At 44.2% G+C, this 142496-nt stretch overlaps 3 protein-coding genes across 26 annotated transcripts; 2 read left to right on the forward strand and 1 right to left on the reverse strand.

Moving 5' to 3' along the window:
- Positions 1 to 2077: 2077 nt before the first annotated feature.
- On the reverse strand, positions 2078 to 13325 carry SNX20 (sorting nexin 20). 3 transcript variants are annotated; one of them, XM_022555112.3, is made up of 7 exons: positions 13102 to 13325; positions 11339 to 11444; positions 10150 to 10268; positions 9528 to 9658; positions 6862 to 7000; positions 5255 to 5406; positions 2078 to 3990 (listed from the first exon to the last, which is right to left on the reverse strand). In XM_022555112.3, exons 3-7 carry the CDS (start codon positions 10196 to 10198, stop codon positions 3322 to 3324), a joined length of 1140 nt encoding a protein of 379 aa, XP_022410820.1. In that variant the 5' UTR covers positions 10199 to 10268; positions 11339 to 11444; positions 13102 to 13325; the 3' UTR covers positions 2078 to 3321. The 3 variants fall into 3 exon arrangements, with proteins under 3 accessions (XP_022410820.1, XP_022410819.1, XP_022410821.1); XM_022555111.3 differs by lacking the exon at positions 11339 to 11444; XM_022555113.3 differs by lacking the exons at positions 9528 to 9658; positions 11339 to 11444; positions 13102 to 13325 and having other exon boundaries at positions 10150 to 10261.
- On the forward strand, positions 13176 to 48349 carry NOD2 (nucleotide binding oligomerization domain containing 2). Of its 13 annotated transcripts, XM_022555101.3 has the most exons (15): positions 13177 to 15145; positions 16048 to 16080; positions 22721 to 22885; positions 23687 to 24233; positions 26082 to 26187; positions 29506 to 31321; positions 35179 to 35262; positions 35494 to 35577; positions 37848 to 37931; positions 39832 to 39915; positions 40434 to 40517; positions 42193 to 42276; positions 43552 to 43616; positions 45404 to 45487; positions 46971 to 48349. In XM_022555101.3, exons 4-15 carry the CDS (start codon positions 23775 to 23777, stop codon positions 47120 to 47122), a joined length of 3186 nt encoding a protein of 1061 aa, XP_022410809.2. In that variant the 5' UTR covers positions 13177 to 15145; positions 16048 to 16080; positions 22721 to 22885; positions 23687 to 23774; the 3' UTR covers positions 47123 to 48349. The 13 variants fall into 13 exon arrangements, 10 of the variants coding, with proteins under 10 accessions (XP_022410814.2, XP_022410809.2, XP_022410810.2 ...); XM_022555102.2 differs by lacking the exon at positions 16048 to 16080 and having other exon boundaries at positions 13177 to 13773; XM_022555106.2 differs by lacking the exons at positions 16048 to 16080; positions 22721 to 22885 and having other exon boundaries at positions 13176 to 13773; positions 23767 to 24233.
- An 8485-nt stretch (positions 48350 to 56834) lies between these two features.
- Positions 56835 to 118857, forward strand: CYLD (CYLD lysine 63 deubiquitinase). 10 transcript variants are annotated; one of them, XM_022555072.3, is made up of 18 exons: positions 56839 to 56927; positions 57564 to 57644; positions 63263 to 63914; positions 65279 to 65581; positions 67754 to 67859; positions 90020 to 90118; positions 91690 to 91806; positions 96567 to 96946; positions 97845 to 98010; positions 99160 to 99301; positions 100561 to 100683; positions 103358 to 103449; positions 104607 to 104673; positions 109386 to 109518; positions 110431 to 110539; positions 111562 to 111680; positions 111960 to 112176; positions 113835 to 118857. In XM_022555072.3, the coding sequence occupies exons 3-18, from the start codon at positions 63411 to 63413 to the stop codon at positions 114017 to 114019; spliced, it is 2862 nt and encodes a 953-aa protein (XP_022410780.1). In that variant the 5' UTR covers positions 56839 to 56927; positions 57564 to 57644; positions 63263 to 63410; the 3' UTR covers positions 114020 to 118857. The 10 variants fall into 10 exon arrangements, with proteins under 10 accessions (XP_089759156.1, XP_022410780.1, XP_089759155.1 ...); XM_089903029.1 differs by having other exon boundaries at positions 57564 to 57624; XM_022555071.3 differs by lacking the exon at positions 56839 to 56927 and adding an exon at positions 56934 to 57019.
- The last annotated feature ends 23639 nt before the right edge of the window (positions 118858 to 142496 follow it).

A 142496-nucleotide genomic window follows, 5' to 3' on the forward strand; every position in this document is an offset into this window, starting at 1 on the left:
TGTCTCACCATGTGACCTGGAGAGACCCCCTTCTCCAGGTCTCAGTTTCCCCACCTGTAAGCAGAGAGGAGTGAAAGTCCCTTGAAGGGACATATCCCCAGGGACATGCAACCTTCTCCTCTCAGTCCTCCGATGTGGGGCTCAGGGAGGAGAGCACAGGCTGGCGGTGACACAGGCCTGCACTTAATTTCCTGCTTTACCTATTGTTGGCTGTGTGACCTCGGGTAAGTCACTTAACCTCTCAGGGTGTCTGTGTCCTTGTCTGTTAAGTGCGATAAGAATATCTCTTGGGCAGAGCTGGACCGCCAGTAATCAGAGAAGCCCTAGACACACAGTAGGGCTCCAAAAATGCTGGGGAGCCCCTGGTAGTAACCGTTTCCCCATCCTGGCTTGGGGGTAAGAGACCTGCCAGCATCCCAGGCATGGGGTCTCATAAGGATGACAAATCCCGTCCAAAGGGAGACCTTTGGCTCTGTGTCACATCCAGCAGGAGCCAGAGGCTGCTGGAGCAGACCTTCATGTGAACCGGCCCCCCTCAGGCTCCAGGGCCAAGTGCCCAGAGCAGGTTCCCGGGTGTGGATGTGGCTGGCATGGTGCTCCCACCAAGAGCTGCTCGGGCCCTGGGCTGGAGCATGTGTACCGGCGAGGGCCTGGGCTGGGAGGAGGTGGGGCAGGGAGGAACCCAGATGGCAGACTGCCCAGGCTCTGTGGATGGTTTTCCTCAAGGCCACCGTCAAGTCAATTCAACATGGGGCTTCTCAAATTTTAACCTGCGTACAGAGGAATCACCTTCGTGGGGCAGGAAGGAGAAGGTGGGTGAGGGAATCTTGTTAACATGCAGATTCTGGTTCAGAAGGTCTAGGGTGGAGCCTGAAATTCTGCCTGTCTTATAAGCTCCAGGTGACCCAGATGCTTCTGGTCCGGGGCTCCACCCTGAGCATTGAGGGCAAGTGCCCCTCACCTTTCCTGTGGGCTCAACTTTTGAGAAGTCAGGAGAAAAGGGTCTAATCCCGGCTACCACCACCCCAGAGTTCCCTGGAAAGAAAGACTTAGCAATACTGTCGGGTGGGAGAGGGTCCAGGCAAACAGGGAAGTGGGGTAACCTGGTGGGGTCACAGTGGGCCACAAGGAAAGCTTCCTGGAGGAGGGGGTTGAGGAATTCAAGGACTTGTTCCAGGAACCCAAGAAATGAGCGGGTCTCAGACTTCTGCGGCAAAGGGAGATGTCAGGAGGAGAGGCCGTCGGACACCCGGAGTGGATGAAGACACGCTGTGCATGGCCCGAAGAAACACCAGTGGACCCACAGGCCAAGGCCATCAAAAGGACTGGGAGGGCAGCATCTAGCATCACCAGGAGGAGACAACGTGGGAGGCCTGAAGCTGTGCTTTGTGGGTGGGCCCTTTTCAGAAGCCAGAGTAAGTCCTTTTCCTTACTCTGTGGTACCCAGCCCTTCTTTAAGGATACTGATGGGAAACTCCCCCATATGATTTCTTAGTTCCCTTTTACCTCGCGTAAGGTTTTTTCCTCTGTCTCGACACCACACACGTACACCACATATATGTGATTTTCAGATGCACAGTCACCCTCCAACCCCTACGCTTTAGCACCTCTGAAGTCAATGGCATCTTCCTCTCTATTGGCCTGGATCTATGTTCACTTCCTTCAGAATTTGCGTCTGTGGTGCAAGGTACCTGAAACACCTGCATCTGAAACCTCTTTACTATGACTTCTCAGCTTGAGGATTTGGGGCCACACTGTGTGTGTTTAGACCCCAAACCTGGGTGAGTACCAGTTTGCAGTTCCAATCCTAGAGTCCGCACTCTCCACTCAGTGTCAAATTTGATTCATGCCTTTCCTCACTGTCCCTTTCTACAAAGCAGGTCTATTCTACGTGGACCGTTACATTGGGAGCTAACTCTTTGCTCTCCCAGCTTTTTGCTGGAAACGCCTACTAAACTCCCCATGTTGGGCATTTTTTTTTCTTTCTTAGTGAATATTTGGTGCATCTAACAGTTGACAGCAGCATTTTATGTTTGATGAAAGGACTTGTAAAATCAATACTATCTTCTTTACTATTACAAAAGAATTGCAGCTCTTCTTATTTTTCCATTTAACACTTTAATTACCCACCTGCCCAGATTTCCAAGAAATCCAATCTCTCCCACTTAAAGTGTCCTTCTCCTGGAGTAAATTGAGATACTTGAAAACTTTCTTTTTCTGAAGGTGTCAGTCTGTGTCTAACCTTCAGGAAGGAGCCTGGTTGGGCCACTCCAGGTGTTGCCACATGGTGTTGCTGTTGAATACGTTCGGTGTAGTTCAGTGAATGCTTGCCCACTGCTCTTTGCTGAGCTAGATCTTGGTTCAGGCCAGTGTGGTGCCCCAGGTTAAGGTTCCCAAGTTACAGCCTCACCCTGATAATAACCTCAGCCACATGGTTTAGATCTTCAGGGACTGCTAGCCTGATAGGCATATGGGGTCCAAACCAGCCTGTACCATCAACTCCTGCCCTGTGCTGAACCCAGGTCACTGGTCCAGAATCCACTTCACTTGCGGGCCTGACAGCAGACTTTGGTTAAGGGCATCCCAATCCATTGTCCTTCAGATGGGGAGGTGTCGAGCGTTCAATCTCTTCTACCCAGAGGTCCCACCTCCTGTCAGGGCTATGTCTACGTAATCCAGAAAGGCCATTCAAGGGACAGTTGCCTTACAAATGAAAACCAACCCCAGGCAATGATAGCTGGTTCTAGCCCAGGATCCTCTCACCCTTCAAAGGATGAGGTATGGCTCATCCTGGGGACAAAGCTGGCTTTGAGGAGCAGTAGGTGACCTTTTGTCTTGCTGAGTTGGGCCTACCCCTAACAGGGAAGAGCTAGAATACTTAGGATAATAGGTGGGAATATTTGCCAGCAAGGTTGAGGGGGGAGGAACAAAGAGGAAAGCCTCAGGGCAGCTAAAGAGAGATGTCTCTGAGGAAATGAATCAAGCTTTGTCTGTGATGTGCACTTTAAACCTCTCCTCCAGCTACCTACAGAAACACCAGTAAGGTTGATATGACTCTCCAGTGTTTTGGCAGCTGGGTTTGTGGTTTTGCGACGAAGTGGGCCTGGCATCAAGGGGACACAGGACACAAGTAAAGGCTTCCAAGGATGCCCGGAAGCATCTCCGCTCAACATAGATGGGGAAACGGAGGACCAGAGGAGGGGCTTGTTCAAAGTCATCCCACAAGCTAGAGCCCAAAGTGGCTCTTTCTGCTCAGAATCAACCCCCAAAGGCCCACGAGCCATGGTGATCCCCAATTCTCCAGCTTCCCCGGGGAGTGGCTCAGTACAGATACTCTTGGACGGTGAGTTCCTTCAGGGTGAAGCCCCGGGGGGCGGGCTTCCGGAGCTGGTTCTCCTCCAGTCTCTTCTGCAGGGACACAAAGTCCTTGCCCAGCTCGTAGGCCAGGCGGGCCATGGCGTCCAGCAGCGGGGCGTAGTAACGGTGGCCCTCCCGGGCCTGCAGGCACTGCAGAGCCCTCTCCCCGGCGGCGAAGGCCTCGGCGGGGCACTCCAGGTCGCGGTGGCACACCAGCATGGCGCACAGGGATGGCACCACCATCACGGGGCAGTGGGACGTCAGCTTCTCCTGTAGCGGCACCGTGCGCACCAGGATGTCTAGGGCCTTGGTGTACTGCCCCGCGCGCAGGCAGCCGAAGGCCTCCTTCAGCTCGGGCCGCGTGAGGAAGTCGATGAACTCGCGCGAGCGACGCACGCAGCGGATGGCGTAGAGCAGACCTAGGTACTCTTTGAGGGCCAGCTTGCGCTCGGAGATCATCTCCGGGGTGAAGTTCCCCATCAGGTGCTTTTTGGGGAAGACGACATCTTCGATCTCTTCCCGGAAGGTCTTTAGGAGTTTCTTCTGGAGCATCTCGAAGTCTGAATAACGCCGTTCCAGGATGGCTTTGTTGCTGTCAAAACTCCCCGTCTGGATGACGACGATTTGGTACATCTGCGGTGCAAAGAGAGGGGGCCTTTGACTACACTGTCACGGAGGGTTTGAACTGACAGAGAGAGCCCGGGAAATAAAATAATGATGACCTTAAAGCATACCCTGGAAATGGGGGATGGTTTTCTGCAATTCTGTTTTAAATTGCCATTAGCCTTGGCTGAGCTGTAACAGCGAATCGTGACAAGAGTCAACCGGAGAATAACAAACACAGGGACGTGGAGGCATCCTGGGGCAGAAAGGGCATACAGGAACCTGCCGTGCGGGGGACCTGGGGCGTTCTTGGTTTTAGTGGTCAAAACTGGGCCTCAGGTGCCTGAACTGGGAGGCTTGGATTAATAAGATCTGTGTTTTCCAGGTGTGGAACTCCTGGAAGATGGTTTTAGGTGATATACTGGCAGTGATGTTATAAGTAAGAAAACTATTCTCTTCTCTTCTCTTTCAAGAGAATGCTGATTAAGGGCGCAGACTGCCTGGGTTATAATTCCAGCCCACCACGGTCTAGCTGTGTGGTTTTAGGTAGGTACTTTAACGTCTCTGAGCCTCCGTTTTCTCATCCAGAGAATGAGGATAGTAGCCTGCCTCACTGGATGAGGATTAAATGAATTAATGCATTGAAACCATGACGTGCAGTCAGCAATCAGGGTCAGCTATTATTATTACTCCATTCCCATTTGGGGAATGGTGGGGGGCAAAGAAAGGCTGTGTGGCTCTTCCATAGTCATTAACCTCTCCCCCAACATAGGCTGAAATTCCATTCCAAGGAAAAACAGCCCCAAGCCCAGCTTTCCACCAGCCATGGTAACCAGCTAGAATTTAATAACAGCCCTGAGCTTTCCTTGTATTTACTTTTATAATGACCTTTTCTTATGCCGTGTGATACTGGTTTTCCATTTAAGGTACTTCCCTTTGAAATAAATCTATTCAGTGTTTTTAAAAAGTGATCCACTTTAAAGAAAAACTGAGGTACATAATAAAAATGATATGAGGATATCAAAAACAATGAAGAAGGGACACGGATGAAAATACTGGGTAACATGGGATTAAACTGGGCAGTTTGCTTCTTACGCTTAGGCACCTTGACTCTCCAATCCTCACGGTGCTGAGCGTGAAATCTCACTTTTGGACCATTTTTTGCCAGAAGACTTCTGTGAGTTAAAGTGTGTCAATCCATTTCCTGGTCAGGGAGACTGAGGTGCCACCAGCCTTGCCCAGGGCCGGGAAGGAGGCCGTGAAGGCGTGCCATCACTTTTTGGTCTCTGCTTACCACAAACTTGGAGACTCTCCCCTCCTCGATGCGGGCGGAAGCGATCTCGAAGAGCAGTTTGACGTGCTTCCAGCAGCGTTTCTGGGTCCGCCAGTACTCCTGCAGCTCCCGCGTGGTCATGCTGGAGTTGGAGCTTTGGCTGTCGTGGGCATCTGGAAGGACCACACTCTTAAGGACTAGCACAGGTCAGTGTGCTTTGGGGGCAAGGACTTGGGGAGATGGCTGGGTCTGTCTGGGATGAGCCGTGGGAATCTGGAAACGCTGTGAATATCCCTCTCCTCCATCCCACCTTGGATAGGCCCAGTCGGGCATCAGTCAGACGCCTACACCCAACCTGGCTGAATCCATCTCGCCATGGGCAACCTGGAAGAGCCCAGCGTCCCCAAGAGGCTTCTTGGTTGTGAAATGCAGTGTGTTTGTGGTACATCGTCCACTTCCGGCTGTCGTGAAACCCCATGCTCCGGAAGAGCAGGGATGCGGCTGGTGGGTTTGCACCCTCCCTACTGTCGGCTGAGCGCACACCAGTGGATGATGGGGGGAGCTCTGAGGATGCTGGGCTCCAGGTTCAGCTTGGCCGGCCCTTCCTCTCTCACCTCATTTCCCACACTCCCTGCTTTTTCTTGCACATGCCACTTCTTCTGTCTCAAATGCCATCCTCTTTCCCTGCCTCAAAAAGTAACAGTGTTTCTTAAACCTCACTTGAGCCCTAGGCCATTCTGAGAATCTTGGGAAAGCTTAGAATCCTTCCTCTCCCCCAATGCACAAACCACTGTACATTTGATTTCAAGGGACATGTGTCCCAGGAGCCCTTCTCCAATGTGTCCTTCAAGACCCAACCCATATATCATTTCAAATGCCCTTTGGTGTTAGAATAAGAGCCTCCCACCTTGTCCCTGTGCCTTTTCCATGGCATCTTACATTATTTTCTACAGATCCGTTTCCTTACTAAACTTGAAGGCCAGCACGGTGTTTGATTGTTCCTGCTTCCCCAGTGCCTGCATAGGGCCAGGAGCAGAGCAGGACATCTTGAAGGGTTGCATGCACATGGCAGACGTTTGCTCCAGGGGCTGGCGCTATAGCAGACACTGTCAGTGCCCGGCCATGCCGCCTCACTGGCATTGACTGTTTTGGAACAGCCCACTGGCTCCTATTGGAAGCACCTGGGACTCTCCCCGTGAGGGCTTTCTTGGGCCATTGCAGCACGTTCTGGAGCGTACCTCTGCCAATGGAGGATGGGACCAGGGGATAGCAGGCTGGCCTCCTCGCCGCTGGGATGGGACAGCTCTAAGGTGTGATCCATACGGTCTCCCAGACAACCCCCATTGGGACTGAGCCCGAGTTGCCCACAGTGGTAATCTTTTCATCGACATCCCGTACTGGTTTCCTGCCCTTCCTTTCCTCGGTTTCCCACTCCCCTGCCATACCTCCTGGCCTTGTCTCCTGGATAAACCACTTGCACCAAATCCCTGTCTCAGTGTCTACTTTGGGATAACACAAGTTAAGTGAGCTGCCCTGTTTCTCACGGCATCCACTGAAGTATGCACATTTGTATTTCAAATGTCTTCAAACCTCTATCCCCCCGACCAAGCCCCCAGTCTCAAGCCCACCTAAGTGCTCTTCAGGTCCTGGACGTGGGAGGTCTGGGCCAGGGGCTGATGCTTTCGGCTTGGTCCCTGCCATGCACTGGGCTATGGGTCTTGTCCAGCCAGGGCTCCTGGCGTTCCTGGGACTTGCCATGCTCCAAGGCTGCCAGGAAGACAAGAGAGAACAGTGAGTGCCCACTTGTGCTGGGGTTCCTGGTGGGTCCTGGTGGGTTCCATAGTCCCCACTGCTGAGCCCCCCACTGCCCACCTAGCCATCCGCCCAACTGCTAGATGTGAAACCTGGGCCTGGCCCTTTGCTGGACTGATCGCTCCCAGGCTGAGCACAACCTTCTCTTAGAGTTAGGATCCTTATGTTATCGAGTTGCTCTGAATTTTAAATGAGGTGACTTCAAGCAAAGGTAGTAGCTTAATGATTACTTGAGAGAGAGTTGCTGGCTTGTCCAGAAAAACCAATATTTCATTTCATATTACATGTGTAAATAAAATCTCAGCGTCCAAAACAAGGAGGCTGGTATGTATCCGTCCCTTTTCTCTCTCTTCATCTTTAAGCAAACATTTACTAACAACTTGTTATACCCACTTCATATACACACAGGCTCTTCACAGCCACTACCTGATTTGACACCCACGATAATCTATCGTGACTCCGATAACAGATAAGGCAACTGAGGTTTAGCCCGAGGTCACGTGGCTCCTGAGCGTGACCAGCCAGCCAAGCCAAATGCCTGTGGTGTGCGGGCTACACATCCTGCACTCAACACCCACCCCCTCACTTCATCTGAAGCTGTGCGTGGTAGGAGGTTTTTGTCTCCATTTTATGGTAAAAGAACTGAGACTTTGAGCTGCCCAGGATCGAGAGCTGGTAAATGGTGGGCAGGGCACCAACGCAGGCTGGTCTGACTTCAGAATCGTCTCCCTGGTACTCAGGGGAGGGTGGGCAGCGGGAGTCCTGGGGTTCATTTTATGCATAACTCTGTCTGTGACCCAGGTAAGTGAACAAGATGAGGCAGTGCCTGGAAGTTATTTAACTTCTCTGAGCCTCAGTTTCCTGCAAAAGGGGCACAATAACCTTCACGAAGCTGGTGTGAGTGTTAAGTCAGGCACCAGATCAGGGCTGCGCACACACCAGGTACCGTATTAGTCCCTTTTATTAGTACCTGACCCGTGATAGATGCTCTAGGAAATATTTGAGAAATAAATGGCTGAATGAAGATGTGAGTTGGAATATAAGTTAAAATGTCTGAGACAAATTAGGAAAAGGGCCAATTAAAACATCAGCTCAGGGCCTTCCCTGGTGGCGCAGTGGTTGGGAGTCTGCCTGCCAGTGTAGGGGACGCGGGTTCGTGCCCCGGTCCGGGAGGATCCCACATGCCGCGGAGCGGCTGCGCCCGTGAGCCATGGCCGCTGAGCCTGTGCGTCCGGAGCCTGTGCTCCGCAACGGGAGAGGCCACAGCAGTGAGAGGCCCGCGTACCGAAAAAAAAAAACCAAAACAAAACATCAGCTCAGATGGAGCGAGTAGCTGGGGCACCATTTAGGCACAGAAATTCAAAATAAGAAGGGTGCAAGTGACCTGACCTCCTTCTTAACGTGCTCTTGCTGTGTCAGGTGAAAGGAACCCTGGGGCATCCTCCAGGGGGCTCTGTGCTGGTGTCCAGTGGGGGGCTCTCAGGGACCCTCTGTCCAGCCTCATCCTATATAGATGGGAAACTGAGGCACAGAGCAGGGCATGGCTGGACCAGGGATGCACACGCTTGAGTACCCTATAGCTTTCTCCCCTTGAGGAGTCAGGTCTTCTGTCCTGACCAACTGTGGGTCCGTAGGCAAGTTATTTAATATCTCCAGTCCTCGGTTTCCCCACCTGAGAGGTGTGGCCACCAACCCTGTCCTAGATGATAGATGGCTAGGAACAGGTTCCCTATATTCTGGTAGGTGCCCAGGCAAGATAGCAAGTGGTCCACACACTCTTATCCAACGGACTTTGGGTAGCCAGGACTCTTGGGGGCTCAGTGATTCCCGTGGACACTCCTATGCACCTGCTTCAGTTAGCTCATCTGTAAAATGGGTGATGGCGAGTAGAATTGGCCTCAGTGGTCCCAGCCCTTCCAGCTCTGCTGTCTTGATCAGGCAGCTGGTGCCAGGTCAGAAGCAGGGCACTGTTTGCCCAGAGACCCCATGAGACCCCAGGAATGATGGCCTTGGCTGGGCATTCCAGGAAAGACCTGGCAAAGCTGAGCATGAACCCAGAGCTCAGAATAAATATGAAATTCAGCAGCCAAAGCCAGCTCCCTTAGGTTTTCTTTCATGGGATCGGCTGAAACTGGAAAGTGGCAGGGAGAAAGTTGTCACTGGTGCATCTATGGAGTCTCTAGTCCTCAGTTTCCCCATCTGTGAAATGGGGAAAGCAATCCTATGACTCCAAGAGCTCCTTGGGGACAGCTGTACATGGTGTTCTGTGGGCCCTTCCCTCCCATCTCTACACCCCACAGAGCAAAGATTTCTAGGCTTTACAACAAAATATGACAAGTGTTGGTACTCCTGGCTTGGGGGCCTGTCCTTGGCCCAGCGGACAGCAGCTGCCCAGCCCCTCCACCAACCAGCTCTGGGAGCAGTCACCCTTGCTCCTTCCTTCCCAGGTGCCCTGAGCATCACTTCTCCCTCTAAGGGATACCTGCCATGTCCAGGCTTCTTCTGATGGGCACACAGGGCCCCCTTCGGAGCCCATGCTACCTCTCTGAGGGGGCAGGAGGGGACATTCCATCAGGGGTGAAACTCCAGCAGAGTAAAGCACCCTGGTCCAACCTAGGAGACAGAAGATCCTAGACACTGGATGGACACACTGCCAAATGTAAGCATATATCAGAACCTCCTCAGGGGCGGGGGTGGAGGTGGAGGTGCCGAGGGGCAGACTTCCTGCTCCCAACATCAGAGAGTCCCATCTAGCAGGTCCTGCGGTGAGCCCTGGATTCTGCATTTCGCACCAGTCCCAAGGGCTGTGCTGATACAGGCTTTCCCTGGTACCACTTTTTGAGAAACACAGGTTTGGTAGATTATTCCCGAGGCTCAAGAGAGGTTGGAGAAGCATCTGGCACTTCAAAAGGCATTGATGAGATGGAGGGTCGAGGACCTGCTCCCTGCTCTGCCCCAATGCGCTGAAGGGAGTCCTGCGTATCTGTCAGCAACCCTTCTCCCTACCACCCTGCCCCCAAGAGGTACCAAGGGACGGTTACTGGAGGCGGGGGCTCAGGCCACAGGTGGGCAGAGGCCCACTGAGCTTGGGGTCAGACACTGACCTGAGGTCTCTGGTCCTGTGAGTGTCCAGGGGTCCAGGAGGGATGTCATATGGCCCCCTTCAGCTCTCTGTTCCAAGCTCTGGGCGAGCAGGCCAGTGGCTGCCACTTTGCTAAGTTCCCTGTATGAAAACAGGAAATAAGCTGTGTGACCCGCTCCTGGTTGCCCCAGCCCATTGGCTGATGAAAGATACCAGTGAACTCAACTAACAGACAGTCTGAGGCTGCCCTGCTGGGCAGGACCTAGCAGGGCAGGGCGGGCCTGGATCTCAGTTCCCACATCAGCCTGTCTGACCCTCAGGGTCCTTGACAATCTCTGGCATTTCGGGCCTTAGTTCCCAAAGCTCTTTAATGTGCATTATCCTACCCTACTGAGCTAGGCATGATGGGGGCCATCCTGCTCTAAGGACAGATGGGGAAACTGAGGCTTGGAGCAGAGAGCTGGTGGGATGCAGAGCCAGGGCCGGATTGGGGGCGGGTAGACTCAGAGTGCCTCTCTCTGGCGGAAGCTGCATCCCACATGCCAGACAGAAAGTACCAGGGAAGCCAAACCTCTGGGCAGTTGCATGATTTGTAGCCAACCGTATTGTGGCCTGGAGTGCAGGAGGCTGGAACAAGACAAAAAATAAAACCTCTCCAGCTCCCCCCACCCCCCCAAGAAGTCTACCATGTATCTCTCCCCAGCTATGATTCCTCCCCTCCCCAGTCCTGATTTTGATGGGGATTAATTCCTTGCTTTTCTTTCTTTCTTCTTTTTTTTTTTTGCGGTACGCGGGCCTCTCACTGTTGTGGCCTCTCCCGTTGCGGAGCACAGGCTCCGGACGCGCAGGCTCAGCGGCCATGGCTCACAGGCCCAGCCGCTCCGTGGCATGTGGGATCCTCCCATACCGGGGCACGAACCCGTGTCCCCTGCATCGGCAGGCAGACTCTCAACCACTGCGTCACCAGGGAAGACCCCTTGCTTTTCTTTGTAATTTATCACCTACTAACAGACCCCAAAACAATAGTTTCATTTTATTCATTTTTGAGTTTTATATTAATTGAGCCACACATACCGTTTGTATGCTTTGGTGCTTTGCTTCTTTCATTCCGCATTTATGTGAATAAGATTCGTCAGTTTTTGTGTGTGTAGCTAAAGCTTTTTCCTTTCTACTGCTGTATTGCTACATTACTTGAATATATCAGTACTTACCTTTTTTTTTGTCTATTGGTGCACCTTTGGGTTGTTGCTAGTTTGGGCCATCATGATCGGTGCTGCTGGGAATATTCTTACGCATTCATCCAATGCACATATTTATCTGAAGCGAAATTACTGGGTCTCAGAGTATGAATAGATTCAACTGTACTCAGTCATGCCAAACACTTTTCCTGAGTGGTTGTGTCATTTTGCAACCCCACCAGCAGTGTATGAAGGCTCTAGAACTTCTGCATCCTCACCTACACTTGATATGGTCAATGTTTTTTGTTTCAGCCATTCCAGTGGGTGTATAGTGCTATCTCGTCATGGTTTTTAGTTGCATTTCCCTAATGACTGGTGATGTTGAGCATCTTTTCGTGGGCTTATTTGCCATCCTTATATCCTTTTTGGTGAAGGATCTGTTCAAGCCCATTGCTCATTTGTTTGATTGGCTTATTTTCTTCATGGTTTGTAGGTGTTCTTTATGTATTCATGTGGGTATATGTGCTTCTCAATAATATCTTTCCCATCCTATGGTTTGCATACTCTATTATAATGGGGTCTTTTGATAAATAGAAGTTGCCAACTTTAAAGCATTCAACTGCATCAATCTTTTCTTTCATAGCTGGTGTCATACCGTAAGACCATGGACATTACTCCTTTATCGTTCTTTCTGCAGCGACTTCACAGGCCACTGTGAGGCTTAAGATGAGTTAAGATGCTCAAAGCACTTAGGACAATGCTGGTATCTCGTAAGCACTATACAAGGGCGGGCAATTCTTGTTTTTCTACAAACCTTTCTAGTTTGCCTTTCTTACTTGCGGCAGTATAATGCCCTTAGAGTAAGTAGATTTTTGTGTATGGTGTGAGGTAGGAGGTCCATGTTTTTTCCCCACATGTTCACCTACTGGCCTTATTTATTGACATGGCCGTCCAATCCCACTGCTCTGCAGTGCCATCACTGTTATAAAAGAGTATCCACACGTCAGGGTCTGTTTAGCTCAGCAGAAGGGGCATCAGTAGTGTGCCTCTGGCCTGCTAGCTGGTGAGCCCCTGGGGTGCAGGGGCCGTATCTCATTCACCTCCACCTTGCACTACCCCATAGAACACCTGGTGTGGCGTGGAGATGCAGGCTCTGTATAGAGGGAGGCTGGAACTCCGTCTCTCCTCCTCTCTGAGTCCTTTCCTGGGCCTGGAACCTGCGAGATGCCAGTGTAGACTCTGAGCCCTTCTCTGCAGCCCTGCGTGCCTCTCATCCCCAGCCAGCAACCATGGGGAAGAGTGTGTAGAAGCCACTGCTTCCTCTTCTCAGGGTGGGAGATGCTTTTTGGAAACCCCCAGATGCGCAGGAGCATCTGGCCTGCATAGGAAGGACCTAGCTGGACCAGAGTAACCAGGAGAGGCCACACTTGGCCACCTGCCGGGTGTTGGCTTTTCTCTGCAGGACAGGGCTCGAGGCGGCAGAGGACCTCTATATGTCTACAAGGACAGGCAGGGCCCCGCTGTCATGGTGGGGGGGGAACAGGAATGGGCATCCCCCCACTGCACTACTGAAGCCAAAGGAGGCACCAAGGGGCCTTGGGAACTCAGGAAGGGAAGTGCTGGCATGTCAGAGTCTAGGTGTCTTCCCTAGAATTCACCCTGCTTGGACCCTTCATTGGCCTCACCCCGCATTCCGAGTAAACCCAGCCCCCCCCACCCCGCCCATGCTGAGGCCTCTGTAATCTGCTGGTTGCTCCCTTCTTAACCTCATTCGCACCCCTCCCAGCATCACTTACCACACACCAGCCATTCGGACTACTTTCTGTTCCTCAAATGTGCTTCACAGCCTTTCCGCTTGCAATTCCTTCAGCCGTCAATGTCCTGCTCTCGGTTCCTTCCATGACAGCCTCTTTTCTCTCTCATCCTCAGGGCGCAGCTCGATTGTCTCTACTTTGTGCAGCCCTCCTTGACCCCCTGTCAAGAACTATCATTGTTTCGCTTATTTGTTTACTTGTTTAGTGCCCGTCTGGGATGCCTCGATCATGGGGACTTGGTCTGTGGCAGCGTTCTGTCCCCAGTACCCACCGCAGCGCCTGCCACCTAGTGGATGCTCGGTAATTGTGTGAATGAATGAATGAGTGGGCGAACGCAGAGAAGTGGAGATCGGGCTGTGACTCCAGATCAGCCCTGACTCACTGTGCGACCTGGGCAGGCCACTGCCCTCTCCGAATGTCAGTTTCCTTAATTGCGACATGAGATTAAGTTAAGCATCCTCCCGGCACCAAAGCATTCCCCATTGGGCAGATAACAATGTTGTAAACTACCACACACTGCTGCTCTGGGTGTCTGACAAGCTTGGGACTCCAACACCGAAACGCCACTTTTGAGAAATTCAGTAAGAATTGATGATCACAGGCGTGCCTCCACGTGTCTGGCAAAGAAAACCCAAACTGGTGAAGTGTTTGTTCGTAAGTAGGTGATGCAAAACCTGGTCGTGTCAATCTTGTTTTTCCATAGCTGGGTATACAAACATTAGCTTTTAACAACATCTCAAAAGTTCTTAATACTGCAGGGTTTTAAAATTAGGGCCACAGACAGAGTGCGCTGTGGGGCACCGATGTGGTTATACTGAGACATAGCAGAGCGACGGGTGGGCCGGGGGTGGGGTGGGACTGGGGTGTGGGTTTCTATTTCTATACTTCAGGCTGGGGAGACACCTCAGCCCTTCCTGGGCCTCACACAAGCTCTGTCAGTCCTTCTGATCTGTGTAAGAATTCATGGCTAAAATGTGGACAAAATCTAACTTTAATTATCAGCAGGACACAAACATCTTGTGTTCCTGGGAGATCTGTTTGCTTAGGTAAAAGGCTTTGGGCTTCCCTGGTGGCGCAGTGGTTGAGAGTCCGCCTGCCGATGCAGGGGACACGGGTTCGTGCCCCGGTCTGGGAGGATCCCACATGCCGCGGAGCGGCTGGGCCTGTGAGCCATGGCCGCTGAGCCTGCGCGTCCGGAGCCTGTGCTCCGCAACGGGAGAGGCCACAGCGGTGAGAGGCGCATGTACCGCAAAAAAAAAAAAAAAAAAGTCTTTGATGAGTTTGCCTGAGAGTTTAGGGCCATTGCACGTAGTTTGAAGGTTTGTGCCCTGCCCAGAGTGCCTCAAGAGGGCAGGAGTGGGGATGAAATCCAGCCCTCACTCTGCTTTTCCAAGCTGGCTCCTGTGTTCCCTCAGGTAAAGGGGTGGCCTTTTTCTAATCTGAAAAGAAGGGTGATGCGAGCTGGCTGTGAGTGAACTAATGACGGAGGATTGAGAAACTGTTTTTCAAAGACAGTAAGTTCAGCTGGTGGAATATTCTGTTTTGCTGAAGTGGAATTTGTAAGCTTGGGGCTAGAAGGGAAGGGTTTGAGAAACTGAAGGTGATTCTAGAAACCATATGGGGGAGGGGAAGAAGAGAGGAGACACAGTAAGGGGTCTGCAGAAGAGGAGGCCCACCCATCAGGGGAGCTGGATTTGTTGGGTGTCTGATCTGCAGCAGAACCCGCCTGATTCACTGGTGAGCTTGGAGTTGGTTAGGGCTGGAGGTGGGGGGAGGGGACAAAATGTGGGTCTGGTCTTGAGATGGGGATGGGTAAGACCAGAGGCCGTCCAAAGGCCCCAGGTGCATTGGGTTCCCCAGGTTTGAGGCAGCTCAGTAAAAAGATGCCTTCTCTGCTGTGCTTTTCCCTCATGCATTGTCTCTCTTTTAATAAGTCACTCAACAAACTTGGGCCAGGCACTGGGCCAGAGGTGGAGGTCCGGCAATGGCGAAGGGATGTCTCAAGCCCTCAAGGACTCACAGTCTGGTGAGGAAACAGGATGGATGCATGAGCTGAAACAGAACACCATTTAGGCTGAGAGAAAGCAAGAGCACAGGGAGACTGCTCCTTGGTAGCTCAGAGGACTGGAGAGTTCCGTGGGGACAGTGGAAAGCTACCTGGAGGGAGGTGGGCATTGAAGGATAGGTAAGTCCCAACAAAAGGAGTGAAAGAAAGATGTGGGCTTGATTAACAGCTCCACCATCCTGTAGCTGAGTCATCTTAGGAAAATTATTTACCTCTTGGAACCTGTCTCTTCATCTCAAAGGAGTGGGGACAAAGAATAGTACCTATTCCATAAAGAGGATCATGTGATGGATGAGAGTACAGTGCCTGGCATATAGTAAGTGCTCAATAAATAACATTCATATTATACAGAGTTTAGGGCCTACTCTGTGCCAAGCTCTATGTTTGTACTCCTCACGACAACATCTAAGTGAATTGTCAGCACCACTTAGCTGTTAGGGAAGCTGAGGCCAAGGTTAAATAACTGGCCCAAAGATATAGAGATCTGGGATTCAAATCCAAGTTCGTTGGAGTCCAAAGTCTATGCTATTCAACCTGTTGCCTCCCACTGAGGCCCAGAGTGAGCAAAGCACAGAGGTGGGGGGACCAAGAGCTATAAGGACACTGGTGCATCATTTGGGCCTGGTTGTAGAAGGGTTTGGACACTGGTGGGTGGGTGGGCTGCTTGGAGCAGGGGACCAGCATGGAGGCTGCTACGCAGTGTGAGGTTGAAGAGAGACTAGTTAGAACCATGGGGAATGGCTGGGTGCTCTTGCCAGATGAGAGATGACAGTGAATTGGACCCAAGTAGTAATAGTGGCTATGGTAAGAAGTGGCTGATTCTGAATATGTTTTGAAGCTCAGGTTGACAAATTTGCTTCCAGGTTGAGTGTGGAGTATAAGAGAAGATGAATCGGGTAAGTTTTCCAGGTTCAGTTGCTCTGTTACTTTTCTTAAGTAATCTGCTATTACTGGGCATTCAGAAGGCTTCCAGCTTTTTGCTGTTATAGATAAGATGGTGGTGAACATCCTTGCAGATGGATCTGTACACCATCTGGAATGATTTTCCTGGGGTTAGATTCAGTGCTTCTAACACAGCATTTCCCAGCCTCAACCAAATGTGCACCAGCAGTGCAGGTATTTACCTGGAGGCAGTGTGGGGTAGTGGTTTTGAGCATGAACTTTGATGTCGGACATCTGGGGGGCAAATCTCGGCTCTGCTGTCATGACTTGGATAAAGTAATTAACTCTTCTGTGCCTCAGTTTCTTCCTCTACAAATTAGGGTAAAGATAGTCAATATCCTGTAGGTAGGATTAAATGAGTTAGTATCTGTAAAGCACTACATCAATGTCAGTTTTTTTCCTTGAAATTGACTTCACATTTAAAATTTTCCAAGTACAAATGTTTTTTTTTTTTAATTTATTTTTATTTTATTTATTTATTTTTGGGTGTGTTGGGTCTTCGCTGCTGCATGCAGGCTTTCTCTAGTTGTGGCAAGCGGGGGCTACTCTTCGTTGCGGTATGCGGGCTTATCATTGCGGTGGCTTCTCTTGTTGCGGATCATGGGCTCTAGGCACATGGGCTTTGGTAGTTGCAGCACGCAGGCTCAGTAGTTGTGGCGCATGGGCTTAGTTGCTCTGCGGCATGTGGGATCTTTCCGGACCAGGGCTCGAACCCGTGTCCCCTGCATTGGCAGGTGGATTCTTAACCACTGTGCCACCAGGGAAGCCTCCAATTACAAGTGTTTTAAAAGGAATGTTTATATTAATACCTTCAATGAAAAGCTAGCAATCACTTGCCAGGAATAAGAAATCATAAAATAAAATAAATCTAATGTAAACAAAACAGTGCTGGTGAATTCTAGTTAGATAATGTCACAGAGTCAATTAGACTAGGCAGCGTTAGAGAGGAGTTCAAGCCCTATTAGTACTAAACTGAGATGGCTTGCCTCAACTTAGAAGAATGGAAAGAAAAATGTAGAAAAAGGAAGTTTAAATGCCCTGTCCACTGTTACCTAACACGGAACCATCACACTCCAGAGAACTCCGTCCTGGGACTTCACAAGAGTAAGGCTTTAGATGACTATGAACTTCCTGACCCACAAAGGGTGCGTTGGGTAATACTGACCCCAACAGCTTTCCTAGCTTTTCAGTTCACAGGATACCTCCGTGTGTGTGTGTGTGTGTGTGTGTGTGTGTGTGTGTGTGTGTTGGATGGGGGAGGAAGGATGACATACTTGGCCTGGGTCACGCGGCACAGGCCGTGTAGCCTGCCTCTGCCCTGCGTGCTCCGCCGCCCACGGTCCGGCTGGCTCTCTCGGGAGGGGCGGGGCTGCCAGGCAGAGGGTGGGCAGTGGGGGCGGGGCACGTCGGGGGCGGGGCCGGGGCCTAGGGCCCGCGCAGCCCAGGCTGGAGCTGAGCCGGGGAGTCAAGACTCGAGCTGCGGGGAGGAATCGGGGGGCCGGGGGTGAGTGGTCCTGAACCCTGCGCCGGGGCGGCAGGTGCCGAGGGTCCCGCTCCCGGGATTGGGACACCTGACTTCCGAGCGGTCCAGGCCGCCAGCCTTAGGATGGGGCTGCCTCGGTTTCCCCTTCGGGAGTCCCAGGGTCTGGAAGGAAAGAGGGGTGTTTCGAGGTTGGGGAGCCTCCTGGTGGGCTGTGACTACAAACGATGAGGGGGTTTGGGAGAGTGGGCAGAACTTCTGCCCCAGGAGCCTCTGAGGTCTGGAGAGAGACCGTGATTTGGGGATCGAGGGGTTTGTGGGGGCAGAACAGGCAGGATGAAGTTTCGAGGCACCGGGCCGGCCTGGGAATGAGGAAGCCAGTCTTCAGGTCTGAGCGGGAGCTACTCTCTGTTCAGTCCCTTCCTCTCTCCCTCAGTTTCCCCATTTTCACCTTGCTTGTGGATGGGTGGGTATAAATGAGAGCACCTGGATGATCTCTAACCCTGCCTGTGGCCTTGTAACTCTCATGGGGGTCTCCTACCTCCTCCTCCTCCCCTGTGGTGGGTGTGGAGACCCCTGACCATTCTGCATCCCATCCCTGCTGAGACCCCCACACCAGGGCCTGCCGGCATCACATCCTTTGTGCTGTTCATCCTCTCCTCTCCTAATGTTGAGGAACAGCCATCCGGTCCTACTTGCTCTGCAGCAAACTCAAAAGCCTCCCTCCATCCCCTCCAGGGAGGCCTCCCACAGCTGGACCCTTGGTCCTGAGTTTGCTCTTGCTTCTCTGTCTCTTTTGGAGCTCTTAGTCTCCTCCCTTTGGTGGGCTCAATCTCCCCATGGGCTGTTCCCTGGCCACAGGGTCCTTGTTCCATAGAGGGGAGAAGCCTGCCATGTCACCCGTCTCCTGACCCCTTGGTGAAGACCCGAGTGACATTCCTGTTGCTTCTGCTCTCCTGTCCCAATCGCTCTCCCCCTAAGTTGCTTGGTTACTCAGGTCCCCTTAGCCATTTGGCACTCTGAGATCTGAGGCAGGAAGGGACCCCATCTAGCCTACTGACCTCCCACCCAGTGCAGGATCCCTCTGTTGCATACGCTCAGTGATGGGAAGCTCATTCCTTATGAAGCGCTGTTCAGTGTCCTGCAGCTCTGGCTTCATTTAGTCAAAATCTGTGGCTTGCAGATTCCACCCCTTGGCTCCACTTCTGCCTCCTGGAACCATGCAGAGTAAATTCATTCTTTTATTCATTCACACAGTCTTGATCAGTGCCCTGCATGAGACACTGGGGATATAGCAATGAAAAAAGCAGACAACATCCCCTGCCCTCATGGGGTTAGTTTTCTAGAAAGGAGTTGGACAGCAGTCCAATAAGTAAATACAAGGTATGTCAGGTGGTAAGGAGTGCTATGGAGACTAATAAAGCAGGCAAAGGGGATGAGGTATTGGTCTGGGGGTATTGTGGTTTTATATAGCTTAGTCAGGGAGGGCCTCTCTGAGATGGTGACCACCGAGCAAAGCCTTGAAGGAGGCGAGGGGGGAGCTATGTGAATAACTGGGGGAAAGGACAGTGCACCCACAGAGGGAAGAGCATGTGCAAATGTCCTCGGGCAGAAGCATGACAGGTGGGAGCAGGTCTGGCTTGTTCTAGGAACAAGCGTGGCTGGAGCAGCGTAGGTGAGGAGCCAGTGACGGATTAGTAGGAAATGAGTGCAGAGACATAAGGGGTGGGGAGGTGGGGATCCATTGCATGGGGTCTCGATGGCCACTGCAAAGGCTTTGGTTTTCACTCTAAGCGCACTGAGAGCCACTGGAGGTCTTTGAGAAGAGGCGTCACCTGCTCTTACCTAGGGGTTAGCAGGTTCATCTGGCTGTGAACGGGAGAGAGAATGCAGGGAGGTGAGGGCAGAAGGGTGGGGGGACCAGTGAGGGGACCACTGCTGTCATTCTGGGTAGAGACCGTGGAGGCTTGTTACCCATGGCATAGAGGTGATGAAAAAATATCAGATTTTCAGATTTGGGATATATTTTGAAGGTAGGCGGTGATAGAATTTGGGATGTGAGAGAAGGGTGGAGTCAAAGGTGACTCGGAGGTTTTGGGGCTGAGCATCTTGAAGTTTAGAGCTGCCATCGGCTGAGATGGGACCTGTTTAGGGGGAAGATCTGGAGTTTGGCTTTGTGCTTGTGAAGTTTGCGATGCCTATTGGGCATCCACATGAAGATGTCCATTAGGCAGTTGCAAAAGTTTAGTGGGGGGCTTCCCTGGTGGCGCAGTGGTTGAGAGTCCGCCTGCCGATGCAGGGGACGCGGGTTCGTGCCCCGGTCTGGGAAGATCCCACGTGCCGCGGAGCGGCTGGGCCCGTGAGCCATGGCCGCTGAGCCTGCGCGTCCAGAGCCTGTGCTCCGCAACGGGAGAGGCCACAGCAGTGAGAGGCCCGCGTACCGCAAAAAAAAAAAAAAAAGTTTAGTGGGGAGGTTGGAGCTGGAAATAAAATTTGGGGCTTCATCACCATATAGCTGGTATTTAAAGCCATAACAGCAGGTAAGCTCACTTAGGGAGAGAGTAATACAGAGAAAAGAGGTCCCACCAGAGAGTTCTGGGGCTCCCAGCATTAGGAACTAGCCAAGGAGACAGAAAGAGTGGCCAGTGAGATGGGAGGAAAAAGCAGAGAGTTGGGGTGTTCTGGACAGCAATGAGGAAGGTGCTTCAAGGAGGAAAGAGGGAGTGATTATGACAGATGCCTTTGGCAGAACCAGCGAGGTGAGGGCTGAGAATCCAGCAACCTGGAAGTCACTGGTGACCATGACAGAAGTAGCTGGGGGCCAAAGGGGACACGATCGGAGGGGATAGGAGGGGAGAACTTCAGGACAGCGGTATAGACAACAGCTAAGGAGTCCTGCTGTGAAGGGGGCAGAGAAATGGGGTCAGATGGAGAAATTATAGTATGTGTATGTGCTGGTGAGAACTGCTCTCCCAGAGAGAAGCCCGGTGAAGGGGGCAAGAATGGAGGATGCCGCAGGAAGTGAGAGGGATGGGTCCACTGCCCCAGCAGGGGCGTGGCCCCAGCTGAGAGCAGGACAGTTCGGTTGAGCTTCCAGGGCCTCCCTCTCTTCTGTCTGCAGTGGCCTAGCAGGCTGAGATTTCAGCACTTAAGGAAATCAACTGGCTCAGGGCTCCAGAGAAACCAGACTGGCTGTGTCTCAGGAGGGAGGTAGATGTCAGGGCTTGGCCTGGGCTTGGGGATAAGGGGGTGCCCACGTGGGTTACCCCTTCCACTTGACCCTCTGCTTCAGCAAAGAAGTGCCCTTTTCTTTGCACAGACCTCACCTTCCTCGAGAAAAGACTACAATGACTCCAAAGTTGCAGTAATTGAAGCAGAGAAGAAAAGGCAACGGAGAGAGGCTGATTTAGTCTGAAGAGGGGAAGTCTGAGCAGGGAGTAAAGGGGCAAGAGGTAGGATTTTAGGGACAGTTTTTATGAGATAGGTGATGAATGGACATCTGTTTTCTCCCATTCCCAATTTAAACTGAAGCAGGAAAAACTTTGGTTCAACATAATGAGGAACTTCCTGTGCTGGTTAGTGAGGACAGCAACAGGCCAGGTCCTCTGCCCTGGATGTTTAAGATGGGAAAGAACAATGCCTTCTTAGAGACAGGGTGCTGGCCGGATTGGCCCTTGGGGATTCTCCCACCTCTGAGGTTTCCGGAAGAAGGCCAGGACAGAGTTGGGACTTCCCAGCTACTGGTGGGGAGATAGAGCAGCAAACCTTCTGGCTTGGGCCTGCCTCCTTCTCCAGGTGCCCTGACATCACGAGTTGGATATGTGTGGCTCAAGCATCCATCGGCTGACCCAGACTCGGAGTGTTTGGGAAGGGCCCCTGCTTACCTGTAGCTTGTCCACTTGTGGCCTAGCACGTCTGCGGGTGTGTCAGAGATCACTGGGCTTGGTGGGGTCTCCCAGTGCAGCTAATGGTGGAGGGTGAAGGCTCTGTGCCAGAACTGCTGAGAACCGTGTAGCTCTTCACAGCAGGTTGGCCACCTCTGGCTTCTGCCCATCGTTTCGGGGCTTTCCCCGGGAGAGACGTGGGATCTGTGGGCAAATCTAGCCCTGCCAATCCTGTGCCACTCAGCCTTGCCTTCCTGCTCAAGGCCTGCCTGCAGATGACTTGGCCATGCCTAATCTAAGCCTAATGATCTTTGACTGGGGGGGTGGTGCGGGGGGTGTAGGGTGGTCCAGGCTCTCCTGATGCTGAGGAGACAGCAGCTGTCCGTCCTTAGGCATCCTCTGAGTAAAAGGGGCAGGGAATGTCCTATCTCATCTTAACTCTTCAACTTCTTTAATTTCTGGCTGCACACATGCCCTCCAGGCATTGGGTCAGAAGGAGAGTGCTGACCACATTTCTGGGCTGTTTCCGGAGGGGTGGGTGGTAGTTCTTTTCCCCAGGACCTGGGCAGGGGTGGTGATGGGGCTGAGAACCACTTCAGGGTCAAGCCCAGAGCTCTTCCTACCCCGTCCTGTTCTCTCCTCTCCCCTCTCCCCACCTCTACCCTCTTGACTCCTCTGCTTGGCAGTGGGCGCAAGAAGGAGGCCTGCTTGGCCAGAGAGAACTATTTTCCTTTCTGGTTTACGGTGGCCTCTGCACTGAGGATGCCCTCCCTCCCAAGCTGCCAGACACATGGGTAAGCTCGCTGCCTCAGTTTCCTCATCTGGCCAGCGCAAGGCTTCCAGCCTAAGTGTTGGCAGCATTCCGAGCTGGTGATTTCTCCTTTCCCTTACTTTGGATGGCATATGAGGACAGGCGCAGGAAGTTCCAGCCCCACCCCTTCCCTCAGTGGGTTTTTGATTCATGAACATTCCCACTGTACTTCCCCTTGGCCCAGCCCCATGCCAAGCTTAGTGATGCCAGGATGAGTAAAACCCAGGCTTCCACTTGGGCCAAGAAGGGAGTTAGACGCATAAACAACCAATAGGAAATACACAGACTTTCCAAGCCCCTTGGCGTCTGCTCCTTTGAGTATCCTGGAATGTCCCGTTTTTGTAGAAAGAAGCTGGCGTTCCTCTTCTTTTTCCATGCCTACCTCCTTTCACTTTCATTTTCTGCGGGCACTGCCCCAGCTCACAGCCCTAGATTCTGTGACTGTCGCAGAAGGGACCCTGCTGAGAGATTTTCTCTGCCGCGTGGGGACACTCCCAGGGCCTGAAGCTCCGTGAGATCGCTTCCCCACAGATTCCCAGGACCCAGAGTCTGAAGGCTGATCCCAGAGCAAGCCATCGACAGAGGTGACGGCACATAGCGTGTGGTGGAAGGGAGTGGGGAGGTGGTAAGGGCCTGGGCATTTGGGGAGGGGGCAGTGGACTGGGGTCAGTACACCCATAAGCTTTGAAACGTCTTAGTTTGTACCATGAGTTTCGCTTCACCTGGGTTGGCATCTTTATAGCAATGTTCTGGGTCTGTCCTTGGCGGTAGCAGTGGGTTACCTACACAGGCCTGGGCTTGGGCCCCTGTGGGGAACCCAAATATAAGGGGATTAAAGACACGTCTTCTGGAGTTGCACTGCTTGGGTTCAAATCCTAGCTCTACCTCGTCTACCTTGTACCCTTGTACAAGCCTCAGTTGTACTCAGGCCTCTCTGTGCCTCAGTTTCTTCACCTGTATAATGGGGCTGATCCTAGTACCCACTTCAGAGTGGTTGGGAGGGTTAATGAAAGCACTTAGAATAGTGCTTGGCACATTGTATGTGGTTAATAAATGTTAGCCATTGTTGAAAAGAGAGCTGCGGTAGCCTGAGTCCAACCAGCATGTAAGGGCCCTCTCATATGGCTTCAAAGAGAATTGATTCCCTGATCCCTTGGGAGACATTGTTCCTAGTATTAACTCAAGCCTTTTAAAACTTCGTAAAGCAGGGATGAAGCATGGATGTGGGAGCCAGGGACCTTGATTTAACTCCTGGCTGCTTCAAACCCTCTGTGGGATCTCGAGCCAGTTTCTTGCCTTCTCTGGGCCTCAGTTTGTACATCCATACAATGGGGAGCTTGCATTGGTAATGTCTGAGGGTAGAACTGTGGCTGTCTTGGTCTCAGGGTGGGGCTGACTTGCCCTCTCCACTGCCGCCTGCCTGCTTCCTGAGAAGTCCTGCACTGGACCTCATTCTCCTCCACAGATTGTGAAATGTACGCGCAGGACGCTTTCCAGGCACAGAGGAGCCAGCTGGTGGAGCTGCTGGTCTCGGGGTCCCTGGAGGGCTTTGAGAGCGTTCTGGACTGGCTGCTTTCCTGGGAAGTCCTCTCCTGGGAGGACTACGAGGGACTCAACCTCTTGGGCCAGCCTGTCTCCCACTTGGCCAGGCGCCTCCTGGACACTGTCTGGAATAAGGGTGCTTGGGGCTGTGAACTACTGACTGCGGCTGTGCAGGAGACCCAGGCTGACAGACAGCCCCCCGAGCTTCCCGGCTGCTGGGAGCCCCACTCACCCCACCCAGCCCGTGACCTGCAGAGTCACCGGCCAGCCATCGTCAGGAGACTCTACGGCCACGTGGAGGGCGTGCTGGACCTGACACAGGCGCGGGGTTTCATCAGCCAGTACGAATGTGATGAAATCAGGCGGCCCATCTTCACGTCATCCCAGCGGGTAAGGCTCTTCCCTCTTTGCTCATCAGAATTCAAAGGAAAAGCATGCTTAGTTACCGAGACTGGTTTGTGAAGTCAGCCCTGTGGGGAGACATGGGTCGTGGCGCTTCCCCTTTAAGGGTAACCAAGCAGGTAACAGTTGCTCTGGAGTTTTGGTACCATGCCGCTTCTGACGAGAGGCAGCGTTATATGGTGGCGAGCATCTTGGTTTCTGGAGTCAGGACGATGCAGGCTCAAGGCCTGTGACTTTAGGCTTCTCTATGGAAACTCACCATCCTTCATCTCTCCTGTCTCGGATTCCTCATCTGTGAAACACAGATGGGAGCATTCAATGAGGTGAGCTATGTGACCCTTAGCACGGTGTCTAGCACGTAGTAAGCACTCCTTAACATTACCGTTGGCTACTATCAATTCTGTTATCAGTGATATTCTGTACTTGTACGCTTTTAGTGCTGTCTGCTTTAAATTAATAGCCCAACAGATGATAAAAACTCATTAAATTAAACCTGTGTTTAATAATGAATATAGCATACTATGTACTAATATAGTTTAAATGCCCACATAGGGTTTCTAATAGGAGATTGCATTAGATCATAGACGTTTGGAGTTGGGATAACTGCCTCTGAATGTGACATTCCACAAGAACCGAAGAGTGTCTTTTGGGTATTTTTGAAACTCTTTGTTTTATTTTCCCCCAAATAGTGAACCTCAGGCCTCCCATGATGCAGATGGAACAGTCATTAACACCTCACTTTATGGATTGGGAAATTTGAGTCCCAGAAAAGTGGTTTGAAAAAGCACACAGTTGGGGCTTCCCTGGTGGCACAGTGGTTTAGAGTCCGCCTGCCGATGCAGGGGACGCGGGTTCGTGCCCCGGTCCGGGAAGACCCCACATGCTGCAGAGCGGCTGGGCCCGTGAGCCATGGCTGCTGAGCCTGTGCGTCCGGAGCCTGTGCTCTGCAACGGGAGAGGCCACAACAGTGAGAGGCCCGCGTACCGCTAAAAAAAATAAATAAATAAAACTCACAGTAGTTCATGAGAGGGCCAGTGCTGGCCACAGTGCTTTGAGTAATTCATTCACCATTAATTTATTCATCCAGAATCTATTTTGATGCCTACTACGTGCCAGGCTCTGTCTTAAAGCTTATTGTGTTGAGAGCCTTGTACATGGTAGGCACTCAAGAAATACTTGTTGAAGAAATAATGAATTATTGAATGAATGAATTGGAATTACATTGCAGTGTTAGGATGGGCTGGGTTGGGGGACTTTCTAGTTACCGTTTTTGTCTATTTTTTAAAATATGTATTTGGTGTCCACGTGAGTTTAGGTAAGCCCGGTTGAGACTGATGGAATAAGTCTGTTCAAGGCTGGTTTAAAGTATTTGTAGTATTTATGTTCAGGTATTTATAGAGCAGACATGTTCTGGTCCTCTCTCACTAGTGCACCTGAAACCTACAATTGTACCCTGAGCACCAGCTCCTTGAGGCTGGCCCTGGAGGGATTATAGAGACTCAATGAAATCACCTCTCATCCAAGTGATTTACATCTTCCAGAATTGTTTTTCCTATCCTTTATAGGGTTATGGCTCTTTGTTTCCCCCTATTTTCGGTTATTCACTCTTTCAGTGGGTCCTGAGCGGGAACCAGATTGGATGTGTCTATTCAACTGTTCATTTCACTACCCCATACTGTATTGGCTTCTTTAAACGCATCTTGTTTAGGGATGTCTTTCTGGCCTTTTATTGTGGTGGGAGAGAGATGCCCATGGTATTGTCGTAATCAGTAGAAACCTTCCCCCACTTCTCCATCCGCCTTTCTGGAGAAATAATGACTTTTGCTTTCCCCACAGGCAAGAAGGCTCCTTGATCTTGCCGCAGTGAAGGCGAATGGGTTGGCGGCCTTCCTTCTACAATGTGTTCAGGAATTACCTGTCCCGTTGGCCCTGCCTTTTGAAGGTATATATGTGTTCTCAGTTCATCAGAAAGGGAAAGAAAGACTTTCAGATTCGTGCTTAAGAGCAAAAACTCCAGCATGAGACTTGTCAGAATCCCACTTACTGGCTGTGCAAACCCCCCTAAGAGAGTTTCCTCATTTTAAGGGCAGCATCACCACTGGCTCACTGGGCTGTTGGGAGGATTAACTGGATTAATGTGTGTAGTATTAGGGCTTGCTTTTATTTCTTCCTGCGCTGCGGAGTGATCACTGGAGGTACCTTGTCCTGTGAGCTAATACAGCTGTTCCTTACTAGCCATACTCTTTTATTGGAAAGATGTGGGTACACTTTTTAATGGCTGGTATCTCTTGATCTCTGCAGTTTAGCTACTCATTATCAGAAACTCAGGAGCCAAATGGATTTAGATAATGTGATATCTCTCATTTCACATGGTCACCGACCCAGTTCAGGAATGGGAGAGGCTTGGATGGCCCAGCTCGAACATCCTAGGCATCCTGCCAGGTGCTTAATTTACGATGTCTGTCCTTGGCAACAAACTTGAGAAGTAGGTATTGTTTTTTCCACTTTACAGATGTGGAAACGGGGACAGGGAGATTGAGTGACAAGGTAGGGGAGGATGGATCTGGTTTTAGGCCGTCTGCACCTACACTTCCTCTTTTCCTGGGAGAAGAGCTTGTCGGTTGTAAAGAGAGGATGCAAGCCTGGTGTGTCTGCCGTCAGGAAACCTCAGCAGCACCCAGGGTCCCTGAACTGTGCCTGGTGCTGACAGATGGATTTATCACCCTGGGCCCTGCCCTCTGGGCAGTGAGCATGCTTGTGGGGAGGATGTCGGAAGCCTGTGCTTGGCACCTGGGTGTGCACCCTCTCACCTGAGAACAGAACACAGACGTCGGTTTGTGACAGGGGATGCTGCCCAGAGCATGGTACCTGGCTTGACCCTTGGTTAATGTTTAATGTTGATATCATTAAGCACAGCTGGCTCTTCACGGATTGTAACACCGTGCCATGGTGCCAGATTCCCCAGGGTGATGATTCCAAAAGTGATGACCGACATGTGTTTGTTTTTAAAATGAGAGATATAGGGGCTTCCCTGGTGGCGCAGTGGTTGAGAGTCCGCCTGCCAATGCGGGGGACACGGGTTCGTGCCCCGGTCCGGGAAGATCCCACATGCCACGGAGCGGCTGGGTCCGTGAGCCATGGCCGCTGGGCCTGCGCGTCCGGAGCCTGTGCTCCGCAAAGGGAGAGGCCACAGCAGTGAGAGGCCCGCGTACTGAAAAAAAAAAAAAAAAAAATGAGAGATACATTTTTTTTCCTGGAGAATTTTGATAGCAGCTGGAAAACCTGCATGGGAAATCAGAGTATTGAGAAAATATATATATTTCGGTCTCCGTTCAGTGCTCCTAGTTTATCCAGATGGCATTAAGAGCAATGACAGGGACTTCCCTGGTGGTTCAGTGGCTAAGACTCCACGCTCCCAATGCAGGGGACCTGGGTTTGATCCCTGGTCAGGGAACTAGATGTCACGTGCCGCAACTAAGAGCCTGCATGCTGCAACTAAAAGATCCCACATGCTGCAACTAAAGATCCCGCATGTGGCAATGAAGATCCCGCTTGCCACAGCTAAGACCTGGCACAGCCAAACAAACAAGTAAGTAAGTAAGTAAATAAATATTTTAAAAAAAAAAAAAGGCAATGACAATCATCAGCTTTGGGAACAGAACAGGGAGCACAATCACAAGCGTGTCCTTTGGACGACCGTAAGTACAGCTTCAGTGTGCTCAGAGCGCTCTGTGAGAATTGCCTGTCAGTCTTTGAGCTGAGAACAAATGGGTCAGTACCTGGTTGGGGGCAGTGAGGCTGTGATGCTCTGAGGTCCCACCGCCCTGGGATTCTGGACCATAATTTCCCCATTTCCTATAAAAAGAACTAACCCCTGACACAGGGAGTGGTTTGCTCATGCTGGTATTAGGATGATAAAGGAAAAACAGCAGCTCTGTGGACACATCCTAGACATGAGAATTTTTATTGCAGAGGGTTGTATGAGGAGGATGGGGAAGTGTATATTTATCAGGGAATCTTGTCTAAGTCCTTGCCTGGAGCATCCCAGTGACCCTGACACAATCCAGTGCTAGCTCCACCCACGTAATCCAGGATAATCTTCCCATCTCAAGGTCTTTAGTTTAATCACATCTGTCTAGTCCCTTTTGCAAGTAATTTAACATTCACAGATCCTGAGGATTAAGATGTGGGCCACTGTTGTGCCTATCATACCCAATAATAATAATGATAATCAACACCATTTTGTGAGAGTTAACCGTATGTCAACATTCTTCTAAACTCTATTTTATCTCATTTCTTTCTAAAACAATCCTTCAAGGTGTGAATTGTCTCCAATTTTAGAGATAAGAATACTGAGGCCAGAAAGGATGAGAGGCTTGCCCAAGCTGATGGTGGACCCAGATTTCTTTCTTTTTTTTTTTTTTTAGATTTATTTATTTATTTTTGGCTGCATCGGGTCTTAGTTGCGGCACGCGGGATCTTCATTGCGGCGCGTGGCCTTCTCTCTAGTTGTGGCGCGCAGGCTCCAGAGTGCGTGGGCTCTGCAGTTTGCCGCACCCAGGCTCTCTGGTTGAGGTGCGCGAGCTCAGTAGTTGTGGCGCGGGCTTAGTTGCCCCGCTGCATGTGCAATCTTAGTTCCCTGACTAGGGATCGAACCCGCGTTCCCTGCATTGGAAGGCGGATTCTTTACCACTGCACCACCAGGGAAGTCCCTGGCCCCAGATTTCAAACTTAGGTGTATCTGACTTCAGAAACCGGGCTCCTAAGCGCTTAAACCTTCTGTTTGCCTTTAGAAAGAACAACTGAGGCTGAGTGGTGAGGGGACTTGTCTAAAGCTCCTGAACCAATATGGTGGGACAGGCATCAGAATGTGGGTCTTCTGACCCCAACCTTGTGCTCCTTCTAATCTTCTACAGCTCTTTCCAATGTCAGTAATAATAATGGTGCTAGGCAATGTCTTTTGACCACTTTGTGTGGGACACTGAACAAAGAACCGCCATGCATGATCGTCATTGGGCCATGGTTTCTTACATGGGTCCCTATCCCTGTAAGGTAGGAACCACTGCTTCTCCCATTTCACAGGGGAGAAAACTGAGTCTTGGGAAGGTTACGTGACCAACCTCAAAGTCCCTAGCTTGTGAGTGGAGAGCCAGGATGAGCACCGCCCGTGTGCCACATCCCATTTCCCCAGGCAGCCCACCCTCTGGTCAGGTCCCATCTTCATCATGGTGCCACCTCATTTGTTTCTTCTGTCTTCCAGATGCCGCCTGTAAGAGGTACCTGTCCAAGCTGAGGACCATGGTATCGGCTCAGTCTCGCTTCCTGAGCACCTACGATGGGACAGAGAACCTTTGCCTGGAGGAAATATATACAGAGAATGTTCTAGAGATCCGGACGGAGGCGGGCATGGCTGGGCCTCTGCAGCAGAGCCCCGCCACCCTGGGCCTGGAGGAGCTTTTCAGCACCCGCGGCCACCTCAACGAAGACGCGGACACTGTGCTGGTGGTGGGCGAGGCGGGCAGCGGCAAGAGCACGCTTCTGCAGCAGCTGCACCTGCTCTGGGCTTCAGGGAGGGCCTTCCAGGAATTTATCTTCGTCTTCCCATTCAGCTGCCGGCAGCTGCAGTGCCTGGCGAAACCGCTGTCGGTGTGGACGCTGCTCTTTGAACACTGCTGTTGGCCCGACCTTGGCCAGCAGGACGTCTTCCAGGTCCTCCTCGACCACCCCGAGCGCATCCTCTTAACCTTCGACGGCTTTGACGAGTTCAGGTTCAGATTCACGGATCGAGACCGTCACTGCTGTCCGACCGCCCCCACGTCTGTCCAGAGTCTGCTCTTCAACCTTCTGCAGGGCAACCTGCTAAAGAATGCCCGCAAGGTGTTGACCAGCCGTCCAGACGCGGTGTCGGCGAGCCTCAGGAAGTACGTGCGCACGGAGCTCAACCTCAAGGGCTTCTCGGAAGAGGGCATCGAACTGTACCTGAGGAAGCGCCATCGCGAGCCTGGGGTGGCCGACCGCCTCATCTGCTGGCTCAGAGCCACCTTGGCCCTGCACAGTCTGTGCCACCTGCCCGTCTTCTCCTGGATGGTGTCCAAATGCCACCAGGAACTGCTGCTGCAGGGCGGGGGGTCCCCGAAGACCACCACAGATATGTACCTGCTCATCCTGCAGCACTTCCTGCTGCATGCCTCCCCGCCAGACCCAGCTGCCCGCGGGCTGGGAGCCGGCCCGCTTCGGGGCAGTCTCCTCACCCTCCTGCACCTCGGCCGCCTGGCTCTGTGGGGCCTGGGCACGTGCTGCTACGTGTTTTCCCCCAAGCAGCTGCAGGCAGCACACGTCGACAGTGAGGAGGTTTCTCTTGGCTTCCTGGTGCGTGCCAAGACGGTCGTGCCTGGGAGTACAGCCCCCCTGGAATTCCTGCACATCACTTTCCAGTGCTTCTTTGCTGCATTCTACCTCGCTCTCAGCGCCGACACGCCGCCATCCTCGCTCAGACACCTCTTCAACTGTCACGGGCCTGGCTGCTCGCCGCTGGCCGGGGTGCTGTCCAAACTGCGCATGCGGGGTTCCGGGTGCAAAGAAGGCAGCGTGGCCGCTTTGCTGCAGGGGGCCGAGCCGCACAACCTCCAGATCACAGCGGCCTTCCTGGCGGGGCTGTTGTCCCAGGAGCACCGGGGCCTGCTGGCCGAGTGCCAGGTGTCTGAGAAGGCCCTGCTCTGGCGCCAGGCCTGCACCCGGCGGTGTCTGGCCCGCAGCCTCCGCAAGCACTTTCGCTCCATCCCACCGGCCGTGCCGGGCGAGGCCAAGAGCATGCATGCCATGCCCAGCTTCATCTGGCTCATCCGGAGCCTGTATGAGATGCAGGAGGAGCGGCTGGCGCGGGAGGCTGTGCGTAGGCTGGACGTTGGGCATCTCAAGCTGACATTCTGCAGCGTGGGCCCGGCCGAGTGTGCTGCCCTGGCCTTTGTGCTGCGGCACCTCCGGCAGCCTGTGGCCCTGCAGCTGGACCACAACTCTGTGGGCGACATGGGCGTGGAGCAGCTGCTGCCTTGCCTCGGCGTCTGCAAGGCTCTTTAGTGAGTGTTGCCGGGCGATGCTGGCTGGGCACAGGGGGAATGCCACCATCGGGGTGCAGGTAGGGGAGCCCCGTGCTGGGAGCCAGGAATCCGGGCCCAGCCCCAGGCCCTGCCACCCCTTTGGTGCAACCCCAGCCGAGTCCCCTCCCCAGTCTGGGCCTTAGTTTCGACTTATGATAGCGATAGTCGTAATTCATGAAATGGTCCACGTGCCAGGCACAGTGTTACGCTCTTCCCAGAAATACCTCCTTTAATCCCCATGACCACCCTGGGCTATAGGCAGGGACATTATTTTCCCCATTATCCTCAATTAGAGGCTCCGAGAAATGAGGTAACTTGTCCAGGGTAACATAGGAGATGGCAGAGCTAGGATTCACAAATCACATCTTTCTGGTTACCAGTCTCTGTTCTCCACAAGCAACCTGTGTGTGGACGGGCTTCAGAGGCACCAGGGCAACCTTTAAGTCACAGGCAAAGTTGGGTGTAATATGTGTTTGTATTAGGAACCACCTCCAAATCAAAGGTGACTTGCACCCAATGAGAGATTTTCTTTTATTTTTTAAAATGTATTTATTTATTTATTTTTAATTGACATATAGTTGATTTACAATAGTGTATCAGTTTCAGGTATACAGCAAAATGATTCAGTTATACATATATATGTCTATGTCTATATAGTTTTTCTATTCTTTTCCATTATAGATTGTTATAAGATATTGAATATAGTTCCCTGTGACACACAGTAAATCCTTGTTGTTTATCTATTTTATATATGGTAGGGTACATCTGTTAATCCCATAGTCCCATGAGAGTCTTTAAAATCCCAATGAGATGGAAATTTCGAGACCCAAGAGATAGAAAGTGGCCACAGAGTTTCACCTGCTTTTTTATTCCTTATGTAGTGGAGAGATTTGGGCCTGGCCCTTACCACTCTCAGCCCCTGTTTGAAGGTGTGAGCTTTCCCATGTTTCTGCCCCAGCCCCCGTGGGCCTCTCTTCACATCTTGGGCCGGATGAGGGTAGAGGGTGTGCCCAGGTCAGGTGGTCAGCACGCTGCAGGCTCCCCAGCTTTCCTTCCAGCCTTCCTGCTCCCTGCTTTAAACCTCTGAGAATGCAGAAGTTATAGCTTTAACTTGAAATTGACTCACAGCCTCTCCAGGGCTTTTGGTCTACCCCAGGTGACCTTAGATTGACCCTGAGCAAAGAAGAAACCTCTCCTTGACTTTATTAGGGTGACCTACCTTCTCTGGGCCAAAGCAGTGAGATTTTTTTTTTCTGCACGGAGCCAAACACATGGATCTCTACTAGAAACTGTGTGGTGGCCTTTGTTATCAGGACCATGGTCATAGATTTATAAATACAATGCAATAATAATGTAATATATAACATATCATAGAGAGTTAATATGTATATGATACATAGTTAATGTATGTGATAAACATGTATATATAGGGAGGATGCTGATTTGGATGATTTGAGGAGAGTTTAATAAAGGGACAGCTTACAAAAGCTTGGGCAGGAGTTAGGAAGAGCAGGTAGAGATGGTGCAGGGTCCTGGGGCCGCTGACAGTGGAGATGGGGTAGGGACAGGGCTGTTGGTCTTCTTAGACCTGAAGGGGTGGGGGATGGGAGGAGTGGCTCTTGGCTGAGAGGAGCAAGCCCAGAGGTCTGTCTGGAAGGACCGAGGCTGCAGCAGCCTGGAAGGGCGAGAGCTGGGGGTAAACCCTGGCCTTCCTGTCCTCCCCACTGTCGCCTTAACCCACAGGGAGCTGGAGCAGGGTGTCTGCGATGTAGTCCACTGGAATCAGCTCCCCACCGAGAGCCAGGCAGAGAAGGGGGAGAGTGGATCTGGCCAGGTAGGCGGAAGATGGCAGCCCAATACCCTAGTTCCCCAGGAAGTAGGAATCATGATATATTCACTCAGGAATTTCGAGACCTGTCTGTGGGAGCTGTTCTGATAGAAATATGAATGTGTGTTTTTCTGGATAATGGACCTCCAAAGTAGTTCTCCAAAGGGTCCTTGAACCCCAGGGGGTCAAGAACCTCTGGTCTGGATAATCCTCATAGATGGATCCCTAGAATGAGTGGCTCTCCTTCTCCTGGGCTGGGAAGGCCCACGTGACTGCCACGGTGTGTGGAAGGGTTGGGTGGAGGCTGGGGCCCTGCCTCGATTTTCAGAGAAAGACCAGGATGGTCTGGTTCTAACGCTCAGACCGGAGTGTGCAGAGGGACTTGTGGAAATGCAGATTCTTGGGCCTGCTCCCAGTGGTTTCCATTCTGTAGGTCTGAGGTGAGGGCCCCGGAATCTAGGTTTTTAACTCAGTGATTCTGCTATAAGCGGTTCAGAGGCCACACTGTGAAGACTGCTGCTCTGTGGGAACCAGCCTGATTTTCCATTAACAGTGAAAGTCCCTGACCAAGTTCCACCGAGATTTACCCCCCACACACTTGGTATTGAAACTGCCATTGCTACAGGGGAGGGGCAGAAACCATGAGGTTGCTGCGTGGGCATTTCCTGTGTGTGACAGAGATAGTGAATGAGGGAGCGGGGCATGGGACAGAGGGAAAGAGACAGAGACAGGGAGGGCAGGCGGGAAGGGGGGAAGAGAGAGAAAGGGAAAGAGAGAGAGAGGTTTCTCTCCCACAGTGCCAAGCTGCATCTCTCCCACTTGAAGCTGTTTCCATGCCAACCAAAACCCTCAGGCTTCAAGAAGCCCCATACACAAAGTGCCCCAATGCGTGTAGGTTTCTTTAGACCCCGATTCTGACTCTAGGGCGATGGCTTTCGAAGTTTTTTGACTGTGACCCACAGCGAGAGAGGGTGTGAGCAAGCACACGGGCATGTCAGGTTGAAATTTCACAAAATGACTTATTAACCGTGATACACTCTGCTCTCTTTTTCCTTTCTCTTCTTTTTCCAATTTAAAAATGCTGCTCTAAACCTTCTGAGTTGATTTTGTGATCCACCAATGCATGAATCTGACGTTAAGAGCCCAGAGCAGGCCGGAAGGGAGAGGCTGTACAACGGCATCGTTTAGAGTGGCCTTTGGAGCCAGAAAACCTAGGCGGCAATCCTTTAGGTGCTGTGCAACCTTAGTGAAGGCTTCACTTGCTGGGCCTCAGTTTCCTTCTCTCTGGTGGACAGAATAGTACCTACTTCATTAAAGATTAAAGAAGAAAAAAAAATGAACAAAAACAAAAAAAAAGGTTAAGGAAGATTAAATATTGTTACTATTGGGAAGGGCTCCATACGTGCCAGTGATCATATTACAGGTAGCTTTTACTATGTGCCAGGTGCGCACAGGGCTTTATGTGCGCTATCTCTTTAAATCCTCACCAAGAGCCCAGTGAGGTCGGCATTACCATCCTTCCTTTTCTACAGATAAAGGGACCAGCAAGTAGCTAGTAAGTGGCTGCCAGGATCAGAACTTCCTTTGAGGGACTCCAGAGAGCTTGAGGTGTTAACCTTTAAGTCAGGGCCTCCCAAGTTGGCCTGAAGATGCAGAATCATGGGCACAGTTATTAAAATACAGAGATCCCTGAGCCCCTCCCCACACTTGCAGACTCACCAGCTCCAGGGGAGGGCCCGAGAGTCTGTATTTATTTATTTATTTATTTGCGTGGGCTCTGGGTCCCCACTTCCGAAGCCCCCTACCCTACAGAGTGAGTGACGTCAGCACCCTGGCCAGGCATGGGGGAGTCTCCACTTTTCTGGGGTGCTCTTTCCTTGCAGCATTTCCCAGAAGCACAGATGCTGGCACTTCTGGCTTGAGCAAAGGTCTCTTTTGGGGTTTTGTTCGTTTTTTCCCCTCTCTCATCGGCTCTGTTTTCAAATTTACCTATTTTGTCTTTTTTCAGCTTGCGAGATAACAACGTCTCAGACCGAGGCATCTGCAAGCTCACTGAACATGCTCTTCGCTGTGAGCAGCTGCAGAAGTTAGCGTAAGTCAGGCTGGGCCGTGGACATTTGGCCCCATGTCCCCAGCCTCACTCCAGGCCATGCCGCCTGGGCAACAGCTGTGAGCAAGGGACAGGCTGGGACAGGGACGTTTGCGTGGCCGGAGGGCATAGGGGACTCCTGTCCTGAGGGACCCGGCTACCCGGGCTTTGGGTGGCCGCTGTCCACTGTGCCTCATCTCATCTCCATGTCTCTTCTCTCTCGGAACTTTCCAGTCTTTTCAACAACAAATTGACCGATGGCTGTGCACACTCCATGGCCAAGCTCCTCGCATGCAAGCAGAATTTCTTGGCTTTGAGGTGAGCCTGGGGCTTCCCTACCCCTGGAGACTGTTTCTCATCCCCATAACTAAATCAGTTCGGTCTGGTCTCGGCTCATAATGGGGCGTGTGATCTCCTCGCTGAATACAGGGGCAGTGTCTCATTGAGATCAGGGTTTCACTAATGCTGTGACCTTCCCAGCAAACTCTGGACCAATTCCGCTGAGGCTTCCTGCCCTTTGATCTTTATCTCCCAGGACTGAAGAGGGTTTCCAGGACCTTTTTCTTCCCTGTGTCTAAGACTGTCACCAGCTCTCTGGGGTGCCCGAGTTCCCTGATGTACATTGAGCACGTGCTTGGCAGGGGGCAGAATGCAGCCGTCACTTGTCACCACAGCGAGGCAGCCAGTTGCCAAAAAGTTCTCAGAAAGTCCTTTTACTGCTTGGGGGGGTCCAGTCTGAGAAGTCTGTGTTTCTGCTGCTCCCAGCCCTCTCGGCCTCAACTGGAGTCTCTCTCCCATCTGACACTGCTTTGTCGCCCCTCCAGCTAGTCCCTGGGTTGGCCTGGCTTCTCTTTCTCTCTGGGATATTCTTGCCTCCTGGATTTATGAGGCAGTAAAAGAAGACGAAGTGAGGAGTTGCCTCCATCCTTTCTTTCTACCTGCTGGGCTGGGTTTAGGGATAGGAGCTGCCATTTTGAAATTGTTGACTCAGTCTCAGGCAGGGCTGTTGAGGCCAACACCAGAGGTGTCATTCTGTACCAAGGACTCTCTTTTGCTGCCACCACCTGCTCCTCCCAACTCTGGAACCCGAGAGCAGCTGTGGCCAGAGCTGGGCTGGCCCAACCTCCAGGGAGGGCTGTAGGGTAGCAGAAAGGTGCTGCACCCAGAACTTGAGACCTGTGTTTTTGGTCAATATAGCATCATAGTTGAGAGCACAGGGCTCTGGAGCCAGACCAACCAGGGTTTGGGTCCAGTGTCCCTGAGATTTGAATTCTCATTAGCTGTGTGACCTTGGGTCAGCCCACTATCGCTGTGTCTCTGTTTTCCCTTGTATAAAATGGAGATAATGGTTGTAGCTACCTCATAGGTTGTTGTGATGGTTAAGCGAGTCAACATACATCAAGAGCTGGTACAATATAGTGAGTGCTTTCTATAGGGAGCTTAGTGCCTGAAAGATGGTGGGTAAATCACGTAAGCTCTCAGCACGTTTATTCTGTTCATCCAGTGCTCCCAGGAGGGATTAGATGTGCAACACGTTTATTGGGGAAAATGCCTATAAGGGAAAATTGGGGAAGGAAGCTGGGGGAGGCTGGGAGAGTTGGCCGACTGCAGTGTAGGTCTGACCCTGAGTGAGGGAGAGAGGGAAGGAAGGAGGGGTGGGAGGAAGCATCTTAGACCCCAGTGCAGATCGGGGAGAGGACAGAAGGCTGTTGGGGAGTCCTCCAGCCAGTGTGCCCAGCAGAGGAGTCTCAGGTCTTCCAGTCCTTGGCTGGGAGCAGCCCGTTGGAAACAGGCCTTGGTGCAGAGGGGACATCGGACTTCCCAGCACGGCAGCTGGGGCCTTTCATTACCCAGGAAGCTCAGAGGTTTGAGAGGCTGCCACACCCCTTCCGGAAGGGAATAATAATACCTGCCCTACAGGATTGTTGTCAGCCAGAGTGGCTTAAAGTGTATGAAAGTTTTTTGAAAGATGAAACTGTATTATTATTCCAGGAAGCCTCGAGCTGTGGGTGAGAGTTCTGGGAACCTCCCTGAAACTCTCTGAGGTGTCTGGATTTTGCTGAAACCCCCTCCTTGACCCCTGCCCGAAGGCTTAGCAGGATCCCTTTCTTTCTTTCAGCCACCTTGGCCCGCTCCAGGCCCTTTCCAAACAGGTGGAGGCTACCAGGCAGCCACAATGAATCTGGGAAGGCTGCACGGGGGAGGCAGGGTCTAGCGAGGAGAGAGTGGAAAAGTGAGTCACCCTTGCTCCCTGGGAGAAGCCTCCTTCCTGGGTGGCTGCCTGTTGTGGTTCCTGCTCAAACCTGTCCCATTGCTTTGCAAAACAGGCCCTTCCACTCCTTTCCCTTTGCTGGTGGAAAATGAAGTCCGCAGGAGCCTTGAGGGAGCTCCCCCAGCGTGAACAGCACGCACTGCGTCTGCCCAGCTGGAACTGGAGGGCTGGTTCCTGCATCCTGCAGAGAAGTCCTCAAAGCTTTCTTCCCTGTTTCTCTGTCCAGGCCTCACTTCCCCCACCAGACCCCGGTCGGGGCACTAACGGTCCTCCCATCCTGCTCTCTTTCTCAGCCTCCTCTGTCTTTTCCTTCCAGGCTGGGGAACAACCACATCACAGCCGCGGGAGCCGAGGTGCTGGCCCAGGGGCTCAGAGCCAATGCCTCCCTGCAGTTCCTGGGGTAGGTGGGATTCTGGGGCGGAGGAGCTTGTGAGGATTCAGGGGCAGGCGAAGCCAAAAGGCCCCAGAGGCCACCCAGGCTGCAGTGGGGAGGGCGAGGCAGGGAGAGCGTGGGCGGCCCTAGGCTGCCTCTGCCTTGCTTCGAGCTCAATAAACAGGAAGTTCAGGATGTCAGGGTTGGGGGAGGGCAGAGCCCATGAGAGGTGGCAGGAAGTCCTTGAGGGTGCTAGGGCTGTGCTTCTCACCTTTGTCTATAGGTTGGAACCACTTGGGAGCTCCTGAAGAATGCCACTGCCTGCCCCAGACCAATTAAATGAAATATACAAATGAAAGATACAGGGTCCAGGAATCAGTAATTTTAAAAAGCTCCCCAGATGATGCGCAGCCTGGGGTGAGAGCCAAGGAAAGAGAAGGAAGTGGGGAAGTTTGGACACTGAACCCAGGATGGGAGGGGCTGCACCAAATCCTGCAGAGCCCTTGCCACCTGTAGGGTCATTCCAGGCCTGCCAGGGAGGGGAGAGGGGTCAGATGCAGGCAGGGAGGGCAGTCCTGCAGACCTCAGGGCCCCTGAGTGGGGCTTCTTCTGTTTGCTGGGCAGAGCGATACCCTCCAGTGTTGTACCTGTACAGTTCCCTGCAGACCCTCTCCTGTCCTATCTTCTCCTGGTGTAAACTAGGATCCATTTGATAATAACTGGGGGCTTTAGAACCCAAGACTGTAGGAAGAGAGAATGACCTTAGGGCTGGGGGTTCCAACCCATTTTATAGGCAGGCAAGTTGCCCTCCAGCTCGGTTTGAGCCCCGAGTGGGACCGCGTTGCTGGAGACATCAGCACCTTTTCCAGGATGCATTGGTAGCAGCACAGAGTCTAGGAAAGGGTGGCCACGGCCCCACCGAGTTCCTTCCTGCTTGAGATCACATCTTGCACATCGGGGGATGTTTATCTTTCAACACGTTATTTATTAAGGTACCTGTCTGGGCCTGGCCCTGTGCTAAAATCCCAAACACTGTCATATGATACAAACTGTTCTGTAGCTTGCACTTTGTTTTTCTTATAGGCAGTTTTTACATATGACGTGATCTCATTTTTTAAAGAATAGCTGCCTTAGTATTCTGGTGGATGTCGTGATGCGTTTAGCTGGTTGCATGTCGCTGCACACTTTAGGTTGTTTGCAGGGTTTTTGCTATTACAGTGTCACATCCCCGGAGCACAGAGCAGTGGTGACACAGGGCCGGAGCTCAGTAACTATTCACCTAATGAGTGAAAGTGCAGTGAACATCTCAGGGCCACTGTCTCTGCTCACGTGGGCACCTACAGGTCCAGCCTAACTTCCCACACATAAAATGGCCAGGTCCCAAGGTGTGACCGGGGCTTCACCTTTGAAAAGGGGTGTGTCCAAATTAGGGTGTGTCTGAGGTGTATGAGCCAAAAGGTGGAGTTAGATGCCGTGAAGGGCCCGGGGATGTGAAGAAGGAGGAAGAAATGAAGAGCTGGCTTGTGGAAGAACAGTTAGCCTTGTTCTGGGTGGTCCCAGAGGTAGTTAGGGACTCGTGGGTGGCAGTTAGCACAAGCACGTCTGATCTAATGTCAGGAAAAATATCACAACCATGAATTGGCTTTGAGAATGAGTTCCTCGTCCCTGAGGGTGTACACTGGGTGGGTCTCTAACTATTTTGTAAGCCTGATTTAAAGAAGCTAAAAAAAACCTGAGTGAAGTTTGGCCATCCCTCCAAAAAATGGAGGCAAATTCACTTTGCTGGGACCTAGGAGTCCCCCTGAGACCTTTCTGGGATTGGGTGGTCCTGCCCCTCTGATTGGGGCCACAGAGAGGAAAGGCACATGTCTGGAACACATGGCAGGTTCTCACTGACACTCTCTGTTGGCTCTGTTGGACTTTTCAGGCTCTGGGGCAACATGGTGGGTGACAGGGGAGCCCAGGCCTTGGCTGAAGCCTTGGGTGATCACCAGAGCTTGAGGTGGCTCAGGTATGCCTCAGTGTTTGTCCTGAAATTGTCATGGGGGAGCCAATAGGAGGAGGGAGGAGCTTGGGCCAGTTCTGAAGACCTTTGAACTTCATTTTTAGCCCCCTGTATTAGATAATTGGATGATAAAGAAAAACCACTAGATTTGGAATCAGGACACTTGAGTCTTTCTGGGTGACTTTGGGTCACTTCTCCTCTCGGGGGTCTTGATTCCCTATCTGTACACCGAAGGTCTTGGGCTAGATCAGATACACTTTAGCTCAAGGGCCAACTCCAGTCTGTTAGTGGGGGCTGCCCAGTACACTATGTTGGGAAGGATTCTAAGGCTACTTCTGGGCTTAATGAAAAAGAGCACTGTAATCAATTAGTGATGTCTGGCACTGTAATCAATTAGTGATGTCTGACACGGAGCAGACTAGGACATGGGGCAACGTGTGCCATGCATTTTGCACTTCATGGGTTATCTTATCTCTGAGGTCCCTCCCTGCTCTGACATATTTTTGTTCCTTGATTACATCCAGCCTGGTGGGGAACAACATTGGCAGTGTGGGTGCTCAAGCCTTAGCATTGATGTTGGAAAAGAACATGGCCCTGGAAGAACTCTGGTGAGTTTAGGAGATTCATTGCTCTAGAGAGGCAGACATCAGCCTTTCTTCATTCTCTGGCCTCATCTGTGGAAGCCATTGTGTGTGTAAGACAAAGATGGATGACTGAATGATTGGGTGATTGTGTTTGTCTTTGTCCTGGGTGACATGAAGCTTATAGAGCCTGGCATATAGGTGCTAATTCTTTTCATTTAATTATATTGATTGGTTTGTTGGTTTGTTTACTGCCTCCCTGGGGCATAATGGTTAAGAGAACAGACTCTGGAATCCAGCCAGCTGACCTTCAAGCCCTGCTGTGATCTTAGGCAAGTTAAGTAACAATCTCTGAATCTTAAGTTTCTCACCTGTAAAATGAGAGTATGGATGCTTTCCACTATAAAACACTTCTGTAAGAATTAAATGAGGTAATGCTTGTGAGGAGCTTTGTACAGTGTCTGGAGTGTGTGTAAGCGCTCCATAAATGTGAAATTGTAGTAGTGACAGTATTTCTACTACTCTTGCTGCTGCTGCTGCTCCAGTGACTGCTGTTTTGTCTTTTCGAGGTGAATGTGAGTGCCTAAGGACACTGGATATTAAAGTCAGGGTCACGTGCAAGGTGGAGTGGAGTTTGGCGGAAGTTAAAAGATGAACCATGAATCATATTTATCCTGATTCCAAGCTTTCCATCCTTTAGCTGCCACTTGTCTAGCCTTCTTCTGACATATTCTGGGCAGTTCCAAATTATATCAGGGAGATAAAATGCTGAATGTTTGATTTTTCCGGGAAGCATAAAGGCACTGAAACCTATGAGCATGGCCACAAAATGAATATTGCCAGTGGGCCTTGGCAGGGCCCACTAGCAGGGTCCAGGGCTCACTAGCACTGCCATTGTACCATTGAGTATATCCTGATTGGAATTCCTTGTTAGAGGAGTGCCTCACTGTGAGTGTATCGGTTATGACTGCATTAGGCTGCAAGTGATGGAATACCTTTATTTACAGTGGCTTAAACTTGTAAAGGATTGATGTTTTCATGTACATGCGGTTTGGAGGTAGGCAGCATAGGGCTGGTATGGCAGCTACATGAGGCCAGCAGGGGTCTGGACTCTATCTCTCTAATCCTTCACATCCTTAGCGTGTGGTTTCATCCTCATGGTTGGTTTCCTCATGGTCACAAGGTGGCTGCTGCAGCACCCACAGCACTCCTTCTGTCGTCCAGGTTCAGTCTCTATATCCAGGCAGGGCAAAAGGCTGGGTCTCTCCCCTTTAAATAACATTCCCAGAGGTCCCATCTGTCAGTTTCTCCTTATGTGTTGGTGGCCATGTGGATGTCACTTGGCCAACCCTGGCTGCAGTGGAGAGCAGGAAACATAGTTTTTCCACCAAGCACATGGCTGTTCCCAATGACATTAGCCTTCCATTAATGAGAAAGAAAGGGAAAATGGGTATTGAGTCACTGGGACATGAGGGAACTTCTTATGTGAAGGAGCCCTGGGGCAAATTCTCTCCCAGAGATGTCCCAGGAATTGAGAACCCTCATACCTTGCTTGGCCTGTTCTTACTTTACTGGTAAATGTGGGTTTTCAGATGTTGGATATTCTTAATTGGGGGAGGGCACATGCATTCATTTTTGTTGGCGTCATCTTCCATAATAAACATTACCATATCACCTGGGTTTTCTCCCTTGTTCTTGCCAGCCTGGAGGAGAACCGTGTCCAGGATGAAGGTGTGTGCTGTCTCGCGAAAGGACTTGAGAAAAATTCAAGTTTGAAAGTCCTGAAGTAAGGAACCTGTAAGCAGGAGCTGGGCCAGTAATGACTGGCCTTGGGAGGGGGTGTTTCTGAATCAGAGATCTGGGAGGCTTCCCAACCTGACTAACTCACAGGAGGTGGCCTGGTAGAAAACTGCTGTTTTTTCTGTGTTCCCCCAATTCCAGGCAGGGGTTCCAGTGTACATCGTTTACTTGGGAGGTAGTCCCCGCAAACACTGGCGAGAGGGTAGTGAAATGAGGCCGGGGAGGGACAGTAACCAAAAAAAGGTGTGTTATCAAGCCGGTTATCACTGGGGACCTCTGGGGTACAATCCTGTGGGCGAGAGGCAGCGGGGGTACTTATCCACCAGCTGCTGTCCTTCACATATTGAAGTGTGCTTGTGGGGATATTTGTTTTCTGGCACATCTGGCTTGCCCCGAACATGGCTGAGCATGTTCCTGGGGTCAGCAGAAAGGCCTCAGGCAGAGAATGGGGGTCTTCCCGGCAAGCAGCCCTCAGAGGTAGGGGTGAGAGCTGAGGCAATATGGGTGGGTTGCCAACAGCATCTGCTATAGTGACTTACAGGCTGGGCCCTTCCCCCCCTCCAGGGGTCCTCTCTGACTCAGGCAGGAGAATTCTGATGGTCATTCCGAGTGGCTCCTCTTGGTGCATTATGCAGGCGGGCATGCTTGCTTTTACATATGTGTGCGTTCATCCATTTATGTATTGATGCAAGAAATGTTTCTGGAGCACCCAGTCCATGCCAGGCTCTGTTTGAGGCACTGAGGATAGAGTGGTAAAGAGGCCCCTGCTCACATGGCTCTTAAATTTGAGCAGGAGAGACAGATTATGAACAAGTAAACAAATGAGACCATTTCTGTTAGTAATAAGTGCTCTCAAGAAAATTCCAGAGAGAGACGGCAGGGAGTGACCGGAGAGGGTAGGGGAGTTGCTGCTGGGTAAGGCCTCTCTAAGAAGGTGACATCTGAGTTGAAACCTGAATAACAAGAAGGTTCCCGCCATGCTGAGGTCTTAGGGACGTGCAATCCAGGTGGGCAGAACAGCAAGTACAAAGGCCCTGTGGCAGAAACGAGCTTGGTGGTTTTGAGAACAGAAGGAGGGCCTGGGAGCTTGGACTGTAGTGGATGGTGGAGTGGGAAGGAGCTGGCCACAGCAGCCTCAGAGCTCTGGGAAAGATTCGGGAGTTTATTCTAAGGACATTGAGAAGGCTTCGGAGGGTTTAATGAGGGCAGTAATGTGATCTGATTTATATCATCCAAAGATCGTGCTTATTGCTTTGTGCAGAACAGGTGGAAGGAGGGTAAGATGGAAGCAGGGAGACCAGCCAGGAGGCTCTTGCACCCTTCCAGGTGAGAGATGTAAAGTGGATCAGGCTGAGGGCAGTGGAGGAAGCTGGTGAAAGGGGATGGCAGCTCATGGAGGTCCTGCGGGTCCAGAGCTGGAGGGCTGGGCAGCAGTGGTGTTGCCGGGGAGGTGATCAGGGGACCACTAGAGGCGCACTCGGTGGTCAGGGACCCATGCCACAAGGAGAGGGATGGCGGGTATGAGCAGGGGCCCAGCCAGTGGTCACCACAGGCTTGTGGAATGGTGCTCTCTGAGGCTCGCGCCACACCAGCCATGGTGCCAAAGGTCTCATTTCCCAGGTATGTCAGGGCACCAGCAGATGGCCCTTTTTGCTAGAGGAGACTGGCCTCTGCCCTGGCAAGCGTGGCCCGGGGAAAACACTCACCTTCCGAGACCAGCAGACAGCTGCAGCTGGGAGAACGTCTGCTTTGCTGCCAACCCGCCATCCACCCTGGCAACACTGGTTTGTGTTGCTTCACAGGGGCTAGGAAGTTGCCAAGTGTTTGGGGAAAACACTTCCACTCGTCACATGGATGAAGCTCGGGCTCGGAGGCCCTGGTGAAGCTTGGCTTTGTCTGCGCTGGGATCCCGGGCTTTGCACGCAGGGCGGCTCTTGGCAATACCTGGTTTATTATCGACCATGTGCGGATGAGGCGCATTTGTCCTCCCTCATTGTCATAGACTTACCCCACTCGAACCCCACAGATGCCAGGCAGTGGGAGCCGCCGATGTCCCACGCTGCTCTGTCGAGAGTCTTATAATTCAGCACCACTGAACTGTATCCTCCTCCACTGTTTCCCCATAAAAATCAAGCTTCTCACATATCTTAAAAAAGAAAAGCAAAGCTTACATCCTTCTTCCAGACGTGGTCTGTGCCAAGCCTTGGTTAAGACTGCAGGCTCTGGAGCCTGACAGCTGGGGTTTGGCCCCAACTCCACCATTACCAGCCGTTCCTGCTTGGATTTGTCCCTCAGTTGCCTCACGTATAAATGGGGTAAAAACTGAACCCTCCACATAGGGTTCTGAGCGTGAGCCCAGGTGATGTAGGTTATGACGTGGCACATAGTAAGAGCTCTAAAAATATTGCCTGCTGTTATTTTTAGCACTGCCTTAGGGTCAGCTTCTCAGAAGTTCCTGAAATTGTTGAGGGGGAAGCCAGGTAGTGGAGATTATAGAAGGCCAGCTGTGAGCAAAAGAGCAGTGTGGGGACCACTTGGCTCTCCCCCTGCTGTCCCTGACTGTATGCCATCTTCCCTCCCCATTTCCAACCTCGTATTTTCTTTAGTCTGTGTCCTTGTGCCCCCAAGGCTCTTAAATGACAATATTACTGTTCATTGATTATTTTCTATCAGTTAAGTACAGTGCCTGGTGCTTTAGAATATGCCATTCTTTGTTTAATTCTTATACTCCATGAGGTGGGTACTCTTCTAGGTCCTTTTTACAGATGAGGAAATTGGGACTCATTTGCTTGAGATCAAAAAGGGAGTAGCGTAAGGTGGATTTGAACCCAGGAGGTCTGGCACTAAAATGCACATAGTTAACCACCATGCTCCTTCCTAAGGGAGCAGCCACTTAATACTCATCTGGTGAATGGAGGAGAGAGGGGTGCATTTCACTTTGGGCATTGAGCCTTGCGAATGAGCTCATTGGGAATCTCTGGCAGGAGAGGGACATGCTGAGGGGGCAGGTGGGCTTCAGGAGGCTGGCCGGCTCCCAAAGCCTCCTTTAATTAAACAGGCTCAAGAAGAGAAGCAAGCATCCTCAAAGCTCACCATTCCATCTTCCTCTCCAGGCTGTCTAACAACCGCATCACCTCCCTTGGGGCAGAAGCCCTCCTGCAGGCCCTTGAAAAGAATGACACCATCCTGGAAGTCTGGTAAGGTCCCTGGGCAGGCCTCTTTAACCTCCCTCAGTTTTCCAATCTATAAATTGGGGTGAAGGGAGAGAGAAACTTGAGAATTTCTAAGATCCCTTATGACCCTGACATTTAGTCCCATTCTGCATGTGATGGATCTGGTTCCCTGGGAAAGATGTCATCATGTTTCTAAGCTGGGACCAACTCTCTCATTTTTAAATCATGAGGGTTTATTCAGGAATGTCTCTGTTCTAGGCAATCGTGTGGGATTTGGGGTGTGGTTGAAGAGGGAAACAGAGAAAAGAACTCAGCTCTTGCCTTCCCGGGGTATCACATCTGCCTTCACAGGTCAACGCTCTTATAATAGACCCTCTGCAGTTCTGGGCGGCTGTTACACAGGGTGGGAACTGTTGGCCAGTGTTTCCAAGTCTTACACGTAATGAAAAGCCATGTTCCTTTATGTATTTGAAAGGAGCAGTACATCACAACTTCAAAGATTTCTCCTTCTTCTTTCCCCCTGGATAAATACATATTTATCACTCAGATTATAGGTAGAAAGGTTTCTCCTGATTTAACATGTTATGAGTGAATGACACTATATATGTTTCAGGCACTGGGCTAGAAACCAATATTTTAAAATGAGGACATTCCCTATAAAAATCTGTCTTTCAGCGGTTTCTCAAAAAAAGCTGGCCACTCTGGAACTCCATTTAGAATGCCAGTAGTTAAGCAGAGTAGAGGACAGGCTGACCCCACTCAGCTGGGCAAACCGGCTCAGGCTGACCCTAAACCCCACCATGCCGATTGGCTTGGACCAGGCCCCTTCGGCTGCTGTATATTACATGCCTCATCCCTGAAAGCTCGTGAACCCTGCTTTACATATGCAGATTTGTCCCTCCCTCAAAAAGCACATCAAGGCAGTAGCAACTGTAGCTATCAAATGATGAAGTTAAAAATAAAGACTTGTAAAAATCTGTCCTACGATGGAGAGAATTTTCCTTTCTGTGCGATTGTGTAATCCCTGTAGACTGTGAGGTCCTCGGGTCCTGGGTAGAGCGTGGGCTTTATTTTTTTCTTAAACCATTGCACAGTTCTGAGAAATGTCTCATTCCCCGGGGGGGGAGCAAGCTAGCATCAGGTTGATATTTTAAGGGTTCTGGTGTTATTGGCAGAGCTCGGGAGGACATTGGGATTTGCTCATTGCATTCTTGACAGATTCTGCTGTTGCCTTAAAAAGAATGGCCAGCCTTGGGAGTCAGGGCTGGCTGGGCCCAGCGTGGACTCTGCAGAGCCATGAAGGCTTGTTAAATCGTGCCCAGTGATTCATGAGCCATCCTGGCTGACAGAAGGTAAAACCTGCATAGACTTCTCTCCCAGGAGAGCTGCAGCTGGGCCGGAGGGCCAGGCCATCCAGGCATGAGTTCATAAAGCGGCAGCTTCCCGGTTGAAAACACTGCTCTGGTCCTGGTCTTATTCAAACCTCTCTTTGCTTTATCCCCTTCAGGCTCCGAGGAAACACTTTCTCTCCGGAGGAAACTGAGAAGCTCAGCCACAGGGACACCAGACTCTTGCTTTGATGTCTCCAGGTCAATGTTCATCTCAGTTTGTTTGGGAGCAGGCCGTGGGTCTGGATCCCAGAAACGGGATGACATCTGACAGCAGTCCACTCAGATGGAACCTGGTCCTGCCCAGGGCCAGCCCAATAGGTCACCTTTGTTCTGGCAGAAGAAGGCGCATCAGTGCCCCGCAGAGCAGACTTTCCCAAAGCCTATTTTTCCTGTCAAGTTCTTCCCAAGATTCAATCCTGGGATGTAGAAGAGGGGCAGCCCCCCTCTACATGATGGGGCTGGTCTCGGGCCAACCTGACACGGGTCAGTGGAGCCACGGATGCCACTGCGTGCTTATTGGTGCAGAGAGCTCCATGTGAGGAGGGGTATTCAGGAAGCAACTTTCTGCTGTGTTTCAACTCATGGTCACCCATTAGGTTGTTCTCTATGTCTGGTTCCTCCACTCATCCTGGACCCCTGTACATGGCACTTCCTCTGTGGTTGAGGATTCAGAATACTGGCGTTCTCATCTTTGCTCCTTCCGTTACACCCCAGCCCTCCTCCCGCCCTCCCATTCCGCTCAACACCCCACACATCCTGGGTGGGAAGGGCTTTCATTTACCCTGCTCTCCTTCTGGTACTTAAGACATTTTTGAAAGGGGACACATGACAGCCATGTGTTCCTCAAGACATTCTAGATTTTCAAGAAAAATATGACCACACTACAGCTGGTAGTACCAGCTACCTGGACCAGGTAGTACCAGGTACCTGGACCTTTATTTCCAGTGAAATCAATTACTCTTCAGTTAAACCTTTGGAAACCACTCCCCATCCAAATGCAGCTTTTAAAAATTAATCTGGGCCAGAATTTTGAACAGCCCCACTCTGATGCCTGTGAACTGAACTCTGGCAGCAGACTTCCAAAATATATTCATAAGAGACCGTTCAGTTTTATTTGTGCCAGAATGCTTTAGGATATAAAGTTATGGATCAAAAGTTTACAGGGCAAAATCAAAGGCCCTTCCTTATAAAGCAAATGTTTATTCTGAATTTTTCAAAATGATGCATGTTGAAGCTTTTCTAAACTGTCAGGTGCTGTGCAAGTGTTATTATTTTAAACACTGTTATCTGTGAAAAACTGGTTAATATTTATAAACCACTTGGTTTTTTTCTCCCAAGTTTATGTTTTTATAACAAAATAGGGCCATGAATTTTATGCCGCACATAATCACAGAGGAGAAAACCATTGAGTCACCGAAGCTATCTTTGTTGAGACCAAACATTTAAAAATATTCCTGAACATTGTCAAATATTAAAGCACAATTTTCTACTTGAAGGGGGGAAACATGATGTTTCAACCAGATAGTTGATTGCTTAAGGCACAAGCAAGTTTTAGAAATAGGCTTGCAATCAAAACACATTTGGCTTTGGTTTAGAAAAGTCTAATCCAGCATGAACTTTAGGCTGCGGCAAATGTGAGAAATGCGAGAAGGACCCCTGGGCCTCCCTCCATTCTCTCCAAGTGGCTCCGGGAGTCTCTAACAGGAGAAGATTTGAGAACAGTTCTCCTCGGCAAGCAGCCTCCTGAGTGGGCCTTGGCGAAATAATTCTTAGCTGCATTTAATTAGCAAGGACTCACGTGGCTGCTCATCAAGGTGAAATCTGCTTCCTTGAATGGTTTCGTGTGTGTCTGGTTGGTTAAATGTTGTGACATCTCCCTGGGCCCTTGCCCAGGGAGAGCATGTGTGCGGGTTCTCTTTGTTTGTTCGTTTTAGTTTATTTATTGATGCATAGTTGATTTACAATGTTGTGTTAATTTCTGCTGTATAGCAAAATGATTCAGTTACATATATAGGTACATATTCTTTTGCATTACGGTTTATCACAGGATATTGAAATAGTTCCTTGTGCTGTACAGTAGGACCCTGTTGCTTATCCATTCTATAGATCTTATGTCTGCTCACCCCAGCCTCCCACTCCATCCCTGCCCCACCACCCCTCCCCCTTGGCAACCACAAGTCTCTATGTCTGTTTCTTTTCTCTCTTTTTTTTTTTTTTTGCAGTACGCGGGCCTCTCACTGTTGTGGCCTCTCCCGTTGCGGAGCACAGGCTCCGGACGCACAGGCTCAGCGGCCATGGCTCACGGGCCCAGCCGCTCCGCGGCTTGTGGGGTCCTCCCGGACCGGGGCACAGACCCACGTCCCCTGCATCGGCAGGCAGACTCTCAACCACTGTGCCACCAGGGAAGCCCTGTGAGTCTGTTTCTGTTTCATAGATAAGTTCATTTGTATCCTATTCTAGATTCCACATATAACTGATATCATATGGTATTTATCTTTCTTCACTTAGTATGATAATCCCTAGGTCCATCCATGTTGCTGCAGATGGCATTATTTCATTCTTTTTCATGGTTGAGTAATATTCCATTGCATATATTTGTATGTGTGCGTGTGTGTGTGTGTGTGTGTGTGTGTGTATATCTATATATATATATCTATATATATACTGTATCTTCTTTATCCATTCATCTGTTGATGGACATTTAGGTTGTTTCCATGTCTTAGCTATTATAAACAATGATGCTATGGACATAGGGGTGGGTTCTCTTTGTTGGTGGCATCAGGTTCTGTCTGACCATTCTTTCAAATAGAGAAGATCAGGAGGAAGATGGGGGGGGGCTGCTTTCTCAGAGGAGTAGACAGAGCAGCCTGTTTGCATGGCACCATCTTGCATTGCAAATTCATCTGAACAGAACAGACACCAGCCCTGTCATCAAGGCACTGGTGGGGAGGGCAGAGGGAGAGGCAGGCAGAAAACAAGTAAACTTGAAAATATATAAAATAAGGTCCACTGTGTCAAGTGCTAGGAAGGGAATAAAGTTTCAAGATAGAAGGAAACCTTTGGATTGGAGGCTGTTCAGAGACAGGTTCTGCGAGGAGGTGACAGGTGAGGTGACAGGCCCCCAGATGAGAAGGAACTGGCCATGCAAAGAGGGAGGGGGACCTGGGGGAGCATTCCAGTCACAGGGAACAAGCTTTACAAAGACCCTGTCATGGACAAGAGCTTGGTGGGTGTGGTAGGCTGAATAATCCACGCCCCACCTCAAATAGCCAGGTCCTGATCCCCGGAACCTGAAAACGTTGCTTTACATGGCAAAAGGGACTTAAAGATGTCATTAAGTTAAGGATCTTGAGATAGGGATATTATCCTAGATTATCTGGGTAGACCCTAAATGCAACCACAAGTGTCTTTATAAGAGAGAAGCGAAGGGAGACTTGACACAGAAGAAGAAGGCAAGGTGACCACTGAAGTAAGAGGCTATACTCCTGGCTTTGAAGGTGGAGGAAGGGGCCTCATGGGCCAAGGAATGCAGCTTGAGAAGCTGGAAAGGGCAAGGACACACATTTTCCCCTAGAACCTCTGAAGGGAGTGTAGTCCTGCAGCTACCTTTGTTCTAGCCCCATTTTGGACTTCTGGCCTCCGGGACTGTAAGAGAATTACTCTGTGTTGTTTTAAGGCACCAAGTTTGTGATAATTTGTTACAGCATCCAGGAAACTAATACAGTGTGTTTGAGGCAAGCTAAGGGGAGAGCCCACCACATGGGTCTGCAGAGGTAGGTAGGGCCAGTTCATGAAGGGACTAGTTGGCCGTGGGAAAGAATCATGGCAGGCCATTGGAGAGTTCTAAGCAGTGCAATGCAACCCATTTAAAGAAGATCTCTCTTGTTCTGGGGTGGAGAAGCGACTGGAATGCATAAAGGTAAAGGTGAGGAGAAGAGGAAGTAGACCATCTAGGAGCCATTGCAGGGGAGAGGCAGCTGGGCAGCATCAGGGGGTATCAGTGGAGGCGGAGAGAAAAGGATGGATTCCAGAGATATTCTAGAGGTCAATTCCCAAAGGTTTACAAATGGAATGGATGAGAGGGATGAGGGAAAGTGAAGACTCAAGATATCTGCTAGATTTTTGACTCGAGTAACTGGGGAGGAAACAAGTTTGGAAGCAGGAGAGACTTCTGTTTTGGATTTTCAAGTTTGAGGTATCTAAGTAGAAAGGTCAAATGGAGACGCCACGTTCTGGCGTGGGTCTGGAGCCTGTGGGAGAGGTCACCACCAGATATAACACCATGGGCAACCTCAGCATCAAAAGGGGAATGGGGTCCTTGGGCCTGGATGATATAACCCAGGGAGAGATTATGGAGAACAAAGAGCTCAAGAGGGCCCAGGTGGGACTACTCTGGTGGCGCAGTGGTTAAGAATCCGCCTGCCAAAGCAGGGGACACGGGTTCGAACCCTGGTCCGGGAGGATCCCACGTGCTGTGGAGCAGCTAAGCCCGTGCGCCACAACTACTGAGCCTGCGCTCTAGAGCCCGCGAGCCACAACTACTGAACCCGCGTGCCACAGCTACTGAAGCCCGCGCGCCTAGAGTCCGTATTCTGCAACAAAGAGAAGCCACCACACTGAGAAGCCTGTGCACTGCAACGAAGAGTAGCCCCTGCTTGCAACAACTAGAGAAAGCCCACGCGCAGCAACGAAGACCCAGCACAGCCAAAAATAAATAAATAGATTTATTTAAAAAAAAAATTTAAGAGGGCCCAGGTAAGGGTGGAACTGAGATCTTGACATGTGATTACTGTCAGAGCTCAGAGTGGATGTTTCCTACCTTGCGAAAGGCCAGTAGGCCCACCAAAGGCATTCTAGGTATCTGCTGGTAACTTGTGAATTAGGACTCTTAAAATTCTCCAACAGGGAGGTTACCTGAAAGATGTGTGCTGGTGGCCAGTGGCTTATCCGGGAGCAGGCAGATTCCAGATCTGTAGCTCAGAATATTTAATTCTTCCACACAGAAAAAAAAGGTATCAGAGCAGAAGAATTTTTAAAGAGCTTGAGACTTTAATTAGATTCACCATCATCTTAGAAGAAAAAAAAATGTCAATCTGAGTGTTTTTTTTTCCCAAAACCTAGAGTGCCAAACCCAGATGCTGAAATGAATACACCCCACGGAAATGTGGGAGGCGGAATCCCATTCCAAGCGGGCTGCGTTGAGACTGCATGCGGCATCATTTCATTATTGCACCAACACCTTCACGCCTCCTTTCCCGCTCGGGAGATTGGTGCAGCACACAGCGCTCAGGGCACACTCCCTGGCAAGGCCTTACGGGAGGGGACACAGGGCCTCGGGCCCTGGGTGGCAGGTTCCAGTGGGCAGCAAGGTCATGAACAACATCGAGGACTGGCCTGGGCAGTTGCCCTTGGAGAACTACATAGGGGGAGACTGCAGCTGTGCAGACTGGCAATCCAAGCTCTTTGGATTCCCCAAGATTTCCTTTTTTTTTTTTCTCTCTCTAAATGTAATCCCACCTATCATCACTTCCAGAAAAATCCACAAATCCAATCCCCTAAGTGCTACCCCTGCCCCGTCAATCACCTGAAAATCCTTCCTCTCAGGAAGGGCTGCATCTCTTCTTTATCTGGACCTTCTTTCTTGACATCTTCAGTTCCACATTCCCCTCCTCCCACCTGCTCTCTCCCACGCCCCAAGAAACAAGGGGCTCCTTTGGGGCCCACCCCTGCCTGATTACTGACTGGTCTCTCTGCTTTTGCCCTTGTCCCTCTGAGTGAGCCCATTAAAACATAAGTCAGATGAGCCAGGGCTCTGATTTAAACGCCTCAGGACTTCCCATCCGGTGCCGGGTAAAAGGCGGGGTCTGCTGCTGGCCTGGACCACCCCTGTGTTTTCTCTGGCCTCACCCTTGTCACTCACACCCGCATTCTCTGAACTCCAGCCACACGGGCTTCTTGGCTCTTCCTTGGCAACGCCAAGCACACCACTGCTTCCAGACCCTCGCACTTGCCTGTCTCCTCCCACTGGGACACTCTTCCCTAGACGCGGCATGCCTGGCTTCCTAGTTTCCTTCGGGTCTTTGTTCGCATGCTACCACATCAAGAGAGCCGTTCCCTGAACAATCTACCTAAAATAGCAGTCCCCAACCACCTCTTCGACCCTGCCCTGCTTAGTCCTCTCTTCTCAGCATGACCACCTGATGCACCCTTGTTTCTTCCTTCCCCTAGAATGTCAACTCCATGAGAACATGGGCTAAGCTCACTGCAGCATCCTCAGAATCTAGAACGGTGCCTGGCACATACTAGGTGCCCAAATATTTGTTGAATGAAGGGAGAATCCACCTACTTAAAAGGAGCAGAAATAGAAGTTTCTGCCCCTGGGGTAGATTCTGATAATGAGTCACTTTTTTCCGACACTGTTAGTGTCTCCTTCCTTAGGGAGGAAGGCTTCCTGGGCCATGGGATCATTCCTAATGTATCTACTGCTCAAAATGAGACTCTAGATGCAGCACAAAGATCCCAAGGGAGAGCACGAAACCCTTTTTCTCTCTGTGTGTGTTTTCTAAATCACACAGAAATCATTTGTCATTGATAACAGCAAATAGCTCAAACAGGAGAACATGGATTTATAGTTCAGTTGGATTAGTTTAAAGATGATTAAAATAATCTCTTTTATCTGATTAAAAAGAGCTTTTAGGTGACCGGAGTACAAGCCCTCAGACAGAATGTTCAGTTGTGTTTAGCATTTGCCCTCGCTAAAAGAGAAGCACATCCCCGAGATGGTGGGCTCTCGACTCAGCCATTGACTGAAACACCACACCGGTCTATCATGGAGAGAGCAGTGGTATGGTGTCCTTGTCTGTGGGGACGCCTGGTCCATTTAGCCTCGTGGTTTAGAGTTCATGAATGCACACGTTCCTAGGACTGGACCCACGGGAGGCTGGATGAAAAACTAGTAGTTGCCATTTACTGAGATGGGGGAGTGGAAGTGTGAAATATCAGGATATTTGGGTTGTGCAACAGGATGTAAAATTCACACTGAATTTGGCAAGGCTGGAAGTAGGGGTAGCCTGTGGCAGCGATCTGGGAAGCATGGGGCGGCATCTCATGAATAAACATGACCAGTGCTGCTGTGAAGGTTTTGCTGAGACCTGACTGGGTGTTACTCCAAGTCATAGGCCTCTACCAGGCAACCAGGAGGGTCCCAGCTCCTGGGGGAGAGAGCTCCATTCAGTTCACCGGCTTTTTGTTGGGGTCCTGCTATGTGCCATAAGAGAAGTATGCAAGGTAGTGCAGAATTACAGTTACTACCCTGCTTAACACCCTTTAGAGGGCTCTGACTGCTCTTGGGATATAGACCACCCCTTGGTCCTTGCTCATCAGGCCCTAGACAGGCCCTTCTGCGCCCACACTTTCTGTGCTCTGCCCCTTCCAGTTCCTCCAATATGTCGCGTAACATGTTCCCTTTGCCTGGGGTGCTCCCCTCACCCTGGCTGCCAGTCAACTTTCCTACCTCATCTTAAAGATGACTTCCTCAAATAGGCCTTCCCTGGGTACCCAGCCACCTTTGATGTGTGCTCAGAGCAGTTCTCCTTCTGGGGCTCCCTCTAACCGCCCCAGTTAAGTGATGGTGTAATTATTCGTTTAAGGTCTGCCTTCCTTGCCAAAGGACGAGGGTGGCATCTCTCTCATACGCTGCCGTGTTTCCTGCTGCTCGCACAGTAACAGAACCACCGGTCATGTGAAGCCAGGGCCAGGCTGAGTGGAAGAGGCTGCGGGGTGGTGGGTAGACAGAGGGGATCAATGGGGCCTGGAGCTGTCAGCAAAGACCCCGGGAAGTGGGTGGACTCTGGCTGAGCCTTAAATGAAGGAGGATTTGGAAGGCAGAGAGGATGGGCATTTCAGTTGGAGAATCCATTTAAACAGAGGTAGAAAGAGCCCTGGCTTGCAATTAGGAGAATCAGGGCCCCAGCTCATCTCCTGGGTGACTGTTGACAAGCTGTTTTCCCTCTCTGGACCTTAATCTCCCATCTGTAAAATGAAAGGCTAGCTTACTAAGGACTGTAAGTAATAGCACCATGACACCGTTTCCCATTTCATCCCCTGGCAGGCATCTCTCTTCCCTGTGAGCCTGAATACAGCTTGAGAATTGTTTTCAACACAATGTTCTAGGCGGTCATTACCAATTGATAGGAGATGGTAATTGAGATAAGCCCTGTTTATCCCGTCTGCCTTGGAAGAATATCTGTTGGATGAATTTGGGCCCTGACACTGATTCAGGGAACCTGTGACAGGAGGGCTGACCACCGCTGGTAGGGAAGAAAGCCCTCCTGAAGCCTAGGGCTCAGTGGCACCAAAGGACCCGAGGATGTTCTATGCCAGGGGTGGCAAATTCAAATGCCTTCAGGAGCCAGCGGATAATGTAAATGAGAGACGTGTTCCAGCAGGATAAAATAGGGAATGGTGAGGAGTGTGGCAAACTGGAGAAAGGGAGTGGGCTTGCCCTGTCTAAAAGGATTCAAAATCATTCTCCCTCATCCCACTTCTTCCTCCTCACTGTATGGGTCAAGCAAAAACAGTCCTCAGGCTGAATTTTTCTTCCCAACAGCCAGACTGTGACTTCAGAGTCCTATTGACTTTTTTTGGAGAACCTAGATCTAGAAGGGAACAGTGTTGCCTAAGGCCACACTTAGAGTTAGGCCTGTTGAGTCTCATTTTATTGCTTTCTCCTGCATTGTGATCATGAAGATGGCTAAGGATGGACTAAAGAGGGACAAGAATGGATTGAGGTTTTCAAAAGATGTCCATTTCATTCTGGGCTCTTATGGCAAAGGAGATGGGTGGCCTGTTTACCAGTAATGTTAATAATCACTCCTGTGACTTATTTTATGGACTCACTGGTTTAAATTCTCCAGATTTTCAGAAATGTCACTTTCCACTGAGGAAATTTTCCCTCTCATGGTTAAACACACACACACACACACACACACCACATCTTCCTTCCTCAGTATTAATCACCTTCTCCTATAATTGGTAGTTAAAATGTCAAAGGAGAAGGAATTAATTAACAGGAGTATCCGGTGCAGCAAGGCATGCTGCAAGGCTCTGGGACTGATTATAAAAAGCACTTCCTTAAATATTGTGAGCACTTTTGGGAATCAGAAATCTCCCTTCTAATTGAAAGATCCTTAACTACAACCCAAGTCCTGGCTGGTGGCCAGGGGTGTAGATCTGTGGGAGGCCTTGTGTGGAAATCCCTTCTCCATCACCCTAGGGAGACGTTCCTCCAAACTGGGATAGGTGGCAACGGAGGTTCAGAAACAGCAGGGGTCCCACACAGAATCTGAGGAAGAGGAAAAGACTTAACATTACTGAGCTCTTGCTGCGTGTCAGGACTTTACATACGATTTTTCACAACAATCCTGTAACACAGGCGATCCGATTATCTCCATTTTACAGATGGGGAAATTGAGGCTCAGAGCAATTGAGTTCCCCGTGTCACGCGGCTACTAATTGAAAGCGCAAAGGATTCAAACTTAGGTCTTATTCTAAAGCTTTGCTTTTTCGTGGAATCCTAAAATCCTATTCCTAGCTTGCGTCTGGGCTTCTCCCCACCCCAGCTCCGAACTCTCAGTCTACAGGAGTTTTGACAGCTAAGCCAAAAGCCAAGACCCGGGTGGAGCCGGGAGAAGCACAGCGCCCCGCCCCGGCTCTGTTGTTAGCCAATGGGGCCGTGGCACCCGCAATATTTCGTCCAATCAGCCAGAGACCCCGCCCCCCATATCTCCAGTTCTCCTCCCCTCCCCTTCGCTTTCCCTTTGGCTCGACCGAGCTTGACGGAGCGGAAAGTCCCTTCAGTCCGCTCCGGGCCGGCAGCCATTGGAGGAAGGTCTGTCACAGGACGGCCCAGTCAGAGCGTGCTTAGGAACGCAGCTCGGGCTGCGATTGGTTAGCGTCGGGATTGCCCCCGCCTACCCCTCTCCCTCCCTCTGTCCCTGGGCGGTTCGGAGGCGGGGCAGGTGGGGGCGGGCCCAGGTAGCAGGTTCGGCTGCACGGGGGCTAGCGCGTTGGAGGTAAATACTAGGGCGGCGGGTGTGGGGCGCCGGGGCCGACCCGGTAGGCGGGCTAGCGAGACTGGGGAAGGGGCGATGCCCCGCCGCCCGAGGTGAGTGAATGAGCTGGCGGCCGAGCGGGCGAGCGACTGGCGGCCCGGTCCCTCGGGCGCCCCTCCCCGGCCTCTGGGCGCCTCAAGCTACCGCGGCGGCCGTCGGGCCTCGGCGCCGGCCCGTTACTTGCCTCGGCCCTTAGCCGGCCGGGCCCGCGGGGTGCTGAGTCCGCTGACGTCAGCCTGGACTTACCCACTCCCCGGGGCTTCCCCACCGACACCTCAGCCCCCCCCCCCCGGCCTTCCTGAGAGGGCTCCCAAGTCGTGGGAGCGTGGTCACCACCGCCAGGACCCCGGGAGAAGAGAGGACTTGGGGGTGGGAGCAGCGCAGGAAACCGTCTGCCCCTTGGGCCCCCCATTTACAGATGGGGAAACTGAGGCACGGGCCGCTGGCTGGCTCCCGACAGCCCGGGTTGGCATCGAGAGCCCCGGGCTGTAATACTGTCACATCGGTGCCTTGGGTTTTGGAGTGTTTGTGACTCCTGTCCAGGAAGAGCAGTCGGGGTTCTGGCCTCGTTAATGGCGTGTTGTGTTTTTCTTTCAGTTTCTCCCTTTCCAGGGTGAGGATGGTTTTACACAACAACCCGGAGTTCTTTAGTTGAAAGGTGCGCTCTGTTGAAGCAAGGTATTCATTCTTTTCTTTCTTTTTTTCTTTATTGTCATATTAACGATCTCTGGGGAAATCGTGAAGTCTTTATGGAAGATGGTGTTCCTGAGTTTGGTTTTCAGCCGGCTCAACTGCCCAGTTATTCATTTACTTGGCATCTTTTCTATTCCACCCTATGGCATTTGCATGTTTTAGGATGGTTGTCACCTTCCAGCCACCAAGCTTTTCAGTCCCCATCATGCCTGACCCCTTCCTCTCCTCAGGTTCCCTGGAAAGTTGTATGCTTAGCTTAGCTTAGCTAAGGAGCATTCCCTGCTTGGCTTTTGATTTCGGGCTAATAGGGATCTTAATAAGATTGTTCCTTTTGCAGTCATTGGCTCCAGGAGAAAAATCCAGGCCTTGAGAGAGGGTGTTCATTCAAGCGTTGGTTTTCTGCGCACCCCCTCACGCCCCAAGTAGATTGAATGGTCTAAGAATTTAGCTTGCTAATTCCCTACTGAGTAGTGGGTGGATTTGAACTAGCACAATATTAGGTGAAAATGATTTGCCGGAAATTCTTGTTGAAGTTCATGTACTGTGAATGTTGATAACGCCTAGAACATTCTCTAATGTTCTGCTACAAAATTTTATAGTACTCTTTCGAAGAAGCCTTCCTTTGGAGGGTAACTTTAGTGAAGAGCTGATAAGACCAGGGCACTTGTTATATAAAACAACAGACATGCAGCAGGAATGATTTCTTGTGATCTGGCATGCCTAAACTGTGATTTTGTTCAAGGAAGTCTTTAACATAGAAGAAAGGAGTAAATTATCCTATTCATCAAACTTTTAGTATTTCATTCCTGATTTTCACACTGTGATCTTAAATTTGTCAAGGTATTTTCATTGGTTGCTTAGAATTTATAGGCATCAGACATGGTGTGAGAATCTAGGAACCCAGTTTCAAATGAACCTCAAAACAACTTTTTGTAATTGTGAAATATTCCTTATTTGTTTCCTCTTATGTGTGTAACAATGAAGTGATATAAAGACCATTCCTTCATTGAGCCAGAGAATTAGAATTAGCATTTATTCAGGGAATTAGGTAAAAACCTAATTACTCTCAACTCCTGAGTCTTTTCTCTTTTTCTTCTTTTAACCTAAAAGAAGCTTTTAATCACTTCAACGATTAGGATGAGGAAATGGAAGTTTGGCTTTCACTGTTATCACCTGAGTTAACCAAGTCATTCATTCATTTCTTATGTACTGATTGTCTAACATACTGTCAGGCTCTTGTTTGGGCAGTGGAAATATAAAGATGAAGGACTTAGAGAGTTTACAGTTTGGAAGTGCAGTGGCCAGGTTTAACTCCGGTGAGACAGGAGTGTTTCAGGTTCTTCAGAGGACGTGAATATGCGGATGTGGGAGCCAGACTTTCTTCCAAACCTCATAAAACCCACTTGTTTAGGTACTGAATAAGTGTGTACTTGGGTCACAAATTAATCTATGAGGAAAACGGACTCTTTTCTGGTCTGGTCTCTTTTCTGGAATCTCTGCTGTTTGGGAATATACAACCTTGTTCTTTTAATGGGAAATATTCTTTCTTAAAATGGTAATTATTCTAGCCATCTAGAAGCATTTGGAAAAAGTCCTGTGTATCTTCTTTTTTTTTGGGTATGCACACTGGCCTCCCTACCTGTTTGTCATTTATAATTATGGGCAATTTTTTAGTGTTGTAATGTTTATTCTGATATACATAGACCCCTGTGGTTTTTAGAACAAGTCACGATATCTCAGGAGATGCAAAATGTTACTGAATTACATCTGTTTTTGTTTTCTTTGGTGAAGTTCTTTGAACAATAACCTGATAACTTGAGAATCAAAATGACATTGTTTCTTCTAGATAAGTTAACCGTTGTCACATTCATGTAGCTAATGCTGTTCATCTGTACTATATATTATCTTTTAGAACTAATTTGGACCTTTAATATTTTCATACGAAACTTATTTCTCAGTCATCTTCTTTTCATTGCATTTGATAGGAAACTGATATTTGTGCCTTCCCACCCTCACTTGGTTTAATGACTTTATTGTAATACAGTTAAATTCTCCTTTACTCAGAATCCAGACCATCAGCAAGCTTAGATAACCAGATAATTTTCAAATCTATCTGACCCTGAATCTCATCTGAAGTGTTGTCAAAAGAAAGTCCTGTTGAGTATGGTTTTAGCGTTAAAAATATTATTGTATTCCAACTCTTTGATAATCTTCATTCAGTACTTATAGTATTTATCAGGATATTCATAATTACTCAGTTTTTCGGCCTGAAATAAGTATGATGGTATTTTAGATGAATCGTTTGTGATACATTTACACTCAAAGTGAAGTACAGTATATTGTTAGAGGCAATTTTTAAACAATTAGACCTGGAAGGTAATAAAAGAACACAAATGATGGCAGCCATCAACCTTAAATCTTCTGTATTTTTCAGTGTCTAACACTGTGCTGAGTCCATAAAAATACTAAACTAACAAACCTTGATTGATAAAGAACTCACTGACAATGCGATTTAAATCCTTCCCTGTGGTCTTGAGTCAGTTTTTACTGCTTGGGGTTCTTTAAGACTTAATTTTAGTGTTGTGCATATCCCAGTGAAAGAAGAATGTGGGCATCGTATTCATTTCTACAGGGAAGAAAGTCTGTATTAGCATATTCTGCTGTAATGCCAGTAAGTTGAGATATTAATGTTCATTAAATTTGTCTTATATACCTGTAATAGAGCCATAAAGTTCCCTGTTCAACTTTCTCTATCAGTTGCAATGAGGAGAATCAATTTTTAATATGATAATTCCAAACCTATTCTTTCTTCATGTATTCTTTTTCAAAGAGGAAAACCCACATCCTTTTTACTTTTTGGATAACGCTTTTTAAATATTTTATAACTTTTGCTTTGGCTGTTCTAGTTGTCTAACATGACCCATCCTGTTAATGAGTTAAGCTCACTCTGACTTGTGCTAATGCAAGTCAGAAAAAAGTTACTACTAGTTGTGTAGTTAACTTTAAAATACAGTTCTTATTAACTATTATTAAATTGCCCTCAACCTTTTTATAAACCAAAGTAGTTATATTTTACTGTGGACTGTCTCTTAAATGATTTGCAAAAAACCAATCTTGTAATCAAATTCATTTAAAATAGGGTGTCCTAATGCCTTCCATACAGTGATTTAGTTTTGTCTTGGTAATATTCCATTAGCACTGGTGGTTTTTATTTTAAATCATGACATGGATTGTTAAGCTAGAGCATCAACAGAGCAGAAGTTGTTGGCATATACTAATTATTAAGATTCAAGGAATTTCTTAATTTTAATATTTGAAGATATAATTTGTAGGAACTTAAAAGATATCTTTTCAAAATAGAATTGCCATACTTTAAAAACAATTTTTGGTCAAAAATATTTAAATATATTCTAAAGAGAACAAAACAACTTCACTTTTTTAGGAGTTGCTTTTTGACCGTCTCATCCTTCCGGGAGCAACCGAAATAATGTCTATGCAATAAAGCCTATGCACTTTACTCCTAAAAGACCCGTTCAGAATTTATGCATTCCTCTTTTTGTTATTGTTTTGTTTGTTTTTTTTAAAACACACAACCATATTTCATCACCTGGCTTCCCAGAACTCATTAGAAGCAATAAGTTGGAAAGCAGCAAGGCTGTAAAATAAGTCAAATGCATGTTGCAGGAAACCACAGAAAATGGCTGATGGCAGGGGAAAACCATAGACTGTAAATCTACAGAAGGCAGACGAAGAACTCAGAAAGCATGACGTAAAGCCTCATTACAAAGTAACGAACACGCTTGCATATTGAGGGTCACACATAATAATTTATATTCATGTTGATAATTCAGTGATCAAGATAAAAATGAGGCTATTTCCTTGTTGAAAAGTGCTGACATTTAAAAAGAATTTTAGTCAGCAAAAACAAATACTTCATTTGAGGACTTTTAAGGAATAGAGCCAAATTATGGTTTGGGTCGCCTTCCTAAGGGGTTTTGTTTATATGGGGTTTCCACAGGTGTCTTATATAAGTAGCAAACATAAATTGATCCTATTCCTGCTGAAGAGACAGTGCCCTCAAGTGGAATTAAGACAAACACATTATAAAAAAAAGAAAAGAAAAAAAAAGAGAACCACTTTATGCTGCTTGCCCTCACTAAATATTGTGCATATATTTGTTGTGTATATATTTCGATAATGTTGGCTTGAGGAGGTGCCAAGCCCTTTACCCTGTCGTGGGTGATCTTCATGTCTCATTCTGGCTTGTAGAGGGACAGACTTTTAAAACTTTACCATTATAGAGAACCTCACTATCTACCAGTGCGTTCTAAAAGAAATGTTATTCCGTGTGTAGATTTGCCAGATCACACATTTAATCATTAAGTTAAATGGTTAAACTTAAAATTTGGCTCTTAAGTTTTAGGAGTATTTATTTTTTAATTCCAAGAATAAAATAGATAAATATGATAGTGCTATCACCTGCTGCTTTACCCAGAATAATGGAAATGGATATGGCTACCTCAGAGAAGGATGGAATAAATACCATAATCAGAAACCAAATAGCCACATGCATGTGACAGAGAATACCTAAGAACTATTGTTTTCAGTAAGATAATTAATTAACATAATGAATTAAAGTCTTTACTTGAATTGATGAAATTGTGTAGTTTTAAACCCGTGATTCAAGTAGGGTTGAGAAGGCTATTTTAATTGCAAAAGATTAGCATTCTTGTAAAAATTTTTAATGAAAAATTGAAACTGGAAAAGAAATAATCCTTCATGTATTCCTTTCTAGTATACATAGTTAAACTTGTGGTATAAAAACATTTTATATTTGATGCTGTACTGCAATTATATTTCTTCCTTATGTAGTCCAAGTTTTGATGGCTATAAAATTGATTTTTAAGATATATTTAATATTAAGCAGATTTATAATATCTGATATTTATGATTGAGAGAAATTAAATGATAGCTATGATTAATACTATTAACATTTGCCTAAGGACAAAATGTTCAAGATTAAGGAAATGAAACTGAGTTAGATAAAATGTTCCATTATTAAACTGTGGTACACAGATAAATGAGTTGTGGTTGAAGTTTCAGAATGTGATTTTATGGTATTTTTATTGATAAAAATGTTCAATATAATAATTGTGATGGGTAACTTTTTACTTAAACTACCTGTACAGATATATATATAAATAGCCTTTTTGATTTGTGCGTGTTGCCCAAATATAGCAGCTTATCCATTTAAGTTAGGCAGGATCTATTAAAACTTCTACTTCTGAAAGTTTGAAAATGTCAGAATATGTATATAAGGTTATCTTTTACTAGAATTTGAATTCATAAATTTCAGTGCCTTGCAAACAAACATTATTGTATTGTCTTTGGAGATAATTTACAATTGAATCTCCTTAATTAAATATGTGAGATTACAGTAGAAACAAGTAATATAGTATATCTTTTAACCTTTTAAGATATTTTTGGAAGTATGTCATTAGTGTGTGTTTTTACTAGTCCAATGAAGAATTTTAAAAGTCTTTGACCATAATTTTAGCTCACGGTAGAGTGAAATGTAAAGTTTCTTTTTGCTTGTCCTCCAGGCGTTTTGATTTGCTGTCTTTTTACAGCATGGACACCAGATTGCTAAAAACATGCTTTGGGACTGCCAGTGAATTTATCTTTTGCAGTTTTACTACACACTTAGTAGTTCCCTTTTTTTTGAGTTAATGTTTTGGAGTTAATATCACAATGAGTTCGGGCTTATGGAGCCAAGAAAAAGTTACTTCACCCTACTGGGAAGAGCGGATTTTTTATTTGCTTCTTCAAGAATGCAGTGTTACAGACAAACAAACACAAAAACTCCTTAAAGTACCAAAGGGGAGTATAGGACAGTATATCCAAGACCGTTCTGTGGGGCATTCAAGGATTCCTTCTACAAAAGGCAAGAAAAATCAGATTGGATTAAAAATTTTAGAGCAACCACATGCAGTTCTGTTTGTTGATGAAAAGGATGTTGTAGAAATAAATGAAAAATTCACAGAGTTACTTTTGGCAATTACCAATTGTGAAGAGAGGTTCAGCCTGTTTAAAAACAGAAACAGACTAAGTAAAGGCCTCCAAATAGATGTGGGCTGCCCTGTGAAAGTCCAGCTGAGATCTGGGGAAGAAAAATTTCCTGGAGTTGTACGCTTCAGAGGACCCTTATTAGCAGAGAGGACAGTATCGGGAATATTCTTTGGAGTAGAATTACTGGTAAGTTTGATAAGCCATTTTAGTGGGCTGTGTGTATGTGTGTCTGTGTCTGTGTGTGCACACGTGTTTTTTCCCCTTTTAAATACAAAATAAGTTTTCCCAGAAATCTTCTGTAATTTTTAATATTCATAATCCTTAGGATTTACTTTCTAATGGTAAATTGAGATGCTGCATTGAAAACTTTTAAAAACTACCTACTATAGTAGGAAATGCAAGTAGATGATGTAATTATTGAAGACTTTCATATCTTAGAAATTTTAACATTGAATGTTAAAAATGAACTCTATCGATTGTAAACGAATTCTTTACTTAAAATTGTTACTTACCCTGTGATATTATCATCTGTAGGTTTCTCACTTTTTCTTAAAGTGCACTATTAAGTAGTGAATTTTGGTCATATAAGTTGCAGCAGTTTCGACTTGCTTATAGTTGTCCCTGACAATGTACGTGAAAATCATCTTGGAATTTGTTTCTACTGAAAAGAGAACCAAGAACTCTGTGATAATGTTTCCAAAATTAATATTAATTCTCAAGAACTTAAATGTCAGTTATATTTTGACATTCTTGCAAGTAGAATTTCATGCCTTGTTTGCTTTTTGTTTTTGTTTTTGTTTTTGTTTTTGCGGTACGTGGGCCTCTCACTGCCATGGCCTCTCCCGCCGCGGAGCACAGGCTCTGGACGCGCAGGCTCAGCGGCCATGGCTCACAGGCCCAGCCGCTCCGCGGCATGCGGGATCCTACCGGACCGGGGCACGAGCCCGTGTCCCCTGCATCAGCAGGCGGACTCTCAACCACTGCGCCACCAGGGAAGCCCTTGTTTGCTTTTTGATTTAATTTTTTAAAGCAGCAATTGTAAAACAATTGGAGATTTGAATCCTAACTATGCCATTTGCTAGCTGGGTTACCAGGTTATTTAAGCAAGCCACTTCTCTAAATCTGCTTCCTCATCTGTAAAATAGTAATATTATACAGAGCTTGCAGTGTTTTTGTGATATATTGATTCAGGATTTAGCACAGTGGCTGGCATACAGTAAGCGCTCAATAAATGGAGCTAGCATTACTGTCATATTAAAGTTTTCTTTTTATGACAAAATTTTTGTTAAAATCCCAATGTAGAATCTAGCCCAGGCTCTCTCACAGTAATGATTTGAAATGATCAAGTAATTTTATTTCAGCATCAGATACAGTTTCTTCCTTATTTTTTAAGCACCCTAAATTCAATATCAACTTCTAATATATTTCTTATATGTGTCATTTAGAATTTGTTCAGTGATTTCTCTGAAGTCCCCAGAGTGGATCTTTTTCCTTAGGGATCATCTTTCTCTATCAGTCAATCGTTTTTTTTTCTCTCATTTAAAAACTAGGAAGAAGGTCGTGGCCAAGGTTTCACTGATGGGATATATCAAGGGAAACAGCTTTTTCAGTGCGATGAAGATTGTGGAGTATTTGTTGCGTTGGACAAGCTAGAACTCATAGAAGATGATGACACTGGATTGGAAAGTGATTATGCAGGTCCAGTGGACACAATGCAAGTTGAACTTCCCCCTCTGGAAATAAACTCCAGAGTTTCTTTGAAGCTTGGAGAAACTATAGAATCTGGAACAGTTATATTCTGTGATGTTTTGCCAGGCAAAGAAAGCTTAGGATATTTTGTAGGTGTGGACATGGTAAGAAACTTTTGAATTATGTTATCTTTATGAATATATCTATTAGCTTTATGACCAATTTAGGTACAAATTAAACACTTTGAATATCTAAAATGGACTAATTTGTAGTAATTTAAAGAACACTTTATAATTTGTCTTTGGTAGAGGCACATTGATAGGGGACAGGAGTCTAACTGTAGATTTACACTTACTCGTTTTTCCAGCTTGAATAAACTGGAATAATGTTTTCAGTCTTTAAATTTGCTCTATAATAGCTGACCAATAAACAGAAAAAAACCCCACTGAAATATATTGCATGATGTCTTATTTTTCTTTACTTTGAAAAGGGTTTTTTTTTTCTGTAATCTGTTTCTCTTTTTGTAATATTTTGCTGAATTTAATTGGCTGATCTGATTTTAATGAGTAGTGTGTAAAAGTCATTCCTGGAAAATATCAATACCTGAATAGAGGAAAGGCACATTGCTTTAGAGGAAAAGACAATTAAGAGTGTCTTCTTAGGATATAATTCACTCAAAAGAGGTTTTTTTTTTTACTGTGATAAAATATATGTGACATAAAATTTACCAATTTAACCACCTTAAAGTGACACTGAGTACATTCACATTTTTGTGCACCCATCACCCCTATTCATCTCCAGCCCAAAATGAAACTCTGTACCTATTAAACAATAACTCCCTATTACTCACTCCTTTCAGCCAGTATTCTACTGGTAACCAGAATTCTTTCTGTCTCTGTGAATTTGCTTATTCTAGGTGCTTCATTAAGTGGAATCATACAATATTTGTCCTTTTGTTTGTGTCACTTATTTTTAATGTTACCTTACAATCATATTTGTTAATTATGGTTACATCCCAATATGGCAAATTGGACGATACCTGTGAGATTAAGAGAAGGAGAAAAAGTCTTGAGAACATTTTTCTCATAGATTGAAAACATGGACAGGAATTTGTTAGGTATAATGAAGGAAATTTGTACGAAATTATTAAATACTAGAAAGAGTTGGGAGAGGATGTGAGTAATAGACTTGTACTCACGGTGTTTTTCGTGATTATTTTTATCAATTCAGGTACACTTTTTAGTAGGATATGAATGTTCTAGCATAAGTTTCTCTTACGCTGTGCTTGTAAATTCTGGGAAATTCTATTTGATATCCATTAGTTAGACAAACGTTACTATGTTGTTTAGACAAACACTTACTGAACATTTACCATGTGAGAAGTTAGAGCCAGTGTAAAACATGTGGGTCCCTCGGGATAGCTAGAAATAAAGCACATCTTTAAACCATTATTCTTTAAATATTCAGAACTTGTTTAGAGAAGAGGTTGTGGGCTGAGTGGAGGGAAGGTTGGAGAAAGAGGGCCACTGGTCATTGGGGTTAGTTTCCTCTTGCTTTAGGTCATTTGGGCCTTAAACTTGGCAAAAGCCATTTAGGCCTGTCGCTCCTTAGATGGCAGTCTAGGGAGCATCTTGTTTACTTGGGGCAGGCTGCCTAGTGATTGCACCGCCAGCTTCCCCCCCTGCCTCTGTCTGTCTTCCAGTTGGTTTGTGCAAGCATTCATTCCAAACCCCTCTAGTGCACTCCTTGAAAGGAAAGTTCTGGCAAATGCAATAGTGTTCATCTCCTATTTCTGATGACGTTTCGCATGCTGTCCATATTGGTGCTCAGGGCAGTTGTCTCACTGGGCCATCTCTTAATCTAGCTCCATGAACAGCACTTGTACAGTGCTGTTCATGGAGTACATTTTTATAATTAATATAAAAATCTCCATTTTGGAGGGAATTCTTGCATACCCATAAAATGACAAAAGAACTGTTAAAAAAAATAGACTTTCTGTCTACAGAAAGGCACACAGGAATTCAAATCGAATATTTAAGTGCTCAGGGAATGTGAAGTGACTAGAGCAAGCTAGGGTTAATTAGGGGCAGATTTCTGGCTGAAACAGTGTATGATTAATACATCTACCTATGTAGATGGATTGTTATTATATAGATAAGTATTGTCCAGTGAAATATGACAAATGCTTTTGATCCCTTGCTCATCCATGGGTTTACTATGGCTTGATTGTTCTTGGATCTCATTTTTTGGAGGATCTTTTTATGGAAAATACAGACTTTCATATTTATGTTTTGTTGAGGAGGGTTTTAAAGTTTATTCTATTATTTAATTTCTAGGATAATCCTATTGGCAACTGGGATGGAAGATTTGATGGAGTACAGCTTTGTAGTTTTGCAAGTGTTGAAAGTACAATTCTCTTGCATATCAATGATATCATCCCAGGTATGTTTTCTTTGTGTTTTACATATTATGAAGGCAGAGCTTCTAAGACATATTTAGTTATGAGGATGTAAATATAAGGTTCAAGATGCATTTTTGGAACTTGACTTTTATATTATGGAATTGTTATTACATAGAATATCCTTCCTTACCCCCAAATAAAAACAATATTTAAAGATTTGCATTTCTAAAAGTATGTGAGTGTGGGGTAGCATTTATCCATTATTGTTCACTTTTTCATTACGTTTCCCTTCTAAGTGGGTGAAAAAAAAACCCTTCCTGATAATTGCAAGGGTCAGAAAATGTAATAAACTGCTTCCTGTTTGAGTGAGAGCCTGGTTTAAACTAGAAGCCTTTAAGCAGAAGTTGGTCATTTAATATAATCTAATATACTGTGGAGAGGATTCTTGCTGGATGCCCTACGATATCCCTTCCAGTTTTGAGAATGGCGTAATTGATCAGGCTTCATGACTGTAGTCAGAAACAGATCACTCAACTTTTACATCTTAAAAATAATCTTAAGCAGCCTATTATTTTACCCTAAACAAGTAGCACCTAATGGCTGCTGTCAACTAATTGATAAATTCCTATTGATAGCAGCATCAACATCACCTTCTCCCTGCTCCTAGTAGAATTCCAATTATCAGCTAGTCTGTCGGTAGCCATGGGACTAACAGAGGCAATCAGAGGTGGTGATTCTTATTGAGCATTGAAAGTCTGCATTCAGTAGCCACAAATTATGCATCTCTTAATTAGATTGGACATTAATTCTTAATTAGTTTCTATATTCTTGACAAACTTATAAGGTAGGTCTTAATTATCCCCATTTTGCTGATAAAGAACTGAGGATTAGATAGAGATAAGACGGACTAGGATCAAGTAACATCCTAGTTGATTCTGGTAGAGCCAAAATTCAAATCCAGACTTGTCTGATTATAAAGCTCTGACCTTTTCAGTACCTCCTCACCCCAAATCCTGTGTGTGTACTTAGGATATGAAGCCGTGCATAGAAGAACATGATTCTCAGCCTCACATGTATACTTGGGAATATTGTTTCCATGGAGATGTATTTTGTCTTTAATTCTTTAAAAGCTGAATTTTACTATAGCAAAGATCACAAATGAACAAAATGTTTTTTTTGCTTCCAGTGTTATTTCATTATTGTTGATTTTGACACATAACACTTTTGAGATCCCCAAAACTCAAAAGGTCATTTCAGGTCCTCAGTTTCTTGTTTTGTAAAAATGAAGGGGCTAATACTAGGTGATCCTTGGGATTCCTTCTAGCCTGCCCTCTTTGTCCTTCCTGTTTCCCTGTTGGCTTGGCAAGTAATAAATGCTTGTTTTGCTGAGTTAGGAAATGCTTTCTATGTTAGCTTTTAGCCTTACAGCAAGAGTACATTAATTTAGTTGGAGGTATGGGATTCAAATGATAGCCTTATGTTGATTTTGCTTTGTAAACTCTGACATACTTGGTTTTCCTTGACTTCTTTAAAATCAGTTTTTAATTTCTTACACATTGGATTCTTAGCTGTTTCTTTGCTTCCCTTTGGAAACAAATGGTTTACATTCAGTGGAAAGTATACACGTGCTTTATATTTTACCTAGTAATATTTAATTTACCTTTTCATGACTGCTTATGGAAAAACACAATTTGTGATCTTATAAATCAAAATACTTTTTAATGTTACAATAAATGCCTATTGTTTAAAAAGCAGTTTTGTAAAAGGTTGTTCCTTCATCAAATATTATTAAAGCCTTACTTAGGCTTCTTTTAGGTGTTGAGGATATAGTAGGAAGCAAAACAGGTAAAAGGTCTTCCCACATGGAGGTTTTATGCTAGTGAGTGAAGACAGACAATAAAGAAGACATATGGTCAATTAGATGGTGATTGCATGGAGAATGACAAGGCAAGGTGGAAGGGGAGTGCTGGGTTGTGAGGGGTGGGATTTTTCTACTTTATCTAGGATAGTCCTAGTGAGTCTCTCTAATGTGACATTTGAGCTCTTGACATGAAGGAGATTTGAGGGCTTGGCCAGCTTGAGGAATAGCAAGGGGTTCATTGTGGCTTGAATGAGGGAGAGTGATAGGAGAGGTAGTGGAGCTGGACCAGGCAGGGCCAAGTGGGCTGGTGTATGGATTCTTGGCTTTACTCTGAGGGAGATGGGGAGCTCAGGTGGGTTTTGAGTGAAGGACAACTTAACCCTAACTTACATTTTTAAATGATCGCTTTGGCTGCGTGTTAGAAGGCAAAAACGGAAATCAGGAGGAGGACTGTTGCAATTATCCATATGAGAGATAGAGGATGGTGGCTTGGATTGAGGTGGTATATTGGGGTGGTATATAATATATTGTTTAGCCTGTTTTTAAGCTTAGTATAAACAGAGTCACAGTGATTGTATTCTTTAATGCTTGCATCATTTACTTAAAGTGTATTTTGAGAGTCTTTCCTGTAGATGATGGTATTAGTAGTCTGTTCACCCTCACTGCTTCATAGTATATTTCATTGTGTGAATACTTCGTGATTTAATAACCCATTCTAATGTGAATGGATGTTTGGGTTTTGCGTATTTCCGTATCCTCTTCACCACCTGGTACTGATTAATATTTTTGCCAATCTGATGCCTTTGGGAAATGGTATCTCAAGGTGGTTTTAATTTGTAGTTTCCTGATTACAAGTAGGGTTGAATAACTTTTCATATGTTTATGGAACATTTGTGTCTTCTATTAAATACCTGTTTGTGTCTTTGCTCAGTTTTCTGTTGATTTGTTTGTCTATTTATTGATTTATGAGTTCTCTATTTTAAACTTTTAATAAAATATTTTTTCAACATTTTATTATGAAATTTCAAACATATGGAAAAGTTGAAAGAATTTTATACTGAGCATCCCTATTCCTATGACCTAGAGTCTACACTTAATATTTTTGTACTTGCTTTATCATCTATTTATCCATCCCTCTATCCATGCACTGATCCACCATTTTTTTAATGCATTTCAAAATAAGTTACAGACATCAGTACACTTCCTCCTAAATACTTCAGCGTGCATATAATTAGCTAGAGATAAGTATTTAGGGTTTTTTTTCCTTTTGAGATAAAAGACATACATGTAATGAAATATACATTGTATCATTTGAGTTTTGACCAGTACAAATACCCTTGAGTTTAGTAACTATCAAGTTACTAAAATAATTTTTAATAAGAAATGCATTCACATAGCTCAAGTCAAAATAATGAAACAGTATAGGAGGGTATCTTGTTTCCATTCTTATCCCCTCTGCTCCAGTTGCCCCCTCACTCCTCTCCTTGCCTCCCTCCCGTTAGTAACTATTTTTTTTAGTTTCTTGTATATCTTTCCAGAGTTTCTTTACACAATATAAATACATAGTCTTTCTTCCCTTTTTAGGCATGAAGCTTAGTATTTACGCTGTTCTGAACGTGCTTTATTCTCTTCACTCTGTATCTTGGAGCTCTTTGTATATCTGAATAGAGAGGTTCTTCTCATTATTTACAGTGTTTATTTTTCCATTGTATTGTGGTTCCATAATTTATTGATTCATATTGATGGATATTTGGATTGTTTCTAATTTTTTACTATTACAAACAATGCTGCATAGCCTTGTACATATATATTTTCCACATGTGCTTAACTTATCTATAGGATAAATTCCCAGAAGTGGGATTGTTTGGTGAAAAGCTGCATACATTTGTATTGTTCTAGATACTGCTAAACTGCTTTCAGTAGTGGATATAACAATTTATTTCCTACCAGCAGACTGGGAAGGTGATTTTTTATTTTTTTATTGAAGTATAGTTGATTTACAGTGTTGTGTTTCTGGTGTACAGCAAGGTGATTCAGTTTTACATATATATATATATATATATATATATATATATATATATATATGTGTGTGTGTGTTTGTGTATGTGTACACACACTCAAATTCTTTTCCATTATGGTTTATTACAGGATACTGAATATAGTTCCCTGTGCTATACAGTAGGACCTTGTTGTTTATCTATTTTATATAGTAGTTTGTTTCTGCTAATCCCAAACTCCTAATTTACCCCTTCCCCACCCCCTTTCCCCTTTGGTAACCATACGTTTGTTTTCTATATCTTGTGAGTCTGTTTCTGTTTTGCAAATAAATTCATTTGTATAATATTTTAGATTCTACAAATAAGTGATATCATATGATATTTGTCTTTGTCTGAGACCTAGAGATTATCATACTAAGTGGCTTACTTCACTTAGTATGATAATCTCTAGGTCCACCTGTGTTGCTGCAAATGGCATTATTTCATTCTTTTTTATGGCTGAATAATATTCCATTGTATACATATACTGCATCTCCTTTATCCTTTCATCTGTCGATGGGCATTTGGGGTGCTTCCATGTCCTGGCTATTGTAAATAGTGCTGCTGTGAACATTGGAGTGCATGTGTCTTTTTGAATTAGAGTTTTCTTCAGATATATGCTTAGGAGTGGTATTGCTGGATCATATGGTAGCACTATTTTTAGTTTTTTTTAAAAAATATTTATTTATTTATTTGGTTGCACCAGGTCTTAGTTGTGGGAGGCAGCATGTGGGCTCCTTAGTTGTGGCATGCGAACTCTTAGTTGCGGCATGCATGTGGGATCTAGTTCCCTGACCAGGGATCGAACCCGGGCCCCCTGCATTGGGAGCGTGGAGACTTATCCACTGCAGTGCCAGGGAAGTCCCTCTATTTTTAGTTTTTTAAGGAACCTCCACACTGTTTTCCATAGTGGCTGCGACAGTTTACATTCTCACCAACAGCATAGGAGGGTTTCATAAGGGGGATTTTTTTATAGCCTTGTCATAGATTTTTTTTCCAATCTGATAGGTGAAGGATATATTTCAGTATAGTTTTAATTTGCATGTCTGTGATGAATGTGGTTGAGCATCCTTTTGTATGATTAAGAGAAATTTGTATTTCTCTTTCTGTGGACTGTTTATACATATTTATTGTCTATTTTTAAAAGTTGGATTATTGTTTTTTTTTCTTACCAATTTCTTCTTTATGTGTTAGGGTTGTAAACTCTTTTGTGATATGAGATGCAAATGTTCCTGTTTCATTTGTCCCTAACCCTCATTTGTCATTAGTGTTTTTAATTGTTTGCTTATCTGATTGTCCTCATTTTTAAACATTGTGATAAAATATATGTAATAAGATTTACCATTTTAACCATTTTTAAGTGTACAGTCAATGGCATTAAGTATATTTACAATGATGTGCAACCATCACTGCCGTTTCCAGACCTTTTTCATAATCTCAAACAGAAACTCTATACCTATTTAGAAATAGCTCCTCATTTCTCTCTTCCCTCAGCCCCTGGTAACTTCTGTTCTCTACTTTCTGTCTTTATAAGTTTGCCTATTCTAGATACCTCATGTAAGTGGAAGCCATACAATATTTGTCCTTTGTATATAGCTTATTTCACTTAGTTTAATGTCTTTTGACTTTGCTTTAGGTGATTTTTGTCATGCAGGATTTAAAATTTTTACATAGCTGAATTTATCAAATTTGTTAGAGGCTTCTGGATTTTGTCATTCCAAGGTTATAAAGGAATTTCTCCATGTTTTCTTCTAGTACTCTTGTGGTTTTATTTTTTACATTTATTTCTTTGATCCATTTTTATTTTATATGGTGTATGATGTGAAATATGGATCTAATTTAGTTTCCACCCCCCTGCCCAGATAGTTACCCACTTGTCCCAACACCATTTATTAAAAAGTCCATCTTTTTCTTCCTCCTTTGAGATGCCACTTTCATCATACTGAACTCCCACATATACTTCAGTTATTTCTGGACTTTCTATTCTGTCTGTTCATGCTTAAGCACCACATTGTTTTTAATGATTCTTTATAATATGTTTTAATAAGAGCCCTAGTCCTGTCTCATTGCTCTTCTGAGTTTTCCTGTTATTCTATATTGTCTTCTAAAAGTTTAATAGTTTTGCTTTTCACATTTAAGTGTATAATACACCTAGATTTTATTTTGTGTAGGATATGAGGTACATATACCCAATTTTCTCTACCATGCTTGCTGGGTATAAATCAAGTTTTAACTTATGTATATATGGATCTCTTTCTGTGCTCTACTCTTTTTCTACATTAAGACCTCTAGGCCTTTATCATCATAGCTTTAGCAGAAGTCTTACAGCTGTAAGAGTACATTTCCCTTCTTGTTCTCTTTTTTTTTATAACTAAAAAGGTTTATTAAAATTAATAACCAAGTGTTTTAATTGACATCAGAAGAGCAAAACAATAAACCCTGAGCTTGTTCTTTTTCTTAATGAGTGTCTTGGCTGTGATTGGCCTTTGATTCTTCACTGTAAATTTAACAGTCAGCTTCTCAAATACTATGAGAGTTCTGTTGGGATTTTGATTGGAATTGCAGTTAAGCTGTGGAATAATTTGAGGAAAATTGACATTTCTATTATATTGAAACTTCTAATACATGAACAATGTACAGCCTTTCATTTGTTTAATCTCTTTTTAGTAAAATTTTATAATTTTCTCCATTTCTTGCATGTATTCTGATACATTATAAAGTAAAACATATTTTCTAATAGTTTTTTGGTGATAAGTAGAAATATAGTCTACTTATAAAAACAGTTGTATTGAGATCTAATTCACATACCATATAATTCACTAGTTTAAGCCATACAATTCAGTGTCTTGTAGTGTATTTACAGATATGTATAGTTATCACAACAGTCAATTGGAGAACATTTTCATCAACTCAAAAAGGAACCCTGTACCTTTTAGCTATAACTCCATTATTCCTTCATCCTCCTCAGTCCTAGGCAACCATCAGTCTACTTTCTGTCTCTGTATGTTTGCCTATTGTAGACATTTCATATAAATAGAATAATATAATCTGTGCTCTTTTGTGACTGACTTCTTTCACTTAGCATAATGTTTTCAAGGTTCATCCATGTTATAGCATATATCAGTACTTCATTCTTTTTTATGCCTGAATAATACTCCATTGTAGTAATATATCACATTTTGTTTATCCATTCATCTGTTGATGACACTTGGGTTCCCTCCATCTTTTGGCTATAATGTATAATGCTGCTACAAACATTCGTGTACAGGTTTTTGTGTGGATGTATGCTTTCATTTCTCCTGGGTATATATCTAGGAATGGAATTGCTGGGTCATACGGTAGCTCATGTTTAATCATTTATGGAACTGCCATACTGTTTTCCAAAGTGGCTGCACCATTTCGCATTTTACAGCAATGTATGAGAATTCTGATTTCTTCATTTTTTTGTTGTTATTTGACTTTCTGATTCTGGCCATCCTAGTGGGTGTGAAGTAGTATCTCAGTTGACTTTTGCATGCTGAGTTTTGTTATAAACAGTCTTATTAAAATCTTTTATTCACAGTTTATCTGTAGATTACTTTTTAGTAGCAAGTCATTATCATCTGCAAATGTTGTTTTACCTCTTCCTTCTAATCCTTATATCTTCCATTTTTAAAATACGGTTTTGTTATCCTAGTGTCCCTGTAAATATAATATTGGATAGACGTGGTGATAGGAGGCATCTTGGCCTCGCTCCTGATCTTAAAGTGAATGCTTTCAGCATTGCACTATGAAGTATGATGTTCGTCATAGGATTTTATTGTTGTTGCTGTCACTTATCAGGTTATAGAAGTTACCCACTCTTCCCCATTTTCAAAGAGTTTTATCATGAGTGGATATCGAATTTTTTTTTTTTTTGGCTGTGTTGGGTCGGGTCTTTGTTGCTGCACGCGGGCTTTCTCTAGAAGTTGCAGCGAGCGGGGCTACTATTCGTTGCGGTGCATGGGCTTCTCATTGCGGTGGCTTCTCTTGTTGCAGAGCACAGTCTCTAGATGCATGGGCTCAGGAGTTGTGGCTCACGGGCTCTAGAGCGCAGGCTCAGTAGCTCTGGTGCATGGGTTTAGCTGGTCCGCGGCATGTGGGATCTTCCCAGACCAGGGCTTGAACCCATATCCCCTGCGTTGGCAGGCGGATTCTTAACCACTGCGCCACCAGGGAAGTCCCTAAATTTTATCAAACTTTTTTCTTTATATATTGAGATAGTCCTATGTTTCTTTTCTTTTAATCTGCTAATTTTCTAATGTTAAATTAGCCTTACATTCCTGATATAAGTCCACTTTTATCATGAGTCATGCATTGCTTGGTCCAGTTTGCTAATTTTTGCATGTTTCAAAATTAAAGAACAAATTTGCATTGCATGTTTAAAAATTTCTTTACATAGTGCCCTGGAATGGGCTTGCCTCAGGAAGGGCCTGTTCCTTGGAAAGTGTTGGAGTAAAATTAAAAAAAAAAAAATTTAAAAATGCATGTGTTTAAATTAAAAAAACATTTTTGTTTGGTAAAGTACATATGGCATAAACTTACCATCTTAACCATTTTTACATGTACAGTTCAGTGGTATTAAACACATTCATAATTTTGTATAACAGTCATCACCATCTGCCTCCTTAATGCTTTTCATCTTGTAAAACTCTGTGTCCATTAAGCAGTAAACGCCCATCTCTCCCCTACCCTCAGCCTCTGGCAACTGCTGTTCTATTTCCTGTCTCTATGATTTGGATTACTCTAAGTACTTCATTTAAGTGGAATCGTACACTGTTTCTTTTTTAATGATTAGCCACTCCACCCTGCCACTCCATGGTAACCACCACTCTACTCTCTGTCTTTCTGAGTTTGTCCTTTTCAGATTCCACATATAAATGAGATCATACAGTATTTGCCTTTTTCTTCAAAAAATTAAAAATAGAATTACCCTACAATCCAACAAGCCCACTTCTGGATGTATATCCAAAGGAAATGAAAACAGGATCTCAAAAAGATGTCTGCACTCCCATGTGCATTACAACATTATTTACAGTAGCCAAGGTATGGAAACAACCAAAATGTCCATCAACAGATAATTGGATAAAGAAGATGCTGTGGAATATTATTTGGCCATGAGAAAGAAGGAAATCCTGCCATGTATGACAATGTGGTTGGACTATGCGGGCATTATGCTAAGTGAAATAAGGCAGACAGAGAAAAACAATCTTGCCAGAGGATTCCCACTTTCATTTATTCAAAAAACCATCTTTTGGATTTCTTAATCCTTTCTAGATATATTGATTTTCTGTCTCAGTAATTTTAAAAATTATTTTTTCTTTGACTTTTTGTGGATTTATTCTATTTTTTTCTAAACTGTTTAGTTTGAATGCTTATTAGCTTGTTAATTTTTAGTCTTTTTTTCTAGTGTAAAGCATCTAAGGCTATAGATTCTATGTACCCAACTACCTACATTCCATAAAATTTGATATATAGTTATCTTGTTACCATTAAATTTGAAGTGTTTTGTAATTTCCTTCATGAGTTTTTTAATGTAATTCATCAACTATTTTAAAATGTACTTTAAAATTTTTCAGGTGTCTGTTTTTATCGTTATTAATTTTCAATTTGATTGATATGGTGAGAGAATATGATACTAATCCTTTGACATTTGTTGAGGCTGGCTTTATGGCCTAGTACGTGATCAATTTTCAGAAATGTTCTGTGTGTACTTGAAGAGAATGTGTTTTCTTCAATTGTAGTTGCATGTAGTTCATGCATATTTTATATGTCCCTTAGGTCAAGCTAATTTATTATGCTATTCAAACTTTATGTATCATTACTGAGTTTTTAATTGTGAGGTCTAACAGCTACTGAACAAGGTACATTAAAACATCCTCATATGATGATGGATTTGTTAATTTCTTCTTAATCTATAAGTGTTTCCTTTAATTTTGAAATTGTTATTTGCTACATACAAGTTTAGAATTTTTATGTACCTAGAATTTAGAATTGTTGTATCTTCTAAGTGATTTCTCATTATGTGGTGACTGCCTCCATCTCCAGTAATTTTTTCTTTTTTTTTTTTTTTTTTGCCTTAAATTCTGTTTTGTATGATATAGATAGGTTTTCTTTTGGTTAGTATTTTCCAGGTATGTCTCTTTTTCATCATTTATGTTTTAGTTATGTCTCTTATAATCACATATAGTTGGTTTCTTAATATAGTTTGACAATTTTTATATTTTAACTGAAGATTTTAATCTATTAATAGTTATCATTGCTGACAGTTGGATTTATTTCTACCATCTTGTGTGTTTTCTATTTGTCCTACTTTATCTGCCCTATCCCCAATGTGTTTTTTTGGATTGAGATGTTTCCCCCCGCCCTACCTTCTTTACTCCATTTTCCCACTCTATCCCACTTGTTTTCTTTTAGACAGCATGTCATTTTTTTAAAAAATCCATTCTGATGATCTCTGTCTTTTTGTTGTTGTGTTTAATCTATTAACACTTAAAGTAATTTTTTTTTTATGTTTTCTATTTGTCCCTCTGTTTTTCATTCTTCTTATAGTCATTTTCTACCTTTTTGGTAGATTATTTGAAAACTTTTAAGAATTATATGTTAATTAATCTATTGGTTTTTAAGCTATATTTCATTGTAATATTGCTTTTAGTGGTTTCTCCAGGGATTATAGTATATATCCCTAATGTTTTAGTTTAGTTCTGGTTAATATTGTGCCAATTATATACATCAGTATAAGGTGTAGAAACCTTGTAACCATGTAAATCTAGTTACCTCTTCCTCATTATTTATGCTATTAATTGTCATGTACATTACATCTATGTACTTTAAAAATGCACAAGAAAATGTTATATTTTTTGTTGAAATAATCATTTATATTTTAAAGAATTAAAAGATCTGTGCATCTATTTATCATTTTCCTTCATCCTGAAGAACTTCTTGTGGTGTTTGTTGAAGTGAAGTCTTCTAGAAATGAATTTCTCTTAATTTTCTTTGTCTGAGAATGTCTTTATCTTGCCTTCGTATTTGAAGGATATTTTGGGTATATATAGAACTCTGCTATAAAGTTGGTTTTCTGTGATTTTCTGGCCTTCATAGTTTCTGATGAAAAGTCATCAGTAGCCTGAATCATTGTGACCCTGTATGTAATATAATATGTTGTTTTTCTCTGTGTGCTTTGAAGACTTTATATTTGGCTTACAGCATTTAACTATGATGTGCCTAGAATGATTTTCTTCATCTTTATCCTGGTTGGCATTTGCTAAACTTCTTGGATTTGTAAATTTATATTTTTAACAAAGTAGGAAACATCTAGCCATTTTTCCTTCAAATGTTTTTTCTGTTCCTTTCAGTGTTCTCTCTTTCTGTACCTTCAATTTGATATATGTCAAAATTTTTGGTATTGTCCCTTATCCTTAAGGTTCTGTTAATTTTTTTCAAATTTTAGTCCCTCTGTTCTTTAGATAATTCTATTGTTGTACCTTCAATTTTATTCACTTCCCCCTCTTTTATCCGCATTGTGCTTTTAACACACCCAATACATTATGTTTTGAGATATTGTATTTTTAAAAGTATTTTAAGACTTTCCATCCAGTTCCTTTTTTTGTTTCTCTAGTTTTTATTTCTCTGATGAGATACTCCTATCTTCTCCTTCACTGTAAGCATATTTTTCTTTACTTCATTAAGCACAGTTATAATAGCCTCTTTACAATTCTTATCTGCCAATTACAACATCAGAATCATCCATGCATTGGTATCCATTGCAGTTTTTTCTTTTTAGACGGTCACAGTTTACCGTTTTTTTTTTTTTTTTTTTGGTATGTTAAGCAATTTTTTAAGATTTTTTGTTTTGTTTTACTTTTACTTTTTTTTTTTTTTTTTACGGTACACGGGCCTCTCACTGTTGTGGCCTCTCCCGTTGTGGAGCACAGGCTCCAGACGCACAGGCTCAGCGGCCATGGCTCACGGGCCTAACCGCTCTGCGGCATGTGGGATCTTCCCGGACTGGGGCACGAACCCGTGTCCCCTGCATCGGCAGGCGGACTCTCAACCACTGCGCCACCAGGGAAGCCCTTACTTTTACTTTTAGCATTAGTACAAAACCTTCATAAGAAGGTCATTTTAGTTGTAAGCCAGTAGTAATTCTCCACCTGTGGTGATTTTGCCCACAGAAGACATTTTGCAATGTCTGGAGACATTTTTGATCAACGCATCTGGGGTAGGAGTACTGCTTGAATCTAGGGGATAGAGACAGAGATGCTGCTAGACATCCTACAATGCAGCAAGCAGCCCTCCACAAAAAACGATCTGGTCTGAAATGTTAGCCTTGCTGAGGTTGAGAAGCCCTGTCCTAATAAGCAAATTCTGTGAGTTATGCTAATTTTATAATGTTAACTTGCTGGATAGCTAAGGGGAATCCCTTGTAAAATCAATTTTCTTTCATTATTTATTCTTACAGGAATAATCAACTCTATGCTAATATTGTCTCACCAGAACCACATGGATAAATGTAATTTAACTTGTCTTACCAAATCAAATACCTCTGTGGGTATTTCTTTTTCTTTCTTTCTTACCTTTTTTTTTTGTTTTAAATGTCCAAAGGGCACTTTTGAAAGCTCAAAACCTTATTAGTATAACCACCCTTTTTACGTACCTTAATTGAATTTCTTTGAATTTTCCATTTTACAACTAAATATAATTCATTATATCAAGTAAGTTGGGAGGCTGGGGAAATCGTTAGTTCAGTATTATAATTTAAGAAAGAAAAAGATACCTGAAATATGAGGTTGGCTTATGTATAATTAATTGTGTTTTTCTCAGTTTGCCATAGAATAAAGATTTGAAATGCCCCCACCCCCCTTTTTTCCAACTCCAGAGCTGTATTTCTTTCTGTATACTTTTTCCATATCTCGATTTGGTTTGAAATGTAAATGATCTTGGGTTCTACATAGCACTTAAGAAGAAAAGAAAAGAAAAAGCTACCATTTCTATTTTTCATGTGATGGAATTATATGTAACCTCACAAAGAATTCATCTTTAGTAGTATTTATCTTCAAAAACATTTACAATTGCATTTTATTTAAGTAGTGATGTAAGATTAAAATAATCAAAATTAGTTACATGAATCTCTTAGGAATCACTTGTCAGGCAAACTTTGATCTTATAGATCAGTGGCAATCATTGTCATTGTTACTGGCTCTCAGAGCAGTGTGACAGGCAAGGCAAAGAATGCTTTTTTTTTTTCTTTTAAACCTTGATTTTCATAAACCATGAATAGAAGATAATTAGGAATGATACCAGCTTTTATTACATAATACACCAATTATACTTTTTTGCCAACAAAATAAAGCCTGCAAATAGACTTTAAAAAGCAAAGTTGTCTAAACGAAAATTAATTTCATTTATTTAAATAGGTCTTCATCTATATTTCATGTCATCATTAACACCCATTTCTTGAGAAAGAAGAAAATAGTCATAATCTCATTTAGTTTCTTAGTTTTTTTTCTTGCCCTGTTACCTTCACTCGTAGGACAAAATTATTTACAGCATTAAAAAATTTTTTTTGCAAGTGGTTGAACAGTTGATGAGATTAGGAAAGAATTCATCCTATTCAGTTGCTTGTTACAGTAGGCTTCTGAAGAATACCATTGACTAAAAATGCAGGAGTCTTCAACCTGTTAAGAGTTTTTCATCTCTTCATTACTGTTTTTTTTTTATTTTTTAATTAATTTATTTGTTTTTGGCTGCGTTGGGTCTTCGTTGCTGTGCACGGCCTTTCTCTAGTTGTGGCGAGCCGGGGCTACTGTTCATTGTGGTGCCTGGACTTCTCATTGCGGTGGCTTCTCTTGTGGTGGAGTATGGACTCCAGGCATGCGGGCTTCAGTAGTTGCAGCACACGGGCCCTAGAGAGTGCGGGCTTCAGTAGTTGTGGCGTGTGGGCTCAGTAGTTGTGGTGCGCAGGCTCTAGGGTGCTCCGGCTTTCAGTAGTTGTGGCGCGTGGGCTCTAGGGTGCAGGCTCAGTAGTTGTGGCACACTGGCATAGTTGCTTCGCGGCATGTGGGATCTTCCTGGACCAGAGATGGAACCTGTGTCCCCTGCATTGGCGAGCAGATTCTCAACCACTGTGCCACCAGGGAAGTCCCGTTTGTTACTGTTTTAAATGTTAAAAACCTCTAACATATCTAATTTGACATTATATTCAGGTTCTTAAACCTGTTGTGATGAAGCATATCAATTAGTGCCTCCCCTAAATTTCTGCTTTTTTTAGTCCAATCTGTGTTGTCTTTTTTAGTTTTGGGGGTTAGGAATGTAATACTAATTTTGTTTTTCAGATTATGTAGTACATTCATGTTCGCACAGAATTTTCAAAGGGTGCATGAGACCTTTTCCTCCTAGCATTGCCCCCCAACTACCTAATTATCTTCTGCATCCTTCTTGATTAATTCGTTTCTTTGTTGTTCAGTGTTTGCATATTTTATACACTTTTTTATACCTTCTTTTTATAATCTTAACAATTTTAGTGAGTTTTAACTGACATACAGTAAACTGCACATATTTTAAGTATATAGTTTGTTATGTTTTAACGAATGTGTAGACCAGTGAGACCTTTACCGCAGTCAAGATAGTGAGCATGTCCATCACCCCGAGGTATGCCCCTTGTGTTTGCTTCCTTCCATCTGCGTGTCCCATCCTCCAAAATCTAGGCAACCATTGATCTTTTTTCTGTCAGTATACATTTGTTCACATTTTCCTAGAATTTTATAAAAATGGAGTAACTCAGGATGTATTCTTTTTTTTTTTTGGTCTGATTTATTTCATTCAACGTAATTATTTGTTGACTCATCCACGTGTCCCTTTTGTTGCTGAGAAGTATTCCATTCTGTAGTGAGAAGTAATATATATATATATTATATATGAATAATACATATTATATATGTATAATATATATTATATATATGCATTATATATATTATATGTGTGTATAATGTATATATAATATATATAAATGTATAATATATGTGTGTGTCTGCCCCTGAGTCTTGCTAATGTTTGGTCTTTGACCCAGGTTCCTGACACAGAGCTCCTAAAATCCTTTGGAATTTTTTGGGTGATAGAAGTGTCTTTTGTTCTTATGAGGTGATTCTTAGTGGGCTCCTGGATGGAGGGCTGGTCACTACAGAGACCAAGCCATGATTAGAACTTTCAGCCACAGCCCCATCCCCTGGAGAGGGGAGAGGAGCTGGAAATTGAGTTAATAATCAAGCATGCCTATCTGATGAAGTCTCCATAAACATTCCCATAGTATGGGGTTTTGAGAGCTTGCAGGTTACCGCAAAGCTTACGGTCTTTTGGGACTGAGCCCTTAACTTGTGGGATTTGCCGCTAACCCCAGGTAGATAGCGTCAGAACCAAGTTGAATTGTAGGACACCCAGCTGGTGTCACAGCTTAGTGTGGGAAAACTCCTCACACATTTGGTGGCCAGAAGTGTCAAAATTGTTGTGGGCATGAGAACAAAGGGAAAGACAGCGTGTTTTCCCTATAGGCATAAGGATATACCATTTTGTTTTTTCATTCACTTGTTGGTGGATATTTGGCTTGTTTCTACTTAGTTTGTGTCTATTATGAATAATGCTGCTATGAAAATTCATGTATAAGTCTTCGTATGGACATAGGTATTCATTTCTCTTGGGTAAATACCCAGATGTGGAATGGCTGGTACTATTGTAGGTGATTGTTGAACTTTAAAAACAAAACAAAACAACAGCAACCTGCCAAATGGTCTTTCCAAAGTGGTTTTACTATTTTACATTCCCAGCAGCAGTGTGTGAGAATCCCAGTTTTTGCATGTCCTTGCCAGCGCTTGGTATGGTCAGTCTTATAAATTTTAGCTATTCTAATAGCTATATAGTGGCATCCAGTTGTAGCTTTAATTTTCATTTTCCTGATGGCCAGTGATGTTGAACATCTTTTTATGTGCTTATTTGTCATCTGTATATCTTCCTTGTGGAGTATCCGTGCAGATCTTTGGCCAATTTCTTGTTAATTTATTTTTATTATTGGGTTTTGAGAATTCTTATAAATCTGAATATAAGCCCTTTGTCAGATATATGATTTAAAAATATTTGAGATTATTATATATTTGCATGCATTTGTAAGAAATAATACAGAGAGATCTTGTGTACCCCTTACACAGTTTTCCCCAAAGGAACATCTTATACAACTACAGTGTAAGATCACAGCCAGGGTGTTGACATTGATATGGTCAATATACAGAACATTCCCATTACCACAAGGATACTTCATGTGGCCTTTTTATTGTCACACTGCCCGTCTTGTCCCCAGCCTCTCCTTAACCCTGGCATCCACTAATTTGTTCTTCATTTCTACAGTTCTGTCATTTCAAGAATCCTTTTGAGCTTGGCTTTTTTCACTCAGCATAATCCTCTAGGGATTCATCCATGCTGTGTGTGTCACTGGTCTGTTCCTTTTTATTGATGAGTTACAGTCCATGTTATGGCTGTCCCACTATTTGTTTAACAGTTTACCCATTGAAGGACATCTGATTTGTTTCCAGTTTTTAGCTGTTATAACTAATGCTTATAAACCTTTGTGTAGAGTGAACACAAGTGAACGTAAGTCTTCATTTCTCTGGTATAAATATCCAGGTGTGCAACTTCTGGTCATGTGGTATTTGCATGCTTTTTAAGAAACTGCCACACTTTCCCAGAGTGGCTGTACCATTCTGCATTACCATCAACAATCTGTGAGTGATCCAGTTTTTCCACATCCTCACCACCATTTGGTATTGTCACTATTTTTTATTTGAGCCATTCTGAGATGTGTGTAGTCATATCTCACTATGGTTTTCATTGAATTTCCCTGATAGCTCATGATGTTGAATATCTGTTTTCATGTACTGATTGCCATTTATGTATCTTCTTTAGAGAATTTTGTTTTCATCTCTTTTGCCCATGTTTTCATTGGATTATTTGCTTTTTTACTGTTGAATTTTGAGAATTCTTTATATATCCTAGACGCTAGTCCTTTGCAAATAGTTTTTTCCCAGTCTGTAGCTTATCTCTTCATCCTCTTAACAGAGTCTTTCACAAAGCAAAAGATTTTGATTTTTATGGAGTCCAGTGTTTCTGGCTGTTTTTGTATTTCCTCTCTGTTCCCTTCTTCTCTTGCTCTCTTCCTCTGTGGTTTGATGACTTTGTTTAGTGGTATGCTAATATTCCTTTATCTTTGATGTAAAAAGTTTTCTATTTTTCATTTTTTCCTAAGTGTGTTTGTAATTGCTTATTGAAGCATTTTTACCATGATTGCTTTACAGATCTTTGTCAGATGATTCTAACATCTCTGTCATCTCAGTGTTGGCATTTATTGACTGTCTTTTTAAATTCTTTTTGGCATCTTCCTGGCTCTTGGTATAATGAGTGATTTTTATTTGAAACTTGGACAGTTGGGTATTATATTCTGAGATTCTAGATCATGTTTAAACTTTGTTTTTGCCGCGTCAAGGGGTGTGTGTCACCTCATTATGGTCAGGTGGAGGCAGAAGTCCAGATTCCCCGCTTGGCCTTTGTTGGAGTGGGTGTGGCCGCTGTGTTTGGTTGCAATAGAGTGATTATTGTCTAAAAGTTTCTGTCTAACTAGGGTTTGTCTTTTCTCATTCTTTGACTAATGAGAGGATACCTTTGTTGGGAGTTTCTTTTGTCTCTCCCCATTGGCATTTCCAGGTTGCTGCCTTCTTCAGCTCTAAGTCTAGGATATATAAGGCAATAAGAAAACCCAGGGAAATCTCGTGTCACTCCTTAGGTCCCGTGCTCCCTAGCTTATCTGCCTTCCCCTCTTTGCCTTGCAGAGGCTTCTCAGTTTTGTTTTATATGTTACATCCAGAGTTTTTAGCTGTACTTATCAGGAGGAATAGGAAAAAGTACACCAACTTATCTTCCCAGAAGAGTAAGTTGCACCTTTTTAAAAAAAGCTAACAGTAGATCGATCATAGGGATCATTTTATATTAGTACATATATTGCACACTTAATCTTTTGCTTAAATTATTGCATTTTATTTCATTTTATAAATGTATCATTTTTTTTTTAGATGTTGGGGGTAGGAGTTTATTAATTTATTTTTGCTGTCTTGGGTCTTCGTTTCTGTGCGAGGGCTTTCTCTAGTTGTGGCAAGCAGGGGCCACTCCTCATCACGGTGCGTGGGCCTCTCACTGTCGCGGCCTCTCTTGTTGCGGAGCACAGGCTCCAGACGCGCAGGCTCAGTAGTTGTGGCTCACGGGCCTAGTTGCTCCGCGGCATGTGGGATCCTCCCAGACCAGGGCTCGAACCCGTGTCCCCTGAATTAGCAGGCAGATTCTCAACCTCTGCGCCACCAGGGAAGCCCCAAAATGTATCAGTATTTTGAAACCAGTCCCCTACTGATGGGCATTAAGGCTGTTTTCAGTCTTTTGCTATTATAAACAATGCTTCAGTGAGTAATGTCATATGTATGTTCCAGTTTGCATGTATCCAGTATAGCTAAAAGATTACTTATGTGTTCATTTGATAGAAGAGTCACTTGGTCCTGAAGAAAATTAGAGTATTTCATTTTAGAAAGATCTGATTGTGAAAAAGTCTCTCCTTGGATACGTGCTTACCTCTACCTTCCTATAACTTCCCTCATTGATTCTAGTTCTAACTGGGGATGAAGTTAGGACAAATCCAGCCCCTCTTCCTTGTAGCAACCCTCAGATATTCAAAGATGAGTGTCCTTGACACCTACATCTTCTGTTCTCCAGCCTAAATAGTTTGAGTCATTTTAGCCATTTCTCATATGGCATGCCTTCCAGATATTCTGAATAAGACCTGGTTTGTTAAAGACACCTTCACACTTGGACACCTAGAGGGGAACAGAATACCGTAGTCTGTATGTAGACTAATTATTGCAATAGAACAGGACTTTGGAAGAAAAGATTTTGGGACTGCCCTGTCACAGTTTGAATTATATTCCCAGAGACACGGTAATGCCTTCCTTGCATGGAGTTGGTAGTATTTCTTGACTAAATGAATGCACTTATAAACTAGTGAATTAATGATTCCTGAACTTACGCTTGACTTAAATCCCCAATTTTGTTCACATGTACTTCTGCTTCTGATCTATATTTGTATGGTTGATTTGGGGGACACATGGCAGGACTTTACATTTGTCCCTGTTTAACTTCATGTCATTAGAGCTATCCAGTCTTCCATTTTCAGATCATTTTGGATACTCATTCTGCCCTTTCATGTTTTGTCTCTCTCAATATCATGTCATCTGTAGATTTTTCTTGTGTGCCATCAGTATACTTTTCTGAGTATTTAAATGGGATATATTATACTCATATTTACATTAAAATATTTATAAGATCTTAAAGAAAAGATAACTTCCTGGAAGTGGACTTGCTGGGTCAAAGGGTATGTGTACTTTACATTTTGATAGATAATGCCAAGTGGCCTTCTGTAGAGATTGTCAGTCTGAATCACCCTGAATGTTGTCTGTATAGGCAGGACTCCTCTCATATGAGACAATTAGAGCCCAAAAGGTTATTTTGAAGCACTAGATCACAGTATGCAACCCTGATGTTATCTCTATGGACCTTCCAGGATTTCTTGAACAATTTTTCATATAAAATTGTCTATAAGGAAAGTATTTACTTTGATCAGCAGTCTCACTGTTAGGAGGTTTTTGCTGTGTTGTTGTGTATAGTATGTTTGGTATTGGGTTTTATAATTCTTCATTCTACCCAAGTAAACTTACATTTTCTTCAGTAGATTTCTCCGTGGATATTAAATTCTCATTTGGGTTTGAATTATGCTCTTGTGGCTGATGATGTTAAGCAGTACATCAGTTAAGCAATTTTCTCAATTTAGTGGTTCATTCAAATCCACAGACATTTCTTGTGGTTTGTTATTGTTCACTGGTTTATTGTTATGATTTCCAACCCAAGTTTCTTCCAGGGATTTTTCTTTTTCTGATTAAATCACTAAGAGTGATGGGCAGGCTTCTAATTTTATTTTGAATGCACTCCTGCTGTGTATATATAATGGGTACTTTTGGCTTCATTTCTTTTCTCAACACAGTGTCCATGGTGTTTTGTATATCAGTTGTTTATCCTTTTTTATTGCTATGTAATATTCCATTGCATGAACAGATCACAGTTTGTTTATCCATTCTCCTGTAGAATGCATTGTTCCAGCTTTTGGTTATTACAAATAAGGCTGCTATGAACATTTTATACTAGCCGTTTGGTGGACATGTCTTGCTATCTCTTTTAATATCTTTTAATCAGGATTGTTTTAATCTCACAAAATTGCCTGCCAAATTTATTCCTTACTTTGTTTACTTTCTCATACTTGCCTTTTCCTGAGATGGTAATCTCTTAAAATTCATTTAAGATGGAAGGCTTTGATTTTGGATCATGAATACAGTTGTGATAAGGAAAGAATTAGTTGGTATGTAACTGCTGGAGGGCAAGTTAGATTTAGCATGTGACCCTTTATCTGCATAGAATGCTGCAGGACTGTCCTATTCCTCAAAGTTGATATTTGAGCCCCTACCTCCCCCATGACAAAGTCTTTGGCAGAAGATAACCACCATTTCCAACGCCAGTGCCCTGCATATTCCTAACCCTTGGAGCTCTCCCCTAGCATCACCATCAGAGTTGTCACCACCGGCTCATCCATTTGGCCTTTTGGTACTGCCAGGCGGCCTTAGTTAAGACCATTTTCTGCCTTTATTATAATCACCACTAACTGTATAATGTATATAGATTATGGTATACATGTGAATATCTTTTCAATTTGAAATGTACTTACATGCAATTAATTACAGTTAATAGTGAGAGTTAGTTTTCTTTAGTCAATTTGTATGCTGTAATTTGGAAATTTTTGCCAGTGACTAAGAAGTTTTACTTTCACAGTAGCTGTCACATGTGGTATTTAGAGATATTGGAATGGTAACATCATAAAAATATTGGTAAATAGCCTTTCATTTACTGTATCACTTGGTTAAACACATGGTTATTCAGTATAATTTTTGAATTAAAATAATATTCCATTTGATCACATTATGAGACAGTTAAGATATTGTTCAATAATGCATTCTTCTCCCCCTCCAACTGTGGAAAAAAGTTACCAAGCATCATTTATATATAATTAATTCAATATTATTTCCTTTTTCTTAAAAAAATAGCCCTTGTGTTTAAAATGTAAAACTTTCCCTCTTTTTCTCTTTCTGTTCTCAAAAATCCACTGTGGGTGATATTGTTTTTGCTGATACATAGCTTTATCAGGTAGGACTCTTAAGTGTCATGTTGGACTCCACGGATATGTTGAACTTTCCAGGGGAAAACTTTCCAGACTGACTTTTCTACATTTGCTTGATCAGTTTTTGTGAATATCTTATGAAAATCACTGGCCTTTAAGGTTTAAGGTAGTCTTTGTATCAAAAACAAAATTACTGCACCAATTTTTCAAAAAAGTTTAAGTGTTTTCTTCAGAAATATTGTTGCCATTTATCTCTGGCTTTCTGCATTATTCATTTCATTTCAATACATTCACATTTCATTCATGTATTTCTCTGTGTTTTTTCTCTTATATGTATATGTGTTTGTGTTATTCTTAACATATATATATATTTTTTAAAACTGATACATATACCTAACCAGACTTTTTCCAATCTGTGTCCCATGAAATATATTAATCTGAGATGCTAAATAGAGTGGCACAAAAAACATTATCAAATAAGTTTATTATATCCCTTTTTGAGAGATTCACAATGCATATTAGCATATTAAAGGTTCTGGGGTTATGCAGTAAAGAAGTCTGTTTATCTCAGCATCTTCTAGAGATATTTGAGAGTGGGACACTTCATAACACACAGGGGTGTTCTGGGGATACTGATTTGGGAAATCCTGCAAAAAACTGAGTAAGGTTTTCTTGGTGGTGTTTCAACATATCAAATAAAATTGATTAAAAGTGGTTAAATTTTCAAGAAGTTAAAGCACATAGCTGAATTGTACTTGGGGTGTATTATCTTGTAGAAATTATGTTTTGAAATACAGCAATGATTTTTTTTGGTATGATCTTTTTCAGTACTTTTTATGGCCTTGACAAATTTGTAAAACTACTCTGAAAATTCTGTTTTTTCATTGGAAAGGGATTGTTGTTGTTATTGTCATTATTTGCTCAGTTGTTTCTCTTCTATAAGAATTTGCTTTTATCTTTAAAAAAACATGTTTACTGTTTCAGATAGCGTTACACAGGAAAGGAGGCCTCCCAAACTAGCCTTTATGTCAAGAGGTGTTGGGGACAAAGGTTCATCCAGTCATAATAAACCAAAGGCTACAGGTATGGATTAATAGAATACAGTTTTTAGTTATTTACATGATTTTTTATTTGCCATAGCATTGAAAAAAGGTTAAAAGGTATTACTCCTTAATGTATATGTAGACTTTCTTCTTGCAAACATTTTTAGTATTTTACTAAAAAATGTTTATAGATGGTGTTGCTTAAGCCAAGGGTTCGCAACCTTTTCTAAATGTTGAAAAGTTTCCTGTGGGGACCTGTGTCTTTTTCTGGTCCATATACGCTGGTTTTTGGAATTCCCTACTTGTAACATTTGTATATATAGTTTAGAGTCACACTACAAAATAATCATTTATGGATAATGTTTGTAGGATAAAATATACTAGAGATTATGTGGATTTTGCCAACAGAGGTGGCACAAATTAAATTCCAAACCACTAAGCAAAAATTTTTGTCTTTCTTCCAGAGACTCCCTTACAATACATGTGGAGTTTTTAGTTGTTTTTTGGTTAGCTTCCACATATTTCATAGATGTATAGGGTGGTAGTTATACAAGCTAAACAGCTAATTTAAAAACCTGCAAGAATTTTCAACTCAGATGTAGGTTAAGAAAAGAATATTTTTTCCTCAATTATCTAGTGAAGAAAACGTTTTCAAGCTTATTTAAAAGGAAATTGTACTTTAAGAAATATTTTATGTGACATTGGACCCTGGGAGATGTAGAATTAAATAGAATATGTAAGTGATAGATAGTATTTTTTATGTTAACCTATGGATCTAGATAGGTTAGCACCGATTTGCTACTCTCACTTAAATATGAATAGCCTAAAGATTTTCTTAAGATATGTGTACTACTTATGTTGTAGCAGATCTTAGTTATAGGTATGAAGTGTAAAGTTATCTGCTTTAAATTGAAAAAGAAATCAGATTTTGTTGTAGGTTCTTGAGACCCCACTGCTCTCAACGATAGCATGTCCTTTTAGTAATGAGGCAGGGGAATGTCTTGATGTGTCTGTGGCAATAGCTACACTAAATTTTCTTACATTTAATAAATCTAATGTATAAGAAATAATACTGCTTCACTTTTTCAGAGACATGAAGAAATTCAGCAAGGGATTTGTTGACTAACAATTCCAAAATGTTTAAACCTTAAATCTTTTAAACTTAATTTATGCATCTATTTATATACATTCGAAGACTGCCTTCTTTTGAGGGCAACCGTTTTAAAATAATATGTTAAGTTTGTGAACCAAGAGCTTCGTTAAATGAAATTGGGGAATGGTGATTTTGACATTTGGAAATAAGCCATAGTATGTGAAATGATTTTTTAAAGCAGTTTGTTTAAAAAAAAAAAAAAAAAAGCAGGCTTTTCTTTTAACTTAACTCCTGTTCTCCTCTTATATTGTTTCTTGGGCTGAAGAATCTTTTTGACACTGCAAAAATGGTTACCAAAATTTTAAAAGCTGAAGGCACTAATAAAATATATTGTGTTTGTATACATCTGTTGGTTGTGTAAATAATTGTTAACACCATATACATATTATTTTCTCTTACGGAAAAACTTTCACATCATATTGACTTTATTTTTAAAAGGAACTTTTCTTGTTCCATAGGATCTACCTCAGACCCTGGAAATAGAAACAGATCTGAATTATTTTATACCTTAAATGGGTCTTCTGTTGACTCACAACCACAATCCAAATCAAAAAATTCATGGTATATTGATGAAGGTAATCTATAATTTTAGTGTTCTTTATAATGTTTCTCTCCTTTTAACTCACTAGAGAAAAAATGGCTTTTTCACCAATATAGATAGTTTTTGGAAACAGAATGAGCAGACCATTCTTTACTAATATTGCTGAATTAAAATATTATACACAATTTGAGCTACACTGCTGTTAAGTTTAATATAATATTTAGAAAATGTGTTAGCAGCTTGTTCTCTGCACTTCATTGATCTGTTTAAGGTAGAAGATCTCTAGAATCAGTTGAATCATTTAAAGACCTTACTATCTTGATATCCTTTTTTTTGATACCACTTTTACAAAACTCTACCTTCCCTTGGTTCTGGGACATCACTTTCTTCTGGTTTATTCTTTTTCTTTTGTTCATCTGTTCAACAAGTATATATCGAGTGCTTACTGTGTGCCAGAAACAAATGAAGAATTGCAGTCTTGATGGGCATAATGAAGGCATATGATGCTGTGAGAGTATTTTAAGGGATGCTTTTACTTGAGGGGCTCAGGGATACTTCTAGGAGGAAGTGACATGAGCTTAGATTTACCAGGGGAGTGATAGATAACAAATTGAAATGGGGCAGAAGAGTGTTTTAGGCAGAAAGAACAGCATATGTAAAGGCCTTGTGGTAAAATGGAGCTGGTGTTTGCCAAGGACTAAAGAGAACCAGAGTAGCCAGAACAGAGAGATAGAACATTTTATGAGATGAGAATGGAATGGCAAACAAGGCCAGGGCACGTGGAGCCTGGTGTATCCTATTAAAAGGAAATGGCAAGCCACTGAAGGATTTTCAGCAAGGGGTTTGCAGGGTTTGCCTTTTGAAAAGATGATTGTGGCTGCAGGGTGGACAGTGGACTGAAGCAGGGGCTGTGTGAATGCAAGGACACCGTTGAAGGCTGCTGATAGGCTCAGCCGTAGATTATAGTTGCTGGGGCTAGACTTGTTGGGGAAGGGATGGGGAGAGGTGGATGGCTATGAGATATCAGAAGTGAATTGACAGGATTCACAGATAGATTGAAAGTGAGAGGCAAGGAAGAAAGAGATGTGAGTGATGACTCCTAGTTTTCTGGCCTGCATACTTAGGTGGTGATGGAGGAAGGTGATGGATTAGGTGATTGTGGAGGAAAGTGATGGATTTGCTTTGAATATGTTGAGTTTGAGGAGCCTTTTAAACTTCCCAGAGTTGATTTGTCAAGCGGGCAGTTGCATATGCAGATCTGGAGCTTAAAAGAGATGTTAAGAGCTGGAGAAATAAATTTGTAGTTTGCCTTCACGTATGTGGTGATTAAAATCCTGTGAGTAGTATCACCTATGGAGAAAGTAGGGATGGAGGTTGTGGCTGAAGTCTGAGCCTTGAGGAGCATGATGGCTGGGAGGAGGAGAAGTCTTCAAAGGAGACAGAGAAAAGGTAACCAGAGGATGTGGGCAAAACAAGAGGTTATTGGGCCAACAAGCCAAGGAGCTAATAGACACCAGTGTCGAATGCTTCTGAGAGGGCAAATAAGATAAAGACCACACAAAACCCCATTGGATTTAGCCAGTGGCAGTCGCTGATGGCCTTGTGAGTTATGTTTTTACGGAGCGAGGAGATGGAGACATGAGTCCAGTTGCCTAAAATGTAAGTTTCTGCTTCATCCTGGACCTCCTCTCTCTCTCGCATTAGTCACATCCAGATGTCACCAAGTCCTAGGGATTTCCTCCTCTTTAATATCACTAGAATCCTTCCCCTCTCTTCATTTCTGAAACCACTGCCTTAGTTCAGATCCTTTCCTTTGTTTTTTGCTGTCTGGATTAATATAGTGACCTTCTAACTGGTCCAAAAAGACATATGAAGTAATGAAATTTGTATGGAATAGGCCTGCATCCTTAAATTAGAAAATAGAAGCAATTTACTTGTAAAAGAACATCATATCTGTAGTTGTTTTACTTACACATTTTAAAGGCTATTCTTTATAACATTTGGTTCATTTATTCAATTTTTTAAATTACAAATATTGAGTATTTTCTTGTGTTAGTGGCTATACCAAGTGTTATGGATCCAACCATGGAAAAGACTAACAAAGTTCCTCGTTGTAGGGAGCTTATATTCTAGTTGGTATGATAGACAATAAATGTATAGACAGACAAGGTAACTGTGACATGTGCAATGAAGGAAATGAACAAGGTGATAGCAGCTGGTGGGAAGCTGGCTCCAGAGGTGGTTTGGAAAAGAGTCTTTGAGGAAATGATATTTATGTTGAGATCTGGATGATGTGAATGAAACTTCCAGAAAGAGAGCTTGAGAAGAGCATTCTACACAGAGGAAATAGTAAAGGCAGAGGTCCTGAGGTGAGAAATTATATTTGGGGAACAGGAAGTAGGCCAGAGTGGCTGCAGCAGAGTAAGCAAGGAAAAGAGGTGTATGAAATGAGTTTGGAGGGGTAGGTAGGAGCCAGATCATTTAGGACCTAGTAAGCGTTGGTAAGAAATTTAGTATTTATTGTAAGGTACTGGAAAGCCATTGACGGTTTTAAACAAGGGAATGATACAAGATCACGTAAGATCTTTAAACTTTAAAAAGATCTCACTAGTTGTGGTATGGTAATTAGATTGGAGGGGGGCGAGAAGAGGGACAGAGAGTCCAGGTAAGAGACTGGTTGCAGGGTGAAAGATGATGGTGGCTTTGACTGGGGAGATGATGGTAGAGGGTAAGGGGGGTGGACAAATTTGAGGTATATTTTGGAAGTAGAAACAACAGATCTTGCTCTATGGAACTGAGTGTTGGGCTTGGGGGGGTTGAGGGTTTGGGAAAGAAAATAATAAAAACAATTTTTAGATGAAATATCATCAGTAAAGAATCTTAAATGGATAAGGTATAAAGTACAGTGAGCACCTATGGAGTCACTACTCACTTTAAGGCAAAGAACATTATCATTCCCTTTGAAATCCCCTCAGCGCTTCTTCCTGGTGGTGTTCTTTCCACTCTCCTCTGAGCTACCATCATCTTTAATTTAGTGTTTATCACTCTCTTGGTTTTCATTATCGCTTATGAGTTTGTCCATCTAAACAGCATACTGTTAGTTCTGCATGGTTTTGAGCTTTATATACAAGGAATCAGACTGCATGTATATTGTGTAATTTCCTCCCTCAACATTATGTTTCTAGATTCATCCAAGTTGTAGTATGTGATGATTTATTTGTTTTCGTTGCTGTATAGCATTGCGTTCCATTCCATTTCTGTGAAATTTGGTATTTAAATATACCACAATGTAACTATCCATTCGACCACTGATGGACATTTGAATTGGTTTTATTTTCTTGCTATTATTAACAGCTCTGCTATTAACATTCTTACCCATGCCTAGGGTATGTACCTAGGAGTGGAATTACTAGATGTACATGGGATATGCACATCTTTCCTTTACTAAATAATGCCAAACTGTTTCCTGGAATAGTTAATACCACTTCACACTCCCATCGGCTTTGTGTAAGGGTATCATTGACTCCTCATCCTCACCAGCAGTTAATGTTCTGAGACCTTTACCTTTTGAAATGCTCTCTCATGTTGATTTTGACTTTCTTTTATGTATTTACTAGTGAGGGCAAGAACCTTTTCATTGATTTGTTGGTGATTTAGGTTTCTTTTTCTGTGAGCTCCCTTTTCAAGTCTTTTGCCCATTTTTTTTTTCTATTTTTTTCTGGTCTTTTAAACAGATTGATTTATAGACCTTTTTCAAATTCTAATCCTTTGTCAGAAATAAGGATTACAGGTATTTTCTCCTTGTTTGTGGCTCATATTTCTACTCTTGCTATGATGCCTTTTAATGGACAAGTATCTCTTAATTTTAATGTGGTCATATTTGTCAGTCTTTTCCTTTTTGGTTTGTATACTCATGTTTAAGATATTTCTCTCTACCCTAAAGTCATAAAGAACATTCTTCTATATTCTCTTGCAAAATTTGTAGGTTTGCCTTTGACATTTTTCTTTAAGACATCTGGAAATTGTTTTTGTGTAGAGTGTGACAGAGGAGTCCAATTTAATTTTTTAAAAATATGGATAGTTGATTATCTCAGCGCCATTTATTAAGAAGTTTGTTCTTTCCACACTGATTTGCAGTACCTGCCTGGCAACTGTATTAGTTGTTTTAATGAAACAGCTTTTGGCTTTGGTTCTTTTTATTGGATGTTTGTTTTCTCTTTCATTAATTTCTGTTTTTGTGTTCTTTCCTCTTGACTACTTTTGGGGAGGTTATTCTGTTGTTTTTCTAACTTGCTAAGTTGTATGCTGAGTTTATTAATTACCTTTCCTTTTTTTCTAAAATGAACTATTAAGTCTATACATTTCTTTTATAAGTATTACTTTAGTTGTGTTCAAGTGTTTTTTTCTTTATTTTAAAAATTTACATTATCATTTCTTCTTTGATTCATTTGTTATTTAGAAGCATCTTTCTTAAATTTTTTGCTCTCTTTTTTGTATTGGTTTTTGTAACTTAATTGTATTTTGGACAAGGAATATAACCTATGCAATTCCAATCAATAACATATTTTATTGGTTTGAATAATTGGGTGCCATTTACTGAAGAAGAAAAATTTGGAGGTGGGGATGTGAATCAAGAACACTGACTTGGAGGTAGTAAGTTTGTGATGCTTAGGAGAATCATACTAGAAGAGGTCAGGTGGGCAGTTGGACTTACGTATATATTAATCTTTAGAGATGTATGGCATATTTAATATTCTTGAATAAATTTCTCTAATTAAGAATAATTTCTTATAGTTGCTGAAGACCCTGCAAAATCGCTTACGGAGATCTCTCCAGACTTTGGACACGCTTCACCACCACTGCAACCTCCTTCCATGAACTCACTATCCAGCGAGAACAGATTTCATTCTTTACCATTTAGTCTGACAAAGATGCCCAACACCAATGGAAATATTAGCCACAGTCCGCTCTCTCTGTCAGTTCAGTCTGTGATGGGAGAGCTAAACAATGCACCTGTGCAGGAGAGTCCACCCTTGGCCGTATCTTCTGGTAACTCACATGGCCTGGAAGTGGGCTCGCTGGCCGAGGTTAAAGAGAATCCTCCTTTCTATGGGGTAATCCGTTGGATTGGTCAGCCGCCAGGACTCAATGAAGTACTCGCTGGACTGGAACTGGTAATTTAATTTCACCTAAAAATTGCATTTCTTTTCTGTCTGGGGTTTTGTACAGATCTTTCCGTATTCTTTGCTTTTTGGTGAAATATTTTATTTATCCACAAAGCCATCACTAGAGAAAAATTTTATTACCACGCTGCCTGACATCCTTTGCCACCCATTAAGCATCTGATCCACTTATTCTTAATGTTAGTTGATCTGTGTTCAAGGAATGAAAGTAGATTTTTAGGCTAATATGTTTAGGCTCATTATATTAAACAGAATGCAGTAAGGAAAGCAAACTGTTATCAGTTTTTCTTTTTTTTTTTTCTTAGCCTCCCTCCTGCAATCAGTTCTAATATTTCTATCATTGACTTTAAGATTAATCACCATTTTTAGTGACCTTTTGAGATCTTTGGTAGAGGGAAAGATTTTGGAGATTAGAAAGCATAATTGTTTGACATTTCATAATCAGAAAGAGAATTTGAGTACATTTAGCTTTTATTTAAATATATTTCTTGCTTTTTTATTTGTTGGTTTACAGGCCAGTGAATGCTATTTTTCTCATTGGGTTGTTAAAATAAACAGCCCCTTCTGGCCTCCTGTCCCCGCTAGTTTTAATGCTTTTGGAAATGATGCAGGGAAGTCAGTTAACCAGGGAAGGTTTAACATGTATTCTGAAGGGAAATACATTGAGGATTTTATGCTGGAATAAGGCATTAATTTCTCAGATCGTAAGCTGTGGGCTGAAACACTGATTAGTCAGTCCCTTTTTCCTGATGGAGTTCTCAGTACAGGTGTGACAGCAGAATTCTAAGAAAGGGTAAACTTGAAACAAGTCTTAGTTCTTTGTATACCATCTTTGCAAGATGGAGAATAATGCATGTTTAAGCTTTTTTTTTTTTTCTTTCTTTTTCAGGAAGACGAGTGTGCAGGCTGTACAGATGGAACCTTTAGGGGTACTCGGTATTTCACCTGTGCCCTGAAGAAGGCGCTGTTTGTTAAACTGAAGAGCTGCCGGCCAGACTCTAGGTTTGCGTCCCTGCAGCCAGTTTCCAATCAGATCGAACGCTGTAACTCTTTAGGTATTTGTGTGCCTTTCATTTATTCATCAATCTGGAATGACTCTAGTTCTGACCTCGTGTCATTTTGCAGTAGTTGGTAGTAAACAGTGTTTCTTTCTTTCCTGCCAGTGTTCATCAAGCTTTTAAATCAGAAAAAAATTATTACTTGGTGTATGAGAAAGTTAGTTATCCTAAGAGGGGACATTTAGAAAAAGTATTAGCCAGGAAACCATGCTTGAGATTTAAAAATTGAGAAATAGTGGGATTTATTTTCCCCTTCCTGTTGATTACAGACATTTAATTTTCAACAACCCAGGAAGTAGAGATTGAAATGTGGCCTTCGTTATGGCACTAATTTTCCTCTCTGTATTGTTCAAGTACATCAATAAGCATGTCTTATCAAGAAGTCAGCATTATTATAAGAAGTAGTTTTAATTGCCTGATGAACGACAGATCTCATCACTTATAGTAGGTGGCAGTTTCCTGATACTGTTCCTTTCCAGTTTTGGATAATCGTGGTGAAACGTCTTGAGAGTTAAACAGGTATAAATAGGAAAACCATCTTTATGAAAAACAATTTTTCTTACAGTTGAAGTAGTGCTTTGGAATTTTTTGTTTTCTTTTCCAACTTGAAAATGGAACATCTTCAGACAAATAAGATATCTGGGGAACAAAATATTTTACTTGGCAGATGCTTTTTTACGTTACTTAATACTGTAAAATGTTTTTTAAATTGTGGAGGAAGTAAGGTTGAAAACGAACATTAACATTTTTTTATAAGCCAAGCTGAATAACAATTAACCAAAACCTACCTTTAACTTAGTTTTGAGTTGGGTAATAAATTGTGCATCAAAATACAAAAAGATTTTTTTTTTTTTTTTTTTGCGGTACGCGGGCCTCTCACTGTTGTGGCCTCTCCCGTTGCGGAGCACAGGCTCCGGACGTGCAGGCTCAGCGGCCATGGCTCACAGGCCCAGCCACTCCGCGGCATGTGGGATCCTCCCTGACCGGGGCACGAACCCGCATCCCCTGCATCGGCAGGCAGACTCCCAACCACTGCGCCACCAGGGAAGCCCCCAAAAGATATTTTTAAGTGAAGAAATATGTATGGGAATACGTAGCTATAATAGTTTAAAAGAATTATTTTCATTTTTATCTTTATCTTTGCAGCATTTGGAGGCTACTTAAGTGAAGTAGTAGAAGAAAATACTCCACCAAAAATGGAAAAAGAAGGTTTAGAGATAATGATTGGAAAGAAGAAAGGTATCCAGGGTCATTACAATTCTTGTTACTTAGACTCAACCTTATTCTGGTAAGTTTAAAATTAATGCAGTAGGAATATAGTGCCATGGGGGCAGGTGTGTGTGTTTCTTTGTGTGTGTGTCGGAGAGAGAGAGAAAGAGAGAGAGAAAGAAACTGCTAATTGCCTCTGAGTGGAGAAACTGGGGGCTGGGGTTCAGGAGAGAAAGGGAGATTTGTATTTCACTATATACTCCTTGGAAGCTACTGAATGTTGCCTTATGTGTCTGTATCCAAAAAATTAATATAAAAAATAATGCAGTGAATGATAGTGTTACAGGTGGTACAGATATTCTGAGGGTATGTGGGAAATCATAGGACTGAAGAGAATAAGTACAGGATCTTTGTGCACAAATCAAATAACTTGTCATAAGCCATTGACTGGCTTGTGTGTTTGTTTTACTAGGCAGAGGCAATCATAAAACTACTTTATTTTAAAGAAGTATTTTCAGTAGAAGCACAGTTGCCCTCGTATATGTAGTTTGTTCCAAAGTAGAACAATTTAACATGGCAAGAATTTTTACACTCTGAAACTTGAACCAAGAACATCGCCAGTTAAACTGAGCATAACCTGCCAGCTCTGTACAGCCACGTTGTAAGAATTAGGAAGTTAATGGGATGTTAAAATTTTAAAGACAAGGGAGAAGAATAAAAGTGGTGGGCCATTTTTGGGGCAGAATACTTTGTCTCTCAGAGGTGTTGACAAAAGCAAGAATTGATGTAATATTCTTCAGATTTTCTGATAAAAATCTGTTTAGCCAAATTTTCTTTTTCTTTGATATCAGCAAGTCACTGCTGTTAGTCACAAGTGATTTTGACATTTAAAGGAATTCAGATTTCTGCAAAGGGCTGTGGAGAGAGAGAAGTATAATATCTAGAGTGGGTTACATATTGGCTATGTGTTTGCCTTGGGAAATTAGTTTCCAAACTTTCTCCTCTGTTGTAGTTTGACTCAGATTTGTAGGCCTTCTTTCAGCTTTTGCAAAGAAGTTTTCCAGTGTATTGAAGGCGTATTTTTAATCCTTTAACACTGTCAATCTATAGTTTGCCTTCCTGATATTAGTATTCTCTTTAAGGATCTCTAGGCCCTGATGATTGAACCATGGGAACCTTGACAGGGGTCTTGGTTACCTGTATTAATAAAAAACACTAATTTGTATGTTATTTGTTCTCCAGAGTTTGTGATTTTTCTCTTCATATTCTTTTTAGTATGGGTTTCTCAAAAATTAGTACATTTACAGCATGAGGAAAAATATTCTTTTTATTTTGCAGCTTGTTTGCTTTTAGTTCTGTTCTGGACACTGTGTTACTTAGACCCAAAGAAAAGAATGATGTAGAATATTATAGTGAAACTCAAGAACTGCTGAGGACAGAAATCGTTAATCCTCTGAGAATGTAAGTAGAAGATAGTTATTTTTGCCTTTAGGTGGTATCCTAGGTGCTGTTTTTTGGTACAGTAATTTATTCCCTGCTTTCCTTTAATGAGAAATGGGAGAGAATTAGTTCGCTCGATGATGTATTAACATCTTTTTTAACTTTCGGTCCTTGTATTGTCTTTTTTTTTTTTTTTTAAGAAGATTTCTGTTCAGTCTTTGTTGCTACTTTTATTTATTTATTTTTTATTTTTTATTTTATTTATTTATTTAATTATTTTTTGGCTGCGTTGGGTCTTCATTGCTGCACACGGGCTTTCTCTAGCTGTGGTGAGCAGGGACTACTCTTTGTTGCGGTGCACGGGCTTCTCATTGCGGTGGCTTCTCTTGTTGCGGAGCACAGGCTGTAGGTGCACGGGCTTCAGTAGTTGCGGGGTGTGGGCTCAGCAGTTGCAGCGCGCGGGCTCTAGGGCACATGGGCTTCTGTGGTTTCAGTGCGCGGGCTCAGTAGTTATGGCTCGCCGGCTCTAGAGCCACAGGCTCAGTAGTTGTGGCGCACGGGCTTAGTTGCTCCGTGGCATGTGGGATCTTCCCGGATGGGAAGATCGAACCTGTGTCCCCTGCATTGGCAGGAGGATTCTTAACCACTGCACCACCAGGGAAGTCCCGTTGTACTGTCTTTACTTCTTTAACATTTTAAATCTGGCCAAAGTGTAGCACATAGTGTATGCCATGAAGTGATTAAACCATTTTGGTAGAGTGTACTACAATTCAGCAATTACAGTAGGTTTATAAAAGCTGACATAAGGTATTTGGGATTCTTATCTTCAATACTACCCCTAATGTAATCATGCTTATTAGTTTAATCGGTATGATCTGGCTTCTTAAACTTAATTTTATCTGAATGAATTGCAGCAAGGGAAATTTTTATTTATAGAGTAGCAAGTATTTAATAGTTAGAAATAGTTAGAAATAAATAAGATGTATTTTATTAACACATTTCTTGGTTAAAGGAAGATATTTAGGCCTCCCTCCACTTCTCTTAAAAAGGTGATGTTTTTGGTTATCTCCTAGTTTAAGAATTATAAGTATGTCTTTCTTTGGCCACAGGAAGCAATTTGTAATGGTATAAGTACAAGACATCTAGTAAGGACTTTTGTTAAGTGGTAGGAGGATTGTGTGATAATGTCACAGTGTAAAATTTAAACTATGAAGAGTCAGGGCCATAGATCATAAAACAAATCTGTTCTTTTAGGAATATAGGGAGCAAACTATGTAATTTAAAGTCCATATTAAGGTAAATTTAAATTTTGTGGAATACTTTTATTATTTAACAGTTAAAATAAAAAATAGTTTGATATAAGATTTTGACCCCAAAATGCAGAACACTGAAATATAATGAGCATTTGGAATGACCTACTATATAACATGACTAGGAAAGTATATTATAGGTGAATAAATTTCCCACTTGTATCTTTTGTTTTCTTTGAATTCTGTAATGATGAAAATAACTGTAGTTTTTACCCCCTTAAGATAATTATGAATCTTGAGTTTTACATCAGTTATTTTGTATTGTATTTGTACAAATGCAAAATTTAAACATACTGTCTGTTTTCCCCCCAAGTGATTGATACTAGAACAAGACAGATTAAATCCAAAACTCTAAGGCATGTTACCACTTCCTTCTTTCCTTCCAAAACACCATAAGTCCGTTAATAAACGTTCTTTGAATACTGTTGTCCAACCAGTCAAGAATCATGGTTCGTCAGACTTTGTCACCCTGTCCACAGCAAGAAGCTTGTCAGATGCCCTGTTTTGATCAAGATTCCCTGTGTCTGCAGCAGTCATATCTAGATTATAGCTGACTGGTTTTACTTGGTACTGAAACGCGTGCTTTCTCCATTTCAAGCTTCTCGCAGGCAGAGACCCTGTTTTTTCACCTTATTCATTTTTGTATTCCCAGTGACTGAAAGGTTAGATTACTATGTAAGTGGTAGATGCTCAATATATGTTGGCTGCAAAGAGCTAATGAGTGAGTGGATAGCCGATATGAAAAATGGATATAAGATTAGGTGGTTCTGACTTGCTCTTATGAAGCCCATGGTGGCCTCTAAGCTGTCTTCTGAAGCCATTTTTAGAATTAGAATTTTGTCAAGGATTGACAGGAAGCTTATTGAATGTATCCTGTATTCAGAGAAAGATAAGAGAAAGTGTCCTAGTTATGATGACTGGTTTGATTGCAGATTTTAGAATTTCAGTTTCTTATCACTGCCCTTTTCCATCCCCCTTGGTAGCTATTTCATCCTTTAGTACAACATTAAAAGGATTCTCTCTCAAAATTGTATATCCTGTTTTGTAAAGTACATGTTTTAATTCCTTAAGTATTAAAAAAGTCATCATAAATGAAAAATATTTTTTTCTTTTATTAGTATATGATAGTTATTTTTAGGTTATCATAGTGTCTGAGATAATTCTGATTATAGATTTAAAAATTTTCAAACCTCAAGAAGAAGCTTATAATTGTATTTTCTGAAATACTTATTAAGCTTACTAATTTATGACACACTGGAGTTACATAAGAAATATTTGGTTATCAAAATGTGTTATGTTCATTGTAAGCCAACCGTCCTTCAATAAAAAATGTGTTATATTAATTTAATATATTTGCTAATATTAATAGTTTTTTACTAACATAGATATGGATACGTATGTGCAACAAAGATTATGAAACTGAGGAAAATACTTGAAAAAGTTGAGGCTGCATCAGGATTTACCTCTGAAGAAAAAGGTGACTTTTTTTTTTTTTTAAAGAAGATGTTGGGGGTAGGAGTTTATTAATTAATTTATTTATTTTTGCTGTGTTGGGTCTTCGTTTCTGTGCGAGGGCTTTCTCTAGTCGTGGCAAGCGGGGGCCACTCTTCATCGCGGTGCGCGGGCCTCTCACTATCGCGGCCTCTCTTGTTGCGGAGCACAGGCTCCAGACGCGCAGGCTCAGTAGTTGTGGCTAACGGGCCTAGTTGCTCCACGGCATGTGGGATCCTCCCAGACCAGGGCTCGAACCCGTGTCCCCTGCATTAGCAGGCAGATTCTCAACCACTGCGCCACCAGGGAAGCCCAAGGTGACTGTTTTAATTTATAGGATAGGCATTAAAAATAACTTGAAAGCATAAATGCTAAATAGTTGGCTGAAATGTTATATCTGTGTAGTTTGGGGGATTATATTTTAAAATACAATTTTTTTCTATGTGATGTACAATTTTCTTTTTGTAAATGCTTTCTCTCTTCTAAAAGTGAGTGATATGTGGAATAATGAACCCCTTTAAGAAGCTGGCTGGTTGTAGTATATTATGAATAAATAAGGAGAGCTTTCCGTCCAGCGATGATATTTGGAGTTGTTTTCTTTTCAGGGGTGAAGTGCTGCACTGAGTCATCCACATTTCTCACTTAGCTTTCCTTGTTATAAAGGGAGTTACAAATGGCTGATTAGGATTAAGTTTATGGTCAGAGACAGTGTTTTAATCTATTCATAGCTAATGAATTTACTCAGAGATTCAACTCCTGACTTTGACTGTATTAACAGCATACTAGCTATAATAGTTACAGACTTGATAATTATTTAAATAACAGGAAAGATAAGATCATACATCAGGTTTTATTACACTTATCTTAAGCCCCTCTCAAAGAAATTAAAATTATTTCCCTATATGTGAATTATTATACCCTTTGAAATATAATAAAGTTGTAACAAAATTGTCACGTAATACTTTATCATATCATTTAAATATCCTTTGTAGTTTGTTAGGAAAACTTGAGAACTATGCTTTTAATGGAAATAATATTGATTATGAAATTGAATTCTGTATAGGAATATGACTGTTATAAAGAAAAGATAGAATGATTTAAAAATCCTGTCTGTGACTTATTTGATTTTTTATTTTCTCCTAGATCCTGAAGAATTCTTGAATATTCTGTTTCATCATATTTTAAGGGTAGAACCATTGTTAAAGATAAGGTAATTTTAAACTGTTACAGAAGCATTGGAAAAAATAGACAGTCCTCATTTCCACTGCCATCATTCAGTAGAAATGATTTCCTTAATGATTACTTAATATTGTATTTATTTAGGGATCTCAATATGTTAGGTTCCTGCAATGCAAATTAATTTAAATCATTATCTTTGCCATAGTATCATACTTAACTTGAGGAACAAATCCAGTGTAAATTTGTGCTTTTAATTTTAACCCCAGTAATAAGCACTATTGCAAATCGTTTTCTTATAAAACTGTATATAAATATATATATATATTTTTTTTTTTTTCGCGGTATGCGGGCCTCTCACTGTTGTGGCCTCTCCCGTTGCGGAGCGCAGGCTCTGGACACTCAGGCCCAGTGGCCATGGCTCACGGGCCCAGCCGCTCCACCGCATGTGGGATCTTCCCGTACCGGGGCACGAACCCGTGTCCCCTGCATCGGCAGGCGGACTCTCAACCACTGCGCCACCAGGGAAGCCCTGTAAATATTTTTGTAATTTAAATTAATGAATCCTTTTAAGAGAATATTATTCAAACTCAATCAAACACCGTGGGAGCACTGTTTTTGACTACCCATTAGTCAAAGAATTAATTTAGCCCTAAATTAGCTCTCTTGTTCTCAGTTTTATAACTTGGTCTTTTTTCCCCCCATCTTCAATGAAAGCCTTGAATCTAATACAGTGAAGTTCTTAGTGAGATGTTCTAAATTGATGAACTTTCCAGATTGAATGCTGGGCCTTTTTACATTTTAGTCTGGGTTTCTTTGTTGAAAAATCTTGCTTATATACTATTTACTTCCCTAAAACCTAATCACGGACAAGTATTCTTACTCATCTCAGTGTCTTAAGTGATGTTCTTTGATGCCAGTGTCAAATTGATGAGTAAGAAGGATGGAGGGAAGGGTGGACAGTACTGAAGTTATAGTTTGATATTATTTTGGAAGTTCTAGCTAATGAAATAAGATAGGATATATTTATTATCTATTCAAATAAGGTCATAGCTATATGTATACCCAGAAAATCCTAGAGAATTGTTTAGAAACTACTAGTATTAACGCAAGAATTTGTAATTTGACCATGCAGGAAAAAACCATGGAGAAATCAGTCATATTCTGGTATCCCCACTAGCAAATATGAAAAAGAGATAATTTCATACTTCATGAAAGTATAAAATGCTAAGAAATCAATTTTACTGAGATAGGTTTTTAAAGAAGACTTGCACAGAGCTAAAAGGTGATTTAACTAATTAGTGAGAAAGATTGTGTTCCAGGTAGGAAGATTAAATAACTTAAGGATGTTAATGTTTACAAAATAACTTGTACATAATCAAGATCTTAACGTTTTTTTTCTCCTTTGGAACTTAGTAAAATGATTTTAGAATTCTCTGCAAGATGAAATGGGTGAAAACATTGCAGTTTTTTTTTCTTAAGAACTCTATTATAAGCTATAAAGACAAAACAACAGACATTTAAAACCGTGTGATACTGGCATACAATTACAAATTGGATAGATAGAATTGAATAGAAAGCCCAGATATAGAATTAACTATATGTGGTATTTCAGTATTTTATAAGTCGACCTTCAAGCACAAAGGAGGAAGGAAATATATATTGAAAACATGATGTAGGAAATCTGCCAGGCAATTTGGGAGGAAAAAAATCACTTCTGTTTTTCATCTTGAAGAGATAAATTTCAGATGATTAAAATAGTTTTCATTCTTCTTTTGCATAGCCCAACACACCTTGGGTTGTAATACGCTCCTGGTGTGTTACATAGGATGAATACTGCAGTGATTCTCAGAGTGGGTGAAGAAGGGTCAGTCACATATAGGAATATGTCTCAGTGTCTGAAGGTCTTGTGGAGTTTGAAGAGGGCCCTGGGAAGCTCTGCCTCTCCTCCCCATTCAGCAGCCTCTTCATATTGAGAATCACTAGTTTGAAGATTATAAAAAGATTAAAAAAAAAATACTTTAAAAGTTAGCAGTTTTTTCCCAAGTGTCATTCTTCCCCTCCATGAGCCTGTCTTCCTGACTGAGGGAGCGTCAGCTGGTGCAACAAATAGGAGGATGAGTACCTTAAAACCTTGAAATAGTAAAGTAGTCTAAAAGAGACTATTCTAAAATGATATTCTTAATATGAATATTCTTAAATAGCTTAAGAGAAAAAAGAAGAACTTAGATACCTATGGAGGATAAATGCAGATTTGATAACAAAGAAAAATAAACAAAAATAAAACTCCCCAAAATAGAATAAAAAACTATATATGTAGTTATATATATATAGCCATATATGTATATATGGCTGGGAGAGGGCACCTCACTGAATGCAGTATGCACAGCTAAAGAGAGAATTGCTTACTTGAAAGATAGATCTGAAGAAATTACCCAGAATGTAGCCCAAAGCGATAAAGAGTTAGAAAACAAGAAAGAGGAGATAAGAGACATGGAAGACAAATTCTAATTGTCATTGTAGGAGGAGACACTAGAGAGAATAGGGAAGAAGCAATATTTCAAGAGATAATAGCTGAAGATTTTTTGGAATTTTTGACAGACTTAATTTCTAAGAATAAAGATGCACAAAATTCCTGAGCTGGAAGAACCAAGACTAAATTACCAGTCAGAGACTTATGACAGGGTGTACTTTAATAACATAAAACTGAATTTAGAATAAAGGAGTGGTATGCAAGAAACAAGAAAGCCAAGCAAGAAATTGGTAAATGTGGGTAAGTCAAGCCTTCATACTTAAAAACAATAACAACGATGGTAGTAGTAATAATAATGACTGTGTATGGGGTGCTAAGGTGAAGCTAAAGTCATAGCCACTAATGCGAGAGGCTAATGGATGGAGGTAAAGCATTACAAGAAAAATAACGGAACAAGATCAGCATCAGGAAGCAGATACAAGGGAATATTCAGGTTGTATTACTGAGTACCTCTCATTATAGAACAATAGAACTGGCGATTCTTATTACATGGATATGCTGTATTCCATAGTACTAGATAATCCAGAATCTGTAAAAAGTTTTAGTTGACTACCCATTATGGTCTGTGTTACAAAGGTAGATAGACCAATATTATGCAAACCCATGGATACTTTCATCTTCTCTGTAGACGTCTGTTTTCTTTTAAGGTTAACACAACATTTGTACCCTTCTGCTCTTAGATGTTTTTGGTGATAAACAGCAATGTAAATTTCATGGGTTTGTACAACAGCACCAGTTTTGTTGTGATTCTTTTATATGTGTGTCTTAATGCCCAGCTAATTACCCTAGGATATTAGCCTTCTAAAACTTTAGTATGAGGTTTGAGTGGTTGCTGCCCCCCTCACCGCCTCCAGTTTTTCTGTCCCAGTATCCCAAAGCTTTTGGTATTACATCCTCATTTCTGGTTCCCATCTCTCGTGTTTGCCACTCCATGCTCCCTCCAACCACCATCCCCCTCCCCCATCACTAGTATTATTTCGAATTTTTGCAACTACTGACCTCTACTACTTTCTGCTTTCTTAGTTTCCAGTCTTATTTTTTCCCTTACCTATTAATTTTTTTTTAATGCTTTTTGGCTTTTTTTAATGGCTTTTTTTGGTAATGCTTTTTTGCTTTTTGGCCAGAAAAATGCTGGCCTTTTATTGTCATCAGTAACCAATTAAAATATTGGTACAGCATAACCTTCAGGTTTTTTGGTTATCATTTTTTTCTTTTTTTGTTGTAGCTTCTCAAGAGTCTTTGCTTTGTTACCAAATAAGTTGTGTTTATTTCAGGCTATAAGTTGCTTTGGGAAACTGAGGGTTTCTGAGGTGGGCCTCTCAATAGCTGAGATTTTATTGTGAAAACTATGTTAATATTTTTCCCTCAAAATCTTGAACTGTACTTATAAATCTAATTGTAAACAGTCTGATTCTATATGCAGAAATTCTGCTAAAAAGGGTAAATAGTAAATTGAAAGATTATTGATTCTTTTAGTAGAGTTAGTCTTGAATTTTCATGCATTCTGAAGTAAAATATTTAGAAGGGAAAATGTTCAATATAAGGGTAACACTGTGATTGGCATATAGTGGGCCCTAACTTGGTGTTTGTTGAATAAGTGAGTGACCGTCTAAAGAGACAGCATGCTTTAGTGCAAAGAATAGTAAGCAGTTATTAGGACACCTGGGTTTTATACCTGGCTCTGATTTTGAGTTACTGGGAAGGATTATCCTTCCCCAGATCTCAGGGCCTTTATTTTAGAAATGAAAAGTTGCATCTGGAAGGTCTCTTAGGGTCTGTCCCATTCAGGCATGTACAGATTAACTTTCCTGTTTCAAGCATGAAATGCAGTTTGCTCCTTTCTAGCTTCGGTGGTTAAGTTGAACCAAGTGATGTTAGCTTCTGGTTTTTATTGTTCACACAGTGCTTCTTGACTGTGGATGTTATTGCATTATTTTTCTTCTAATCAGTAAGGCAGCTTTTCAATATGAGAACTTAAACAAGAAATCATTTGCAAGGTCTTATGCATAAGTACATTTAATTATTTTATCTAAATGATTGTCTCTGCCCCTGTTGTTCTGAGTGTCAGAGTTGCACCATTGGTTTTATGGTCAGAGTTGCACCATCGGTTTCTGTTCTCAACAGTTTTTCTGTTCTCAAATGCCTCTGGAACCACTTCACTTTTTGATGCATTTCATAAATAAATTATCTGGCTTTTTTCTGCATATTTTTAGATCAGCAGGCCAGAAAGTTCAAGATTGTTACTTCTATCAGATTTTTATGGAAAAAAATGAGAAAGTTGGAGTTCCTACAATTCAGCAATTATTAGAATGGTCTTTTATCAACAGCAACCTGAAATTTGCTGAGGTTAGTGATAATTACTTATTGTATTTTTTATGCAAGTCATTAGGGTTCTCCAGACAACTATAGCTTCTATAACTATTACTTTTAACCCACTGAGAAGAGTTAGGAGCACAAATTGTTAACAAAACACAAATTTTTAAAAAATATGCCATGCTTCAACTTTGTCCATGTAGAAAATACCTTAGAATTGATTGAACTTTTTAGATTTTTGGTGCCATAGAAAATATCATTCTAATTTGTAACTTGAAAACTTTTAAGTAGCTTAAAGCAAAGAAGATTTGTGTTTTTTCGTTGTTGTTGTCCTTTCACCCAGCTTAACATTTTACCCATTTAAAAGTTTTACCCAAGCATATTATCCAAATATATCCAAAAAAATGTTTACTTTTCCTCCTTCAATAAAAAACAAAATTCACTTACTGTAAATGAACAAGTGATTTAAATTACTTTTCTTTTACTGTTTACTGAGTATCTTCATGATCTTAGTAGTACATGCTTGTGGTTCATTTTCATTGTATCCATCTCTGAAGGGATGTTCTGGTAAAACCTTAACGGCTACCATTATTTATTTGTTGAAATATAAGGAATAGTGTCCTTCAGGTTTTTCCAAAGCCTTTTCAAAATATAAACCCAAAGTAGATGACTCTGCATGGTCATCATATTATTTGAGACCCAAGGTTGTTGAACTGCCTGACTTCCGTGTCCACGTGTCCATAGATCTTGGACTACTTGAGGCTTGTGGCTCCGTGGTGCTCTGCCTTCACAGTCCATTTCACATGTGGATCCCATTTGTGAACACGGAGTAGCCATCCATGTTATGGTGGAACCACTGCTTGGTTTGACAATCAACTATTTCAGGGAAATTTTTTTTCAGCGTTTTGATTCTAAAATTATGTATCTTTTTTTTTTTTTTTTTAGGCACCATCATGTCTGATTATTCAGATGCCTCGATTTGGAAAAGACTTTAAACTATTTAAAAAAATTTTTCCTTCTCTGGAATTAAATATAACAGATTTACTTGAAGACAGTAAGTATAAGTTTTTTTGTTTGTTTTTCAGAAATAGTCTGTCAGGTCATTCACGTTAATTGTGAATGTGAGTCTAACAGGATACGAGTTTCCTAAAGGACAGTTTGGTATCTGAAGAGCCTGGAAATACTACACTAAAATTTATTCTGGGGGCTTCCCTGGTGGCGCAGTGGCTGAGAGTCCGCCTGCCGATGCAGGGGACACGGGTTCGTGCCCCGGTCCGGGAAGATCCCACATGCCGCGGAGCGGCTGGGCCCGTGAGCCATGGCCGCTGAGCCTGCACGTTCGGAGCCTGTGCTCCGCAACGGGAGAGGCCACAACAGTGAGAGGCCCGCGTACCGCAAAAAAAAAAAAAAAAAATTTATTCTGAAAAAATAATCAGACATGTAAATCAATATTTCATATGTAAATTGTTTATGAGTAAGAAATTAGAAGCACTCTATATGTTAATGAGAGTAGTTAAGTGAATTATGGTGTATCTCTACAACAAAACTACTGCCATTAAAATTCATGTTTTTGAAGACCAATGTTAACATGAGATGTAATGATAAGTGAAAAGGAGAGTATGCTGATATTTTCTATAAGAGGAGCTACACACACACACACACACACACACACACACACGTGCGCCGAGTTATATGAGTGTGCAGATATAAAATCTGAGAAAATTCACAGTTGTATTGACAGTGGTTGTCTCTTGCTAACTGAAATTGTAGATGCTTTCGGTTTTCTTATTTATACTCTCTTGTATCTTTGCATATTCATCAATAGAAATTTTATTATGGGGGAAACACTCTAGAATATATTATTTTTAAAAAATTGTCATTTGGTCAGAGAAAATGTTTTTAAAGATATGCTGAATCCAAGAAAATCCAGTAAGTTGATGGGGATGGGGAGGGGTGGACTTCACTGAGTCCATGAGCATTATCCTTTTTAAAGCTTAACTTTTCTTTTTAATCTTTTTAATGAAAGAATGCATTTTTAAAGACCCCTTAACTCCCCACCACCCCCAACGTTTTCAGCCCCTAGGCAGTGCCGGATATGTGGAGGGCTCGCAATGTATGAGTGTAGAGAATGCTACGATGACCCTGACATCTCAGCTGGAAAAATCAAGCAGTTTTGTAAAACCTGCAACACTCAAGTAAGTTTGACTTCATTTAATGGATATTCTCTTAATAAACAGTGAATCATTTGTAGTTTAAACAGATTTCAGGTTTTGAAAAGTTTTCAGAATCATAATTAACTTTAAAAATTCCATAATTAAATGGTATTGTTTATGCCTCCTCTGCTGATTTGATGGACTTCTGTCAAGTACTTATTTCTCTTTGTGAGGATGTATTCAATTAGAGTAAGTGGCATTCATTCCCGTCAAACATTGAGTTTGGCTTCTTAATGGCATTCTCTTCATGTTCCCTTTCAGGTCCACCTTCATCCCAAGAGGCTGAATCATAAATATAACCCAGTGTCACTTCCCAAAGATTTACCTGACTGGGATTGGAGACACGGCTGCATCCCCCGTCAGAAGATGGAGTTATTTGCTGTCCTCTGCATAGAAACAAGCCACTATGTCGCTTTTGTGAAGTACGGGAAAGACGACTCTGCCTGGCTCTTCTTTGACAGCATGGCTGATCGGGATGGTACTTTCCAGACCTTTTCTACATGTGGCGACATTTGAGTTTGTAGTGGGATAACCATAGTGGGCTAGCCTGGTCTGAGTAATAAAATAGTGTTGGGAAAAGCCGTTCAGGAATATCTTGGTGACGTAGTCCGAAATCTTGAAATGCATTAACAGCCCTGCTACTAAACGAAGGGATAATATTGTTGTGATATTTTGACATGCATAGAGTCTTTTAAAAAAAAAGAAAAAAACATGAACCGGAAATTTCTTTCTTTAGGGCTGAAAGGTTTTATTTTCAGCTTTGTCGTCTTTGACTTTCAGGCTTCTCTTATTTTCTGTACCATAGTCACCATTTCCTAAATACCTACGTGCCAAGCTGTCAGGGAGGTACCTTACGTCATTATACCTAAATCCTTGCAAGATAGGAATGATTCCTATTTTTCTCTTACTAAAGCTGAGATTTAAGGTGCCTAAGGTCTCAGAGCTTGTATTTAATTCAGTCTTTCTGACCTCAGTGCTTATGTTTTTTCTGTTGTCTTCTAGATGACAAAGCTAAGAATAGAAGTAAATGTCTCCTTTGGAAAAATAAGCTTATTCTGTGTGTAATGTGTCTTCCTTAAGTGGGGAATATACTGCACCTTCTAGGCTGCTTTCTAGGATGTTTAGTCATTATTTAACAAATACCTAATGAGTGCGTGTGAAGTGCCTGGGGCTCTAGTAGGTTTCAAAAACGAAACAGTTGTCAAAACAGCTGTACCTTTGCCTGTATAGAGTTTACAGATTAGGACTGGTCCTAGGCCAGGTTGTGAAGTATGACTTACACGTACCTCCAGTTTTCTGATACCCCATTTTTCCTTTAGTCACTCTCACGCTCCAGACCCCGAGTCTTCTGGTGTGGCCCTCTGGTGACCTAGGACGCCACCTTGTGGCAGCCTCTTGATCAGATGCCCAAGCTGTACCCCAAGGGTTCTCAACGTTTTCTCAGCTCTCAGACGGTTGAGGGATATAGCACAGCCCCAACTGTAAACAGGTCCTTACCCCAGTTAAAATTTGCATTTAGCCATGTAACTCAAAAGCACAAGGGTTCCAGGCAATTTTAGAAAAGCCACTGGGAGGCTAAAGCCTTTCCTGGAATCCCTAAGACCACGCCTCATAGCATCTTCATTCAGTCTAACGAAATGTAGAACAAAACCTTGCGAGAATCACACAAATACATATTTTAAATTTAGCGGGATAAAATGGTATTCATTTTACTAGATCTGCCCTAAACTGGACAGGCTCATGGTAAAGCATACAGGGAGGGGTGCTTGCATCTGGGAAGGGATTTGGGAATGTGAAGAGTTGAGTGTGTGTGTGTATGTGTATGTAACATTATTCCCTGATTGAATACACAGAGAAGCCTGGGAAGTAGGTTTTGGACTTTGCTCAGGATATGTGTCCTTTTATCAATAGTATTCACTGTTGGTCCCGGAATCCTTTCAGAAACCAAGAAATGAGACTGTCAGGAGTTAACAAGAGGATTTAACTTCTAGAAATCAGAAGTAAAATAAGGTCTTTCAGGTCCTGGGAATTAGCCTTAACTAAATTATGGAATTGTAAAATTACTTTGGTGGGGCAGGACAGCAAAAGGGTTTAGAACTTGACTGCCCTAAATACAGCTCTTCCTCTTTTCCATAGGTGGTCAGAATGGCTTTAACATTCCTCAGGTTACCCCATGCCCAGAAGTAGGAGAGTACTTGAAAATGTCTCTAGAAGATCTGCATTCCTTGGACTCCAGAAGAATCCAAGGCTGTGCACGAAGACTTCTTTGTGATGCATACATGTGCATGTACCAGAGTCCAACAATGAGTTTGTACAAATAAACGGGGTCATCTGGACAGGTGCAGAAACCCAGTGCACAATTTTAATGTTGCATTTCACGCGAGCTGGCAGATTTGTTCAACGTCCATTGCCGGCAATGGATGTCTTTGTGGTGATGATCCTTCAGAAGAGGATTCCTGCGTTTAAAAACAAATTGCTTTTGTGTTACTAAAGTATTTAATAAGAAGCATTTTGCACTCTAGAAAGTATGTTTGTGTTGGTTTTTTAAGATGCCTAAATGAAGTTATTAATACCTGAAGCTTTAAGTTAAGTGCATTGATCATAAGATATTTTTGGAAGCATAAAATTTTAATTGTGACAGTTTAAAACCTCTTTTAGTCCATTAAGAATGTAAATAAATGTGTCTTCTTTATGGACCAAGGATATGAAATCATTTTTCCTTTGTAGCTGATGGTTGCCTTGAGGAGGATATATTTTGGTTTTATTAAGAGTCTACTTTCAATCCAGTTATTAAAGTTGTACTGAGTTTGATTTGTTAATTCTTCCCTGTATAGTGCTGATTCCTGCATGTCTGAAATCTGCTGAGTTTCTGTGTTTCTGCAATAGTGGTCAGAAAAGTATTTAAATTCCCTTAGTGGTGTTTTCTATTTGTTCTGGTTTTGATATAAATGAGTGATTTTGTCATAAAATGTCCATTTTGGATGTAGTTTTCCTGGAGGATTAGCGTATACAGCAATTGAAGCTCTACATTCATAGTAGTAACTGTCAGCTAACAGCTTTTTTTTTAAGGCTCTCTATTGTATGCAACAGGGCACAGTAAGTTTTATTAAAGCGTTGGGGTGATAAATATATTCCTACACAAATATATATGGTTCATAAGAAAATTAATTTGGCATATAGAATCACTCATTAAAATTTCCCTGAAGAGATGTATTGGATACCTAAACCTCTACTATTTTAGATAAGACTGTCCAGAACTTAGATCAGTACCCGCATTAAATTCCATCTGATTTTCCTTGAGATAGTGACCATTACGAATCAGATATTTTATTGAAATGTTAGCAGCAGCTTTGCCTTCCTCCTGATTAGATAAGTAGAAGATGAATGTTTTTGTAGCTAATATCCGTAGTGTGTGTCTGTTGTAGACTAGAAGCATAGGCTGTAAATGTAAGTGCCGTGGGACGTGTTGTATGGCGTCATCGTCTCTCTGGAATGACTTCCCAACCGCGCGGAAAGGCAGAGGCTGTCGTGTGTCTAGCATATGACTTCATAAAGCATTGAATGTCCAAAAAAAGGGAAAGAATCCTTGCAAACCCTGCAATTGTTTCTTTTTCAAGTCACGTTTACTTTTTGGTTCTGTCATTCCATTTTCCTAATATTTATTAGCTTTATAAATCATAATAAGGTACAAAAAGTTCTTTCATCTCGTGATTTTTTCAGTTTTGGAATGAAGAAGTTCGCAACTTGTGCGTGAAGTTTTGCTCAGTGCCTGGGTGGGGGGTGAGATGGTTCCTAGATCGGGGGGCGGGGGTGACCCCACCCTGTCACCCCGGGGCAGGTGAGGAGCATGGGACACAGGATGTCTGCGCGGACCCACCCAGTCCTGACCTTCCGGAAGTCCAGTCACCGCGTAATCAGTGCGTGCTGGGGAGGAAATTGTCCCCCCAGGGAGCTTGTCAATGTGATTTGAAAAGGCTGTCTGGAGGAGTGACTAGGACTCTATATCTGGGTAGGACTGGACTTAACAGTTAAAAAAGAGAAGACAGTGCCTTTCCTGTAAAAATTACAACAAAGTACAAGTTGAGGAAGCTCTGTCGTGCCCGGCCCCTCGCGGCGGAAGACTTGAAGAGGACTTGTGAGGGTGCCTGTGCCGTGTCCCGAGCGGGTGGAGGCGCTTTCAAGTGTGAGGGGCCTCATCCGTAAATGATTTCTAAGGACAGACTCTTCAAGCATTAGCTGAAGAATGCTGACAGTTCTTTTAGCATTAGCTGGGGAGGGAGTACCCAGTAAAGGGAGGCAGGGCCTGCTGTGGTGGTTCCTGGGGAAGCGGGGTCCTTTCCGGCCCTGGGTGTCCTCCCTGCCCCCCCGCAGTCCTGTCTTGTTCCTGGTCCAGCAGAGGCCCGTGTGTCAGGTGGTCACAGGCAGGGCTGGGCTGTGTGGCACCAGTGGCCCATGTGCCTGTTGATTTATTTACTTTTCAGCCTTAAATTTTCTTTAATATTTTCCTGTTGGCTTTTCAAATGTTTTTGTTATCCTTTCTTCCGTATCATATCTACAATCAAGATGGCAATATAGTAGAATCATCTTATTTATAAAACAAGTCATGTTCCCCCACCTCCATTAAGTACACACGTGTAAGTGTGTGTGTGTTTGTGCGTGAGAGTTTATACACGTGGGGTGGGGAGGGAGAGCAACCATGCCGTAATGTGTTCAGTCCCTCGCTATCAGCTTTATGAAGGAGTTTGACTCCATCCACAAAAGAATGTTTTATAAGACTAGGGATGCACATTGCAAACCAAGAGAAACAGTAACAAAACTCAATAAAATATAGTTGTTACAGTTGCTAAGGATTATCTCCCTGGACTAGTTGAGGATCTTTATAATTCACATTTGCCAAATGTCATAGGTAAATAACTTCTTTCTATCCCATGGATTCATTTAATATTATTATTATTTTTTCATAATTCACATAATTCAGGAACAAGGGGAAGACATGGTAATCCTTATGAAACTTGCAGAGTCATTCAAATTCCTGTTGTGTGAACATGGCACCTTCATAAATTCAGAGGCGTTACTGCCCTCCTCAGGTGGATCTCGATATCCAGCTAGATGATTTTGCATCTATGTGGATGATCGCAGGCAGAGATGTGAGTGGAAAATACAGAATGAGGCCTTAGCTGAGGGACTGCCTGCCAACAAGTATTTCTTAGACACTTATAACCTAGGATTGTGTCAGAAGGAACATGAGACATGGTCCCTGCCCTCAGGCAGCTTACCACCTACTTCTAACAACAGAATGTCTACTAAAGGCTGCTTAGCCTAAGTGTAAGGGTACCAGGTCGGGGGAAAGCTCTGGGACGCAGTGAGGTGTGACAGAAAAAGTGGTGGACAAGGGCACAAGAGAGCTGGTGCTAGCCCTTTCTCTGTCGCTTGCTCTGTTAGTCTTGGGCAACGTCTTGACTTCTCTGGGCCTTAGTGTCCTCCTCTATATAGCAAGAGGGTGGGACTGTTGAATTTTATAGGAAAAAAAGAAATTTCTGGGTCCCTGGCTATGCATGCTGGATCTGACTCCTCACAGATGGGGTCTAGGAAATGTCAAAGGCCCAACCAGGTGACCCTGATGATCAGCCAGATTTGAGAAGCACTGAACTGAAAGATCTCGCAAATACCTTCTCCTTATGTGATTGTGTGATCATAGAACGTTATTGTGTTAATTACTCTACATTCACGTGGGTAATTGTATGTTTGTCATATTGTTTCTCTGTGTTTACATGTGAATTTATATAAGAAATGCATTTTAGGATCTATGCCTCAGCCCGCTGTTTCCTAGAGGTTTTAGTCATCTTTGGAACACACTTAAGACTTAAAGAGGGTATTGGGTGCGATTTACCTGGCTATTTGCATTCCATTTAATTTCTTTAGGGGAAATTGAGGCTCTGGGAACCAAAGAAATGGAAAAACAAAATTCTTATGCGAAGTTAAAGGAAAAAAATGTAAGCAAACTAGCTGATACTTTATAATGGAAACGTTAACCCTGTACGAGAAGATTCTGGCCGCAAACTGCCCTTGTTAAAGCAGGGGGACTCTAAGGCTTATAATGAAGGAATAAAACTACCTTTTCTAGGGGTCAGTGATGTTAACACACCCACAATTCTCCTTCAGTGAAAACGATACTGGAATTTCCCAAGGCGGGTTGGGGTGGTGGAGGAGGGAAGGCCGCCAAGTGTGGTACCCAGCCTGTGAAGGTGGGTTCTCTGCTCGCAGGCTTATGTCGCTGCTCAGAGACTGGGACCGCAGAGAGCGAGGCTTCCTGCAGGGAGTCAGCACTGCATTGTCTAGTTTCCTTTCAGAAGCTTCATTGGAGGGGAAAGAGAGGAAAAAAGACTCTTCATCTTACTCTAAATCCTGGAACAGCCGAAGGGTCTTTCTTGAGTCAGAAAGTGGTGGTAAAAAGCTAACCAGCAAATATGGCCAAGGATAATGAAAAAGGGGGAAAGAAGGACATTCCTTCTTCCTGTTCACAATAAACATCAGTATTTGGAGCAGGTCACTTTGCTTTCCTGACTCTCTGTCTTGTCAGTGATGCCAGTTATTTTCACTGTATTTTCACTGTATTTTAAAGTCTTTCTATAACACAGGTTGGGGGAAAGGCCAGGTATGGTGGGATCATCCTTGGGGGCATCGCAGTCTCAGATGGAATTCTCCTGCACTTTTAAACCCTGTCCACTTTTGCTTTTCATTTTTTCAATAGAGATTGTGTTGGAGACTCAACTGTCCTTGGTTTTATTTTCTAAAATGGCCTATAGTACTTCAGAAAGTCATAGTATCCTGTCAGAAACATTCATTAAAAAAAAAAAATCCCATTTGGAACCTCCCAGGGAAGTCGTGGTTATTAGGAAATTGGTATAAAGGAGCACATTTTGTATTGCATTTCCCATATTTGGTATCTCGTTCAACATATTTTTTTTTTGGCCTGATGAACATTCTATATTTATGAAGACATTCTTTAAAAATAAAACCACATAAAATATCCCTTTACTATCAGATTGCTCTGATTTAGCCTTAATTTTGTTAAATTTTTTAGAGATTGAAGTGCAGCTGTGGAAAGAAATGTACTATATACTATTTCTGTATCATTAAAATTAAATTTGTATGGTTCCTTTTCCTTGATTTCTTTGGGGAAGGGTTTTGGGTTATGGGAAGACTAGAATTGAGTACAACTTCATAAGTTTTTGCAGTGCTGCCGGGAAAGAAGAGTGCTTTAGGAAAATGCTGTACCGGGCACACCTGTGTCTTCCTCAAGTCTCTGCCATCATCACAATTGTTTTAGAAAACCTTACAGACTTTTCCTGTTCTGGGAGATATGCCAGTGGCCTCTGGGTCACCTCCTGACATCATGACTCCTTGTAGTTTCTTGAAATAACCTAGTACCTCCAAGCTCTGATCCACCAGTCTCTAATCCAGCCAGAAGTTGTTCATCTCTGAACGTGGGCACAAAACTGTTGACACACTATAGAATAGTGTGTCCTGGTCCCTCACAGCTGCCGAGGAGGCAGTTAAACAGTTTACTTTTCTGTATAATCCAGAGGCATGATTACATGATGCTATAAGGACCGAAACTTTTACCTTCTTTTAGGTAACTGATATAACAAGCCTTCTACAGGAATTACTACTTGGATTTTAAGTCACTTGTTATGCCAAGGTAAGAAAGCCAGAATGGTCTGAGTTGGCAATATTCGTGTGAATATAGAACCTTCAAGAACTTTCCTGTTTCAGAAATGCATAGCTGAATGACACATCGGTGATAATGAAACTTTGCCATTTTAACATCACTCAGATTTTCCCTTGTTCAGACTCAAGGGTTTTCATGATTTTTCATAGATCCATTCTTTCTCTTTGTGGGTGTGTCAGTGAGACAGTGATAGTTTATACGCTTGTGTCCACCTGTGGATGTGGACAGTCAAAGCCAGACCTTGCTGGAGGCAGGCTACCCGATTGGCAGAGGACCATGGCCTCTCTAGGCCTCTTCTCCTGGGTCCTGGCTCCCTGCTCCTTTCCTGACTTGCTGAGGCCTCTTGTCCCTCACTTTCCTGAGAAGGGCTGTGCTGCCTACAGCAGCAGTTCTCAATCCTGGCCGCGCACTGAATTCACGGATGGAGGCTTTTAAGATAACTCATGCCTGTGCCCATCCGAACCCACTGGGGTCTGCAGATGGTGCTACGAAACGCAAGTTCCTGTGCCTGATGCACGGTGAGGCCAAACAAACTGAAACAGAGTTCAGAGCAGAGAAAGGTTTATTGCAGGGCCATGCAAGGAGAGCTGGTGGCTCGTGCCCCCAAAGCCCCCAACTCCTCAAAGAGTTTCGGCAAAGCACTTTTAAAGGCCAGGTGAGGGGGGAGGGTCCCAGGGTATGTGATCAGCTCATGCACAATTCTGATTGGTTGATGGTGAGGTAACAAGGTGTTGTCACAGGGGTTAACGTCATCAATCCATAGGTGCCAGAAGGTCTGGGGGCTACTGATCACCAAGTAGTAAATTTCCTCCATTCGGTGGTGGTTTTAGCATCTGAAAAACTCAGGAAATGAGCATCAGATACTATTATCGAGGTGCTTCAGAGACGAGCTAGAGCAGAGGATATAGGGGAGGCATCTGTCCCAGGAAGGTTCCACAGGGTCCTGCTCGGTGACAACGGGGCCACAGGCACGTGGCATTTTTCACAGCTCCTTTCATTAGTCCAACATGCAGCCGGGATCGGGGGACACTTGTCAGGGGGAATGGAGTTTTCTGAGGGAAACATAATCCACCTGTCGTTCCCTGGTGGAACTTCTGCTCTGATAAAAAGGACTATGGACTTGGACAGGCTCCAAAGGGGAAGTAGAAAATCTGTTGTAAAGCTCATGGCCCGGACTATTGAGAAGGAGCCTTGGAAATCTATGTGGGATGTATTCTAGAGGCCAGAGAAAGGATTTGGAAACAGGGTGAATGTCACTACTTCTGAAGAGGGCTTGAATGAAGATAGCCTTCGAGGGGCATAATGAAGATGCTATCCTGTTCAGGAAATATTCCAAGGTGTGTAGAAACTTAGATGTCATAAACAGAAAAGAAAACCCACCAGGCTGATTAGGTAAGAAGGTGGGAAAGCTCTTAGGAAGGGGCTCAGTGTTTTGGGGGGCAGTCTTTACACTGAACTGTGGACAGTCAGGTTTGTGCAAGTTGCGACTTTTGGAGGGCAGTTGCGCAATGCTGAATTTTATTGGAAGAGGGAGTAGTTTGAGGTCTCATTGAAGTAATTAGGTGAGTGAAGACTGCACTGGACATCATAAAGGTAGAGTAATTTACCCAGCAGTGACCTCCATTACAAAAGCGCCACAGAAATTTGCAAGTTGCATCCACTGCTTTGACCTAATCCCTTTTCTAGGAGTTTATGAAAACTCTTAAATTTTATACATCAGACCATCCCCTTACCAATAACACCCAAGTCTGTTTCAAATACTGCCTTTCCCGAAGCAGTTTGAACTCAGGTTTGAAGAGTTGGATTGAAATTGACTTCCCCAGGGAGGCCTCCTGAGTCCCTCTCTGCCACCCCTCCCTACTTTGTGAGACGTTGAATGTGACCTCCGATGTTGTACCTATTGAATCCCATTTGACAGCAGGCAGAGTCTCACCAGCCTGTGGAATAAATGAGGCCAGGCCTTGGGGCATGATGCATGGCTTCTTAGCTGTGCGTCCTACATGGCTGAATACAGACAAGCAAGGCTGCTCCGTGGAGTGTGTCGTGGTGGGGTTATGATACTGGAATCTCTACGTTTTAAACAAGTGTGTGTTTTACTCTTTCTGGCCATGTCTGCGAACTTTAGACTGTTTTGTTCAGATCTGTTTCCAAGCTATGTTCTGTATGTTACCTCTGGTGGGTGGGATGGGCAGCTGCAGGACAGAAAGACTTAAGTGCAGTTTCAGGTTCCCGTGCAGAGTTCACGTCCCCAGAGAGGCCTTCTCAGACCACATTAGCCGCTGGTGTGCTGGTAAATGTTTAACAGCCAGCTCTCCAGGGAGAAAAAAAAGCCCTGATCTGCAGCGTTTGCCAATTTTGAGATGTAAATACTTTCACAGCGGCTGACTGCAAGCTGCCAGTGTGACATCCCTGAAGGTGGCACCGGGAAGAGATGTAGCTAGGATTAGCACACAAGTATCAATATATAGCATATCCACCAACCAGATACGACAGACGGGAATAGCTGAGTACAGACCGGGGGCTGCTGGCTACGGCTGGGGGACCAAACCCAGCCCACCGCCTGTTTGCCTGTTTTTGTAGATAACGTTTTACTGAAAGACAGTCACGCCCATTCATATTACATATCTGTGGCTGCTTTCAAGATACAAGGGCAGAGTTGAGTAGTTAATGACAGAAACTGTATGCTCCGCACAGCCTAAAATATTTACTATCCGGTCCTTTACGGAAGAAGTGTGCTTCTCATTGGATAATTGTAAAATGTAAAATAATTAGGAAGGAATAAGTTTTAAATATGACTTATTTAATGATAACTTTTAAATATAACAATTGTAAGTTCATATAATTTAACATTAATAATGGATGTGTTTAAGACCGGGCTCACAGAATTCTTGAAAATTAAACAATTGGTTCTGAGGGTCGGTGGGACTAGCTCCAGCTCACCACCAACATCCTCTAAAATGCCCCTGCAGGCACTTTCTGGCCCTGGGGTTCTTCAATTTCTCCATGGCACCCCTCCTGGAACCTGGTGGTTTACTGTGGTCTCTTTGCACTAGAAGCAGGGATTTTTCTCTAGTTCCTTCAGTTCTCTTTCCTTAGCACCTTGAACAGGGCCAGGCATGAGTAGGCACTCAAATATCTGCTCAGTGAAAGAAGGAACCCTCAGCCTTTTATGCATATAAGTCACCCCATTCACTATTGTTGATGTGGCCAGAATTAGATCACTGTCCCCATTTCTTTTGAGAAAATACAAGAGGTCCCAGCCTCTGGTGTCCCACATAATGCTTCCTCTCAGAAGTGGAGACATCGTGGAACTTCCCTCATAAGGTTTGATGAACTTGAAATGAAACCGTGTATGTATGTAGAGTGCTTATCACAGCCTGGTACGTGGTAACCCCTCAGTCATGGCAGCCGCTGGTGGTAGCAGCTGTCGTGGTAATAGCATAATCGTGAACTCTGAGAGACAGGCTGCAAATCTAATCAACATGTCTCTTTCCCCCTCTCTTCTCCCTCCATGATCTTATTTTCAAGACATATTCTCAAGCCCTCATATTGCCTTTTAAGACACAGATTTTCCTGTGTTTCTGGTCCTCCTGGCACAGCATCGCCATCTTGTGGTGATAATAGGCTATGCAGCCAGATCCCAGGTTTGGGAAGCAGCAGGTGATTTTTGAAAACAAGTGTGGCAATGAGTCAAGGCTGCACACCAGATTACAAATTACATCCAGGAGGGTTTAAGCTCCCTCTGTGTCACTTCAGGACGTTTCTGCCTGTGACTGTCCTCTCACTGTCTGTCTGTCTTGCCCTTTCTCTGTCTCTCCATCTATCTTGAGCTTTGTCTCCTTTTACAAATGGTATTTAGAATGAGTTAGTGCCATCTGCTGGGTGAATGCCGTAAGGTCGGGTGTGAGCGCTTCCCTCAGGGATCTGCTGAAGAATGGAGTACTAATCCCTAGCTTTATGAGAAGAAAGTAGGTAAATCATGGGATCCTGATGTCGAGCCCCTAAACTGGTATGCATTTCTCCCTTCATTAGAAACATGCTTTTCTGGGGGCGGGGTGGGAACAGGGTGTGGGAAAAGACTGTCAGGGTGAGCCTAATATCTACTAACTTTACTACAGCTAAAGTTGTCAGGGTCTCCGTATGAAAATCAACCACACTCTCATCAGTGTTTCCTAAAGAGTGGTCTGTGGCCCACCTGCATCTGAGTCATCTGGGACCCTTCAGGATGCAGGCTCAGGGACTTTCCTGGCCGTCCAGCGGTCAAAACTTCGCCTTCCAATGCAGGCGGGCGTGCGGGTTCGATTCCTGGTCGGGGAGCTAAGATCTCACGTGCCTCGCGGCCAAGAAACTAAAACATAAAACAGAAGCAATATTATAACAAATTCAATAAAGACTTTAAAAAATATGTGATGGGGCTGACACATCCGTCACTTAAAAAAGAAAGAAAGAATGCAGGCTCAAGTGCCCCACCTAAAACTACAGAATCATACTCTCAGCATGGGGCCCTGGAATCTGCACTTTGAACCCCTCCCCCTCCCCCCACCAAGTGAGTCTTGTACACTCTTTGTGTGTGTTTGAGAACCACTACCCTAGACTCTGCCGCTGTGGCAAAGACGTTTTTTCAGCAAAATCCGGGAAGGATTTGCATGTGGATGAAGGCTCACATAAACTGCTTTCTGTGTGAGCGAGAGCTGGAATCTCTTGCACAGCCATAGCTCCTACCTTCACTCACTTTGTCATCACAGACCCAAACGCCTGGACCAGCGCCTGGCACATCACAGGCGCTCATGCTGATTATAGCCACTGTATATCTGTGACCCCGGCTCATACCCACCATCTCTCCCTGGCTCTGCTTGGCAGGTTGGATACGACCAGTCCACACTCCCACACCGAGGTGCAGCCTGCTCTTCCCCAGCAGGGCTCGCTTTACAGAAAGCGCAGGGCTCTATTGGAAAGACTCCAGAACTGGAGGTCACCACCTTTCTGGGTGGTGTCTCTCTGGCCTGTTTCTCCACCTCTTAATATAGGGGGATTGGGGCTAGCCTCTCCGCTGTCCTCTGACACTCAGGGGCCCCACTGCTTTCTAAGCCCCCTTCCCCATGTTCACATCTGAGGGTGCTTTGGCCTGGTATGTGCTCAGACCCCTCCTCAGACCACTGACTTCTCTTGCTTTGGTTCTTCCCCAGCCCCCTGACCCTAAACAATCACACACAGGTTGTGAGTCAATCCACATGTGGGGTTCAATCCACGTGTGCTTATTTTTTCAAAAGCCTTGATGTTTTTCTTCTACCTGGCAATTCTATTGCTAGGACATCTTTCTGAGGACATGATCACAAGGATGCCCAAGATTAGCTGTAAGACCACAGGCAACATTGTTCACAACGTGGCTACACTTGAGAAGCTTAAGGGTGCAGGACCCTGATCAATGTCTGGTATAGCTAGACTACGGAGTACTCGGCAGCCGTTGAAGATGCTTCCAGAGCATCATTTTTTTTTTTAATGACATGAGCCAAGTTCCACAATATATTAGGTGAAGAAAAGCAGATTATAAAACACGTCTCATAATAGATCTGTCTGATTTTGTTTCTACAAGGTTTTGTGCGCGTGTACTGAAAAGTCTGCAGTGAATACGCTGACTGAAGAGATCACAGTGACGGCAAATGATCTTGACGTTCTCGTTTCTTCCCTTTGTCAGTATCATCCAAATCAAAACCCGTGTTTGACTGAATGACGGGATATGCAGGGAGGTGGCTGGGCAGGGGCCATGTATCAGAAGGAGATAATGCATGTGGGAAAGTCTGTGAGCTGTAAATCAAATACTGCCAGGATGTTTGGGAGTTTGGGCGGTCATTTTGGAGGTCATTTGGCATGATGAAGACAGGTGCACGTCCACCAGTTTTCAAGTTCTCTCCTGGCAGTCCTGGGGAGAAAAGACGGCTCCTGGGGAAAGGGAAGGGAGGTTGGAGGGGCCTCGGAGGTCAGAGGGCGTTTAGGACCCCAGGGAGGGAGGGGATTGCAGCTGGCATGAAGGGTGAGTCAGCGAGGGCTCGGGGGTGCTGCCAATGACCCGATCAAGACAGAAGCTATTCCCAGGCCACGACGACCGTTCTGGGTGAGGGGGTCTTGAAGGGACAGCAGGAACCGCCAGGATCACACTGGGGAGACTGAGGCAGCCCATCAGGCATGAGGTGGCCAAGGAAGAGAGCTGTGTTCAGGGTGGTTTGGCGTAAACAGACTCGGCTGCGCCCGGCCCTTTCCGCTCCAGTCTCTGCTCACTGTTCAAGCCTTCGTGTGACTGCCAGAGCTCACAGCCTTCACCCTCACCCTCTGACCTCACAGAATGGAGAGGTGCGCTTTGGAGAAACTGAGGCCGAAGGAGCTGGGGATTTGGCAGGAGTTACAGGTTAAGCAGACTTCTACTGTGGTGCTCCCGAGCATATAAGCCGGCCTCTCCCGGGCAGGCAGGACCAGAAGCGGCAGGCTGAGCTCCTCCCCAGAGGCCATGGGCACAGAGCCTGCTGCTTGCTCACTGCGGAAAAGTGGGAGGGGAGACCCAGGGGGGCCCAGCTGCCCCCAAATGTCACTCCCCTTCCGGCCTTGCATGCTAGGAGTCTGGACAGGCAGGGCTGGGGAGGCGTGCTGGGCATCAGGGACACGCGAGGATGGAGGAGGCCAAGAGATGGGGTAGCTGGGGCCAACGCAAAGGACAGTGGTGGGCAGGACTGGGTGTCCCGACACCCAGAGGAGGGGACCAGGGAGGAACCGCAGGATTGAATGTGTTCCTGCTGGTGGCAGAACAGCCTGGGGGGAACTGGGGCTGCAGGGGGAGCCAGCTCGGAGCTCTGCAGCCACAGGGTCCTGACACATGGAAGGAAGCATGTCTGTCTGTTCCCTGGGTCTCAGTTTTCCCATCTGGTGAACATCTGGCCCTGGGTTAGGTGCTTCCTATATGTACTCTCCCATTCTTACAAGAACCTCACCCCACTTCCCAGATGAGGAAACTGAGGCCCAGGCAGAGCCAGTGGGACTTAAATTCAGGGCTGCCTGGCTCCAGAGGCCTAGCATTGACTCTAAAAGGAGGTAGGGTTGAGGGACTTCTGCTCAAGATGGTTCTCTCTGGTCCCACTTGTTTCTGCCATTCTTCTGGACACGTCTGCAGGACCCTGCCCGATCCAGGTCCCCCTCTGACAGAGGGCCCTTGGCAGGGTTTCCGTGCCAACCAGGTAAGGTCTCAGTCTGATGCTCTGTGGTTGTGGCCCTGCGTTTGGAGTCGTGCTCTGGCCCGCCTGCAGACAGCAAGCCATCACCCGGCCAGGGAAGGGCGCCAGCGCTTAGGGGCGCTGAACTGGGATCTATTCAGGGATCCGCGGGAGGGAGCCCAGGCCCACAAGGTGCCCGGAGCCTGGGGGACGCCCCGCCCACCGCGGGCATGACTGTGTGGGGCTGCGGCCTTTCTTATTGAGATGTACCTTGTTTAAGCACGCTTGTTTTCTGTGCAGGGTTCCGTGAATTTCACGTGTCCGTACAGCCCGCAGGTCAACTTCCGGGGCTTTTCCAGCACCTGGTCCGTCTCCCTTTGCCCCTCCCAGGCAGCTCCTTCCCCTCCGCCAGCAATAACCACTATTTTGACTCCTGTCCCCATGATTCATTTTGCCAGGTTTGTGACTCCATGTAAAGGGGGACAGGCTCCTGTACACTCCGTGCGGTGTCTGTGATTTTCACTCATTTGTGTATATCCGTGGTTCTAGTTCACGGCTCTGTAGGGCTCTCACAGTCAACTGAAGCTTCCCAGTTTCCTTGCCAGCAAAGCCTCTGGGGCCTCAGACCTGCTCCATCATCCCTACCTCTCGCTACTCACCAACCTGCCACTACCTGCAGGAAGAATTCAAGACTTTCCCTAGAGGAATGCTCCTCTCACTTGCCTGAGTGCAGAGAAAGGCCCAGCCTCACCTCTAGAGCTTCTGCCTCCCTTATCCTCAAGGGGACCCCTCCCCAGGCACTCCCAAGACTCCTGGGACTTCCACAAAGCTTTATATTCATCTGCTGGCTCTGGTAGGAGGGCGATCAGAGGGCGAGAGCTGCATGGTCCCTGCTGCCTCAGCACCCATCCCAGGACAACCCAATGGGAAGCACACCATGTCCACTGGAGGACTGGACGGTTCACATGAAGGTCATTTTCATGGGCATTTCCAAGCTGAATATTCTCTTTTGCCCATGCCATTTTAGTTGTCAGGGCTTTTCTCTTCCGGTCCCCTCCTTCAGCCACATGCCTCAGAGAGCCCACGTGGGGGTAAGGAAGAATTTCCCCCATCCTTCGCCAGCCCAACTCAAAGAATCTGCCATTAGAGGGACTCAGTCTGTGGTTTCCAACTGCAAACATCCAACACGGTGATGTTGGTCCATCTAGTCTACAGCAGGGAGAGGGTCCACTCACGGACAGGCCCACCTCCCCTCGGGCCCCCAGCTCCACCTAGATACTTGTGAAACCAGCCATACCCAGACTGCTTGGAGCCTGGTCACCACATGCTCCTTGACGAGACTGTCTCCCAGGGCCTCAGTTTCTTCACCTATAAAATGGGGAGGCGTCCTAGACCTTGGCTCTCAAGCTCACTGCCTATAGGGACCAGGCAGGTAATGGAAGAAGGGAAGGAAAGGCATGGGGGTGTTACAGGGAATGGGAGAAGCAGGCCCAGAGGATTCTGATTTTTCAAAGTCAGGAATTTCCAGGAGATGTGAGATTTCCCAAATTGGTACAATTCTGACCAAAACATGAGTTGTTTTTAGCTAGTTTGTTTATAAACACTGTATGGACCACCAGTTCATGAGCTCTGGCCTAGGCATTCTGTCCCAGGCCCTCTATTCTGCCGCTCTGAGCCTCCGTTCCTTCTGCACCGGGCTTTGGCTGGCACTGGCGGGGTGGGAAGCACAGAAGCTCTCGGGGCTGGGATTCTGACTACGTCTCCTCCACCCCCAGCACGCCAGCTGTCACATCACAGGCACCCTTTGTAGGAAGATCGCCTTACTTTAGGGGCGCCAGAGCTAGCATATGAATTTTTGATCAGATTGCCTTTTGAATGAGTTGACTGTAATGAATAATAGGGCAAAGGGCGCCAGCATTGTGTCTTAACTATAACTGTTCCAATTAATTATGGGTTTAATTAGCATACATCGAGAGCAGCCATGGAAAATAATACTTCATGGGCTACAGATGCCCTGACAGCTGTTACATGAAGTGTGATACCGGGCTGGGGCAGAGATAGTTATTAATAAATTACTCCCATTGTCAGAGACCCTTATTTATACAAATTAGCAGGGGATACATAATCAACTTTAACTGTATAATTTATAATAATTGATTTCATTTTGACTGACCACTAGTCGCTTACCAAATACCCTCGGAAGAAAAATTGCCCTATTAGGGTAAGTTTAATCCGAAACATAGCTAATGAATCCTATTACTTTAAGGTCATATTTGAAGCTTTTGTTCATTGTCAGAACCATTTTAAATTGATTAGAGTTAAATTAAATCAATGTAATGTTTAGAAAAACAATATTTCTAATGGATGAGGCCGGGCTGACCTCGAATAAACATATTTATCAACCGATTCTTGGTGATGAGCAGGGGAACAGCTGGGCCCATAATTCACATTTGTCTATAATATGGGAAATGTCACCAGGCAATTAGTTATGTCAGGTAATGAATAGGGAGCATGGGGACTCCCCTCTGGCAGCTGGGGTGGACAGGGGTAGGATGTTCTGGACACAAGTGGCTGCTCACCTCCCGATGGCTTCCCTTTCCCCGGCCAGAACACAGGGCTCCCCATTCCCTGGAGCTCACCTGGCCCAGCCCCTTCGCTTCCCTCTCTCAGGCACATGGGCCTTCCTCCAGGAGCTGAGATGCTGGTCTTTGGTCTGGTCCACACCTCCTCACCCCTCATCACCCGTCAGGTTTCACTTAAGCATCACTGGCTCATGGGGGAGCCTCACTTGACCCACCCCAGACTCCACCAAGTCCCCCAAGTATGGGCTCTCAGGGCAACAAGGTTCACCCTCCCAGCTGTCATTTTGCATCATGTGACACTCTGATGGCATCTGGCTCCTTGCAAGCTCTGTGGGAGCCACCGTATTGCTTTACTTAGCACTGGGTTCCCGGATTCTGACCCAGAACAGGAACTCCATGAGGACTTGATGGATGAACGGAGGGATGGATGATGCAGGATGAGGTTGTGCTATTCCGTGAGTTCTGCTGCAAGGAGAAGAGTGTACCGTCTACCACTTTCTAAACGTTTACCAAGGCCAAGTGCTTTATATATATTCAGCTAGTTTTTGTGACATTCCCACAAGGTGGGTACCTCCATTTCACAAAGTAGGTAATTCATCCAAGATGTCTCAGCTCGGGAAGTAGGTAATTCTCGCAAGATGTCTCAGCTAAGCAATAGGGAGCCAAAATTCAAACTCGGGTCCAAGAGAATCCAGAGCCCTTTCTGGAATTTTCATCTGGTCGGTTGATGTGGATGAAAGAAGAGCAGATGTGGAGGAAAGAGATGGTTCGCTCCAGTGGCCTCCTGCTACTTCCCCAGCCCAGAGGGACGATGACTGCGGTGGGATGGTGGGCAGAGCAGAATCCCTGGGGGAAGTCTAGACCTGGGTTGAGTCCTGGATCGGAAAATTATTCACCATGTTGACTTGGGTGGTTCACTCTGGCCTCAGTTTCTAGGGCTGTAAAATGGGCTCCCAGCCATTCAACACTCAGGGGAAGGGCCTTGAGGGCAGCCCAGCTACTGTCACCCTGGCCTGGCAGGTCAAGTGAATTAGGTGTGGGCAATGGGGATCTCACACTTTATTTAGCTTCTGCTTGGGACCCTGGGGGCAGAGCAGAGGAGGCAGGCGGGCTGGAGATTTTCAAGGCTGCTGAAGCCTGAAAGAGGACCCCCTGAACAGGCTAGGAAAAGCATCTGGACCCCCTGCCTGGGGAGACAGCTTTGAGAATCAACCGAATACGACTTCTTTGGGTCCCCTGAACTTGGCAGTTTCCAAAGCTCTCAGGTATCCATTCTTGAGAAAGGCAGCCCAGCTTCATGAGCCCCCTCCCCACAGGTGAGAAAACTCAGGCCCAGGGGGGGCTGACGCAGCTTCCACCCCAGCCCCCTGCGGCGGCAGAGCCAGAGGTGGGCTGCACTGGAAGTCAGACCTCCTGCCTCTGGCCCTTCCATCTCTGCCAAGCCTTCCCTTCCTCCTGCGTGTGGCTGGCCCTCTGCCCACTCTTGCTGACGACCAGGACTGATGGGGGGAGATGAGTATGCAGGGGCCCCCAACTGCACCCGGCGCCCAGCACCCCACACCATGCCAATGACAACCACGGCTTATGGTTGCTGGGTGCTGTCCTGGTGCCAAGCAGCGTTCTGAATGCTTCCCAGATGCTGTTGTAATTGTTTCTCACAAAAACTGGGGGGTAGGAAGTATTATTATGTACCATAATCATCCCATTTTTAAATGTTTCACCTAAGGCACAGAGAGGTTACCCCTTGCCCAAAGCTGCACAGCTCCTAAGTGGCAGAGCTGGGATTTGAACCCTGGTTCTCACTCTGGGGCCTGAGCTTGTCATCCCTCCCCAGTACTTCCTCCTCTGGTATGGAAGATTGAGGCCCGGGAATAACTTCTGATGATCTCAAGCAACCTTATCTTTGATCACAGCCTTCTTAAATGACTGTAGGTTTTTATCATCAAAAACCATTAAAAAACAAAGGTAGGGCTTCCCTGGTGGCGCAGTGGTTGAGAGTCCGCCTGCCGATGCAGGGGACACGGGTTCGTGCCCGGTCCGGGAAGATCCCATATGCAGCGGAGCGGCTGGGCCCGTGAGCCATGGCTGCTGAGCCTGCGCATCCGGAGCCTGTGCTCCGCAATGGGAGGGGCCACAACAGTGAGAAGCCCGCGTACCGCAAAAAAAAACAAAACAAAACAAAAAAATGTAACCAAAGCTGGAATAATTTGGATGACAAAACGAACAGCTGTAGTATTGGATTGTAACACCCCAAATACCCATATTAATATAAAGAAATGATTGAATACATTAAAAAATGGGGGAAAAGGACAAATACCTCTTTTAGAAAAGTACAAATAACACATGTAGCTGTTGCCGCGTCTGGAGGGGGAGCAACCCCTCTCCCTGCCTGCGGGCTGGACTCCGGGACTCCCGTCAGAAGAACAGAGTGTGGACAGGAAAGAACAGCCATGTTAGCGGGGAAACTGACAAAACAGACTAACCAGCTGACCTAGGTTAACCTTACCAGGGGTAAGCGTGGCAGCACGGCCCCCGATGTGGTATGGCAAGGAGAGCGCATCACCTTCGGGCTGTTTGTGCCTCACAACTACGGTCCAGACTAACCACGAGGAAACAGGAGAAACCCAAACTGAGGGGCACCGGATGAAACATCTGACCACTACTCTTCAAAGGTGTTCAAGTTCATGAAAAACAGGGAAAGTCTGAGAAACTGTCACAGACTTAGACTAAGGAGACATGATACCTCATTGCGACGGGGGACCCTGGATGGGTGCCTGGAACAGAAAGAGGAAATTTGTGTAAAAACCAGTAGGACCTGGATAAAGCCTGTAAGACGGTACCATTGTCAGCTTTTTAGCTTTGACAAATGTATCACTGTTAGGCTGACCTTAAGGGGAACTGGATGAAGGGTACATGCGAACTGTGTCATCCTTGCAAATCTTCTGTAAGCCTAAAAAATATTCCCAAACAAAAGAAGTTTGTGAAAAAATCACTAATATAACAGTAAGGTTAAAAAGATGTCAAACAGTATAAAAGTGAAAGGCAAACCTCCCTCCTACCTGTGCCTCCCTGTTCCCAATTCCCTTCCTTAGAGTTTAGCATTTTTACCAGTTTCTCATTTCCTTCCGGAAATATTCTTTTCATGAATCAACTCAGGCAATTAAATATCACCATTTTGTGGAAATGGGACACACTCTGCACTTGGTTCTGTGCTTTGTTCTCTTCATGTAACCACATAACAGAGCTCCTTAGCTTTTCACACGGCTGCGTAATGCTCTGTTGTCTGGTTGCGCCCTGGTTAATGTAGCCACTTAGGTTGTTTCCAGATTGTAGCTTTTTCTTCTTTTTTTTTAAGGATTGGAATATGGCAAGAGAGGAACTGCTTTTCTAGGTGTTTGATAATGTAATAAGCTCTCTCCAGGCTGTCTGGAAAGCCTGTCCAGAGGCCAAATGGTCATCAAGGGGAAAAGTCTTTTTTATCAACTCTGAGTCTTTTCATACCGCACAGTTCTGTCACTGGGGGGACACGTGTGTCGCTTTGAGCAGAGGTGGCCAAGGTGGGGAAGAGCGTGGCTGGGAGAGCAGTGGCCATGCAGGCGGGCGGCTGGCAGGGCAGTGGGGCCTCAGGGAGGGAGGGGAGTCCTGTTTGTTGTAAGTGGCCCCTGCACGTGGCAGGCACCTTGCAGCCCTGTATTCATCTGTGTCTGCAGTGAAGAAAGGGCACTTGGTCAACATACTCCAGAGGCAGAAAGAGCTGGGATCTGACACTTCCTTACCCAGGAGTGAGGGTATGGGGAGTGGCAGTGGATATAACAAGCATATATTGAGAACTGAAGAGGCTCTGGTTGGTGTGGACTGTGGGCCCAGGAGGCTGTGAGGATGGGCTGGCCTTTAAGGATGAGGTTGGTCTGTGTCTCTGAAAATTCTACCCCTGTGAGGGGAAGCGATGAAAGCTGTGAACCACAGCCTTTTCTTCGCTGTGTAGAGGTTGCAGACTCAAAGTCTGCATGGTGTTTGGAATAAATGTGAAAAGCTGCCCTTGTTTAAAAACTAGAAGCTTTTACAAGAAATCTGGACCTCCAGCTTTTCTTGAAACACTGGGAAATCTGGCATGCTGGGGGCTGTTTTCTGGAAGGGCAACCAGGGGCTGAAGCTGACCACCGAAGACAAGCTCTGTGCTCTGCTTGCACCTGGTCACCTTCCCCAAGGCCTGGACACCAGAGATAATTGAGTTTGCAACCCCTGACATAAAGAGAGGGGTTGCCAGGGTCCACGTATCCTATTTCCCAGGAAAGGCTAACACCGGTCTCATTTTAATGGAAAGGAAATCTCAGAGCCTGGTGTGCTAACGGGAAGAGAAGGGACATTTTCTGAGCCAGGCACCATACAGGGCGCTTCATGGACACACAGCTTATTCTGCCAACAGCCCATTTTACAGATGGGAAAACAAAGGCTCAGAGAGATCAGTACTGCATACCTGACGCCTGGCACAATGTCTGGCCCTTTAGTAAATGCTTCCCAGGATGGACGAACAAATTCCTGAGTGACTGAGAGTGTGAATCATGTGGTGGTTGAACGAGTGACATCAAAGATGGGCTGAAGCCTGTGCATGGGGTGGGGCTGTACCATGTGGAGTGGGCAAGTTTGCTCTTGAGCCTGAATCAGAGACCCACCCACCCAAAGAGCCCTCTCCCCCTACTGGCGTCCCGCCCTCCTTGGGCCATGGTGGGTTGTCAGATAACCTGATGTTGTTGAGGTGTCAACGGGTGATCCTGGCTTCCTGGGTCCTCTGCCAGCTGATGGGTTTGCATTTTAGAGGGTGGTGTCTTCTGGCTTTTCAGGGGCGCCTTCTACTGTGCAAGTTTAAAGGGTTGCAGATAGATTCAGACAAGTGGAAACTCTGATTCCTGTCCAGTGAAGAAGCTGTAAGTAGATAAAATTTTGCCCTATTAATAATGCTTTATACATAATTCTCATTTAGTAGGAATAATAATTCTATGAGCCAGGTATGATTAACATCATTTTACAGCTGAGGAAACTGGGCGCCCAGAAATTAACTACTTGACTGTCTCTTGTTCATATCTGTAACTAGTAAGGTTGGAGCAGAAACCTCATAACCAGGCGTACATATTATGACTTTACCGAAGACTCACAAAATACCCTCCAAGAGAGTTCTGGTTGCTCCCCATTTTCACCATCACTTGGATTGTCAGTCTTTTTTAAAATTTTAGCTATTCTTGTACGGGTGTATCAGTATCTTCTTGTGGTTTTAATTTGCATTTCTTTAATGACTAATAATGTTGAGCATCTTTTCATGTGTTTATTTGCCATCCGTATATCTTCTTGATGTAGTATCTGTTCTGATTTTTGCCCATTTTAAAAATTGGATTCTTTGTCTTATTATTGAGTTGTAAGAGAGTTTTTATGTATTCTAGATACAAACTTTTTATCCAGTGTTTATCAAGACATATTTTTGAATACTACCCTTCCCCCAACCCCTGAGCCTTTTTAGACATTTTCCCCTAATGCCTGCACTACCCCTGCCCAAGAAATTTAATGCCACAGATATACTGCATATCTGTTTATGCACTATTGCTCTTTGGAGGGACAAATACCATTGTGATATTTAAATGTTTTTTAGTCTCCTGAGAACCAATTTTTGCCGCTTTAGTGAATCAGTTATACATATACATATGTTCCCATATCTCTTCCCTCTTGCGTCTCCCTCCCTCCCATGTACGTGGTATTTTAAAATTTCACTTTCCAATTGTTCATTGCTAGCACATAGAAATATAATTGATTTTTGTATACCAATCTTGTATCCTGTGACCCTGCTAAAGTCACATACTAGTTCTAATAGCTACTTGGTAGAGCTTATGGTAGATTTTTTTTAATATAGATGATCATATTGAATTTCTTCCTTTCCAATATATATGCTTTTTATTTCTTTTGCTTTCCTTACTGCACTGGCTAGGACCTCCAGTACAATGTTGAATAGAGGCGGTACGCGTGGGCATTCTTTGAATCTCTGTTGTTAGATCGATTGAAATGACCATTTTTCTTTTTTCAGCCTGTTGATGTGGTGAATTTTTGAATGCTAATCAAATCTTGAATCTCTGGGATAAACCCCACATAGTCATCATGCAGTGTTCCTTTTATATATTGCTGAATTTTATTTGCTCATACTTTAAAAAGTATTTTTGAGGTTATGTTCATGAGGGACATTGATCTATAGTTTTCTTTTCTTGTTCGATTTTTGTCTGGTTTTGGTATCAGGGTACTGCTGGCTTCAGAAAAGGAATTGGAAAGTGTTTGCTCTTCTATTTTCTGAAGGAGTATTATTTCTTCCTTAAATGTTTAGCACAATTCACTGGTGAAGCCATCTGGGCCTGGAGTTTTGCTTATGGAAAGATTTAAAACTATAAATCAAGTTCCTTTATGGAACATTATCTATTTCTTTTCATATAAGCTTTGGTAGTTTGTGTCTTTTAAGGCATTTGTCCATTTCATCTGAGTTATCAACTTTATTGCCATAAATTCACTCTTAATATCAGTTTATCATTTTAATTTCCATAGGATCTCTAGTGAGGTACCTGCTTTCATTCCTAATATTGGTAATTTGTAGTTTCTTTGTTCTTGATCATTCTGCCTAGAGGTTTATTCGTTTTATGGATCTTTTTAAGATTTACGTTTCCTTGGTTTCTTAAAAATTGTTTTTCTGTTTTCTATTGTATTGATTTCTGCCTTAATCTTTATTATTTCCTTTCTTCTACTTTGGTTTAATTTTCTCTCCTTTTTCTAGTTTTTTTAAGGTAGAAGCTAAGGTCATTCATTTGAGACCTTTCTTTTTTTCTAATGTCAGCACCCTGGGGTCCATCGAGTCATATGGCACAAGATGCAGGACTTGTAGCACAACCCAGACTTGGGGTAGAGCCCCTTCTTGCTTTGGACCTCACTTAAGACTAGCCTCCTTCCACATAACCCAATGGATGGGCAGGAGCCATCTCCCCAAGTGTGGGAGTATGCTGCCTCCAATATCCAAACAGGTCCTCCAAGCATCGGGCTACTTTCTCAGTGACAGGAGGTACACGGTACCATCCTTTTTCCTTTACTTTAGAGGGAATGTTCCACTGCTCCAGATAACCCTTAAAAACTTTGCAGATGCATACCTCTGAATCCTTTCCTTCTCATCCTTTGGAAAGCATGTATCTTATGAGGCATCCAGAAGACTTGCCTCTTCTTTCTTACCCGATCCAGTTGACATGACATCATTGAGACAGGGAACTAATGTCAGGTTCTGGGAAGTGTCCTGATGATTTAAGTCACTTTAGACTGTATTATGACGGAAATCAGAATTACCATATTCCAGGGCCAGGCTGTAAATGTATGCTATTGTTCATTGGATGTAAAGGCATCCTCCTTTGTGATGGGTAGGTGTAATGTGTTGAATGGTGGTCCCTCCTTGCCCCTGCCCAAAAGATATGTCCACTTGGAACCTATAAACTTGTCCCCATTTGGTATAAGGGTCTTTGCAGATGTAATTAAGGTTTCAAGATAAGATCATCTTGGGTTCAGGTGGGCCCTAAATCCAATGATAAGTGTCCTGAGGAGAGAAGGGAAGACACACGGGGAGAAGGTGACGTGAAGACGGAGGCAGAGACTGGAGTGATGTGTCTACAAGCCAAGGAGCGCCAAGGATGCCGTCAGGCACCAGAAGCCGGAAGACGCAAGGAAGGATGCTGTCCTGAAGTTTACAGAGGGAGCAGCGCCCTGTGCACACCTTGGTTTCAGACTTCTCTCCTCCAGAACTGTGAGATAATACGTCTCTATTGTCTTAAGCCACCAAGTTTGTGATAATTTGTTAGGGCAGCCCCAGGAAACTAAAACTAACACAGTGTGGATTTGCTAGATCAGAGACTGCAAACCACATACCCGAGGTTGTGTTAAGCTGCCCTAGTAAATATACCCCACTTGGCCCAGGAACTACACTTCAGCTACTGCCTGCTTGGGCCTTTCCCCCACCACCTGCAAGGATAGTTCTGGCATCTGTACTTCATTTAATGTGAGACATCACTTTTTCCAAGCTTTTAAGAGCCATCTCAGCTGTGTATTAGACGCAGGGTGTTAGATCCTAAGGATCCTACGTCCCTTATCAACAAACGATCCCTTAACCAGCATTGTATTCTGTGTATGTCATCCAGCGTTGTAACCAACATCCTCAGGATCCACCCCTGGGCTCACTTTGCCAGTCCTGCTGGGACCCGTTCATGGGGTCTTTCAACTCCTCTGGCTTTTCAACCCCACGTTCCCTTTGCAGGCCTGGCACAGTTAAGTCATGCTGAGATTTGACCCTAGCAAATCTGACGGTCAGCAGATCTTTAGGAAGACCAGCACTGTCTTATAAGCCCCATCTGAGGCTTTTCCAATAGTCTCCACACCAGGGGGAGTGGGCCACTTCTGCAGCTGCCAAGGCTTCAAAGTTCTCCAGTGCATAGACTCAGAGGACCCTAGCCCAAGTTTCGGAGTCCTGAATCTTCCTTTTCAGGGTCCCGACTTTGGTGTAGAAAACTTGCCTGGGCTGGGAGCTGAGATTTCTCTGCGGTTCAGTTCCTGGTGGTCAGCTTCCTCTGCCCATAATGCTGTCACGGGGGCTCCCAGTCTTTCATGGTTTGTTCCACCTTGTGACTGATCACCCCGAGCCTGGCTTTTTGAGCATCAGTGGTGCTCATCAATGGGCTCCCGGTCCCACAGTCTAAGTCCTTTTCCTCCCATACTGCTCCAACATCAGGGCTCTTGCATGAGGCAGTGTACCCCATCCACATGTGTTCCATGCCCCAGGGGACCCACAGGCGGGAGTCCTGGTAACCGCGCTGCTACCGCATGCTCCAGACGATTCTCCACTCCCGCCAACGATGGGGTCATCATGCTAGTCGGCTCGCGACTGCAGAATTCCATTCCCTGAGCCTGTTTCTGAGGACCGCTCCTGGTCCCAACTCTGCAGGCTCAGGTTCGCTAGAAGCAGAGCCTGAGATGAGAATTCAGGAGCACAGGATTAACGAAGAGGGTTCTCTTCCAGAAAACCTGTAAGGGAGGGAATCGAGCAGGATAATTGTGGAGAAGGAGCGGGACAAGGAGGTAACCTCAGTATAGCTCAGTCTTGTCTGAGCCACAGCGATGGAGCTCTAGCCCATAGATCACACTGCAGCTGGCCTCCCTCAAGATCAGAGTCCTTTGCACCTCCTGTTCGGCCGGTCATTTGCTATGGGCTGCCCTTGCCGCGTGCTGGGGTTCAACTTCCAGGGCAAGGACCTCCCATCAGCTGAAGGCAATTCTCCAGAAAAGGGGGCCACTGGGGGCCATTACCAGCCTACCTCATAGCAGCTGGGGTCCAGAAATCTGCATCCCAGAGATCTCAGCTAATTCAAAGCTAGCATCATTTGAGACTAATTGTTCCACGAGGTGGCGTCTATTGTATTCTTGGAATGCACAACTCTATAATGATGATGAAATTTTTCCAGCAATGTTTCTGATAGTTTACAGAGCACGCACTCCTAAATTAACAGCACACCATGGTGATTGTTTGGTCTTCAAAATAATTTTATCCCCTCCATTCTCTAGCCCAGAGTTATTGATGTTTAGATGTGTGTGCGTGTGGGGGGGGGGTGTTTTAGCGCAAACCTAGCACCACCACTCTAATAAATGCTTGGAGGGTGTTGTTAAAAGGTTAAACTATATTTTGAATCATAAGATCAGTTAATGTCAATGATAATGCACATTAGTCATCAAACTTACTGTTGGAAGTTGTGACTGGAGAACCACTGCTTAAGTAATAACAAAGGACAGCAGGCCCTTGTTTCTACCTGCTAAAGAGTCATCACCATGTGGCATTAATATAAATGTAGTTCCAGCTCACTTTGCCCTAGTTTTGAAATTCCACAATTCTTTTTTTTTTTTAATATTTATCTATTTGGTTCTCCCAGGTCTTCATTGAAGCACCTGGGATCTTCGTTGCTGCGTGTGGGATCTTTTTTAGTTGCGGCATGGGTGAGGAATCTCGTTCCGTGACCAGGGATAGAACGCGGGCCCCCTGCATTGGGAGCGAGGCGTCTTAGCTACTGGACCACCAGGGAAGTCCCTTGAAATTCCACAATTCTTGATTAATTGTTGCTGTTGGGCTGCAGGCCTGCAAGCCTTGTAGTTGTCCAGCCTGGAGACCTAAGAAAGAGCCCAGGAACAGTGAGAGAGACAGCAATGGTTTATTGGACAGGGCATCTGAAGCAAGGTCCCGGGGTGACACCATGTACAGCAGACAGCAGGCAGGACACGGCAGCAATCTTCACTACATGAGGGAGAAGGAGGCTACCGTTTATAGGGGGAATTGACATCAGGTTGGCTCATCAGTTACCATGGAAACCAGAGGCTGGGGCAGGGGCAAGCGTGCAGGCAGTTACTGATTAAGCCCTATAATTAAGAAGATTGGAGAGTCCTGTGAGTGAAGCAGGGCCTGGTCCAGCAGGGGATGTACAGAGAACAAGAGAACAGTCATCTTGAGTGGCCTGACCGCACGGTTGTTTTACTTGAGGGGAGTTTCAAACTTTGTATGTAACATTGAGACGTTATTGTTTTTCATATTACGTGATTTCGAAACCACATCATTCTAATTTATTTCAAATACGACACGTGACATTGTCTAATACTTTTCTAGATTTGTCTTTCATGTTTAGCTTCTTAATCTGGTAGGAGTTTATTTCTATACACAATGTGAGGTAGGGATTTGACTTTTTTTCTTTCCAAATGAAGAGCCAGACGTCACGATCTCATGTATTGAAAACTCCATCATTTTCCTGACTTTTCTCTATATACGTGTGTCTATTTCTGGACTTTCTATTCTGTTTCTTTGGTTTCTTTGTGTAATCCCATCTGCTTCATGCTCTTTTAAATGCTTCCTGGTCTGTTTTCATATTTGGTAGAACAAATGCCCAAACTATTTTGTTTCTTTTTCAAATTGTTCCTGGTTATTCTCTTGCATTTTCTTTTTCAAATGAAATTTAGCTTGGGCTTGTCCAGTTCCTTTAAAAACTCCTGTAAGGATAGTGATTGGGATGGTAGTGAATTTATAGTTTAATTTGAGAAGATCTGACATTTTTACAATATTGACTATTTCCATCCAGGTCTATGGTTGTGCCTTTCCATTTATTCAGGTCTTCTTTTATGTCCCACAGTAAATTTTTATAGTTTTCTTCTCATAGTCCTGAACATTTCTTGGTAGGTTTATTCCCAGGTATTTTATATTTTTTGTTTGCATTGTGAACGAACCTGGAGGGTCTCTGGGATTGTACTTACGTCACCACAGAATTCTTTAGGTTTGGTGAAATGTCTCTAGCTCCGAGTGAAAGGGGCTGTACCTCCACTTGGCAAATTAGAGGGTGAGATTGCCCGTAGAAGTGGGTTCACTTTCTTTAGTGTGCAGTCCTTGGCTTTTGACCTGAAATGTCACTGCAGCCTCCTGTCTGATGTAAAGGGACAGGCAGGCTCCATCGGCTCCAGTGAAGACCAATTCTGAACACGGTTATTTTACTAATTTCTCTCCCGATCGCTTCACCCCTTGCTTTCTGTGTTTGTTTCCTCAGAGCCCAAGGTTATTTGGGGTCTTTTTTCCTTTCTCAGTGGCTCTAGCTCTGGTGGTTTTCACTGTGGTTTCGTCGGCTGCTCCTGAGCCTCTCGTTCTCTCCTGTTCGGCTCCTGTCAACCCCACCCCACCTGCTTCCCATCTTCCAGGAACTGTGGACAAGTTCTTGTTTCTCCAGCCTGGTGACGGATTCACTCTTCTTTTATTTATTTATTTATTTATTTGCGGCACGGGGGCCTCTCACTGCTGTGGCCTCTCCCGTTGTGGAGCACAGGCTCCGGACACACAGGCTCAGCGGCCATGGCTCACGGGCCCAGCCGCTCTGCGGCATGTGGGATCCTCCCGGACCGGGACACGAACCGGTGTCCCCTGCATCGGCAGGCGGATCCTCAACCACTGCGCCACCAGGGAAGCCCCACTCTTTCTTTTTAAAATACGACTTTTCTTTTCAGGAATTTGGGGCAGGAGGACAGGGAGATGGGAATGCTTAACTTGTCTTCTGAATCATCTTGTTTGGTGGGTTCGTTTTTCTTAAGTCAGGAGAATCTGAGATGTGCTTTCTTGGTGGCACAGAGGCCGACAGAGCAAGGAAAGATGAAGATGCAGGGGAGAGGTGATACATGATATGGTGTGGTCCCCTGGGGAGTTTGAGGGGCTGAGCTCAAAGGTCGGGGCTGGTTTCGGACATGCAGGGTGGGTCAAGGGCAGCCACAGGTATAGGTGTGCCCTCAGGTTTGATGGCAGAACATGAACTGTGTTCTCATTGGTTCCTTCTGCGTTTCTTGAGGGCCAGGACGTGAGGTTATCGTGGGGAGAGGGAGAGGGCTGCAGAGAGCAGCCAAGGGGTTCTGGGAGAAGGGAATGTTTGAAATCGTCACTGTGCAAAGCGTGAGAGGTAGTCGAATGGGGAAACAGGCTTCCTGGATTGTGCTGGGAACTAGCCCTCGGATCGGAGGTCCAGCCCAGAGGCGCTGCCCCCGTCCAGTCCTCAGTCACTCTGAGGAGGGTGCAGGTTTGGAAGCTGGAGAACTTGGGAGGGAACTGGTTAACCTTTTCCACCTGTGTTTCTCTTCACAGACCCAGGCGGACCAGGACGCAGAAGGTCTGGTTTCAAGTCCTCCTGTTACCTCTTGGAAGCTGTGAGACACTGGGAACATTGTCCCCCTTCTTGTTCGCTGCTGTTTCGAGGTCATGGTGACATTGACCTCATGGGGTGGCTGTGAATGACACAGGGCATGGCATGGCATATTCAAAAATTCGGGGGACATTGTAGTGAATTGGGCTGTAATGACACTTATAGCCGTAGCATTCCTTTCTAGTATAAAAAACATTGCTGAGGTTGAATCTGGGAAAAGCCAGATAGCAATGGGTAATAATGTTGCCCTCTGGTTAAACTGTGACACTGACTTATTTCCACCTACTCTGAGTCACTTTCCCCTAATTCCTTAGTGTCCCCTCAACTCCATCATGTCCAATTCTTCCTTCCTCTACTTACAGATCAGTCATCTACATCTTCAGGGCATTTTCTTAGACACTTGGGTCTGGAAGGGACACAGAGGGTCTTCCTACTGATACTGATGCTCTAATCGTTCTCCTGTCCCTGGCATCCTCCTTTAACGTGGAAGCCTCTCGGGGCTGGGTTCCTTTGGAAGATAA

Source organism: Delphinapterus leucas, chromosome 20 (genome assembly GCF_059928025.1).
Source record: "Delphinapterus leucas isolate spDelLeu-1000000601 "Yukka" chromosome 20, BTC_Dleu_Yukka2, whole genome shotgun sequence".
In the NCBI taxonomy this organism is placed as follows: Eukaryota; Metazoa; Chordata; class Mammalia; order Artiodactyla; family Monodontidae; genus Delphinapterus; species Delphinapterus leucas.

What these genes read in the sequence shown, in the direction of transcription:
- SNX20 (XM_022555111.3), bottom strand. An exon ending in CACAGGACCAGAGACCTCAG is followed by an intron (nt 9,659 to 10,149) that starts GTCAGTGTCTGA and finishes TCTGTCTCCTAG; the next exon opens with GTTGGACCAGGGTGCTTTAC. An exon ending in AGGACCTGAAGAGCACTTAG is followed by an intron (nt 5,407 to 6,861) that starts GTGGGCTTGAGA and finishes TGGTCCTTCCAG; the next exon opens with ATGCCCACGACAGCCAAAGC.
- NOD2 (XM_022555106.2), top strand. Translation starts at nt 23,775, where the DNA reads ATGTACGCGCAGGACGCTTTCCAGGCACAGAGGAGCCAGCTGGTGGAG. An exon ending in ATGGCCCTGGAAGAACTCTG is followed by an intron (nt 40,518 to 42,192) that starts GTGAGTTTAGGA and finishes TGTTCTTGCCAG; the next exon opens with CCTGGAGGAGAACCGTGTCC. An exon ending in GACACCATCCTGGAAGTCTG is followed by an intron (nt 45,488 to 46,970) that starts GTAAGGTCCCTG and finishes TATCCCCTTCAG; the next exon opens with GCTCCGAGGAAACACTTTCT.
- CYLD (XM_022555072.3), top strand. Translation starts at nt 63,411, where the DNA reads ATGAGTTCGGGCTTATGGAGCCAAGAAAAAGTTACTTCACCCTACTGG. An exon ending in TATCAATGATATCATCCCAG is followed by an intron (nt 67,860 to 90,019) that starts GTATGTTTTCTT and finishes TTACTGTTTCAG; the next exon opens with ATAGCGTTACACAGGAAAGG. An exon ending in ATTTACCTCTGAAGAAAAAG is followed by an intron (nt 103,450 to 104,606) that starts GTGACTTTTTTT and finishes ATTTTCTCCTAG; the next exon opens with ATCCTGAAGAATTCTTGAAT.